The following is a 144,179-nucleotide window of genomic DNA, read 5'->3' as shown; positions in this document are numbered from 1 at the left end:
ACTGGAGAGGAACATGAGCAAGTTAGGGAAGAGGGGCAGGCTGAAGACACCTTTTTTTTTTAAAAAAAATGTATATTTTTAGACTTGTAAAGAAACCATTGTGATAACAGCAAGTTGTGGTAAATGGTTGTCCTTCAGACTGGAGGATGGTAGACAGTAGTGTTCCTCAAGTGTCAGGGCTAGGATCATTTTTTTTCAAACTTGGATATTGGAATTTTCCACCAAACCTTAACATACGGTAAACAGCTAAAACCATTGCAGTCAACTGCAACATAACAGGTTAGCAGACCTGTGGCAGATGGAATTTAATAGAGAAATGTAGGAATGCATTTTGGTAGAAGGTAGAGGCAATATAGGCTTAATGGCACAGAACTAAAGAGTGTACAGGGACTTTGTTTAGAATCATAAAAGGTTAGTATGCTGATACAGCAAGTAATTAGGAAAGCTGATAGAATGTTAGCATTTATTGCAAGGGGAATTGAATACAAAAGTAGGTTATGTTTCATTTATGCAGGGTATTGGTGAGACCACATCTGGAGTACTGTGTGCAGTATGGTCTCCTTATGTAAGGAAGGATGTAATTGCATTAGAAGCAATTCGCAGAAGATTTACTTGACTAATACATGGAACGGGAGGGTTGTCTTCTGAAGAAAGATTTGATAGGCTAGGCTTGTATCCACTGGAGTTTAGAAGAGTAAGAGACTATTTGATTGAAACATAAGATCCTGAGGGGCCTTGACAAGGTGAATTTGGAAAGAATGTTTCCTCGTGGGAGAATTCACAACTAGGGGTCACTGCTTAAAATTTAAGGGGTTGCCCATTTAAGATGGGTTGAGAATTTTTTGAGGGTAGCGAGCCTTCGGAGCTTTGGAACTTTTGTCTCAAGGTGGTGGAAGCAGTGTGTTTGAATATTTTTAAGACTCAGGTGCATAGATACTTGATAAGCAAGGAAATGAAGATTATCCAGGGTAGGTGGGAATGTGGATTTGAGGTTACAATTGGATTTGCCATGATCTTATTGAATGGCGGAACAGCTTGAGGGGCTTGTATGTATGCACAGATCTTTCCCAGCATATCCTGTTACCTTCAGAGTAGTTAACAAAGTATATGGGATCTTGGGTTTCGTGAATGGAGACATTTAGTACAAAAACAGGAAAGTTCTGCTAAATATTTATAAAGCGCTGGTTAGCCCCCATCCTTTAGAATCCAGTTCTGGTCACTGTACTTTAGGAAGGATATGACAGTCCTTTAGTGCAAAGGAGGTTTACCAGAATGGTTTTGAAAATGAGTGATTTTAGTTACAAGGTTAAATTGGAGAAGCTGGGGCTGTTCTTGGAAGAAAAGGGGGTTGAGGGGAGATTTGATAGAGGTGCGTAAGATAGGTTTTAACAAGGTAGATAAAAGCTGTTCCCATTTGCTGATAGTATAAGGACTTGGGGAGGGGGGACTCTTAGGCAGCAAATGATAGTGATCTGGAACTAGTTGCCTACAAGGATGGTGGAAGACGAGACAATTTCAAAAGGAAATTGCATAGACACTTGAGGGAAATAAACTTGCAGGGCTACAAGGATTGAATGGGACTGATTTAGATGGCTCTTAGAGCCAGCATGGACTTGCAGAGCTGAAAGGCCCCTTCCTGGGCCATAATGACTGATTCTTGTGTGTATGGAGTGCATGAACTTGAGTGAAAGGATTATTTATTTAAGTTTATTTCAGTCATGTTGTGGAAATCTCTGGCATCTCTTAGTAAGTTTGAATTCATTCCTTTAAGAATCTTGAATAAAATCTTCAATAAAGCTTTTCTTCAGAATAAGAAATCCCAGGTTTTTTAACCTCCTTTCATAACTCGCTTGCTTGAAGCCAAGTAGTTGGATATCTTTGTTGTAGTCCAATGACTTGAAATATACTCCCAGGTATCATACCATAGTGTGCTATTCCTCATAGTATACATCCGAGAATCTAGCTTGCTTTTCTTGTCACATGCTATTGGTTTTAAAATCAAAAACCTGTTGTGTTTTGTAGTCTATAACCAATAACTATCTACTCCACTCTTGATTTAACTTCTCTAGTTTAAATTGTTCTTGCCAATGTTAAATGACATATGTTCACCTCTCCAGCCTACTTTCACCCATTTTTTTTTTGCTTATTTGTACCCTCCCATCTACAGTGGTGTTATCAGCAAACCTAGACATTTGTGCCTCCATCCTCAGATCCAAACCATCTTTACACACTAAATGTTACACGTTACTAGTATTTCCTTAGCATGTCAATCTGGTTTAGTCAAATTTTTATTCCCCTTTGAAGGCTACTATTGAATCTATAATATCACCCTATCAGCCAGTGCATTCCAAATCTTATGAAGAAAGATTTACACTTACATAGCACTTTTCATGATTGTACCTGATTTTTACTGTTCGTTGGCTAAAAGACTAACTGGAATCTGATGTATTGTTCAAGCAATTTTCTACTAACATGAATCAGAAGTAATGAATGAGCTGATCAGAAATAAAAGGTATAAATTATGCAGGGCTACAGTGATTTTACAGAAGAGCCACTAACAACATAAAGAGAACCATGAGAAAAACTATCTTGGCTATCCTAGGTTTAGGATCCAATCTCTGTTGGTTCCTGAATTGTGATTCCCCAGAACCAGCTTGTATGGCTGTTCCATCCAGTAAAATTTCAGTCTTTAAATGTAAATTAAATTTGGAAAATTATATAGTCTGATTGATTCTTGGCCTTTTGGGCACAATGAAAACCATAATCCTGTACTACTTTTAGTATTTCTGCTTGAAATGTCCCATCTTACTTGAGCGTAAAAATCAAGGCTGACACTCCAGTGCAGTGCAGAGTGAGAATTGCACTGTTGGAGCTGTCATCTTTCAAATGATATATTAAACCAAGACCTCTTCTGCTTGTCTGGTTGGATGTAAAAGATCCCATGGCATTATTTTGAAGAGCAAGGGAGTTATCCCTGGTGTCCTGGCTAATGTTTATCCCTCAACATCACAAACAAAATAAGTCATCTGGTCATCACATTGCTATTTGTGGGAGTTTGCTGAGCACAAATTAAAGCTGCTGCGTTTTCTACATAACAACACTTAGCACTCGTCAAAAAGTTCTATTGGCTTTGAGGTATCCAGTGATCGTGAAAAGTGCTATATAAGTGCAAGTCTTTCTTCAATTTAAGATTTGGAATGCACTGCCTGATAGGATGGTATTTATAGATTCAATAGTAGCTTTCAAGAGGAAATTTGATAAGTGTTGGAAGGAGGGAAATTGTGGGATATGGGGAAAGCAGGGAGCTAGAGGAGGAACTAGATTGCTCTAAAAGTTCTGCTGACACATTCAATAGGCTGAATGGCCTCTATGCTTTACTATTCCATGATTCTATTGATTTTTAAAACTACTCTGATCATTTATTTCTACTGAATCTGAAATATCTTATTTTTAATATATCATCCAGTGCAGAAATTCAGTTTCTGTGCTGAGAGTACATAGACTTAATGAACACAAAATAATTTAAAATTTATACTGTTCAATGGTTACATTATATCACGTGACCTTTGGTACCTTTAATGGCTTGACAGTTTTTTTATCTCATGTCTTCTATCTTGGTTTGTACGTTCATTCTCATCCAGTATTTTACCTGTAGCTTTATGCTTTAGGAGCAGTTTGGCCATTATTCTCCACGTTACTTCTAATAATGCCCACAGCGATGTTTTTCTCTCTGCTCCCTGTTTTGTAGTGTGCATCTATTCTGTACCATATATATATCTTGCATGCTTTTCCTCTCTCTGTTACCTTACTACCCAGTCTATTTCTTAAACATTCATTTTCCATCACAAAGTTCAACTCTACCTCGTGGTCGGTGGTGTAAAAAATGTCTAAGGGAATCTTAAGAAATTAATTGTTTTAGAAATATCCCTCTCCATTTCCCTTATTTAGAAAAAAAATTGTCTGCCGGGACTGACAGACACACCATAAGCAGTCAGGATCGATTTACGATTTCATCACGCAGTCTGTCACCTGACCACGGACGCAGTAAACAACTTGCTAAACAACTGGGTGAAATTAACCAGATGTCCTTCCATTAGATAAGCAGAGGGGTGAGCTTATGGACCAGGGACTAGAGTGGGCGAGGCATACTTTGGGTAACTGTCATTTTGTAAATGGATAATTAGATAGGAAGATGCTATTGAATAAGTCATTGCAATGAAATATCCACCAACCCCTAAAATTAAAGTATATGAATGGGTAGTAAAGAAACAGCGTGGAGAAATAGGGGAGAAGGCTCTGCAGGATCGCCAGCTTTGATTTAACACCCTGATCACCTAAAGGCATGCAAAATATTGTAACGGCAGGCAGCAAAGACCAGGCCATTCTGCCCCTCCGTTCTGAGATGGGTAACCCCCCCCCCCCCCCCCCGGTCACAGGTCGTATGTCTCCCATATTTATTCTGATTATGTGCTGTATTTGAATTGTCACTTCTCAATAAACCACTTTAAACTGAACCGTTCTTGACCTCTGAACTCGAGTAATTATTTCCCCTGGTCAAATCTTACACTGTTGTCAAAGTATTCTCTACCTGACCTACCTTACAAACTCTTGGTGATTACTTAATATTCAACCCAATAGTGCCCTTACCCATGTGTGTACCTTGACCAGTTGTTCTACGTAACAATCCAATATTGTGTCTGGTTTAATGTTTTCAGTTCTATACACTATAATTTTCCTGGCCTATTTCGGGAAATTAATTTATCCATAACAGCCATGTCTTTTCTTGTTTTGATTACAAATGAATTGGTCTAATCCTTCCTCCTGACCTATTGGTCAATAGCAGAAGTCCAGAGTTAGTTTTCATTCCCTCATATCTTTGAACTCTATGCATACGCACCTGCTCTACGTGTTTGCCCTTGAATTGTCATCTATCAACCCCCACTTTGTAATACAGCATCTATCTCTGCATCCTTTCTTCATGTCATTCCTTATTTTCAAAGTCTGCTCTACTTCATACCTGCCTTATTTAATTTTAATATCATTACATTCTTTGCAAGTGTATCAGGGATAATTCTGAGCTTACCACCCTTTTCTTAATTTTAGTGTTGATACTCAGCCAGAGCTCTAAGCCTGCTGACTGCATACAACAGAATACAGGAACTAATCTGAGACTACAGTCTAAAATAATCAAAACATTGCAGACCCTCTAATATGTGAGCAGATATATTTGTAAGAGGCGCACATACACATATATTACAACCGCATAAACCATTTTCAACAAGAAAGTGTTACATTTTAAAGTCTCTGGCTAGGGTTCCCACGTTTTACCTACGCAATTGAATAAAGATGAAAATGAATTAGGAAAGTGATAACCACTTGATGCCACTGTTCAATGAACAGAATAAAAGTACCAAGCTGCCTCGACTAGTAATGTTGATGCTTAACAGTTACCCACTGTTAATTTCTCTTTGGGCGGAGGAGGTTTTTTCACCTGTTCCCAGCTGTTTCTGTTTTAAGTGATAGAAGCTGTAAACTGCTCCCACCTCCTCTCCAATCAGACCGCTCCCCGGACAGAGTTCTCCCATCAGCCAATGGAGATCCTAGGCTTGCCCGGGCTGCATTTGAATGGTAATGTCCAGTCGTGATAACATTGAAATGAACCAAGCCTGTTATAAAAGTTAAAATAAAATTGGCCACATTTGGTTCGACACTTTTCTGTTTCAGGAGGACCAGCAACCATGTCAGGCAGGAGGAGAAAGAGGCGACTTCGCTGCTGTGCTCTAGGTAAAGGAGGGTGTTGTGATCTGACTGACTCTGCCTGGGTTTTTGTCATAAGAGACAGATTGTTGCGGTTTTTCTCTCTTTTTCTATTGTGCCAAATAGATTTGGCTAATGTAATACCTAACTGGACTGCTACAAACTGGTATCACACAGATGGGATGCAAAGTATTATTAATTGGTGGGTTAAAACCAGTTGCTGTCTGGTTTGCTTTATGCTTAGTGAATTTACGGTCTTTAATTTGATTCTTCCCGCTATGGAATATGGGAAAGCCTGATATCGACTATTGCAGAAAAACCAATATCAACACGTTTATTTATGGCCACCATTTTAGTTTCGCAAACTTGTACATCATTTTGTGTCAAAAGTTGATTAGTTATTCTATTAAGATGGAGATATATTGGGGTCTTACTGGATGTGCTAGTCAACCAAATGTGTAAATCTTGCACAAACGTCCGCTGTGTTGCCGGGGAATCCTCTGTGGTTCAAGAATCACTCCAGATACCTGAGCGTCTTACCTCGGGTGACACTTCGATACAGTATTTATCAGACGAGCTTGTTCCCAGTGGGGTAGGGCCGGGTAAAATCCTTTAAGTCAATTAGGAGTAGGTAATGGAGGAAGCAGTTGGGGCAGTCGAGTGCTCCGAATACAGCATGTGGGAAGTCATGGACAGCACAATTGTCCCTAATTACTACACCTGCAAAAGGTGCATCCAGCTGCAGCTCCTGAGAAGCTGAGTTAGGGGACAGGAGCTGGATGAACTTCGGATCATACGGGAGGCAGAGGCAGTAATAGACAGGAGTTTCAGGGAGACAGTCACCCCTAAAAGTCAGGAGGCAGGCAGCTGGGTGAATGTCAGGAGAGGGAAGGGGAATAGACAGAAAGAGCAGAGCACCCCTGTGGCCATTCCCATCAACAATAGGTATACCGTTTTGGATACTGTTGGTGGGGACAACATACTAGGGACAAGTTGTAGTGGTCGTATCGCTCGCACCACTGCTAGACCCTCAGCTCAGAAAGGAGGGAGGGAAAAGAGGAGAGCAGTAGTGATAGGGGATTCGATAGTTAGGGGGACAGACAGGAGGTTCTGTGGGAGAGATCGAGAATCCCAGATGGTCTGTTGCCTCCCTGGTGCCATGGTCCACGATATCTCGGATCGAGTTCTCAGGAGGGAGGGTGAGCAGCCAGATGTCGTGGTCTATATAGGGACCAATGACGTGGATAGGAAGGAGGAGGCGGTCCTGCAAAGAGAGTTCAGGGAGTTAGGTGCTAAGTTGAAGGACAGGACCTCCAGGGTTACGATCTCAGGAGTGCTACCCGTGCCACGTGCTAGTGAGGCTAGAAATAAGAGGATAATGCAGCTAAATACATGGCTAAGGAGATGGTGCAGGAGGGAGGGCTTCATGTTTCTGACAATTGGGCTCTGTTCCAGGGAAGGTAGGACCTGTTCCGATGGGACGGTTTGCACCTGAACTGGAGGGGGACTAACATCCTTGCGGGTAGGTTTGCTAATGCTGCTCCGGGGCATTTAAACTAGATTTGCAGGGGGAGGGGAACCAGAGTGTTGGAGCAGATAGTGAGGTGGAGGAGGATAAAGGTCAAGCAAGGAATGCATGTATAGACAGAAATCAAGGGTCTGTACATGATAGAAATGTTCTCAGGTGCATCTACTTCAATGCAAGGAGTATTGTCAGAAAGGCAGATGAGTTTAGGGCATGGATTGGCATGTGGGATTACGACATTATTGCTATTAGTGAGACTTGGTTGCAGGTGGGGCAGGACTGGCAGCTCAATGTTCCGGGGTTCCATTGTTTCAGACATGATGGAGGGGGAGGGATGAAAGGGGGAGGAGTGGCATTACTAGTCAGGGAAAATATCTCAGCTGTGCGTAAGCAGGACAGCCCGGAGGACTCGTCTACAGAGGCCATATGGGTGGAGCTGTGGAATGGGAAAGGTGTGACCACACTAATAGGGTTGTATTATAGACCTAAAAACAAAAAAACTGCGGATGCTGGAAATCCAAAACAAAAACAGAATTACCTGTAAAAACTCAGCAGGTCTGGCAGCATCGGCGGAGAAGAAAAGAGTTGACGTTTCGAGTCCTCATGACCCTTCGACAGAACTTGAGTTCGAGTCCAAGAAAGAGTTGAAATATCTTTCTTGGACTCGAACTCAAGTTCTGTCGAAGGGTCATGAGGACTCGAAACGTCAATTCTTTTCTTCTCCGCCGATGCTGCCAGACCTGCTGAGTTTTTACAGGTAATTCTGTTTTGTTTTGTATTATAGACCGCCCAATAGTCAGAGAGAATTGGAGGAGCAAATCTGTAGAGAGATAGCAGACCAATGTAAGAAACAGAAAGTTGTGACAGTAGGAGATTTTAACTTTCCACATTGACTGGGATTCCCATACTGTAAAAGGGCAGGATGGCTTGGAGTTTGTCAAATGTGTTCAGGAAAGTTTTCTAAATCAATATAGAGGTACCAACGAGAGAGGATGCAATACTTGATCTCCTATTAGGGAACCAGACAGGTCAGGTGACAGAAGTATGTGTAGGCGAACATTTTGGCTCCAGTGACCACAATGTCACTAGTTTTAAGCTAATTATGGATAAGGATAGGTCTGGTCCTCAAGTTGAGATTCTAAATTGGAGAAAGCCCAATTTTGTGGAAATGAGAAAGGATCTAGGAAGAGTGGATTGGCATAAGTTGTTTTCTCGCAAGCATGTGTTCAGTAAGTGGAAGGCATTCAAAGGTGAAATTTTGAGAGTGCAGAGTTTGCATGTTCCTGTCAGGATTAAAGGCAAAGTTAACAGGCCTAAGGAACCTTAGTTTTCAAGGGATATTGGCGATCTGGTTAAGAAGAAGAGAGAGGTGTATAGCAGGTATAGGCAACAAGAAGCAAATGAGGTACTTGTAGAGTATAGAAAATGTAAGAAAATACTAAAAAAGAAAATCAGGAAGGCAAAAAGAAGACATGAGATTGCTTTGGCAGATAATGTGAAGGTAAACCTGAAGGGTTTCTACAAGTATATTAAGAGTAAAAGGATAGTAAGGGACTCAATTGGTCCCCTTGAAGATCAGAGTGGTCGTCTATGTGTGGAGCTTCACGGGTTGGGGGAGATCTTAAACAGTTTTTTTGCATCAGTATTTACTCAGGAAACTGGCATAGTGTATAAGGAAGGAAGGGAAACAAGCAATAGTTTCATGGAACATATAGAGATTAAAGAGGAGGAGGTGCTTGCTGCCTTACAGCGAATAAAGGTAGATAAATCCCCTGGGCCTGACATGATATTCCCTTGGACCTTGAGGGAGACCAGTGTAGAAATTGCAGGGGCCCTGGCAGAAATATCTAAAATGTCCTTAGCCATGGGTGAGGTGCCAGAGGATTGGAGGGTAGCTCATGTTGTTCCGTTGTTTAAAAAAGGCTCCAAAAGTAAACTAGGTAATTACAGGCCAGTGAGCCTGACGTCAGTAATAGGTAAATTATTGGAAGGTGTTCTGAGGGATCGGATATATAATTATTTGGACAGCCAAGGGCTGATTAAGGATAGTCAGCATGGCTTTGTGCATGGTAAGTCGTGCTTAACAAACCTTGTAGTGTTTTTCGAGGAGGTTACCAAGAAAGTAGATGAAGAAAAGACTGTGGATGTTGTCTACATGAACTTTAGTAAGGCCTTTGACAAGGTCCCACATGGGAGGTTAGTTCAGAAGGTTCAGATACTTGGTATCCATGGACAGGTTGTAAACTGGATTCGAAATTGACTGTGTGGGAGAAGACAGAGTGGTACTGGATGATTGCTTCTCAGACTGAATGTCTGTGACTAGTGCTGTGCCTCAGGGATCTGTGCTGGGACCATTGTTGTTTGTTGTCTATATCAATGACTTGGATGATGATGTGGTGAATTGGATCAGCAAGTTTGCTGATGACACTAAGATTGGAGGCGTTGTGGACAGCGAGGAAGGCTTTCAAAGCTTGCAGAGAGATCTGGACCAACTGGGAAAAATGGGCCAGGAAATGGCAGATGGAATTTAATGCGGAAAAGTGTGAGGTATTACATTTTGGAAGGTCAAACCAAGGTAGGACATACACAGTAAATGGTAGGGCACTGAGGAGTGCAGAGGAACAAAGGGATCTGGGAGTTCAGATACATAGTTCCCTGAAAGTGGTGTCACAGGTAGACAAGGTTGTAAAGAAAGCTTTTGGCATACTGGCCTTCATAAATCAAAGTATTGAGTATAGGAGTTGGGATGTTATGGTGAGGTTGTATAAGACATTGGTGAGGCCAACTTTGGAGTATTGTATGCAGTTCTGGTCGCCTAACTACAGGAAGGATATCAGTAAGATTGAGAGAGTGCAGAGAAGATTTACTAGGATGTTGCTGGGTCTTAAGGAGTTGAGTTACAGAGAAAGATTAAACAGGTTAGGACTTTATTCCTTGGAGCATAGAAGAATGAGGGGAGATATGATAGAAGTTTACAAAATTATGAGGGGTATAGACAGAGTAAATGCGAGTAGGCTCTTTCCACTTAGATTAGGAGAAATAAACTTTAGGGTGAAAGAGGAAAGGTTTAGGGGGAACATTAGGGGGAACTTCTTCACTCAGAGAGTGGTGAGAGTGTGGAACGAGCTACCATCTGACGTGGTAAATGCGGGCTCACTCTTAAGTTTTAAGAATAAATTAAATAGATATATGGATGGAAGAGGTCTGGAGGGTTATGGACTAGGTGCGGGTCAATGGGACTAGCGGAATAATATTTCGACACAGACTAGAAGGGCCGAATGGCCTGTTTTCTGTGCTGTAGTGTTCTATGGTATTTGTGAGAGTTCTACGTTGCTGGAGGTGTTGTCTTCAAGATTGGATGTTAAATCCTCGAGATCCCCTTGCCCTCTTGGGAATATCCATGGCATTATTTTCCATTTTCCATGGTGGAATGATGAATTTGTTGCTTTGTTCTACCATGGAAATATGGGAATGAAATGGGTGTAGCCCTGAATAAATGTGGGATGACCTAGGTGCATATGTTGAGTTCTAAATAAAGGTCATTGACCTAAAATGTTGAATTTGATTCTCACAGATGCTGCCTAAGTATTTCCAGCAGCTTTGGTTTTTATTTCAGGTTTCCAGCTTCTGCAGTGTTTCGGTTATGTATAGGATGATGTGTCTGTTTTTGCTTTCCTTTTTATGGTTGTGGTTTTAAAGATGGTTACAGTTGAATGTTTGAGGCTGTATAAGTTAGATGTGTGAAACTGATGCTGGTTTGGAATCTGAAAAGGTGTATAACTTAATGTGACAAAGGAATTTTTTTAAGCTTGGGAAACAATCAATGCTAAAAACAATCATCATATAGTGATGAGTACCCAGATTATTCCACAAAGCCCTGATACCACAAGTAATTTTCCTGAGTAATTTTTATGAATAATTAAAGGTAAAGTGTGTTTATTTTTATTGGGGGCTGTGGTGGGGGGGGGGAAGTTCACTCAAAACATGAGTACCAATGTCAATTTAATGTAACTTGTGTCTCTGTGCAAACTTTGTGCAGCATTTCAAACCTATTCAAGGTGGCAACCTGGCGGGGAACATATGAACATAGGACTCAGGAGTAGGAGCTCAGCCTTGAATAAATTCAATGACCCAACCTCCACTGTTTTCTGGGGAAGAGAATTCCACATGCCAACAACCTCCTGAGAGAAAAAAAAATCTCCCCATCTCTGTCTTTAAATGGGTAACCTCTTATTTTAATACTCTGTCTCCTAGTTTCAGTCTTCCCTACAGGAGGAAACATCCTCCTGGTATCTACCCTATCAAACCCCCTCAGGATCTTATATGTTTTAATAAGATCATCTCTCATTTTTCTAAACTCCAATGGGTATAGACCCAGCCCATTCAACCTTTCTTTGTAAGATCTCAGGAATGAGTTGGGTGAACCTTTGGGACAGAAAAACTTTATTTATATAGCACCTTTCATGACCTCAGGATGTCCCAAAGTGCTTTATTGCCTTTGATGTGTAGCCACTGTTGTAATGTGGGAAATGTAGCAGTCAAGTTGCATATAGCAAGCTCCTACGAGCAACAATATGATAATGACCAGATGATCTGTTTTTATGATGTTGCTTGATGGATGAATATTAATCAGGGCTCTGGGAATAAGTTTCCTGTGCTTCTCTGAAATGCTGTAATGGGGTCTTTTATGCCCAGCTGAAAGAGCAAACAGAACCTTGATTTAATGTCTCATCCAGAAGATGACACCTCCAACAGTACAGCATTCCCTCAGTGGACTGGAATGCCAGCCTAGATTTTTGTGTTCATGTGTCTGGAGTGAGTCTTAACCCATAACCTTATGACTCCAGAGTGTTTCCCACTGAGCCACAGCTGACACTTGAGGGCTCTAATGACATATCAAGAAAAATACAACTTTTCACTCCGTTTTGGAGGTTTAATATAGGCTTAGACTTTGGATGTATGTAGCCATTAGGCAATCTGATTTTGAGGAGACCCATTTGCCAATAATTCAGTGGAGGGGCATGGTTTGAGACTTTCCATTTATGAAGAAGTGGAGTTTACTCTCGAGTATGGAAAAAATCCTCACTTTGCTAAGTCAGAATTTTGGTGCCATTTCCAAGCTATGGTGGTAATTATCAAAAAGGTTTCTCCTGCATTGGAGTGTATTATTTCCTCCTAGGAAGGATGATTAGACCTGTACCTTCTAGGTTCCTGGTCTGTTAGTGGCAGCAATTTTTGTGGTCAATATTAAAACATCTTGCCAAAAAATTTTTCAAAATATTTGCCATTATTCCAAGGATAAACAGTTTTCCATCTTCATTGGGAAACTCACGACTGCACTTGAATTTCAATTTTTTTTTGTTTTCTTTTAGTGGAAAAAACTGAATCTGTCTTTTTAAATTCTACTTTTGCATTTACTTTGGAAATAACATTATTAAGCTTCCTTAGTGAATTTTAATGCTATAAACCGAGGGTTTCAAGTTAATTTGGGAATGATGCTTGTCAATCGTTCCAACATTACACCAATGGTAGGCGGTGAGAGTGGGATAGATTCCTGGTCAACCATATGATGGAAAAGAATTGAAGCCTCTACCATCACTTTCCATAGCTCCAGGCTACAGTGTACTTTGCCACAACAACTGAGACTCCTTCAGAAGGGGTGGGGTGTGGGCAGTTGGCTGGATGACCATTGTAGATCAGATTGGTACCAAAGCACAGGATTCCATCCCCCCTTCCAGCTGGGATGGATTCAGGACCTGCTTCTTTGCCCTACCCGTGGTGGTGGTCATGATTATTTGGATCAAACCTGCTTTCAGGCAGAGAACTCAAGAAGAAGAATATAAAGCAGGAGTTAAAGTTCTAAATTGGGCCAAGGCCAATTTTACTAAGCAGAGGAGCAATTTAGCAAAAGTGGACTGGAAACAGTTACTTGAAGGTAAATCAGTGTCAGAGCAGTAGGAGACATTCAAAGGGTTCAGAGTAAACATGTCCCCACAAAGACAACCAAATCTAGAGCCCCCTGGATGTCAAGGAGCTTACAGGGTAAGATGAGGCAGAAAAATAAAGCTTATGTCAGACTCTGAGCCCGACTGACAATCTTAAGTTGGTTGTCAGCGTAATTCTTAGAACACTAAGAATTATTGAACAAATGTTGTCTGATCGCAGAATCACATCTAATGTTCGACACTTTTGAGTTTTGCAAGCATGGGCTGGTTAGGTACGGTCTGTACCTTGCCTGCTGCAAACAATGAGTCTGCAATTGGATAACATTTGCTCAGTAGTCCTCAGTGTGCTAAGAACTACGCTGGCAACCAATTTAAGATTGTCAGTTGGGGTTCGCAGTGTGGTGCATTTGCATGTATGGGAAGCTACATATATTAATACACAGGGCCCTGTTCTTTGCAGACAGAAAGAACATGTACATGGTGCCTGTTTCAGCTAAACAAATTAAGTGCTACAGAGAGCCAGGTGGACTATAGAAAGAGGAGGTGTGAAATCAAAATAGAAATTAGGAAAGCAAGGCAAGGGTATGATAAAATATTGGCAAGCAAAATCAAGCAGAGCCCAATGATGTTTTATCAATACATTTAAGTATAAGAGGATAGCTAAGGAAAGAGCTAAGGGCCCATAAAAGACCTGAAAGGTAACCTCTGTGCAGAGGCAAAGGATGCAGGTATGGTTCTTAATGAATACTTTGCATCTGTCTTCATGAAAGAAAGGTGCAATGCAGACAGTGTAGTCAAGGAGGAAAAGTGTGAAGTATTGAATGTGATAAACATAGGGAGAGAGGAAGTATTAAGGAAATTAGCATTGCTTTAAGAAAGAGACTTATCAAAGTTTTTCATCTTGCACTCATAAGGATACTTCGCAAGAATGCCAACACAAGGGGAAAAATAACAATTTATACTGTATATGAAGAGAGTGCTGATTGATTGGTAGAGGCATTACTATGGAGAATGCACCAGTGATAGTGGCTGACATTTAACTGCCAAACATTATTTGAAATTTAAACCAGGCATCTTGTCCCTGATTGGTCAAGGCGTTGCCCTGAGGAATGAGTCAGTGAATGACTGTCACTTATGTTGCTTAGCTAAAACAGGCACAATTTACATATTCTTTCTGTCTGCAAAAAACAGGGCCCTGTGTATTAATATATGTAGCTTCCAATACAAACAAATGCACCACCCAACTGACAATCTTAAATTGGTTGCCAGCATAGTTCTTAACACACACAGGGCTTTTGAGCAAATGTTATTCAATTGCAGAATCATTGTTTGCAGCGGGCAATTTACAGACCGTACCCAACCAGCCCATGCTTGCAAAACTCAAGTGTCCAACATTAGATGTGATTCTGCAATTGGGTAACATTTGCTCAACAATCCTCAGTGTGCTAAGAGTTTTGCTGATAACCAATTTAAGATTGTCAGTCAGGCTCTGTGTGGTGTATTTGCATGTTCTTGAAGCTACATATACTAATACACACGGCCCTGTTCTTTGCAGACAAAAAGAACATGCACCCACATTGTACCTGTTTCAGCTAAACAAAATGAGTGACAGCCATTCATTCCTCAGGGCAATGCCTCAACAAATCAGGGACAAGATGCCTGGTTTAAATTTCAAACAATGTTTGGCAGTTAACTGTCAGTCACCATCACAGGTGCATTCTCCATGGCAACACCTCTACCAATCAGTGTCAACTTGCCAACCAATCAGCACTCTGAGTATAAATTGTTGTTTTCCCATTCTGTTGGCATTCTTGTGAAGTGTCCCGATGACTGTGAGATGAAAAGCTTTGACATGTTGAAAAAGAAAGAGACAATACTCAAGTTCTGTACTACCAAATGTCTACTTGGAATTAGCATCTTTGAAAGTGGATAAATTACCAGGGCTGGATGAAATGTATCCCAGGCTTTTGAAAAGAAGACAGGGAGGAAATTGCAAAGGGTCTGGTCATCATTTTCCAATCCTCACTGGATATAGGTGAGGTGCCAGAGGATTGGAGGTCTGCTAATGTTGCATGTTTGTTTTAAAAGGGAGTGAATAATAGACCAAATAATTAAAGGGCAGTTAGTTTGAGCTCAGTAGTGGGCAAATTATTGGAATCAATTCTGAGGGACAGGATAAACTGTCACTTAGAAAAGCATGGATTAATCAAGGACAGTCAACATGGATTTGTTAAGGGAAAGTTGTATCTGGCTAATTTGGTTGAATTTTTTGAGGAAGTAACAGGAAGGATTGACGAGGGTAGTGGAGTTGGTGTGGCCCACGTGGATTTTAGCAAGGCTTTTGACAAGGTCCCACATGACAGACTGGTTTTGAAAAAAAAAAGCCCATGGGATCCGGGGGAACGTTAGGAAGCTGGATACAAAATTGGCTCAGTGGCAGGAAACAAAGGGTCATTGTTGATGGATGTTTTTTGTGACTGTAAGGCTGTTTCCAGTGGAGTTTCATAGGGCTCAGTACTAGGTCTTCTGGCATTTTTGTAGTGTGTATTTTAATGATCTGGATTCAAATGAAGGGGGAATGATTGAGAAGTTTGCAGACAATACAAAAATTGACTGTGCAGTAGATAGTGAGGAGGATTGTTGTAGACTGCAGGAAGATATCAATGGATTGGTTAGGGGGGCAGGATAAATGGAATTCAACCCAGAGCAAAATGGTGGTGCATTTGGGGAGGTCAAACAAGGCAAAGGAATGCACAATAAATGGGGGGATACTGAAAGGTGTAGATGATGTGAGACAGCCTCGGAATGAATGTCCACAGAAGATAGCAGAACAGGTCGATAAGGTGGTTAAGAAGGCATTTGGAATCCTTTCGTTTATTAGCTGAGGCTTAGAATATAACAGCAGGGAAGTTATGCTGGAACTATATAAAATATTAGGCCACAACTTGAGCACTGTGTGCAGTTCTGGTCATCTCATTATAGAAAGGTTGTAATTGCATTAGAGAGGGTACAGAGGAGATTTACGAGGATGCTGCCAGGACTGGAAAATTGCAGCTATGAGGAAAGATTGGATAGGCAAGGGTTGTTCTCTTGGAACAGAGGAGGCCGAAGGGAGATTTGATAGAGAGGCACAACATTGAGGGGCCTGGATAGAGTGAATGGGAAAGGCCTATTTACCTTGGCAGAGAGGCTAGTGACTAAGGGCCATAGATTTAAAGTGATTGGTAGAAAAACTAGAGGGAATGTGAGGAAAGTTTTCCCCCCAGAGGTTGTCGGGATCTGATTCTCACTGTCTGAAAGGGTAGTAGAGGCAGAAACCCTCAACTCATTTAAAAGGTGTCTGGATATGCATCTCAAGTGCTGTAACCTGCAGGGCTATGAACCAAAAGTGGGATTAGGCTGGGTGGCTCATTTTTCGGCCGGCGCAGACACAATGGGTAAACGTTCCATGATTCTATAAAGGCAGCAAAATGCCCCAAGACACTTAACAGGATGGTTGTCAGTCTAGATTTAACACTGTGACACAGAAGATACTGGGACATTTTAAAGTGCCTCTTAAAAGAGGAGAGAATTGTTGTGGTTTAGGGAGGGAAATCTATAGCATAAGGCATAGACAGCTGAAGGCATGACTGCCAGTGGTGGATGAAAGAAAATGGGATGTGAGACAATTAAAGCTTGTATATTTAAAGTCTTAATTTTGTTGACCAACTGCTTTTTTTGGTTGTCCCTTGCACAGGGGACATTCTGAAATTCTGTTTACCCATATTACAATTTATTTTAACTAATGGTTATTTTCTTTCAGAATTTCCAAGCACAAATGTACATAAAACTCCAGACTGCATGGAAGTATTGGCAACTCAATACAATGTAATGTGAGAAGCATTAAACACTTTTTTTTTAAGTAATTTTTAATTTTGTAAAAAATTGGTGAATAGATAAGTAACATGTTTCTTTCCCCCCCCTCCCCAAGGAAAAATGTAAAGTAGAATCAAGTACAGAATCTGAATCTGATGCCTGCACTGCTAATGAGGTAATTTTCCCTTTCATTTATGAGGCTAAAAGGTTAAACATATTTTTAAAATATTGCTTTCTTTATTCCTTATAGGCATTGATGAACCCAAGTTTAGCTGATTCTATAAAGAATCACAAAACAGTGAAACAAGTAAGTATCAGAAGCTTCAAGTAAATGTTGGCATCTCATTTTCAGTGTCTAGTATTGATCCTCTACACCCCTGAATGAACCAAGGTTGGTCCCTTGGCTTGATTGTAATTGTGGAGTGGAGCATATGCTCAACCATGAAGTAACAGATTGTGGTTGAATACAATTCTTCTACTAATGCCCTACAGTGTTTTACGGGTGCCCAGCTTGGAGCTGCTGGATCTCTTCTGAATCTATCTCATTTTCCATGGTTTGGATCTGTGCAATACTATAGAGAATGTCCTTAGTGTTAAAACAGGATTTCACCACCTCCAGTGATGCATGGTGGTCACTCCTGCCAATACTTTCTTGGACACAACATCAGGTAGATTGGTGAGGATGGTCCAAGTAAGTTTCTTTCTTGTGTTGGTTCTCTCACCACAGCCTGCAAGACCAGTCTGGCAGATGTGATCTTCAGGCTCAGTTAGTGACTCAGTAGCACTATCACTTAGTAATAGACATTTGTCACTCACCAGCATACATTTCTATGCCCTTGGTACCCTCGGTGCTTCTTCCAAGTGATTTTTCAGCATTTAGGAGCACTGCTTCATCAGCTGATGGAGTGTGGTAATCAGGAGGAGGTTTCTTTTATGTTTGACTTGATGTCATGAGACTTCAGGTGCTCTGCAATCAATATTGAGGACTCCCAGGATCATTCCCTCCAGACTGTATACCATTGTGCTGCCACCCCTGGTGGGTCTGTCCTATGAGAGGGACAGGATATAACCAGGGATGGTGATGGAGGAGCCTGGGGTATCGGCTGTAAGATGTGATTCGGCAAGTATGCCCATACCAACCTGTCGCTCGACTAGTCTCTGGGGCAGCTCTCCCAATTTTGGCACAAGACCCCAGATGTTAGTACGGAGAACTTTGCAGGGTTGACTGGACTGAGTGTGCTTTTGTCATGTCTGAAGCTGGTACCTAGGTCAATACGGTAGTCTATCCAGTTTTTTTTCTTTGTAGCTTTTGTAGTGCTTAGATAAACTGAGTGGCCTGCTAGGCTATTTCAGAAGATCAGTAAGAGTCAACCACATTGCTGTGGCTCTGGAGCCACATATAGGCCAGACTGCATAAGGGCAGGAGATTTCCCTTCTTATAGACCATTAGTGAATTAGTGGGTTTTTATGACAATCAGTTTGTTTTATGGTTACCATTGCTGATACTAACTTTTTATCTCTAGGTTTATTTAATTAACTGAATTTAAATTCCTCAACTGCTATGGTGTGATTTGAATTCATGTCTCTGAATCATTAGTCCAAGCCTTTGATTTGGTAGCCCAGTAAAACTGCTACTACACCCTTATTTTTCATAATTTTAAATTGTTATTGAGCCTCTAAGCAGATGAAATAGTCCATTCTTCTATAAAAACCATTCATAATTTTCAAAAGCCCTTAAATCTCCTCTTGGTCATCCTCTCCGGTCCAATGGAAATAGTTCCAGTATCTAAAGTTTCTCTTAACCAAGGTTTTCCACCCTTGGCATATATCTAGTGAGTATATGATCTCTGGTTTTAATGCCCTTTCTCCAATAGGATGCTTGAAATTGTGCACACTAGTTTAACTGTAGCTTAACCAATATTTTGTAAAAGAAAATCATTACTACTTTATTCTTGTAATTGATAGCCCTATTTAGAAAAGCCAAATTTCTATTGGCCCCTTTTATAGCTTTTATTTTGTTGTTTGAGGGAATTATGTATTTGAACCCTGGCATCTCTGCTTATCTACACCCTTAAGTATCTTTCTATAGAGTGTGTTATCTTATAGTTTTTTTCTCTCTTAACATGTGTTATCTCACACTTCTCCACATTAAATTGAATCTCCCATTTGTCTGCCAATTCCACTAACCTATCTAACTTTCGTGTCTTTTCCATCCTCCTTATTGTTTGCTATAGTCTTGAAATTTGCTGATGACACAAAGTTAAAGATTTTGTTCCTTTATGCTCGTATACTCAAATTGCTTATATACCGAAGCGGACCCAAAGCTGACTCCAGAAGTACACCCCTTTCACCCTTCTTGAATCCAGAAAACATCCATGTGCTTTGAAACCATGAAACCCTTTGTTTCTTCTCCATTGTCCAAAAGTCCATCTCGAGTATCACATTTCATATTGAACCATGTTTCTATTTTTTTCTGGTGCGCCACTTGAGAAACCTTTTATTGAATGATTTTTAAAAATCCAGATAGGAAGAGGAGTAGGCTATTTTAGCTCCACGAGCATGTTCTGCTACCATTCAGTGAGATCATGGCCGATATGCGACCTAACTCCATGTAACTGCCTTTGCCCCATTATCCCTTAGATTTTTGTTAGCCAAAAGCTATTATCAATCTCAGTTTTTAAAACTATCAATTAATGTTAAAAATCAAATGTTGTTTTTGGAAGATAGTTCCAAACTTCTACTAGGTTTTGTGTGTAGAAGTGTTTCCTAGTTCCCACCTAAAAGATTTGACTAATTTTTAGAGTCTAGGCCTAGACTCCCTAACCAGTGGAAATAGTTCATCTCTATCTACCCTATCTGTTTCCCTTAATATCTTGAAAACCCGAGCAAATATCAAATTAACCCTTAGCCATCTAAATTCCAGAGAATACTATCCTAGTTTGTGTAATCGCTCCTGGTTATTTAACCCATGGAATCTAGGCATCATTTTGTTAAATCTACGCTACATTCTTACCAAGGCCAGCCTAATCTTTCCTCAGTTGGGATGCTCAGAACTGCTTGCAGTATTCCAGGTGTGATTTAAACAGGGCTTTGTATAGCTGAAGCATAACTTCTATTCCCTAGTGTTCTAGACCTCTAAATATAAAGGATGTATTAGACCTTTTGAGCTATTTTCTGTACCTGTTCCTGACATTTTAATGACCAATGTACCTGGACCCTTCCAAGTCTGTTTAAACCTGTTTCTAGCTTTCACCATTTCACAATATTTATTGCATTTCTTTTACCTATCCAATGTTACTTTTAATTTTCTAATAAATTTGTCAAACACAACATGCCTTTGGTGAAAAAAGCAAAACACTGCAGATGCTGGAAATCTAAAATAAACTGGTGAGCGGTCACAACCTGAAGTGTTAACTCTTTCTTTCTCCACAGATGTTGCCACACCTGAGTATTCCCAGCACTTCCTGTTTTTCTTACTGTCTTTAATGAATCTGTGCTGGAAGACCTTGATTGCTTCAAGCATTTCCAACTTCTTACTGTTTTTAATCTTTAATTATGGGTTCTAAGAATATGTCCACAAATGGTCTATAAATCACCCATTTTACCCTTCTGATCAAGGCAAGTACACATATTCTTTCATGGATGTGGATATCACTGGCAAGACCAGCATTTGTTGTCCAATCCTAATCACCCTTTGGAGGGCAGTCAAGAGACATTACTATGGGTCTGGAGTCATGTGTAAGCCCCCTTCCCTAAGGGGGCATTAGTGAACCAGATGGGGAGTGCTATCACAATTAGTACAATCACAAAAATCTAGAAACTAGATTTCAATTCAATATTTTGTCACTTGAACTCCAATTCCACCAGCTTCCATGTGGATTTGAACCCACTTCCCCTGAGCATTGGCGCTCCAATTACTAGTCCAATGATATTACCACTACACCATCTCTCTTAACAGCACAATGTGTATATTTGCGGAGGATTAAAAGCATGGTCAGAGCCTCTACTATCTCTTATTTGATTTTTTTCAACGAGAATAGATGCCATCAAGATTCTGTAATTTATCCATCTTCTGTTGTGCCTTTTTGTTTTGCAGAATAAATTCCTTTTCTACAGTCATGTTCCCATGGTGCTAAAAATGGTCACCCTTTAACACTGAAGTTGCCTTTAAACATTTTGTAAGGGCATTTCACTATGCAGACAATTGCCTTTCGTGGTTTAATGAACCAGTCAAATGGTAGATCACTTTTTCAGGGAGAAATCATCTATTTCCCCATTACTGAAATTTCTAATGATCTGAGAAATTTCGAATGAAATAAAAATCAAGGTGTCTTTTTACACTTATCTATTAAATGGCCGTTGGTTCTCTTATTGCTTTCAATCAAGTTTTCATTTTAAACCTCTGCATCTGCCAAAAGCTTGGACATGTCCTGCAATCTGACCATGTGCTGTGTGCACAATTTCCCAGGTTGTGTCAGCAATATTTAAGATGGCCAAATTATAATCTTTTGTTGGTCTACAACGTTTGCTTGGTAAAGTCATTTGAAGAAAAGTGAGGGGACAAATTGCAGTAGCTTTATTCAGATAAAATTGATATCTGGTGTTATTAAACATGACTACTGATTTAACACCCATTGTAGCTTTAGCTGGTGTTTGACGAATTCATAATCTCTAAACTTCTGAGATTGTCTTTTCTTGTCCTTACTTGAATTTTAAAAAACACAGTGGAATTTTGAAAGCACATAGAAACTTAATCAATTGTGCAATGTTGATTTAATCAGAAAATGTTTAGATTCTGATTATTAGAGAGAAACTTCCAGGAACCAATCCTAAAAATGCCAAATTTTAATGCTTGAACTCCAATTCCACCAGCTACCATGTGGATTTGAACCCACTTCCCCTGAGAAATAATTTCAAAAGTACTTCCAGGAATACAGAAGTGAGCCAATTCACACATCCTACCACAAATTTTATCATTCCAAGTCCCACCTTCAACAGTGATAACCAAACCAAAAGATCCTCTGAGTGAAAGGGGAAAGGTTTAGGGGGGAACATTAGGGGGAACTTCTTCACTTAGAGTGAGAGTGTGGAACGAGCTACCATCTGATGTGGTAAATGTGGGCTCACTCTTAAGTTTTAAGAATAAATTAGATACATGGATGGGAGAGGTCTGGGAGGGTTATGGACTAGGTGCAGGTCAATGGGATTGCAGAATATTTCGGCACAGACTAGAAGGGCCGAATGGCCTGTTTTCTGTGCTGTAGTGTTCTATGGTTCACTGGCAAAGTTGAGGACTCCCATTCCAGTGCAGCTAAACTTCACAACCTTAGCCAGTTGAGCTAAATGACAGATATCTATTTCCAATTGCTATTGTGTATCAACTTGCTGTGTATTCACAGCTCTAAAATGATTGAGATTTAAAATATACTTATACAGGTAAAGGTGCATGTCTTGTGTTTTCACAGTATAATGGGTAGATCTGAGAAATTCGATCCCAAAGCACCAGCAACCAAAAATACCATCTGAGAAAAAGTGAATTTTACTTTCACTGTGTCTGATGCTCCCTGCATGGTATAAACATCCTTACTGTAATACAATGGTATATCCCCAGGATATATTACAGGGGATTTGGTAGTAATTACTGAACTACTGAGCCTCAAGTGAGGCTGGAGATTAGAAGAAATCTGTATACCCATCCCCACATTTTTTAATATGGACTAAATTCCTAGCTAAACAAAATAAATATTCAAACTCTTATGATTAATGGGATAGAATCCTGTAAGGGCGGATTGTAGATAATTAAACTTTGCAGTGGGATGGTGAATGAGTATTTCATAGAATGCTAAATTTTGGTTGTAAGGATTAATATACTGAAGTTTTGCTTGCTTTAATGGATTGGGGAATTAATAGCTTTGGTTTAGAAGTTTTCTCTGTAAGTAGTTGCATCCTTCAGGAGATTTGAGTTGTGGTATCGGTGATGGCGCAAAACTTGAATCTGGCGAAGGAAGATGATTGCTGGGTCTCGTATTGTAAGTAATTATTTTTAATAATTACTTTCCCAAAATTTAGTATTTGGATCCATATGATGGAGACTTGGAAAGTACGTCAAGTGAATCGGATAGTAGTAGAGGTTTTCTGCTAGATGCTTACACCGAGAAGATAAATTATCAGCCCCATACTATTGGAGCAGTTGATGGAAAGAAGTTGTCAATAAAACCATACAAACAGTCCTTTCAGACAACTTTTGAGCCGGTTTGTAGCTATAAAGAGTTAAACTCCACACAAATGGAACCTGTGCCCGCTGCTGATGTGCTTCTACAATCTTCCAGTGAATCGGAAGTACTTTCTAACAGAGTACATGATCTGACATTTCCAAAAAATAGACTTGTCTCAAATACCAAACAGAAGCAGTTTGGATCATTAGATTTGGGGGTGCTGACTGACTGTCCTGCTGTAAACTCGGATATTGCAGGAGAACATGGATTTATGAGCATGCTAACTCAGAAAAGCCCTGGGAAACATTATCCCAGACACCCAAATGCCCACCTGTGCTCAGGACGAACCTTAAAGGTTTCTCATGAAAGATTAATTGAAGGAAAGTTCACGCCAAAGAGAAAACTTGGAAACTCTTTGATTGATGTAGGCAATGACCGGATAAGTAAAAAGAAAAGCCGTGTAATTAAAAACTGAGGTAAGCTATTGTCTAGTGAAATGCTTAAAAACAATGTACTTATTTGAACTGTAGCATTACTTATTGTATATATTAATTAACATTACTTTTTATTTGAAATTTGTGTGCTCATCAAAATGTTGCTGGGCAATGGAATGTCTTTCCCATTTCATGCATCCAATGTTAGCATTAATAACTCTTAGCTCAGGTTTAGCCTGGGAGATTGACTAAGGTTCTACCAAAATAACACTGCCTCAGTCCAAGCAAAAATATGTTTGATATGGTATGTTATTTTCTAACCTTTTTTTTGTCTCCTGAAGCAATTGACATTTTATTTTGCTGCTGTAAAGTTTGGTGGATGCTGACAACCTCAGTGCCTCTCCCAAGTTGCCAGTCTTGTGAATGCCACTGAATTTTGGCAGGTTGTGGAGGCAGGACGGGTACAAGCCCCATCATTTTCTATCGTGTGGGGGCAATGCTGTATTGGATACCTCAATACAGACCAAGTCTCAAACTTTAGAACCTTCTGTTCTATGATTTAATACCAAACCCAACTAGTGCATTTAGCTAGTAAAGCATTGTGGAAGCTCTATAACAGAGTTTGTGAAACAACAAATTTGTGGTATGAAGTTAATCTTTTAATTGAAGCCATTTTGTTTCCACTAAGATGAAAGCTGCTTTTCGATAGGACATGTAACTGAGATTTTACTGAGAAAGTCTGTTGATTTTGGACTTACTATTTTGGCATAGTTTAGAAAATATTAAGAAGGTATGGATAAGATTATTCCTTTGCTCAATATGGGCAATTCTGGCAAAACTACACTTAATGCTCATCCTTCTTTATACTGATAATCATCTCCTTCTAGAGTGATTGATTGTATGTTTTTACAAACTGCATCACTTCTAGGCCACTTCAGACAGCGTTAAGAGTCAACAATAAAGTATGGGATAGTACTTGTGTATAGGCTGGACCAGGCAAAGGTGGAAGGTTTCCTTCCCTGAAGGACAAAAATTGTAATTTTTCTCTGCTATTTCTAAGACTTCTATTTAAAGAGCCTCATTTAAACCTTGCACCTAGAAATTCATACAGTCACGGGGCTCTTGCAGTGTGTGTGTGTGTGTGTGTGTGTAGTTTTAAATCTTTTAGTAGAAGTTTAAAAGAATCCAGTGTGATTCCCACCATTTTGAATTAGCAAGCATTAATGATCGCTCATTGAAATATATCATTGCCATGTAGGATCTGCATATCTAATAGGTCTCGGTGTTATGTTTTTCTCTCCACTCTGTTTCAGGGCTTGTGAGACATCTTTATTATTGGGGAGGATAAGACAAACTTTATTTTCTAATACTGAACCCCCATATTCTGGTGTCATTAAAGCATAACCCTTTTCACTTCGAGAACATTTTTACTGAAACATCATTCAAGGGGAGGTGAGGCCTGTAGATATCTGAAAAATGTAGTTGACAGGAAAAATGATCTTAGTTTGATGCATTAATTGTCCAGACTTAAGGGCTTGATACACTGCCTTGATTTACATCAAGTAGAAAGAAACTGCAAACAAAATTTATAACTTGTTCCATTTTCAGTTAGAGAGCCTATCAGTAAATAGGAGTCCTGGTCTTGGTGGAACAGGTCAGTTTATGCTATTGTTGTTAGTATGCATTGTATTCAATCCCAAATAGTTTCATCCCACAAAGGGAAGTGAAGTTGGGAAGAATGAGAAATTCTTATCTGTAGTCTGACCTGAAACTGGGTAAATTCAGTTCTAATAAAGGAGGAAAGATGGGAGGAAGCTCATGTGGAACATAAATTCCAGTACAGAGTGGATAGGCTGAATGGTCTATTTGTTTGATTGTAATGTGATTCATTGTGTTTTATTTTTAGGGGCGAAGAGAATCCAGTGAACCATTGGATATATCCATCAAGAGGAACCTTGAATGTGATTGCAGTTGTATACAAAGTTGTAAACAATTGAAGCTTTGCTTTCAAACTTAAATGCAAATTAAATATTATTAGCAAAGGCATGATTTGCTCTAGCCTTTAATTTAAGTGACAGGCCTGGAAATGGCCTTATGTTCCAACTCAAATATTGGACAAGTGCCTGAAATATACATAAGTACTCAAGATTTTTGCAGTAATTATGATTCATTTAGTCCCTTCTAAAAGCAAAATTGTAATTTTATGGCTCATTCAAAGCTAAGTTTAAATAACAATTAAAAACACAGGAAGCCATTGAGCCTGTGATGTCCATGCTCTTTGCAAGGGAAACTCAGCTATTCCCACTCCACTAGTCCAGTCATTATTTCTCTTCAGATAATTTTCCAATTTGCTTTTGAAAGCCATGATTAAACCTGCTTCCACCACACACAGGCAGTGCATTCTAAAGTTTTCTCAGGTCTTTTGCCTTTAAGTTGGTGTCACCTGGTTCTTGATCTTTATGCCAATGGGAAGTTTCTCCCTATCCACTGACCCCCTTGTGATTTTTAAACACCTCTATCAAATCTTCTTTCAACCTCCAAGGACAGCAGCCTCAGCTTCTCCAATCAAATGCAGCAAGACATGGATAATATCCAGGCTTCGGCTGACAAGTGGTAAGTAACATTTGCGCCACTTAAGTGTCAGGCAATGACCATCTACAACAAGAGAGAATCCAACCATCGCCCCTTGATGTTCAATGGCATTACCACATTATCAACATCCTGGACTAACCATATAAATACTGTGACAAGAGCAGGTTAGGGGCTAGGAAACATGTGATTAGTAACTCACTTCCTGACTCCCCAAAGCCTGTCCACCACTTACAAGGCACAAGTCAGGAATGTGATGGAATATTCCCCACTTGCCTGGATGAATGCAGCTCCCACAACACAAGAAGCTGACATTATCCAGGACAAAGCTGCCCACTTGATTGGCACCAAATCCACAAACATTCACTCCCTCCACCACTGCTGCACAGTAGCAGCAATGTGTACCTTCTACAAGATGCACTTCAAGAATTCATGAAGACTCCTTAGGGAGCACCTTTCAAACTCACAACCACTACTACCTAGAAAGACAAGGATAGCAGATAGATGGGTACACCACCATCTGGAAGTTACCCTCCAAGCCACTCACCATCCTGACTTGGAAATATACCACTACACCACATGGACTGCAGCGGGTCAAGGCGGCAGCTCATCACCACCTTCTCAAGGGCAGCTAGGGATGGGCAATAAATGTTGGCCCAGCCATTGAAGCCCACATCTCTAGAAACATGCTGAAATCGTCTCTGCACCCTCTTTGTCTCCACATCCTTCTAAATTGTGATGCCTAGAACTAGACAAACTGCAGTTAAGGCTGAAAGAGGTTCAAAATGACTCTGCTTCTGTATGCTATGCCTCTATTTATAAAGTCCCAGATCCCAAATGCATTGTTAGCCACTTTTTCAAACTGCCCTGCCACATTGATTTGTACACATATATACCCCGAGTCCCTTTAGAATTGTGCCCTTTATATTGCTCATTCTCCTCCTAAAATGCATTTCACACTTCTCTGCAATAGATTTCATCAACTTCATATCCACCCTTTCCACAAGTCTCTCACTACTCTCCACTTTTTGCAATATGAGCAAGTTGTGCAAATTTTGATTGTGCCCCAAGATATAAATCAAGAAAAGCATTGGTCCTAATACAGATGACTGGCTAGTGAACCAATTTGAAGAATTGTCAGGTGATTGGTAAGCACTACAAGCTTTGATTAAGAAAATAGTTAATCTGCTGAGTTTTAGCCATTTGAAATTTGACTTTATGCACATTTCTGGTTTCACCACAAGATAGTTTGTTTTATACCCTTTAGACAACCTCAGGCCACCCCAGTGCTTTACAATAAAGTACTGTTTTTGAAGTGTAGTCACTATACAGAAAATGCAGCAGCCAGTTTGATAGATGGGAGAATAACCCAATATGTTTGATCTTTAAGGTGTTTATTGGCTTTTTGGATGTCCTGTAACAATGTCCAAGGTCTGAAAAAGTAGCCTGAACTGTGTTCTGTAAGGAGAGTATGACCAATCTGTGCCAGAAAGGGCAATATTTGTCTGATTGTTAAAAATAATTTCCATTATGATGTGGTAAGACATTTGTTTACAGCAAGCCTCATGTTTTTTCCCACAACCTCAGTCTAAGTGGCGCAATAAGCTGCGGTCAGGTCCAAAAAAACGACAATCGCTGAAAATCAAAGACAGAAAATGCCAAGCACACTCAGTTCAGCCAGAAACTGTGGAGAGAACAGATTAGTTAAGGCAAATTAGTGCTCACAAATCACATTGGGAGGTGATACAGCCACTAGGGTGAATTGGGAGAAAATGTATTGCTCACTGAAGAAAACTTAACTTGAGCCTACTTCACTTTCCAAACTGACCTTTTCCATACCAACTGCCATTTTGTTATGCATGAAACACCACCTCTAAAGGTTAAAGTAAGTTTCTCCAGTCTATTGTGATTTATCTGCAACACAAAACATCAGCCTTGAGCCTCTGAACAGATTTGAATGTAGTTTTGGTGCACCATACAATTTTAAGCATGACTTTTTTAGTCTGATTCACCATAAGACATAGGAGCAGAAATTAGGCCACTCGGCCCATCGAGTCTGCTCCGCCTTTCAATCATGGCTGATAAGTTTCTCAACCCCATTCTCCCCATAACCTTTGATCCTCTTACCAATCAAGAACCTATCTATCTCAGTCTTAAATACACTCAATGACCTGGCCTCCACAGCCTTCTGTGGCAATGAATTCCATAGATTCACCACTCTCTGGCTAAAGAAGTTTCTCCTCATCTCTGTTCTAAAAGGTCTTCCCTTTACTCTGAGGCTGTGCCCTCGGGTCCTAGTCTCTCCTATTAATGGAAACATCTTCCCCACGTCCACTCTATCCAGGCCTTTCAGTATTCTGTAAGTTTCAATCAGATCCCCCCTCATCCTTCTAAACTCGATAGAGTATAGACCCAGAGTCCTCAGATGTTCCTCATATTTTAAGCCTTTCATTCCTGGGATCATTCTTGTGAACCTCCTCTGGACCCTCTCCAGGGTCAGCACATCCTTCCTGAGATACGGGGCCCAAAATTGCTCACAATATTCTAAATGTGGTCTGACCAGAGCCTTTTAAAGCCTCAGCAGCACATCCCTGCTTTTATATTCTAGTCCTCTCGAAATAAATGCCAACATTGCATTTGCTTTCCTAACTACTGACTCAACCTGCAAGTTACCCTTAAGAGAATCCTGGACTGGGACTCCCAAGTCCCTTTGCACTCCATTCTACTGCCTTTAGTTACTGCACTGTATTGGTTGGAATTGATGAGCATCAAGTGGAAGATTCCTTTTTAGCTATTTTAATACTACCTCATACATGTTATTTCATTTGCAAATAACTGCCCAGTCACTTTGAATTTGAGCTGTCATCTCTATCGCAATGGATTCTGCACATTTGAATCCAGGCTACTAGTGTATAAAAAGGAGTGGTCATAGGGCACCCACTCTACACTCCCACCTCCCTCAAGACATTTATTTTTTGTACATTAACAAATTTAACTTTACCTCTTACTTGAAATCTCAAGTATTTTGAGCTTTATAGCTTTTTGTACTAGTGTCTATTGGAAATCAGGTACATCAAATTATACACCTCCCATAATCCCTCTGGGTTTTCATTTCGTCAAAACTAGCCAAAGCGGTTAGTCAGGATGCTGTTTCAAGTTATTGCAGAGCTAATGTTTATGTTAGCTCAGCGGTAGTACTCTCATTTGAGTCAGGTGTGGGTATACATAGGATATACTCCACAGAAATAGGCTATGCCAGTATAATGCTCCACTTGAGCATCCTCTCAGCTGTCATCTAAATCTCAGCATAACCCTCCTTCCTTGTATGCTTGCTGGGCTAGCTTTCCCTTAAATGCATCAACACAATTGCTTCAAAAACTTCATGTGGTAACCACTCTCTGGGTTTTGAAGTTTCTTCTGGATTCCTTAGTGGGTTTCCTGGTGACCACCTTATACTGATGGCCTCTAGTTATGCTCTTCCCCCGAAGAGGAAATGTTCTCTCTGTATCCACTTTATCAAAACCTATCAACATTTTGGCTTGTTACCTCCCAGCCTTTTTTCAAGAGGAGACCCGGTCAATCTCTTCATTTCTGGCATCATCCTTGTAAATTTTCTCTACACCCTTTCCAGTGCCCTGTTCCATTTTAAAATTATAAAATACTTTGTGGTGCTACTGCACAGTAACAGCATGAAATGGCTAGCTTCACCTATTGCTCAAACTTTGAGATACTTTTCTGTTTCATGCCGCCACAAAGCGGGAATAACGAGTGGTATTTTTCCCCTAACAGGATGTTGCCGTCAAGCCAAAAAGACCTTCTACCTACCACACAAATGCGGTATATGAATTTCAGTACTGCTGTGATGCCAGGTATGTAGGTGGAATAGACTTGCCAGTACCCTTTTCTCATGAAATTTAAATTGTTGCTCCCTTTGAAATTTGGCATTATATCTGTCCTGATGAGTACAAGATGAAACTTTAACAGTCTCTCTTTTTTGTCAGCAATACCAAAATATAAATGTAAGAACACTAGGTACAAAAGCAGCTCATTAGCATGTGAATTGGAAGGTAACTCATCATTAGACATTCCAATATTTAACTCAATACGATTTTGATTACCTTTAAAAGTTCAATGTTTTTTGGAATTTCACTGGAAAAGAGACTTTAATCATGATGTATAATTTTATTAACAATAAAACCACTTGGAGAACATCTTAAATCAATTACAAAGAACATTTTCTAACTGTTTAATCTCAGTAGCCATCATACTGTATTGTTTACAGAGTCCGAATGAAATTGCTTGTTACTTTGAAAAGGTTACTACTATTCAGTTCTAATAGCACATGCAATAATGTAATATGTCAAGTTTCAAAGCAATAATTTCCATTTATTCTGTGCATAGCAGTGCAACTCCACGCTCATAAAAGCTGCGAGAGTCTTCCTTGGTTGCAATTTCAAAGTCAACAGTGAAGATCAGGTCAGCACGAGTGAAGTTTAGGTACACTGGAAGCGTTACCTGTGAAGTGAAAGATGTGAAATGGTACATGCAAGTTAGAAGGGTAAAATAAAATCTTAAACAGGTGGTTAAATGAACAAAAATAACACAACAGCATAGATACTGGAAATCAAAATTAATGCCGAAACACTCAGCAGGCCAGGCAGCCAGTGTGGAAAGAACAGACAAATTGGCACTGAATTTTGACAAAAGGTCCAAACCCAATATCAACGCACTCTCTCCACAGATACTGCTTAATCTACAGAGTGCTTTCAGAGCCCTGTAAATTTGTTTCATTAGAGTGGCATCATACATCTACATTATATCTACATTAAGCATTCAAGGAACAGAAGTATAACTGACTTTTTTTTACGCATTCAATGTGAAAACTGAACACTATTCCGGAATTTAAAAAGGAACTATTTCTTCAATCTCAAGACGGAATTCCTTTACAGGGCACCTAGGACCTGAGTGAACAGGACAAGCAACTGTATCTCCCTCCTTAACCAATCAAGTATTGTGCAAATTATAATTTTGTTTTTATTTGTTCATTTATGGCCCATGCCTAATTGCCTTTGAGACAGTGGTGGTGAACCACCTTGAACTGATGCAGTCTATATGGTGTGGATAAACCCACAATGATGTTAGGGAAGGAGTCCCAGATTGTTGAATTTCATGTCAAATCAGGTACAAAGATAGAAATAGAGAGCAAGATATGAGAGAGAGAAAGAGAGAGAGACAGAGAGAGAGGGTGGGGGGGGGAAAGAGAGAGAGGGGGGAGGGAGAGATAGAGAGAGACAAAGGAAAAGTAAAAATTTATTGAAATTTTTACTTATTCCAATAATTAAAACCTGAAAGAAAAAATCTAAGCGCCAGAGAAGTTTATCGGCAATAATTAACACTTAACACATCTTTAAAAGGATACTTAGACTCGACTCAATGCATTTCATCAGGAAGCCAGCCAGCAAGATGCCATTTTTGCATAACTAATAGAGCGGTGCCACGTATTCAAACAACAACATTTTAATTGTGTGTTCAATCACACATCTGCTCTCGCCTGCTGTGGTATTTATACATAAAAAATTGCAAGCACCAATAGCCAAAATTTTAGGCCAATATCTTTACTTCACTCAGCATAACATGCAGTATAGGATTACTAAGGAAATTAAGTCATTACTCACCACATTAGCTTTCCTTTCAGCATTTGTTTCCTTAACCCACCGAAGCTGTGTAAGAGGCAGTTCAGTGGATATCGAATTGGACAAAGACAGCTTGTTGTTATTACAAGTGGCACCCTGAAGTGTCAGGCCTGTACAAAGGAAAGGGTATGTTAGCTTATACTTAAATCAATCTTTTTAAAAAGGCTGCCATTACACTACCATTTGTGTGTCAATGTAACAGGACTTTACACATGCATCCAAAAGGGAGCAGAAATGTAAGTTGAGAAATCAGATTATACAGCTCCTGATTGCATGGATAAAGCAAGATTTTATATATTATACAACCACATACAACTTAATGTTCAGTGTAGTAAACCAGCCAGACATCATATGTCATATCATCCAAGATCAATATATTAACACACTTTGAAAAAATCCCCACGACTTTCAATGCAACAATTTTGTCCTTTTTCTTTCTACAATGGACAGTAATTAGAAGTGAGATACTCTGGTGCAAATATCAGTTGGAGAAAGCTTGTTATTGAATCAAAGCTACTGGAATTAATAAAACCATAATTTTAAACTGCTGTCAGTCGTCAACACTAGATTCAAGACTGCACTACTAAACATTAGTCCAAATAGTGAAAATCTGGTCATGGAGTCAAGGTAGTCTTAAGGTGGTATGATCGAGCCTACGATTATCGGTGCTTGTAAAATCTGCTTTGACAATTCCTTCAGTGCCATTTCTGAGTAACTTATAATCTTTGAAGTTATTTCTGACGATGCTGTGAACGGGTCAGAGATTGTGGAACCAGAGGAGCTGCTGGACATTAAAACTGATATCAAGGAGTCAATTGGAAATATGGAAGGGGGGGTGAAGTGGAAATAAATCTTATAAAACATTCCAAGTTGAACTTTGTCATTCAAGTTCTAATAAACAGAACTCATACTTTCAACTCAATTATGCACCCATCATGTTACTTGTTATCCCAACTAGATACAACTTGTAGTATTAAACATTAATGAAAATGACTTGCACTAACCTGTGATCCCAAAACTGCAAGCATCCAGTACAGCGTTCTGATTATTTGTAACAGTGACTTCCAGTCGAAGCTCTTCCAATGACCAACTATTTGCCTGAGCCACATATTGCCGTGTTGCTGTGATGTAAGCCTCTGGCACATACAAGCCACCCAGGCAAACATGGATATTCTACAACAAAAAACATGTGTAAGACATGGGAAACTATTTTATACTAGCAATACAAAAGACAACCAGTCTATATTCTTGTCACTGGCTCTGTGGTTTGTAGGGAGAGATGATTGCTCCCCTACTGGAATGAATTAAGGACTTAATTCACCAAACTTGTCCTTCTGATCCCAAGATCGAATTGCTAAAAAAATTTTTTTTACATCCTTCTGAACAACTGTTGGTGAATGGCATGATCTATGTAAAAAGAAAAGCAATTTGCAATACAGATACCATTTAAGCTGTCAAAAGTTTATGGGGCTTGCAAACATCAAGTCAGTGATTCATATGAAGGAATAGGGAACATAATCTGTTGTGACTTTTTAATAAACTTAAGGCAAGTACAGCCTAAAATTCTTCTTTTTACATTTTTGTATGGTTTCATTGCTGGAATGTAATGATTACACATTAAGTTGTCTAAAACTACTACTGTAGCTGACTTTTTAACAAATAGGTATTAGCTATACATAGTTAGCAGCTTGCTCAATGGCTCGCTGTAGTCCTCCAACTTCAAGCTGAGGTACAGCAAGCCATTCATCCACAGACCCAGATGACATACTGGCAGAATTGTTGAAGATGGGAGAATTGGTAGCGGACAGGATGTATAGAACGTGGGAGACTGGTGATTGGCTGGAGTACAGAACTGATTCTACCTTTATCCCTTTGGAAGGGGAAACCAGGGATCAAGTCACTAACCTTATACATGGACTTCATTGATTTTGAGAAGGCATTTGATTTGGTCTCACATGAGAAACTCTGGTTGAGAAATTTAGATATGGGATACCTACCACATTGTCAACTTGCTAGCCAAGCTTTAATGTAAGCAATGAGCTAGGCTGAGAGTTGTCAGCACCCTCTAGAATGGTTCAGTCAAAAAGGGTGTTAGACCAAAAGTGTGCCCTCTCACCATAATTATTCAACATCCTAGCAGAAATGGTAGTGAGGGAGACACTTCAATGATACAAAGGTGGGATACCGATTGGCAGGTGGCAAGTTTCAAATCTTTGATGTGCTGATGACATTTTCCGCTCGATAGCTTGGAGGTGCAGCTACATGAGTTAATGGATCGTCTTGATCAAGTTAACAGGAAATACAGTCTCCTGATCAACGTCAACAAGACAAAGGTGGTGGGGATGGGTGGAAAGATTCTAATTAACGGAGTTCAGCTTGAACAGTTGATACCTTTCGCTATCTTGGGCCATTTATCACAAAAGATGCAGAGTCTATCAAATCAATGTGGGCTGGACAAGGGTCATGGTGTTGAGCGAGAGTATGGAGTAGCCACAGCACTTGATTATAATGAAAATTCGTCTTCTGAAAGCCCTGGTGCGGCAGGTGACAATGTATAGATGCAAAAAGCTTGGCCATCAAGAACAGTGACAAGGCTCAAATAAGAGCATTTGAAAAGAAAGTATTCGCAGATATTAGGTGCGTCAAGGATGGTCAAGTGGACAAACGAGTGGGTACTCGAGAAAGCTGGTGTTAAGAGGACCTTGCTTGAGGTAGTGATATTACGGAAGCTCACATATTTTAGACATATGATACAATAGGAGGGGAGTATTTGGAATGAAGGCAATGCAAGGCAAAACACCTGGAAAATGTACACAAGACCCAAGATAGCATGGATAGATAATATCAGAACGTGGACTGGCCCTCTCTATGGGACAGGCAGTGAGAGCAATAGAAATCAGTGGAGAAAGATTGTTCATATTGTGGCTAACCCTCGGAACGAGGAAGGATGAAAAACAAGGCAGTTAGCAGCTTCTTGCTTCAAAAAACATTAAGTATAAAAGAATTGCAACATATTATCCATTCGGAAATTTTGGCTAATGTGCAGCAAATTGTTTTTGTTTACATTTTGGAAACAATGCGCCACGCACAGTCACAACCAACAGAAGCCACAGTGAAATTTAATTCAGGTTTTACATCAAAGAGACCTATTCATATGTAGCTGATCACACCAATTCACACAGAGGCTGGCAAATCCCACACTTGCACACTTTCAACTTAGTAAAAAGACTTAAACAGCTGGGTTAGCAGTTCTATGAATTTAAGTGTAATATATAGACAAACCTTTAGTTCTTTAGCTCCTCCAATGGATGCTGCCTGGGATATCTGTTGCAGTTGCTTTATACGCTCACTGAAGTCAGACACCCACTGAATAACTGTCACATCTGCAGGAATTGTATAACGGACCCAACTGCGAGGCAGGATACCTTTTTTTGGAAGAGGAGTGGAAGATTGAGAAAAAAATATGAATTGTAATTTTTAAGACAGTCAGATGTTCATTTATATAGCACCTTTCACAACCGTGCGTCATTCCAAAGCACTTGAAGTGCTTTTCAAGAGTAGTCAATGCAGCAGCCATGTTGCACACTGCAGGCTCCTATTGTGACTAGGTAATCTATTTTGGTGATGTTGATTGAGGGATAAATCTTGGCCAGGGTATCAAGGGCAATTCCCATGTTCTCCCTCAAGTTGCGGCATGGATCTTTTAAATCAACTTGAGCGCGCAGATGGAGCTTTGGTTTAATGTTTTATCCGGAAGATGGAATCCAACAGTCCATCACTCCTCGCTGGCATGTCAGCCCTTGCAAATAATTGGGTTAGTCCAGATATAGGCACAGATACTAACGTATGATTATGTAAAATGAACTATTTAAATTACTCTGCAGGAAAACCATCATCATCAGTTTGGATACATTTATAAACCTATGTTTAAAGAACTTTATGCCACTGCTTCGAAGATTATACAATTTTAAATGCAGTTCAAATCATAAATGTCACAGGTTAATATCCTTACCTTTCACCATTTCACTGATCAGTGTCCGCAGATAGTTGGTCTGCTTCTTTTTCCCTTCGCATACTTGCACTATATCAGCTAGATCTTGGCGAATATCTTGCAATAACTTTGCACCACTCTTAACTTCTCTTTCAAAAAATCTAAACAATGGATCCTATAATGACAAACAGTTGTATAACAATCATTGATTTGCAATGATTTATTTGCAATGGATATTTTAATTTTATTAATAGACAGTGAGATCCACTGTTAGGGAAAATGGAAATAAATGTGGGGAAAATGGTAATAAATGTAAAGTTACAAAGAATTATTCCACATTTTCTACATAAACACGTTTCACTCTCCATTACTTTTAATTTTTTTTTCATTCCTGGGTTAAGTGCATAATTCTAGCATCTGGTGCCAAATTGATTCAATCATCTACAGCTTCAAAAAAAAACCTTAAAACTTGGCCATAATTTTTAATAAATGGCCAAGATTACTGAAAGTGCACAGTTTGAATAGATGAAAAGTACAACAGTGACATACTAACACATGAAACAAACTTATCTTAATGCATTCAAGGCCTGCAAAAAAAAAATCACCTAAGTGCAAACACAGATGAAAATCTCTTATAGGTGCATTTTATGATAAGTAATCTGGAGAGCGAGTGAGAAACAGCTAACCTTTCAGGTCGATGCCCGTTCGTGTTGAGGGGCTATCAGTCTAAAACGTTAACTTTGTTTCTCTTTCCACCGATGCTGATAAAGTGTTTTCAGATGTCAAGAATTCACAGTATTTTGCTTTTATTTAAAATATTAAACAGCATTTTGAAGAAAAAGGGAAAAAAGCAGGCTATTCATTTGTGCTAGCAGGTGAGAGACTGACAGGCAAAATGCGATATCCTTTCACCAACGTTCCTAATTTTTTTTCGCGTAGTACACTGACAATTTGCTCAAGGTCACAGCTGTGCAGGCACAGTAATTTAAAAGAACCAACTTGTGCATAGTCGCAAAGGGATTTTCGGGGTGCTGCATGGTTCAGGAGGAACACTGCTTATGATTGAAAATTCCAGTCAAACTGCCTCCTACTAAGCTCATCTGCCCCATACATAGAATTTAATACAGAAAGTGTTACACAGGCAAATATTAAATTCAAACAAATTCGAACGGATATGGGGCTCTGAATAAATAGAAACAAAAATTAAGGCAAGAAGGAAAACTTGTACTTCTATAGCACTTTTCACAATGTTCTGAAGCATTTCATAGCAAGTCTAGTTCCAAAACATAACAGTTGTAATGCAGAAAATGTGGCTGCCAATTTCCAATGTCCCAAACAGCAATGAGATAAATTACCAGAGAATCTCTGATTTGGTTGAGGTATATATTGCCAAGGCTGACAATGACGATAGTATACATTAATACAGTACCTAAAATAGTAAATGGTGCTCTATAGAACTGTACTCAAAAGTTGGTGCAGGGCCAAAGGGAGAGATATTAGAAGTGACAAAAGGGATGCGGTTTAAGATATGCCTCAAAGGAGCTGAGGTTATTGGGAGGTAGTGGACAGGTGTAGAGCAAAAGCTCCAGAGCTTCATGCCTAAACAACTGCCAATAGTTGGGTGAAGGGAACAGGAGATGGACAAGAGGTCAGAGCTGGAGGAATGTTCTTAAGAGGATGGTAAATCAGGGGATGGTTACAGTGATAGGGAAGGGCATGAGATGAGGATTTTAAATTGAAATGTTTGGGGACCTGGTGCCAATGCACAAGGGAGATGGCGTTTAGAACACAAATTGCAGAATTTTGGATAAGTGCTGAGAAAGACCAGGAGAGTATTGGAATAGTCAAGTCTAGGAGGTGATAAAGGCATGGATGAAAGTTTCAGCAGCAAATGGGTTGAGGTTGGGCAGAGACAGATAATGTTATGAAGGTGCTAGAAGGTGGCCTTCGCAATGGAAAAAAATATGGGGCGAGTGGCTCAATTATGGGTAAAACAGGATATCAAGATTGTAAATAGACTGAACAAGCTAGAGATACTGGGGACTTGAGGTGAAACCATTGTGCTTATACTGATAATGGCTCCACTCTCACCTAATCAATCAAGGTTAGTGTCACTGATATATACAATGGAGCAGTCATGCTGGAGGATGAGGATGTGGTCAACCAAGTGTAAAGTGCGAAAGCATGAGGTTGTCCACTTTGGTGGAAAGAATAGAAAAGCATATTATTTAAATAGTGAAAGGCTGCAGAATGCTGCAGTACAGAGGGATCTGAGTGTCCTCATACATGAATCACAAAAGTTAGCATACAGGTACAGCAAGTAATTAGAAAAGCAAATGGAAATCTGGCCTTTATTGCAAGGGGAATGTAGTATAAAACTAGGGAAGTCTTGCTCAACTGCACAAGGCATTGGTGAGAACACACCTAGAGTACTGCGTACAGTTTTGGTCTCCTTGAGGAGGAATATACTTGCATTCAAGACAGTTCAGTGAAGGTCCACTAAATTGGTCCCTGGGATGAAGGGGTTGTCTAACGAGAAAAAGGTTGAACAGGTTGAGCCTATACTCAGAGGTTCAGAAAAATGAGAGGTGATCATAATGAAAGATGTGAGACTCTGAGGGGGCTTGACAGGATAGATGCTGAGAGGACATTTCATCTCATGAGTACCTAGAACGGGGGAGACAGTTTTAAACAAGGCACATTAAATTTAAGATGGAGATAAGGAGGAATTTCTTTTCAGAAGGTTGTTAGTCTTTGGAATTCTCAGCCCCAATGAGCAGTGAAGGCTGGGTCATTGAATATATTCAAGGCTGATATTTTTGATCGATAAGGGTGTCAAGGGTAATAGTGGGGGGCAGACAGGAAAGTGGAGTTAAGGCCACAATCAAATCAGCACGATTGCACTGATTGGCAGAGTCGGCTCAAGGGGCCAAATGGCCTACTCCTGTTACTTTGATCAGGGCCATTTCAGTGCCGTGGCAGGGATGGGAACCTGACTGGTGGGATTCAAAATGGCATTGTGAAAGGCAAAAGCAAAAAACTGCAAATGCTGGAAATCCAAAATAAAAACAAAAATAAAAATACCTGGAAAAACTCAGCAGGTCTGACAGTATCTGCAGAGAGGAATACAGTTAACGTTTCGAGTCCGTATGACTCTTCAACAGAACTAAGGAAAAATAGAAGAGAGGTGAAATATAAGCTGGTTTAAGCGGGGGGTGGGACAAGTAGAGCTGGATAGAGGGCCAGTGATAGGTGGAGATTGTCAAAAGATGTCATAGACAAAAGGACAAAGAGGTGTTGACGGTGGTGATATTAGCTAAGAAATGTGAAAGGCAGGCATGGATTGGGAAAATGACAACACCAAGGACATGATGAGAAACAGAATTTGGAGGTGCAGCAGTAATTTGAAGGATCAGAATAGGTTTTCTGACGGGGTGGTGGATTTTAAAAAGGGAGACAGTTCCTGAGGAGATAAGAATCATTTACAGCTAGCATGGGGGCAAGGAAGAAATTGGGTGAGCCGTAGTTTAGTGGGACTGGGATCAGGAAAGCAGCAATTGAGTGTCATAGACAAGAGGAGTGTGGAATATACATGGGGGAGGATGGGAGAGAGGACTGGGACAGGTTAGGCGAAAGGGTAGATATGGCTGAAACCATCTGATCAGCTGTCTCTATCTTAGTAACAGTTTTCCATGAGCTCTTTACACTTGAGGTGAGAGCGTGGAGGTGACAGTGCAGTGATTTAAAAAGATGGCAAGTAGTGGAAAGAAGCCAGAAGTTATCTTTGCTTGCCAGGATTTTCCTGGAATGGTTTTGGCAGTGGAGAGTGAAGCTCAATAATGCTTGTGGTGGTACAGCCAGGTCTGACGACGGATGGCTAAACCAGTTTTGTGACAGACACTGAAGCTTGCACTTCTTGGACATGAGAACAAACATGGAGGCCACACCTGAGGAAGTGATCAGGTTGGGACTGTTAGGTTTTGAAAAGCAAACAAGGGCTTCAAAAAGTCATCAAAGTAAAAACAAAAATTGGGTTCTGAAGAGTCATATTGGACTCTAAATGTTAAACTCTCTCTCCACAGATGCTGCCAGGCCTGCTGAGTTTTTCCAGCATTGTTTTTATTTCAGATCTTCAGTATCTGCAGTACTTTTGTTTTTACGTCAATAGAAGTGCCCAGGCTTGACTTTGAATAGTGCTATGGTGATCTTTTATATCCACCTGAGAAAGCAAAGGGGCTTTTTGTTTAATCTCTCATCTGAAAGGCAACATCTCCAACAGTGCAGAACTTCCTCAACACGTGTGTGAGCATACGTTACATGTTCGAGCATACGTTACATGTTCAAGTTTCTGGACTGTGACTAGAACCCACAACTTGACTCAAAATCAAGAATGCTATTGCTGAGCCAAGGCTGACACTCAAAACAGCACCAAGTATATCTGAAAATGATGTTCCAACACAGGACTGCATACATGATAAACATCAGAAGCTGCATACTTCAGCAGGGCTAAATGATCTCTAAATCAAAGTTCTGCAGCCCTACCATTTCCATATGGAGGATGACAATTGAGGAACTAACAGAAGGCTCCATGAACATCCCCATCCATGCTGATGGAGGAGCTCAGCAGACAAATCCAAGAAACATTTACAACTATTTCCAACCCGAAGTGCTTAGCAGATATTCAGGGCCTCCTCTCAACTTCCCCCGAAATCACAGATGCTAATCCGCAGCTAATTCAATTCACAATGTAATAAATGTGGTTATGGTCTCCTACAACATTCCAGCTAGCCCTGAACTCCACAACTAACCACATCTCTAAATATATTGTTCCAGTCCAGCTATAGCAATGGCTGCTACCTGACTTCACTGGAAATAGTCTACTCCTCTTAATTCAATACTTTCACGCAATAAATCCCACTTCTTATGCATTATTTGTTCCTTGATGTCAGACAAATACCAAAGTCCCATCAGAATTTTTAAAATATATTTTGCAGATGTATTTCAGAATATTGAGAATTTGAATCTAATCCATAGCCTAACCAAAAAATATAGCCTGAAAGATTACTTTCTTCATTACACGGAAATGATTTCTGCATCAGGGATCTAAAATCAAGTTTAAAACATCAAGTTTCTATCAACATAAAAGCAAATTCAGCCTTTTCCAGTTAACATGCAGCAGAAACAAACGTTTAAGTTTGGCAATTGTTTTGCTTTTATTTCTGATGTGAATGTTAGAAAGTCTAGGCCAAGTTTACATATGTTGTCAGTGTACTCCATACAAAGCATTGTACCTGCCTTAGGAACCCTGGGTTACTAAATCATTACAAATGACCAATTGCGACAGCATGCCAGATTTTTAAAAACATTTCTCCTTGCAAATCCCATAATCAACAGTTAGACCATACTAAAATAATTACAGATTAGCTTTTATACACACTATTTCTTCATTGTATGCAGATATGAAACAATGCTTCACACTTCTTACCTTAATATTGTCAACAGTTCGTTTAAGGTGGTTGAGTGACTTTGGAATAAGTTGGAGCCAGTTGCAGGCTGTAGTGTGAAGTGTTCGCATCCAAATTGGGCGTCCATCTGAAGTAGAACCTGTCCGCTGCTTCTTCTCTGTCTCAGCATAAGCTAGATCATCCTCATCCTCCAACATTTGCATTTTCAGCATTTTGCTGAGCATGTCAGTGCCTGAACCAGATAAGGGCCAAGGGATCAAAGATAGTCTAGCTAAATAAAGGTGCTGCCCAATCAACTAACACCAGAGAATGGTGGTAAAACAAATCAACTGAAAGCAGGTACCACAAGGGTAAAAAGCTGATACTCAGAAAAAAAATACATAAACAACTGAAAATATATTATACTGCCAAAAAGATACTCATGTAACCAGTTCAATAATAGTCTTGGAATGGCTTCATTAAAATAAAAAAAGTGTGTAAACTCAGGCTGCTGATAAACAGTCAAATACTTGAAAGTATGTGTCTGCTGAAGAATGAGATCAGACTTATGTTAGTGACTGTGCTGCAACACAAGACACAGGAAAACATGCCTGACACAGTAGTAGTAGGACAAGCATGATAGTAGTAGTACAAATAGCAAAGTATGAATTTCTGTAAGTATAGACAAATTCTAGCTAAAAAGAAAAAGATTTTGAAACAGCACAATGTCCTTAGCAGGTGATGATTTGATGGCTGATTTTCATGATCAGCAGTAAAGTGACAGCACCTGTTGCTGTGGAGAAAGCTGCCCACAAAGATCTAACAACTATGTGGCATGGCTTTTCCCTCTCTCAACATCAATTTTAATCTGGCACCAAGTCAAAAGAATCTCCAGGGGTCCAGCAACAGTGATGTCATCAAGTAGGGTAAGCACCAATCACACTGAAGTACTCTCATGGACTGCAAACCTGAGAAGAGGATGCCCAATTATCTTTCACTTTAAATTTTAGAGTTAAATACATGATTGGGACATATACATGAGATTTAGGTAGAAGTGGAACTATCAAAACGAATTTAAATTTTAGAAAAAAAGAGGGGAAACTTTATCATCATGAAGGAATTTGACATTCCGCAAAAATAAAATTAGCTTTTCAGGGCCAATGCGAATATTCAGCAGTAATTATGAGCTCAGTGTGCCATTAAGAAACAGTTGTACCCCATTCAACAAGGTGCAGCCTTTAAAGGGTTTTGCAGTGAGACTAATAGTGTAAATGGGCAAGTTCTTGTCAGTCTGGGTACACTTAAACAACACCCTATGGGGGAAGCATAGAATTACTGACAGCAACTTTTGGCACTTAATTGCATATGTGGACTCCAGGAGTAGCTGTCAGATCCAGAGGAGTAATGACATCATCCTTTGACAATTTCACAGACATTATCACCATAAGATATGGACCAATATGTTTAAAATAATAAAATTATGGTATAGTAAAAAAGGAAGTGAAATCTCCTTGGCAGTTGCATAGTTATTGAAAGTTAAACTTGAACTTAATATTTTTCTTAAATATAACTGATGAATTTGCTTAGTTCTGCACACATTAAATTTATACAGTTTTTGTAAAACTAAATACAATTCAACTTCAAGAAAAGGCATGCATGAAATGTAATATCACTGTTTAAAAGTATTAAACTTATACTACATTGGACCTCAAAATTACTACTTGTTTTATAATTAACTATATCTTGTTCACATGCTATACATTAAATCTCTGAAAATGGAGCGACCATTGAGAAATATGTAAAGTAGTGAACCTGAACATCTAATGAGTTACAAACAGAAATAACTAGAAAATTCATTTCCTCCAAATCTATTCATTGCTCCTAATGCATCCTACGCATATAGTTAAACAAACCTAATTAAATATAAAATGAATATCTGGAACGTTCTAATGATCATGAGATACAAATGGATTTCCAAGGCATTGAGGTGTTTGCAGGGTGGGAGGACTAATGGGGAGCAGGTAAAATAGGAACTACTTTCAATCCAGATTTTCCTCCTTTGGTGGGAATTGAGCGTAAGTGAAATGTGCAAAAGCGAAAGGGAGAAGAGTGAAATATTTGAATCAGACAAATGCAATCGAAGAATTAGCAAAGTGAGAGAAACACAATAAATGAAATGACAACACCAAACGAGCTACGTATATTTTTGACAGAGTACATCACGTGCGAAAATGTAAAGTTATAATAGGTTTATGTATGCCCAATGTCTATTATATTATCTTTCTTTTCAAATCACGATACCATCAATCTAATTATTTGGAAGGGTTAGCAAAGTTCTAGCACTTGGAAAGCTTATAGTTACCCTGTGTAGTTAGAAGCACTTTTTCAGCATTGTTTGGTAAACCCAGCCAGGATGGTGTCTGAGTATCAGGAAGCAGCTCAACCCACTGAATGAACTCCTCTCGTCTGCATAAAAGATCACCATTTGTTAATTAAAGCTAAAAGGGAGAAACTTTTCCAAATTAAGTTTAGAGATATAGTTTGTCTAATAAGGGTTGCACAAAGTAAGCATGTTTTAAGCAATCACTCTAAAAGAGGATCTTACAGCAAATAATTTCATTTTCTCTGAAGTCAACATTCTTTAAACATGAAAGGCATCTTTTTTAATTGACAATTGTTACTTTGACTTTAGGTTTTTACCTGATGCCATCTGGCATGAGAATATCCTTATGTCCATCGACCTTACATGCCAATTTAAATTCGCTGTCAAAGCTAGCAGTCGTAAATAGACGCTCCAAAAAGGAGTTCAACAACCGCTGATCAAATTCATTATCGATACGCCCACCATAAATAGATTGTGCCATCAAGGTTTTCAAAGCTGCCCAAGGAATTTTATCAGGCGAAATGTTCTGGCGTCCCTGAAGAAAACAAGTCATTTCATTTTTAATCATGGAAGTTGGGAATGATTGTGATTTGAAAGTTCACTATTTGACACTCATGATGCTTGGGCCGTTAGTAAGTTACTAACACTAAAATATTAGTAATAATGACAATATTTTACAACATGTAGGCATTACAATAGTTTCTAGTCATTTGTATAATGAGTATGAGCAAATATAACAAATATTCAGTGAAAGTTAACTAGATTGGTCCCTGGGATGAGAGGGTTGTCCTATGAGAGGCTGAGTAAACTGGTCCTATACTCTCTGGAGTTTAGAGTAATGAGAGGTGAAATAATTGAAACATTCAAGATTCTGAAGGGGCTTGACAGAGTAGACACCGAGACATTGTTTTCGCTGACTGGGAAATCTACAACAAGGGGACACAGTTTCAGGATTAGAGTGTTGATCATTTAGGACTGAGATGAGGAGAAATTTCTTCAAAGAGTTGTGAATATTTGGAATTCTCTACCGATGGTTGTGGATCAATGCACCATCATTGAATGTATTTAAGGCTGAGATATACTGATTTTTAGTGTCTCAGGGAATCAAGAGAGATAAGGGGAGCGTGTGGGAAAATGGAGTAGAAGAGCAAGATCAGTCATGATCATACTAAATTGTGGAGTAGGCTCAATGGACCATATGGTCTTCCCTTGTTTCTATTTCTTATGCTCATTCAATTCATGCCGAAAGCCAAATTAATACCCAAAATGTCTAGTGACTCAGCATTGATTTGAAGGAAGCAAATTTAAACATGAATACACCGAATCAACCTTTTAAGCCGGGTTTAGAGTTTACAGGATTTACGGCTCAAGAAGAGTCCATAAACAAGCTGGTTTGACCATCACTAATCACCCTCTCACATTTGCAGAATAACTCCAGAATATAGAAGGAACAATTTCATCAAAATATGTTAAAACTGCCTCTGAAAGCATTGATAAAAAACTGTATTAGGTTCATAGTCTTCTGTCATATCAGGTAGTTAAATTACAATCACTAAAAAGTTTTTTTTTAAAAAAGAAAAAAGGGGGGAAATTTTCTGTTAATAGCTACATTGCAGTGTGTTCGGAATTCCAAAACTCATTAAATTTCAGCTAAAAGCAGGTAGTTTCGCACTATTTAACAGCAAAGGTGCAATTATCTCAAAAATAATTTCAATGCAGGCAAAAAGAAATATTTTAAAACATTTTTCATTCATGAAGCAACTAAATGTAGCTGCATTAAATGTTGACATTCCATATACTGTACATTTGGGGCTTGCTTTTGAAAGAAGCTTTACAAAAGCAAATATTAGTAAATCCTGCAAAGACACACCAATCATTTGCAGTGTGCAACAGTTCTTGATAAGATCCAAAACGATAAAAATGAATTACCTCAGTTGCCTGTAATGTAAAATAGCATCAACCAAAGTACTTATAAATACTGCAAAGTTTAAATAGAAAGTTTGCCCTGCAATGTTTTCCTTAATCAAGTTATATTTTGAAGGGCTTTTTAAAAAAAAATATCTTGCCCAATCACCTTGGTAACATGGAACAAAAATTACCCCAACCCTATCCAAAGTTACACTTTTACCCCTACCCCATCCCAAAGCTAAACACATTTGATGCATCCTATTAGTTATGGTAGTTTTTCAGCAGTGAGAATTCTAACCTAATTGCCCTGTTTATTTCCATACCATTTTGTTCTGGCAAGAATTTACCTTGGCTGTATCATCCAACCAGGTGTCCACAGTATCACAAGCAGATCTTAAATCTGATTCACCAAACTCATACTTCTTGGACCAACCCAGAGGAGCATATCGCAGACGTTCTTGTATGATAGCATGGAACCAGCCCAGAAGGAAGTATAGACGTGCACGCTCATTTGGTGACTGGAATAACATTTAAATAAAGTTATTAATCATCAGGATTTCTAAACCTGTACAATAATTTCTAACTTGCACATCAAAGAATTTGGTCAGAGTGTAAATCACAGCAAAACAATTTATGCTAAAATATAATCAAAACATACTAATGTTAAAAGTACTATTATGACAGATAGCAATGTTAAAAGTACATGAAATGAACAGAGCGCACGGAGAAACAGAAAGCAGGATGGAGTGAATATGCTGGTAAGCTTTCAATTTATTCATTAGCAGAAAACCTAACACCAATTTGATAATCATATAATTAAAATCAGTGCTCAAATAATCAACCAGAAGTACGGGATAAAGTTAAAATGAAGTAATATAGGTTAGAACACTAAAGTAGTAACACAAATGTTTCAGTAAATTATAATCTCAGGATTTTAGATGATAAAGTGACATCAGAGGAGAAGCAGCTGACTGGTGAGTAGCTGGTGAGACATTAATTATGTTAGTAGTAAATTTAATAGTCTAATAAATAGAAGCATAGCAGGGCAGCTCAGACCCTTGGAGCACACCATCCTGTTTCTTGTGGGAATTCCAGGATGCAAGGCTAGAATCCTGCGACAAGTAACTCACCTCCTGATTCCCCAAAGACTGTCCAGCATCTACAGATGTAAATCAGGAGTGTGATGGAATATTCCCCACTTGCCTGAATGACTGCAGCTCCCACAACACTCAAGAAGCTTGATACTGTCCAGGCCAAAGCAGCGCACTTCATTGGCACCACATCCATAAACATTCACTCCCTCCATCACCGAAACACAGTAGCAGTGTGTACCATTTACAAGATGCACTGCAGGAATTCACCAAGGCTCCTTAGACAGCACCTTCCAAACCCACGACAACCACAATCTAGAAGGACATGGGCAGCAGATAGGTGGGAATACCACCGCCTGCAAGCTCCCCCCACAAGTCATTCATCAGCTTGACTTGGAAATATTTCACCGTTCCTTCACTGTCACTAGGTCAAAATCCTGGAACTCCCTTTCAATAGCACTGTGGGTGTACCTATACCAAATGGACTGCAGCAGTTCAAGAAGACAACTCACCACCACCTTCTCAAGGGCAACTAGGGATGGGCAATAAATGCTGGCCCAACCAGAGGAGCCCACATCCAGTGAATGAATGGGAAAAAAAAGGAAAAGAAAGTGTTGTCAGCTGCAGCAGCTCAAGCTCCTGGTTTCAGACCTTCAGCAGTAGCTGGCATCACTGCAGCATACCTGCGGGGTTGAGTGTTTCATGGATAGCATATTTATAGGTGTGTTCACTCGGCAGCTAAGGCTATGGAGGAAGAGCGGGAATGGGTGACTGCCAGGCAGTAAAGGAGGACCAGATAGTGCTAGAATTCTGACTGCATCTTATTCTCTGAACTGTATTCAATTCTGAATACTTGTGAGAGTTATGTCTACTCTGGGGAGTGTATGGCACGACAGCTGGCTCAGCTGTACAGCGGTCAGGAGGAAAGTTGGAAACACAATATCGACAGGGGACTTGATAGTTAGGATAATAGACAGGTGCTTCTGCAGTTACAGATGTGAATCCAGGATAGTATGTTGCCACGCTGGTGTGAAAGCTAAGGATGTCACTGAAAGGCTACAGAGCATCCTATTGAGGAACAGGGATAGAGTCCACAGCTAGCAGGTGTAGTCCATATCTGTACCAACAACTAGGCAGAAACAGACATGTGATCCTGCCAGCAGAGTTTAGGGAACTAGGAAGGGAACTAGCAGGTGAAGCAGCCAAGTACTCCCAGTACCACACAAATCAGTATAAAAGAGGATAGAGCAAATGCGTGTGTGGCTGGAGGGAGGGTGCATGAGAGAGAGCGCTTTAGATTCCTGGGACATTGGGACTGGTTCTGGGGAAGATGAGACCTGTGCAGGCTGGATGGGTTGCACCCAAACAGAGCCAGGGCCAATATCCTTGTGGGGGCAAAAACAGAAAATGCTAGGGAAAAAAAAAAATCAGCAGGTCCAGCAGCATCTGTGGAGAGAGAAACAGTATTAACAATGAGTCTGTATGACTCTTCCTCAGGGGACCCTTATGGGAAGATTTGCTCCATTATTGGGAAGAATTTAAAGTAAGTTGGCAAGGGTGTAGGAACCAGGAGGTAATTTCAGAGAGGAAAATCAGGGTGCACAGAGAATTCAGAGATAAATAGCATCAGAGGAAGGAACAGAAGGTATTAAGTGGGGTCATAGTAACAGGGAATGTAATAAGGTCTAAATTAGGGTTACTGTGCAAGTATGTGAATGTGCAGAGTTTAGCAAATAAGGTTGGTGAGCTGCTGCACATAGCCACATGGAAGCCTGATGTGGCGATAATGGAGACCTAGCTCAAATGGCAAGACTGAATACTAAATATTCCTGAGTACAAGGTGCTCAGGAAAGATAGGAAAGTGAAGGAGGAATAGCAGGGTTGTTCAAGGAGAACACTGCCGTGTTGGAAAAAGAGGATGTCCAAGAGGGGTCAAGAACAGAATCTATTTGGTTAGAGCTAAGAAACAATAGAGGAACCATTACATTGCTGAGTGTATTCTATAGGTCACCAGTTAGTGGGAAAGGTATAGAGGAATAAATTTGCAAGGAATTTCACGGGGGGGAGCTAGAATTATAGAGTTTATATTATATCATGGGAGATGTCAGTTATCCTAAAATAGACTGGGATAGTAATAGTATAATGGGCAAGAGTTCCTAGGGTGTCTTCAGGAGAATTTTCTACACCAGTATTTTTCCACTCCAACGAGGAAGGAGGCATCGCTGGATCTGGTTCTGGGGAATGACATGGAACAAGTGCATCAGGCGTCAGCAGAACACCTAGGGGACAGTGATCACAAGATTTAGGTTGGTTATAAAAAAAGGACACTGAGCAATCCAGAATAGAAAGGATTAATCTGGAGGGCCAACTTCAATGGACCTGGTCCAGAGAAATTGGAATCAAAGATTGGCAGGCAAAACTGTAACAGAACAATGGGCTGCTTTTAAAGAGCAGACAGTTTGGGTACAAGCAAGGTATATTCCTATGAGGGAAAGGTATTGCAAAGAAATTCGGAGCTCCCTGATGGCGCAAGAGATAGGGAGCAAGATGAAACAGAAAAAGGGTGCAAATGACATGTTGGGTGAAAAATACAACTGTGATTTCAGTTCAATATAAAGGTTCAGAGGGGAAGTGAAAAAACAAATAAGAACAGCAAAGACAATATGAGAAGGGACTGGCGACTAACAGAGTTCAAAAGTCTTTTACAGGCATATAAATAATAAAAGGGAGGCTTGGGGATAATTAGAGGCCTAAAAGGGGATTTATGTATGGAGGTAGGGGCATGACTAAGGTACCACATGAGTACTTCAATGAGGAAGATACTGTCCAAGTCATACTGAAAGAGGAGGTGGCTGACATTCTGGATGGCTTAATTTTTTTTTAAAAGGGCTATTAGCATGGCTGGCTGCACATAAAAGTTGGTAAGTCACCAGAATCAGATAAGATGCATTCAAGGATACTGAGGGAATTGTTGTGGAGGCACTGGCTAGAACTTTCCCATCCTCCTTCAATACAGGGGTGCTGCAGAGAGCTAATGAATTGCAACTGTTACACCCTTGTTCAAAAAAAGTGCAATAAGCCTAGCAACTACAGGCCAGTAAGATTAACTTCGGTGATGGGGAAGCTTTTAAAATGATAATTCGGGACTAACAGTTACCTGGGCAAATATTGATTAATTAAGGAATCGTTAAGGGCAAATCATGCTTAACTATCTTGATTGAGTTTGCTGATGAAGTAACAAAGGGTTGATGAGGAGTGAGGTGGGATACATGGACTTCCAAAGGCATTTGATAAAGTGCCACATAACAGGCTTGCCAGCAAAGTTAGAGCTCATAATAAAAAGAGGCAGTAGCAGCATGGACATAAAATTGGCTGAGTGACAGAGAACAATAGTGGCGAATGGTTGTTTTTTTGGGACTGGAGCAAGGTACATAGAGGGGCTGTGTTAGGATCAGCTTTTCTTGATATATATTAATGACAAAGACTTGAGGTACAGGGCACAATTTCAAAATTTTCAGGTGACAAGACTACTATGGTGAACTGTGAAGAGGATGATGTTAAACTTTAAAAGAACAGACAAGACTGGTGGAATAGGCAGACAAGTGGCAGATGAAATTTAATGCAGATAAGTGTGAATGATAAATTTTAGTAGGAGGAACAAGGAGAGGCAATGTAAAATAAGGGTACAATTCTAAAGGGGGTGCAGGAGCAGAGGGACCTGGGGAGGGGGGCACAGGTGCATAAATTATTGAAGGTGGCAGGGCAGGTTGTGCGTGGTTAATAAAGCCTATCGTGGATCCTGGGCTTTATAAATAAGGGAACAAGTACAAAGGCTGTCATGATAGGCATCTATAGAACACTGGTTCAATCTCAACTGGAGTATTGTGCCCAGTTCTAGGCACCACACTTTAGGAAGGATGTGAAGGCAATAGAGAGGGTGCATAAAAGATTTGTGTGAATAGTTCAAGGGATAAGGAACTTCAGTTATGTGGTCAAACTGAAGAAGCTGGGGCAGTTCTCCTGAAAAAGAGAAGATTAAGAGGAGATTTGACAGAGGTATTCAAAATCATGAGGGGTCTAGACAGAGTAAATAGGGAATAACTGCTCCCATTGGCATAAGGTCAAGAACCAGGGGACACTAATTTAAGGCGATTGGCAAAAGAGCCAACACAAGGAAAAACTTTGCCCAGAGAGTAGTTAGGATCTGGAGTGCACTGCCTGAAGTGTGGCGGAGATGGAGACAGATTCAATTGTGGCTTTCAAAAGGGAACTGGATAATTATCAAAGAAAAATTTTGCAGGGCAATGGGATAAAGGCAGGAGAGTGGGACTAGGGGAGTTGCTCTTGCAGAGTGCCGGCACAGACACACCGGGTGGAATGGCAGAATGGCCTATTTTCATGCTGTACTTTCTCTATGATTCCATTTTCAGTGTACTTAAATAACTAGTTTCTGGCCCCATGCAAATATTTGGTAGGAGCTTGGTATTTTGTACCACGACTGATGATCTTCCAGAATATAGTTCTTAGACCAAGATTCATTTTTAAAAATTCATTCACAGGATGTGGGCTTCATTGGTTGGGCCAGCATTTATTGCCAATCCTAGTTGCCCTTGCCCTTGAGGAGGTGGTGGTGGTGAGCTGCCTTCTTGAACCGCTGCAGTCCATGTGGTGTAGATACATCCATAGTACTATTAGGGCGGGAGTTCCCGGATTTTGACCCAGCGACAGCGAAGGAACAGCAGTATGTTTCCAAGTCAGGACGGTGACTGACTTGGAGGGTAACTTACAGGTGGTGGTGGTTTGCCCATCCATCTGCTGTCCTTATCCTTTTAGATAGTAATGGTTGTGGGTTTGGAAGGTGCTGTCTAAAGAGCCTTGATGAATTCCTGTAGTGCATCTTGTAGATGGTACACACTGCTAATACTGTGGGTCAGTGGTGGAGGAAGTGAGTGTTTGTGGATGTGGTGCCAATGAAGTGGGCTGCTTTGTCCTGGACAGTGTCAAGCTTCTTCAGTGTTGTGGGAGCTGCACTCATTCAAGCAAGTGGAGAGTATTCCATCACACTCCTGGCTTGTGCCTTGTAGATGGTGGGCAGGCTTTGGGGAATCATGGTGCGAGTTACTCGTCGCAGGATTCCTAGCCTCTGACCCACTCTTGTAGCCATAGTATTTACAAGGCTAGTCCAGTTCAGTTTCTGGTCAATGGCAGCCCCCAAGGATGTTGATAATGGGGGTTCATCCACTCGGCACTTCTGGCTGAAGGTTTTAGCAAATGCTTCACCCTTATTTTTTAGGGTCAGGAAATCCAAAAACACATGAAATGTCAGCAAATGAATATCTGTGCAATTATATGCAGGGCATACTTTTGAATTATGTCAACCAACAATGTCCTGGACATGGAATTCTCCAGCGAGTGGGATCAGAATGCATGCTTGTAAAAACTGTTTGGTACCTCTCCTAATCGGCTTGCAAAGAAGCACCTGCCACAGAAACTCTGAACTGCTCCCATAAGGCTATACCTGTGTACATCCATTTTATAGTTAGGAAGATGGCAACAATGTATTCATTTTACATTGTGCTGTTCAGCATGGCACACACAAAAAAGGTCCTGGCTTTTGGCTCCATGCAAGACTCAAAAATATGTCCATCTGTACTCTAATGGCCAGACTCATAAGTAGCCTCTGCCCACGCAACATGGGAAATTGGACATGTTTGTCAATACAAAATATACTTTCTCCAAGAAATCAATGGGGTCAAATCTTAGGCTATTCTTACTTTGCACATCCTGGAAACTGGGATGCTGCTGAAGGTCCTCAGCATGTTGGCTTTCACACCAGGTGGTGGTTCAAATACAAATATACGCCCAGCTCGCAACAAGTTCACTGGAACCTGCAAACAAGTTAAAAGATTAGTGTAAAACTCAACACTATTTTGTTCTACAAAGTACAGGTAGACCCGCAGATAACAGGAATTTAAAAACTCAATTGTATTCTTAAGCCACTGGGTGCTAAAACCAACTCATTCTCTATTTCTAACCATGCAGAGTTTTATAAATTAAATACATATCAAAATATGTGACCGATATTTCTTTCACAAAAGGCAATATAATCATTTCCATTCATGTTCCTGATAGGAACAGAACATTTAATTAGGTTGTTAGATCATATTTGGGCTGACTTCACATCTCTTGGTAGATGGCTATAACATACTAAGAACAGGTTAGTCAATCCACTTAGTCAATCGTGTGCAGTGATATAAAAAGTAATTTTCTTTTGTAAATAGGAATGAGGAAATACTACCATTAAATAGTACAGAACTAACAAAGGTCGATAGATTTTTTGGATCTTATTGAATGCAAAGCTAGCAGGCTCAAAAGGCCAAATGGCCTACTCTAGCTCCTATTTATGTTCTTATCACCAAGATTAGCTGTCATTTTTTGCTTAATCTGTGTCTGAATTTAAGGTTTGCTAAAGATTGACCAATATGTTCAGGACAAATTTAGTAATTCTTTTGACTTCTGTATATGAATTAATCTAGTTTTAAATAATCTTTTAGCAAAAAGAGAAATAGCCATAAATATTAGAGGAGTTATATCTTCAGTAGATGCTAAAATATGTAAACAGCACCACTAATTTGTTAAAACTCTAATACTCAGGTTTTAAGTGCAACACTTACCTTGGGGTTGATCTCCATGGTAAGGAATAGACGGAAATTAGCATGAGGTTGCAAGGAATGCAGCTTCTTCTCAAGTTGCATGAGCCAACCAGGAGCTAGATGTACATTCTTCAACATCACCCACCTATTAAGACCATTAACAAAGTGACATTAGCAGATGATCAAGAATACACAACCTGTCATTAATTCCTGGTCAGATAATAAGCCCAATGTACTTAACTGTCATATATATTTACACTTAAGGACTTCAGGGTAAGAGTGACAATGCATGAATTTCATTTTTATCAGGGTACTGATTTCTAAATTGGCAAAACTAGTTTTTGTTTATACATGCATGGGCTTTAATGCACTCCAACAACGCATAACTTAGAAAACAAATTCTAAAATGTGAATCACATTGATGCTATGAGGAAATCAAGATCAATTTGTGTCCAAGTTACGCAATACAAGACCAATGACATTGTGCAGCACACCGAAATATTGAACATTTCTAATAGTAACGTACGTTTAACTATAAACAAGAAACAAATTCAACTAGTGAAACATGCAGCATAACCTCACTTACCTGCCAGATTTCACAGCTGTATTAATAGCTTTTTCTGCCTGGTTGAAGCCCTCTGCAGAACCTATATTGTATATTTGTTAAAATAATTAAATAGTCAATGGAAAGCTCAATTGAAGGTCTCAATAATTTTTTAAAAATGCAACTGTATTTCAGTTATCAAAGAATATTTATTGAAACAGCAGAATTCTTACCAATGGCAATGGATGTAATCTGCGTGTTTTGCTCAGCTGCAAGATCCTCTCCACGTCCACTAGCATCATAGCCAGGCACAGAGCACATAAGCACTGGAGTGTTTGGTTTCACCTAAAAAAAAACAAGCAGGTTAACCTTAATAGATATTGCAGAAATAACCTCCAACAAATTACATACACATATCCACACAGTATTTGGCTACAGGCTAGAAAAGTGTGAAGAAACAGTAATTACAAGAAGTTGAGATTATTTTAAAGAAGTACAAAACAAATGATCAATATATGGCCAATAATAGCTATCCATTCAAAAATATTTAAATGATTGGAAAGGAAATGTATAGAAACACTAAGCTCCTATGAGGAAGAGGAGAGTTAAAGTATAGGTCAGTAGAAAAAAAGCAATTGGAATTTCATACTTTTCTGATAATTATCAGCTACTGTCACTGATTTTGCTGGGAAAAAGAGAATTTGATTCCCTAAGCATCTTGAAACTCATTAAAAAGTTCAAACAATGGCTTTTCAAATGTTGTACAAGTTGCTTCATCTACATACCTCGGTATCTACGATTGTTGATAGGTCTAATGGCTGTTCGATTGTTGACATGAAACTGTCTCCCAGAACCGTGGCCACAAAGGTGTGAGCCATTGCCAAGAGGCGGTCTGGTCGGAAAGCCTGGATCAGCAGCAGTCGGTGCATAGCCTGCCCAATAGGAGCTGGATGAAAGAACACAACTTGTAATCAATCTGGCTTGGAAAACTAACATGAATAAATTCTACTATGAATATTCTATAAAATTTCAAAATTAAAAACTTGGTGCTTACTGAAAGGTTTCTCACACATCCACAGATAAGGCACAGTTTGTTCAGGTGAACTACTCTCCAGCCAGATGTTAAATTGCTGCAGTAAAAGAATACTAGTAAAACTACAGACCAAAAATGTATCCAATACTTGAAAGGTATTTTACCTTTAAATAAAGATGGTTGCGATTTGTTCTAAATGTCAACTGTTTTGTAGGACTAGAGCTCAAAACATTTAATCTAGAAACAGCTACATTTTCCAATTACATCATCTATTTTGAGTTCATATCAATGTTACATGTACATTTTGTACAGAGTACTTTTCACTTTGCCACATATAATGATGCATCATGACAGATTCCATGATGGATTTTGAGCATGCTGTATTGCCCTGGTAAAGTATTCAAATTAGAGGTGACATGAAATCTTTTAACGTAACTAGATCAGTTATTTCAAGCTCACTTTATTTTTCAAAGGAATTATTTGTCTTGCTTTTTCCTGGAGTAAGAGGGGAGGAAAATTTCATGACATATGTCGAAGGCACAAGTTAATGTTGAAGAACATGTGTTGTACACTTCATTTTCAGAGCTTATCCAAATTTAGAATGAAATTATTCCAATTTGTTGCCAACTGTTTTTGTTAAAACAAGCAAATTTATAATTTCTTTGGGACAATCTGAATTGCATTAAGTTGAATAAATATATGCTGGACATCTGTGCATCATGCTGACCAATCCAGACCAGAAATATACTTGCATTTGTGAGGACAAGTTTGAGTATTAACAAGGTTATTCCTGACCATTAATTTGTGTCCACAACTTAACTTCTTTCTCAACCCCAAGAAAAAGTTGGACAACTCAAATTTGTCTGCAAAGTGGTCAGTTTGAAACAATATATTCAAATGTAATTGCCAGATATCAATTAGTTTAAAATTTAACTTACATCATCAACCTGAACTTTGGAAATTAGATCAAAAAAGACAGGTAAACGGCTCAGTCTCTCCATGCCTTCTATTTGCTCTGTAGTGAGATAATCTATTTTAGACACAGAAGAACCATTCAGTACAATCTCTCTACCACGAAGGAAGTGGTGGAACTCCACGTCATATGATGGTTCACTGGAAAGAACAAATTGGAGGATTTGTATTTAGGGAAAAAAATGAACGTTTATAGCCTATTGGTTAAATAAAACGGACGTTTTTTTTTAAAAACAAATGAACTATGAGAACCCCAATTAGCAAAAGAACTGCACATTAACTTTTCTTGGAACGCAGAAAATCAGATGGATAAAATGCTTAAAAAAGCTAATTGTTTAAAAAAAAATCAACAATCGCAAAACAAACATTAAAACTGATTCATGGATGACAAACAAAAAAACTTACCTGGTTAGGCCCTTGAGGCGAATCTTAGCCAGCAACATTGCAATAGTGATATGATCATTGTGCACCATACCCCGTGCTACTCTGTTAAATGTTCCCTGTGACAATAGAAAATAGAGCATTATCTGTATGCTTGCAAAAATACTGCCTTTGTATAAAATTTACAGTTAAGCTTAATATACGTACCTGGAAAAGGTCCTTAGTAATAAAAGAGAGTCGTTGTGTATGATCAGTAACCCCTTTCAGGTTTGGATTCTCATACAGAACAGTGTGATAAATATCCAGGAAGAACTGAAGTGAATACTGATATAGGAAGTGAATCTATTGATGAATGAACAACATCATAAGCAACCTGATCAGATTATCCATAATGTACCACCATATATTTTTCATAATTTTCTGAATCTTAATAGATCTTGGGAGTCAAAAGTGTTAAAATACATTTGATCATTAGCAATGTGTCAAAAATGGACCCAAAAAGTTATTAGACATGCTTTGGTTTATATGATTAATAGTCATACTATGCATTAGCACAATGTCTAAACAAACTATTTTAAAGCCTCAGGTGCATTTGACATCGTCTACTTGGACTTCAGCAAGGCTTTTGAAAAGGTCCTGCATGGGAGACTGATAATGAAAGTAAGAGCCCATGGGATCCAAGGCAATTTGGCAAATTGGATCCAGAATTGGCTGAATGGCAGGAAGCAGAGGGTGATGGTCTAGGGCTGTTTTTGTGACTGGTTGCCTGTGTCCAGTGGGGTTCCACTAGGATCGGTGTTGGGTCCCCTGCTGTGCAGGGTATATATAAACGATTTAGGCTTGAATGTAGGAGGGTTGATCAGTAAGTTCACGAATGACACGAAAATTGGTGGGGTGGTAAATAGTGAGGAAGATAGCCTTAGATTACAGGAGGATATAGACGGGCTGGTCAGATGGGTTGATCAGTGGCAAATGGAATTTAATCCAGCTAAGTGTGAGGTGATGCACTTGGGCAGGACAAACAAGGCACGGGAATACACGATGAATGGTAGGATCCTGAAAAGTACTGAGGATCAGAGGGACCTTGGTGTGCATGTCCACTGGTCCATTAAGGTAGCGGGACAGGTAGATAATGTGGTTAAAGTGGCTTATGGGATACATGCCTTTATTAGACGAGGCATAGAATATAAGAGCAGGGAGGTTATGCTGGAACTGTATAAAACGCTGATTAGGCCACAGCTAGAGTATTGCATGCAGTTCTGGAATCCGCATTATAGGAAGGATGTGATTGCACTTGAGAGAGAGTGCAGAGGAGATTTACCAGGATGTTGCCTGGGCTGGAGAGTTTTAGTTATGAGGAAAGATTGGATAGACTGAAGTTATTTTCCCTGGTGCAGAGGAGATTGAGGGGGTACATGACTGAGGTGTATAAAATTATGAGGGGCATAGATAGGGTAGACAGGAAAGAACTTTTCCCCTTGGTGGAGGGATTAATAACCAGGGGGCATAGATTTAAGGTAAGGGGCAGGAAGTTTAGAGGGGACGTGAGGAAGAGGTTTTTCATCCAGAGGGTGGTGGGAATCCAGAACTCACTGACTGAAAGGGTGGTAGAGGCAGAAACCCTCAACATTTAAGAAGTATTTGGATGTGCACTTGCGATGCCATGGCATACAAGGCTATGGGCCTGGTGCTGAAAAATGGGATTAGGCTGGTTGGGTACTTGTTTGACTGGCGCAGACTTGATGGGCCGAAGGGCCTTTTTCTGTGCTGTAGACCTCTGACTCTATAAAAGCAAAATACTGCGGATGCTGGAAATCAAACAAAAATAGAAAATGCTGGAAAAACTCAGCAGGTCTAACATCATCTGTGGAGGAAAAAAAGTTAACGTTTCGAGTCCTTATGACTCCTCTTCAGAGCAAAAGAGAAGTAAAACGTAATGTAACGTAACGAAAGTCCTCTGCCATTTCCGCCAACTCCTGCATGATGCCACCACCTAACATATCTTCCCTTCAACCCCCTGTCGGCATTCCGTAGTGACCATTCCCTCCAGGACACCCTAGTCCACTCTTTCATCACCCCAACACCTCATCTCCCTCACACGGCACTTTCCCATACGATCGCAGAAGTTGCAACACCTGTCCCTTCACCTCCTCACTGTCCAAGGGTCCAGAAATTCCTTTCAAGAGTTGCACTTCCTTCAATTTGATCTAATGCAACTGTTGCTCCCAATGAGGTCTCCTCTACATTGGAGAGGCCAAATGCAGACTGGGTGACCACTTTGTGGAACATCTTTGGTCTGTCTGCAAGCAGGTCCCAGACCTTCCTGTCGCTTGCCATTTCGACACCACACCCTGCTCTCATGCCCACATGTCCGTCCTTGGCCTGCTGCAATTTTCCAATGAAGCCCAATACAAACTGGAGGAACAGTACCTCATCTTCCGATTAGGTACTCTACAGCCTTCCGGACTTCACATTGAATTCAACAGCTTCAGACCATGAACTGTCTCCTCCATCCTCACCTCTTTTATAAATATTCATTCTCATTTCTTAATTTTTATCCACTTATTTTTATTTAAATTCATTTTTATTCATTGTTTTATCCTATTTTCAATTTTTTTTCCCCACCATCATCCCCTCCCCCACCCCACCCTGTCACTTGTTCATGTTGTTCTTTCCAGAGTGCTTACCCTTGTCCTGCCATTATCACATTCTGCTCTCTGACCTTAATGCCATCACCAGCACCTCCTTTAGCCAGTGGCACTATTAACACCCCTTTGTCCGTGACATCTCTGGCAATCTCTCCTTTGTCTCCACCTATCACTGGCCCTCTATCTAGCTTCACTTGCTCAGCCCCCCTTATACAGTATAAATTTCATTACTCTGAAGAGTTATAAGGACTTGAAATGTTAACTCTATTTTTTCTCCACAGATGCTGTTAGATCTGAGTTTTACCAGCATTTTCTGTTTCTATTTTAAAGCATCTACTGGCTTTATTCTGATTATAACTGATTATTCCAAAACAAAGTCAAGTCTTCAAAATCTTTTGTTCAGTTTTTAGCAAAAAGCTAATGCATTCACACAAAATATAAATGGTGAAGGAGGATTTTATTTCTACTTTTAAGTAATATGCATTTCCAAAAGATCATCTCCCAGGTTGTTTTTAAAATTAAAACACATCATACTTAAATTTTTCCATTAATTTATGTCATTGTTCCACGTAAATCAGCTTGATCCATATTTGCTTTGGTTCATGCTATGCATACATAAGATTTTACTCTACCTGATTTAGTGCTTCCATAGTGAAATAGATGCTGCTACATGCTGTAGAAAGTGGCAAGTACTGTTGGGAGACAGCATCCACCTCTGCCATAACAATATCTGTTTCTTCAACCTTCCTGGTGACCTCTGCTGCCTCCTTTTTTAGGTTCTCCAGCGTAGTGATGATGGTGTCATCATCCAAGATACGACCTTTAACTTCGTTCAAAGCTTGTAGTAAAGACTTCTCCAGCTGGCGCAAACGAAGCTGGAATTCACCTATCAAAAACGAGATCAGTAAAATTCCAGCTCTTGTTTAACCATATCAAAATTATTTTAAAATAGCAGAATACAACAGTTCCCATTTTTAGTAAACAAACTAAAAGGAGTATAAAAACATCAAATACTTAAGTTATAAAAACCTATATCAAGGGGAGATTGGAGAATCTGTGCACTACTAAACTCTCTTTTATTCCTAGCAGGGCATTAAAAGTTTCATGCAATTGTTCAAAAAAGAGAAAGTGGAAAGCAAATTTAGTTTTACACGTTATCTACAATTTTGGAAAACGCTAGTCTATTCACCAAGGCACCAGTAGATCAGAGCTCACTGAAAACCAACCTTGCAATTTCAACAGGTCTGAACGTTTCTCATCTACATCTGGTCTCTCAGCCTTCAGCACCTCATTCAGACATTGGCTTTGTAAGCTGCTACGAGTCACTGTGAAGTTAACAAATGTAACACGAGAGCAAAGGTCTGGTGGGAATTCAACCTATAAGAGAATATATGAAAGATAACTATTTCTATTTAAACTCACTTCATACCAATAACCTATTAAGATAAATTTTGTGAAAACTCTTAAAAAGCATCCTTTTTTCTCCTCCCTCACTAAATTACTCTGCTCCATCTCAAAGGCTTCAGTTGCTGAAACATGGTCCCAAGGGTGGCCTGTTGATTGCCATGTTATTTTTTTGTCAAGAGGCACCTTGGACTAATTCGATCCAGTATCTGCTCAGTCAACACCCTGATATTTCAGCACAAATCAGACATCCTGCTCTTTAACCAGAGCTGTTTTTATAATTATAATGCTTTCAAATGTAGTCCTGGATGAGATCAACTATTTCAACACAGAAAATATTTCTAAAATCAATTTCAAGCTTGAATATGGGAGGATTTCTAAAATTGTGAATTCTGAAATGTCCAACTTAATTCAAGATTATTGTGAGCAAACCAACTACCATGTTGCCAAACGCAGTGAATGTGCTTTGAATCAAGGCATGGATTTCTAAAAAAAAGTTATTCACTGTTTTAGAAGTTATCTAGTAACTGGAAAAAAAAAATTAAGAGCATTGAAAATATATAATTAGTCCTTAAAATGAATCCATTCTAACCATGTTAATTTCAGTGACTTACAGTTGGGTCTCGAGTAGAGAGGAAAATGACAAACGATGGCGACAGGTCAATATCTTGATCACCAAGAGTGATGAGTACTCTACCTCCAGTTCTGCGAACCTCACGATTCAGCACAGGGTTCAAGATTGGATCATAACTTTCAACATCCTAGAATTAAAGGGATAGGAGGAGTAGATATACAGAAGATAGCAAGAACAAAAAAAATGTTTCACGATCAACCTTTAGTACATACCTGAACAAGTAATGGGTTACCAAATCTCAATGCACTCTCTAGGTTCTTTCTGAAGGCATCATCCAAGAAGCTGGTTCTAGTAATCTTGCGTTCCTTGTACTCATTCATGATAAACTCAGTGGCCTGACCAGATGGATCAATAATTAATGGGTACCTTTTCAAAAATAGTATGTTTGAGGAAGTTACAATATAATAAACACAAACTAGATCCCAATCCTTAAACAAAACTGTCATAAAATATTTGAAACTACACAATATTCATATATTAAAGCACCAATATGAACAACACTATGCAAACCTGAGCACCAAAATGTAGAATGAAGGATTGAATATTTGGACTCTCATAATGGACGAATGGACAATGGTTAAAACCATGCAGATTATGCTCAAAGGTGTGGCTCTGGTGCATGTTAAATTAGATAATTATAGTGATAGGAAGTATTCTGGCCATGACTTGTACAACAAATGCTGACCTTGACAGCAAGGCCCTCATTCCATGTATGAATAAAAATATTGTAGAACACAGTATTATGCATGAGAGATGGATTTTTAAAAAAAGGGAAACTTGGCATTTGATTTCACCAGCAAACTTGGGCCAAGATTCTGTCTGTTGATTTTGTAGTGTGTTTAAAAGCAAACATGTGGATTTGGAACTGTTGCATTAAATGCAGGTGACAACAACTGGAGCATGGAGGGCATATGGGTCACTAACTGGAATAAAAAGTAGCTGGACCAAGGCCGTTAAGAAACACAGTACACACCCAGATTAACTGATTTTCTCAGCACTGATCCTGATGCTTGTAACAGTAGTTAAGCATTTGTATTCATACTTAGTATGTGGTCACACTGTGTCTGGGCCACAGGTGAAAGTCTTGGTATCTTGCACACACTAAATTTAAAAGCTGTTCCCTAACACCTGTTACTCCCAGATCTAGTCTCCCTGCTCATGGTTCTGTACTGCTGCCCAAGCCCCACTCTATTGCCCTAAAAGATAGTGCAAATGGAACACATTGCTCTACTTGTTCACCCACCCAAATAGATCTTTCTTTCACCTTCCTCCACATCCCCTCAAAACTGCTTCTTCCCACCCCATTCCATTAGTACAGTCTCTCCTTCCTTGCCCTAACAGGGTTAGTCAGTTTCCTCCATTCCTTAAGCTCTCAAACAAGGTCTTTCTCAAGCACAGCAAGTCAACTCCAAATTATAGAGAGGAAAGGGATTCATGATCTTTTAATTCAATTAGAATAAGCATAATAATATTTCAGTTCTGAAGCTCTCAACCTTACTCTGAGACTGGGTTTGGAGCAGTGTGACCGAAACAATGCTCAGGCAAATATTAAAAGATGTGCACTTGAAAAGACACTCCACTGTTTTGAAATATTATTGCAAATGAGTTTCAAAATGTCCTTGTGCATTACTACATATCAGAAACTGATTCAGTAGCTGTTATTCATAAAATTATGATGCGTTGGACTCAGACCTTTAATTTATCCAATCTCACACGTTGCTGCAGAGGTGGCTAAGAAACATCTATTTTAACATGCAAGAAATTCCCCATATTTTATTTCTACACTGGTATCTATTTACTATTTTTCAATTTAATTGCATCAATCTTTCTACAGTTGTTCCTTTTTCATTTTTCGTTGTCACCATCTTTCTCACATTCTCTCATTTCTCCACCTCTATTTCTATCTAATGCTTTAGTTTTTTTGTTTTTATCCATCTCAGTTATTAGTTCATTAAAAAAAGTTCCATATAGAAGGTGCAAAAGAAAGGATTTCAAATAGAAATTAAACTCAAACATTGGGATGACTTAACTGTTGTAAAGTGAAAAAAAACAATTCTATCTGCAACGTTTTGAAAGAAGATCTAAAGATTCATCAGTAAAGCCCTGCAGCTCATAGCACAAACAACCATAAAGTGGTTTTGAGCAAGTACCAACCTCAAAAATGACAAACTAACTGAGGAAACTACTGTGCACTAAAACTGAAGTGATACAAAGCCCCCCACCAAAGTCTCTATTAGTTGCCTCTTTTGAAAGCTAAAGTGAGGAAATTTCATTACCTGAGCCACAGGGAGCACAGTGGTGGTTGGGTGGGGGGGGGGGGAGAAGACCCGGTGCGCGAGAGGCACCAGGGGCCTCTGATGAGTTCAGAGGCCTTGGGGAGGATGTTTGGTAGTGTGGGGGTTTTTTTTGAACACAAAAGCTTCTCAGGCAGGCATCCGGATCCAGGAGGTGGAGTCTAGACATCACCTGAATCCACCAAGCCCTTGCCTCGATGAGAATGCCAGTTTTCTTACACTCATGAAACCTAGCCAACAGCAGTTAAATTCCAAAAGTAAAATGACAATGAAGCTCACAGCCTCATTATCATATTTAAAGTTCCAACCTGCCTAATTAGCATATGTTGGTCACTCAGTTTCCAGCCTCAACTAAAGTTGGAAATGGGTGGGTTAGAGATAGGCTTGGGTTGAGAAACAGCTGACCCATTATTTTTAGGTTAAAATTCCCTCCAGAGTCCAACTTAGTCAAATGTTCCTCAACTTGAATTCTTCATTTGCCTTCACAATTAAGAATTGATCAGAGACAAGGTTTTTACATGTGGGAAAAACTAACTTCAGGTGTATTTTTGTCAACAATAGCGTTATTTCACAATTTTTCACCAGATGAATTATGGTTTGGAGCTTCAAAAATATTCAGTTCTATCAAGAGTGCTGGTACTTTAAACATGCTCTGGTTTTAAGTGCAAATGAATGAGAAAATGGAGTGAGCAGGGAAACATGGTAGCCCTTCACACGAGTACACTAAGTTGCGTTCAGCCAGAAACCATGAGTTAAATGTACAAAATATTTTCTGTACGCTTAAATCCAGGGTCCTTTGTCAGATCAAAAAACTTGAAAGGCAAGTTCCCATTTTTACATTATGAACATACATGTAGAACTAATTTGTGGTTAAAACAGTTTCAACCATTAGTCCAAACATTAATTTGCATGCTTAAGCTATCTGAAATGCAAAAGTGCCAATGCTGCCTTAAACTGCAGAAGTATCCAGCAAAATTGTATTTTGGAAGTACAAAACTTGAGTATTGCTGAAAAAAGACATGTTATTGAAGCTTTTCATCTTGCAGTCATCAGGACAATTCGCAAGAATACCAAATGTAAAGGGAACAACAATTTGTACTGCATGGAAAGAGTACTGATTGGTAGAGACATTGCCACGGAGAATGTCCCAGTTAACTGATGACAACCGATTACACTGACAACCAACTTAAGATTCAGTCAGGCTCGCAGTGTGGGTCCCTTACACGTGTTAGAAGCTGCATATATTACTATACAGGGTCCCTTCCTTTGCAGATAGTAAGGGCATGTACACACATTGCGCCTTTCTCAACTAAACAAAACAGGTGACAGCCATTCTCTGGTTTGTTCCCCAGGGCAATGCCTTGGCCAGAGTCAACATGCCTGGTTTGAATTTAAACAAAAGCTTGGCAGTTAACTGTTATTCATCAGCTAATTGGTGCATTCTCCAAGGCAACATCTCTACCAGAGTCCACCTGCCAACCAATCAGCACACACTTCTCATGCAGCACAGCTTAGTACTCTTACACATTGTCCTGTTGAGTGCAAGACAAAAAGCTTTGACACCATGTCTTTTTTCAGCAATATCCAGCCAAAGTTGCTTCGGCATACTATTCCTCCAAATCAAACTTTGCACAGAAGTTATTTTTAATAATACATACCTATTGAAACGTTTCAGCATGATAGCATTTTCCGTGCATAAGTCATCTGCAGGTAGAGAGTTTGCTTGCCAGCGCAGGCGCTCATCAGCATTAGACAGATACTCTGTTCTTGCAATGTCTGTACGGAACTGAAGTTAAATGACAATGACTAACTTGTAGAAAACTAATTTGGCCTCATGCATTCAAATTAAGAACTGTTGATGTGTAGAACAAATTGTTCCTATATAAGTCACAGGAGTAAGCCATTCAGCCCCTCTGACCTTATCCTGCATTTGATCAGATCATGACAGATTTGTACCTCTGCTGATTTACTGGCCTTCAATCCATATTCCTTCCTCCTCTTATTTAACTAATATCAATCTAGTTCTTTAAAATTTAAATTGACCTAACATCTCCAGCCTTTTGGATGACAGAGTTCCAGATTTCTACTGCCGTGTGCGAAGAAGTGACCCTGAATTCACTCTTGAATAGTTTAGTTCTAATTTTGAGATTACACCTCCTTGCACCACCAGAAAAATAGTTTCTCTTGCTTGGGTTTTAGACAGTTAATTTATATTGAGACTCCCAAAGGCAGGCTCAACACAGTCCACTGTTTCCTGCTGTACAGTTAGCCTTCACTGAGTTAACTAACCTGCAATGTCAGAAAGAGCGGAGGGTGGGGGGAGGATTGGGACAGTCAGGAAGAGAGAAAACTTTAAATGGGAAACACAACAGAAACAATGCTTGAATAGTAAGTGTCTGAATGGGGTGGAGTAGCAAAGGGATCTAGTGGTACAGATACACAAATCACTAAGAGTAGAGATGTAGGTTAATAAACACATTTTAAAAAGCAGACCAAACACTTGGGTTCATTTCTGGAGGAACAGAATTGAAAAGCAAATAAGTAACTTGCAAAGATAAAAAGGAAATACTACGGATGCTGGAAATCTGAAAAAAACCCCCCAGAAAATGCTGGAAAAACTCAGTGGGTCTAACAGCATCTGTGGAGAGAAAAACAGAGGTAGTGCTTTGAGTCCATATGACTCTTCAGAGCTGAAGATAAGTAAAAATGTGATGAAATTTATACTGTTTAAGGGGGATGGAGCAGGTGCAGCTGGCAAGGCCAGCGATAGGTGGGGGCAAAGGAGGAATTGACAAAGATGTCAAGAACAAAAGGACAAAGGGGATCTTAATGGTAGTGGCAAGGGCTAAATTCAGTCAACAACAAATCTCGAACTGAAAGCTAGTCTTAATGATGGTGACCAAGAAACTATCATTGATTGTTGTAAAAAGCCATCTAGTTCACTAATATCCTTTAGGGAAGAAAATCTGCCATCCTTACCTGGTCTGACCTACATGTGACTCCAGATCCACAGCGATGTGGTCGACTCTGAGCTGGTCCCTGAAATGGCCTAGCAAGCCAAGTTCAGGGCAATTACAAACAGACAACAAATGCTGGCCTTGCCAGTGACGCTCGCATCCCATGAGTGAAAAATAAAGAACAATATCCTTCCCTGTTCCTTCTTATGCTGTTGGTTCAGACCTGTAGCTAAAACCTATTTTGCACATCACCGGTCAACAGGCTCCAAAAAGAATTAGGCTCAACATAGACTTTACTTTTTTACCGTTATCTCTGATTAACAATCTTAAGGTTCTGAAATTATTTAAAATTACCAGAATGCTTGCTTGCTGTAGGTGATGTGCCCAAGTTGTAAACAGATTTTGGCGCATTTGCTGATCGAAGTATCCTGCATAAGCGATGAACGCAGCTGATAATAAGCAGTCTCCAGCAATCGTAGCCATCTGATTCTTAAATGTTTCACTGGTCTTTTCCCAGCGGTCTCGTTCAGCAGACAAACTCTTTAACAGTGCAGTACTTCGGTTAACCTGAAAGAGGGTTTTATGGCCAATAATGCATTTTATTGACAAAAAGAAATAAAATTTTTGAACCCAACAGATAAATTATCCAAGCCTTAGTTGCTGCCCCACCCTTGCACTCTTTTAGAAGGATTTCCATAATGCAATTGGAAGATGCAATTGGAAGCTGCATCAGAAAGCCTTTACTTATAACACTCACCTTTGCTTCTACTGCTGCAAGATCTGCCTTAATGGCTTGGGCTTCAGATATCAAAATAGCATACTCTTCTTTATAACGAGCAATACTGGTTTCCAGGTCACGGATCATTTGCTCTACCTCATCAGCCTTCTGTTGGTTCTCTTTTGCATCATCTTCCAGCTTCTGAAGTTCATTGCGTAAAGGTTCTACTCGTTTTAACATATCAGCATAATTAAGCTATGAAACAAAAATGGTATAAAATTAAAGTACATATGCAAGGCTGCAAATAACTAAGAGGTGGGAGAAACTGGCAACCCCCAAGTTAGCCTGCCTTTTAAAAGGTTATATAGTTCAGGAAGTGCAAATTCAGAGTAACAGCAAGACACTAGTTCACAATTTTAATCTAAGAAATCACAAAACAATTTTCTTTTAAAAATTCAAATTTGTTACATACCATTGAGGATAATCAAGGGGTTTGTAAGAGTGAGAAACTTAAGGTAATTAATATCAGCAGAGAAAAAGTATTGGAAAAACTTAAGGACTAAAAGCAGACAAATCCCCAGGGCTCGACAGGGTTCAAAAGGAGTCAGCAGTGGATGCACCGCTTATTATCCTAAATTCTCCAGATTCTAGAATGGTCCCAGCAGATTGGAAGCTATCAAATGTAACACCACTATTCAAAAAAAGGAGGGAGCAATAAAGTAGTGAACTATAGACCAGTTAATCTGACATTCCCAGGATCTCACATCCTTCCATCCATAAGAGATGGATACATAGCAAACAAATCGATTTCGGATGAGATGTCTTCATATGATGCACCTTTGCTGATGGCTGAAGAGGCCAATCCTTGAGAAGCAGGATCTGCCATTAGTGCCACACATGAAGCTATCAATGTTTTAGTGGGTTGTTGTTTTTGGCATTGGCATCTGTTGCCAAACCACTGTAGTCACTGGTCATTGTGGTGGTACACGCCAAACCACAGGTGTCATCGTTTTCCTCTTTTGTCAGCTAGTTACTTCCAGGTGCGATAATGCCTAGGGCCTTCAGGTTACATTTGTAAGCATCCTTCAAGCAGAGCTTTGGGAGTCTGACTGGTCGCTTGGCTCTGGCTACTTCACCATAAAGAGAATCCTTGGGTATGTGACCTGTGGACCTGCCCAAGTCAATGGAGCCATCTCTGTTTGATGAGTGCTAATAAACTTGGGAGCTCTGCTGCATCTATGATTTTGTCCCGCCAGGATATACTCTAATGCCTTTAACTTGTTCTCCCTGACTGTAAGCATCAAGAAAACCAAGGTGTTGCATCTCCACCCCAATCACACTTAATAACACCCCTCTGGAAGTGTCTAGCAAATTCTGCTACTGCAGGTTCATGGCAAAAGACAATCTGTTCCTTGATGCAGGACTCATTACAAGTATAGGGAAAGCAGCTACCAGCTTTGGCTAACTTGCATGGAATATCAAGCTAACCCTTAGGACCAAGCTGATGGTTTATAAGGCCTATGTTCTCAGCATCTTGTTGTTAGGCTGTGAAACATGGACAACTTACAGCTATCATGAAAAACAGCTCAACAATTTCCATCTCCTAACCTGATATTTGTCAGGAAAATGGAGAATCTATTATTAAGGAAATCTTAATAATACACGTAAAATCTTGGCATAATCAGGCAAAAGCAACATAGTTTTTACAAAAGGAGATTCTTGTTTGACAAATTTAAAGGATTTATTAGAGGATTATTGAGGAGTTATCTAGTAGAGTAGATAAAGTGGAACTAGTAGTAGATGTAGTATACTTGGATTCCAAAAAAGAATTTGATAAGGTGCCAGACAAAACCTTAATATGCAAGTTAAGGGCTCATGGAGTTGGAGGTAATATATGGGGGTAATATATTTAGCAGGATTGGGGATTAGTTAATGGACAGGAAACAGAGTAGAGATAAATGGGGTATTTTCAAGTTGGCAGGGTGTAATTTGTTGAGTGCCGCAAGAATCAGTGTTAAGGTTCAGCTATTTACAATCTATATTAATGACATAGGTGAAGAGACTGAGAGTAATGCATCTAAGTTTGCTGATGATACAAACCCAGATGGGAATGTAAGCGATGAAGAGGACGCAAAGAGGCTGCAAAGAGATACAGACAGGCTAACTGAGAGTTAACAATATGGAAGATGGGGTATAATGTGGGTAAGTGTGAGGTTAATCACTTTGATAATAGAAAGGCGTAATATTGAGATACTTGGGTGTGCTCATACAAGGAACACAGTTAGCATGCAGGTACAAGTAATTAGGAAGGCAAATGGCATGTTGGCCTTTATTGCAAAGGGATTGGAGTACATGAATAAAGAAGTTTTGCTACAATTGTACAGGGCTTTGGTGAGATCATGTCTGGAGTGTTGTCCACAGTTTTGGTCTCTATATGTAAGAAAGGATATATTTGCTTGGGAGGAAGTACAGTGAAGGTTCACCAGTTTGCTCTCATCCAAGGAACCACTGCCTATAATGAGAGGCTCAGTGAATTGGGCTATACTCTCAAGCTTAGAAGAATGAGAGATGATCTCATTGAAACATACAAGATTCTGAAGGGGCTTGACAGAGTAGACAGAGGTTATTTTCCCTGGCCGGAGAATCTAGAACATGGGGGTAGAGTCTCAGGATAGAGGTCAATCATTTCGGGCTGAGATGAGGAGGAATTTCTTCACTCAAAGGGTTACAAGTCTTTGGAATTGTCTACCCCACAGGGTTGTGGATGTTCCATCATTGAGCATATTTAAAGCTGAGATGCAGATTTTTGGTCTCAGGGAATCAAGAGATATGAGGAGTGGGTGGGAAAGTGGAGCTGAGGCAGAAGACCAGCCATAATTGTAATGAATGGGCGGAACAGGCTCAAGGGGTCATATGGTCTACTGCAGCCATTTACGTTCTCAAGTTACTTACCTGTGCAATAGCCCACTTCACCATTGGACCACAAGCCAAAGAGGCTCTGTTGACTATTTCATAGTTGTAGCTTGGATTGGACATGTAGTTTTTCTTCATCTTCTCTCGAATAACGTCACTGGTAAATAAAGATGAGCAATGTTAACATAGCTGCTCTCTTGAAATTTTAGGGATGGAAATTTATCATAATTTGATATAGCGCTACAAAAAAAGGTGCTAGTTACAAACTAGGTGGTGCATAGCAATGAAGAGCTGCAACACAGTCAAATGCAAGATAAATGTGATTTTTAAAATAAAAATTATGAATACCTTAATTCTTCAGTATTAAAGTTGACTATGCTGGTGATGAAATTATCTCTGATAATAACTTGTCTGATCTTTTTCCAGTCATTTGTCTCCTCACCCAGCAGGAGACAGATTGATTCTAACGCGAGTTTTACTGCAGCAGGTGGATTGGCCATAGCTCTCACTTCAACAAGATGCTGCTTCTTTATAGAGCTCACAGCTAATAGAGGGGTGAAAAGAAAGGGGCTTTAAATGGACATGCAAAAGGATAAGGGTGTATACAGATGCTGGGATTTGAAAGGAAATTTTTAATTTGAAGACCAGCAGCATATATTGTCACCCAAACAGCAAACTTGTTTGGTTAATAAACTACGCCCAAATGTTCAAATTCTATTCAATTATCAACTGTTTTTGTAGTTTCTCTTTAGTTTTAAGCTTTTGGGCTGGTCTTCTGGGCAATTTCCTTATACGCCAGCAGCTGCATGCACCCCATTATTCACCTGATTTCGTCAGCTGAAAAATTTACTATGGTCGGAATGAAGTTTTCCCTCATAATGATCGATCGGATTTGTTTCCAGTCAGTTGTGCTTTCGCCCAGGAGAAGACAGATTGACTCGAGTGCTAGCTTCACTGCACCTGGCGGATTAGCCATTGAACGAACCTCTACCAAGTGCTGCTTCTTGATCGATTTTACAGCTAATCAGACCAGCACCGTAGGCCACAGTGCAAATAAACAGTAAGAGAAAGTGAAGATTAGGGGAGAAGAAAATTGAGAGATAAACACCACATAGAAAAGATCAGTTATTCAGTTTTTTAAAAAGGTAGAAAATTAATAGGATTATAGTTCCAAAAAAATATAAACTAAAATGTTACTACAGATAGCAATTCAGCATACTAGATAAATTTCATTAAAAGATATTTTTAAAAAGTTCAATTCAAAGCACATCTAACCATTCTGAGCCTCAATAACAGCAGGCTCTACCATGTCCAGATCTTCCTTTACTTTCATCTGCTTGTCAGCAATAATTTCTTGTTGTTTGTGAAGCTGCTCCTGAATTTCTTGACTCATAACCTATCAAAAATAGAACGAAAGGTGTCTTGATCAGACTCTACTCACCAAGCTTGAGATTTTCATTCCAATTAAGAGTTCTTGTTCTTAAAAGTTTTAAATTATTACCTTTTTCTTTTCAGCTTCTTGTTGATCCTTTACCATTTTCTTCAATTTATCATTGGCTGCTGCATTCTTAATCTCCAATTCTTGGCTCTTAATTCGTAGATCACGCCGCAATTCTTCAACCTGGAATGAGTGAAAGGGTTTTTTTTAAAAAAAAGTAACATTTATTATGGTATTTTCACCATCAGTCACAACCACCTTGCATTGGTATCCCAGGTATACGTTTATCCAGAGGGAAAAATTGTTAGCATTCTTTGGTTTCTTGTTAAAAGAAAATGATTTTGTGTGTTAATGGAAAAACACTAGGCAAATATTTAAATGGTATCCTTAAAAAGCGGGAGGGATGGTCAGGGGGTAAGAAAAAGAATCCATATTAGATTTACAAAAATCAGAGTATGGAAGATGTTTAGTAAGGTTTGCTTCCATTTCTTCATTTAATCTCATATGGGTAGTGGTGCAGATGGAGAAAGAACTACTTGGGGCATTGGCCCTTTAAGACTCCAATATCATTAAGGAGACCTCAGATGCAACAAGACAAATACATTCTATGAGCTGGAGCAGATTGTGTGTAAAGGTTAAGCAGAGAGCTTACCATACCAAAGGAGAATTTAACCCCATTCAATCTTGTACATACAGTAATGTCTGAAGCCAATATACAATACAAGTCCAATATGAAAATCTCAATGGACTAATTCAGACAAAAGCACTGATTACCGGCCATCTGGTGTGTTGGATCAATAATGCTTTACTAAGCAATGCTAATATATAAAATTATTTGCAAAGTTAATACTTGGGGGACAGTTATACAAAATCTGAAAGGAGACCAGAGGGTGGGTGGAGGAATGGGGGAAGAAAGTAAATAAGTCATGTTGGATTTACAAGATGGAAGAGTACCTTTATGAAAAAGAGAAATCCATAAAACTATGCATTCTCATGAGCACAATACAAGAAGCAGCTAGGATCTTTGCTGGTAGTTTATGACCAATATAGTAATAGTGTTTGATGTATTCTATTATCTGACTCTTGCTTAGAAAGAAATTTACCCAAGTTTTGTTTTAGCCAAAATTCAAAACCAAGGCCATTGCTCTGCTTATATAGAATCGCAATACTTAGTAAGAAATTACTTCAGACAGAAAGTATACAGTAAAAGTTTGGCACCATGATTTTCAGAAAAAAATTACTCAAATTACCATACAATGTGATTTTATGACGTGGTGACTGTACCTGATCTACTGTTTCCTTAATCTTTCTCAGACCAACGTTTAAATGCATCTGTTGCTCCTCCAATTCACTACGCTTTTCATTGAACATGTTGGCATAGTGATTAATGAAGTCCAGATAATGGCGAGGAGTGATTGCCATTATTCTTCCTCCACGTTTGGCCAGCCGAGTATTTGCCTAATAAGAAAAAAATTATCTCCACTTTAGTTGATTTCAGATATTCTCTGAGCATCTTGAAATTTATGCCCAGATCATCATTATCAAAACATTCCTATAACTGCTGCTAAATATTTGATCAACAACAACGGAAACAGACACTATGCAAAACTAGGAAGGAAAAATAAATGACTTCTTACTATCTTGGAAGGTTAGATAAATTTATTCATCTACAAAATTGCTTGAAGTGGATTTAAGTAGCAGTGTGAAATGACTAGCTTCAGCTGTTGCTCAAATTTTTGAGATACCTTGTCTTTCCTTCCATGCTGCTACTGTGCCATCAAGCCAAAAAGACTTTCTAACCATCACCCAATTTCAGTACTAGCATAATGCTAGATCTGTAGGCCATATGTCCCAAAGACTGACAGATCATCTCAAACTGCATATCCTAGCCGTTGTGCGCAACGGGCAAGGTACAGACCATACCCAATTGGCCCATACTTAGAAAACACAAAGTCTAACATTAGTTGTGATTCCGTGATTGAACAGCATTTGCTAAATAATCCTTGGTGTGCTACGAATTACGTTGACGACTAATTTAAGATCACCAGCTGGGCTCGCAGTGTGGCGCATTTGCGTGTACTGGAAGCTATACAAATACACAGGGCCCTGTGCTTTACAGACAGAAAGAACATGTACACACATTACACCTGTTTCAGCTAAACAAAATAAGTGACAGCCATTCGCTGACTCATTCCTCAGGGCAAAGCCTTGACCAATGGAAGGGTCAAGCTGCCTGGTTTAAATTTCAAAATGCTTGGCAATTAACTGTCAGTCACCATCACTGGTGCATTCTCCATGGCAATGTCTCTACCAGAGTCTACTTGCCAACCAATCAGCACTCTTCTCATATAGTATAAATTGTTTTCCCGCTATATTGATATTTTTGCGAAGTGTCCTGATGAGTGCAAGGCAAAAAGCTTTGACATCTCTTTTTTCAGCAATACTCAAGTTTTGACTGCCAAACTACAGATTGAACTAGATATTATTTGACGTGCAGTATTCTCACCTGATGCAATGTCAGATGTACAAAAACACAACTGTTGACAATAGCTTCTCTGTGGGATGGTGGTTGAGGAAGCTTATCATATGCAATTGGCATGTAATCAGGGACAATATAATTAGGTTTCTCAAGGTCCATTTTGCTGGTGAACTCTTTGCCGACTTGATACAAGGCTTCAGTAGACCAGTCTCCAAACCAGTTCAAGACACACCTAAGTGGGTTTAAAACAAAAGAGGAAAAGTTGAATGCCAAAAAACTTACATTAATAATGGGTTAACATTCTAATTTGTTCAACTAATTCTACACAAAGTTGTTTATAACATTTGAATCAAATAAAGACAGCACAATTAATATGAAGCTGTGCTAACAGAAGCACAACTTAATATGAAAACCTACCACCTTTTAGGTAGCTTTTATTCAGAATACATTTTAAAATCAAAGATAAGGGAAAAAGGGTGAAGAGTCTCAACATCTCCATATCTGTGTTTCACCCTCATGCTCTCCCAAAGACCAAAAACTTATAAGCTTCAGCTTTTAACATTAATGAGCTAACAATGTTGGTGATGGCTGTATTTGGCCAGTCAGGGAGTAATAATTCTCTGGATCCCAGGAACTTTACAGAATTAAAATCCAAAGCTGAAGTTGTTTCTGTGCACACACCAACAACTCTGTGGGCTAGATTGAAAGGACCCTTTGGGCCACATCTTGGTTGTGTTAAGACAAAAAATTCAATATTTGCTTTGCATTCAGGATGGTTTGGTTGTGCACACTTTAGGTACTGGCTCAAATTCTACTCAGAATTTAACTAAGCTTACCCAACTACAATAAGCAGATGATGTTATAAGTGTAAGATACCACACATGCAAATAAACTTGTTAACCAGGGGTTCACCAGTAAAGGGCAGAAGATGATGGAAAGAGAAACATTAATTCAAAAGTGCTCAGCTTATACATAGTTTGGCCAGCAGGTGGCTCCTGCTTTACATGTATTGATCCTCCTTCCAAGAGTTCAAAAGCAAATAAAAATGCTCAGGGGCAGCTGATCTAGTTATTTTAGGGCTCCAGGACTCAAACGCAGGACTGAGGACACCACCAACAATAAATATATTTTATCACCAAAAAGACATTTACTGTACTGTAACAATTGAAAAGGCCACAAAAAAATCTATTTACCTGTTAAAAAGAGCTGGAGAAGTTGCAGCTCTATCTTTCAAGCCTTCAGATGATGGATTCATGGTGAATACAACATGCAAGTTGCGGATAACCTGGCCTGTGAACCACTTGTACAGTTCTTCATGAGTGTCAAGCATTAAACCTTCCTTCTGAGCACCTTCTTTGCACTGGGTCATTAAGGTAGCATACTCATCCCCTTCAAATAGCCCAGGCACCTGTTCAATAGGAAATCACAGTTTAACATACTTAATTTTGGCTGAGTAGTATTTCATTACCCTAAGTATAATCTTATCAAGCCTAAAGCTTTTCATGGCATGCCTCATTTTGATTTATCTGATAAAAGATCAGCAACCTGAAGCATTAATTTTCTCTCTCCACAGATCCTGCCAGATTGGCAGAGGCCTTCCAGGATTTGTTGTTTTTCCCCTCTGTTTTGATATCAACATATGCCCCAGGGGAGGCTGTGACATCGTGGCATTGTCACTGGACTAGTATTCTAGAGACCCAGGGTAATTCTCTGGGAACCTGGATTTGAATCCCACCATGGCAGATGGCTGCCAATTGTAGAAAAGCCTATCTAGTTCACTAGTGCCCTCAAAGGAAGGAAATCTCCCGTCCTTATCCCATCTGGCCTACATGCACTGCAGACCCACAGGGATGTGGTTGACTCTTAAATGCCCTCTGAACAAGGGCAATTTGGCAAGGGCAATAAATGCTGGCCTAGCCAGCGACACCAACATCACAAGTGAATAAAAACATAATTAATTTTTGCCAAGCCAAGTATCGGCACAAACTCAAGTTGGTCAAGTCTGAAAGCTACCCAATTCGAATCAACAGACTTAATCATTTTGATAATGGCAAGAAAATCTCCATTTTGCAAAGTTTAATGTTAAACATTTTTACTAAAAAAAAGTGTTATCTATATTTCTAATACTGTCAGTTCATTAGTTTGCAAAATAGCTCATATTTGTAGCTTTTAGCATTTTAAATATTTACCTCCCCATTGGCCAATAATGTGTTCATGCGTTCCAAGAAACTGGAATCCAATACATTGGACTCATCCATAATGAAAGCAATCTTCTCATTTTTGCAGCCAGAGCGCCTCAACACTGTCCTCAGATCCTCATCAAAATCCTCACCAGTATACTTCCTATGAACCTGCAGACACCAATATTTCACTTGTACAAATCGAACTTGTTTTTAAAAAATCTATATCAGCTTTTAAATTTGCTAGAACAGGGAAAAATAGGGCTAACCTTTATCTGATAAACACTAAGGCCATTCATCCAGGCAACAAAACGAGAGAGTGTCGTTTTTCCTGCACCACTGACTCCAATAAGCAGCAAATGGCCTTGCGGTTGCCGGAAAATCCTACAAAAAAGTTACGTGAGCTGATTATAAAATAATTTTCTTATACTGACATTATAATGTTTAGGAACTACTCAAGTGTAAATCAAACCACTCAAGTTACAATTCACTTTTGAGCACTACAAAGGGACAAATATATAGGTCACAAAATTTACCCATAATAGGTTATACACAATAAGGGCCACATTCCTTTCAGAGGTTTTAAGCATCAGCTTCATTGCATCAGGGACTCAAAGACAAGGATGAAAATTTTAAAACGGAGCTGTAGCTGGATTGGGAGCCAATGTTGATCACAGCTAAATGGAACATGATGACAGTTAGGATGTGCAAAGTTGTCTCTTTTATGTTGGTGTCGCTGGCTAGGCCAGCGTTTACTGCGCATCCCTAGTTGCCCTTGAGAAGGTGGTGAGCTGCCTTCTTGGACTGCTGCAGTCCATGTGTAGGTGCATCCACAATGCTGTTAGGGAGTGAGTTCCAGGATTTTGACCCAGCAACAGTGATATATTTTCAAGTCAGGATGGTGAGGGGAGGTTCCAGGTGGCATTTCAATGTATCTGCTGCCTTTGTCCCTCTAGATGGTAGCGGTTGTGGGTTTGGAAGGTGCTGTCCAATGAACCTTGGTGAATTTAAGTAATGCATCTTGTAGATGGTATGCACGGAGCTCAAGTTTACAGAGGATGGAAGATGGAGACAATAGCCAGGAGGATGTTGCAGTCATTGAGCCTGGAGATATAAACCATCATCCAACTACTGTTAGGTAGAAAATGGGCTCAGGCAAGGCAGAGATCCACAATACTGCAGAGCTGGAAGCAGGTGGTCTTAGCGACAAAAGGGATATGGGAGTTGGAAGTTCAAGTTCAAATAGCTTAGTAAATAATTCAGAGGACGAAAGAAAGCTAACTGCACTGGATGACAGGGTGATGGAATGGGGAAAAAGTTGCTTATGAAATTAGAGGTCAGTAAATGCAGGAGAGTGTTATTTTGGTTATGTAATTATTCTTTAAATGGTGAAGGCATATGAAGAGGGTTTTCAAGAAGTTGAGGTTCATGGATTTCTCCTGCCTTCTGTTCCAAATTACTTTCATTTCATCTTCTATACACAAGTCCCTCTACCCTTGCCCCTTAACTACTGGAAAAGAGTCTGCTTTTGAAAGCTGCCTTATCACACCCCCTTCATAATTTTAAAACTTTTATCATTTTGCTCTGTAATCTGCACTGAAAAAGAAAACAATTTTCCAAGTATTTATTCGTATTTCTTCATATCTGGCAGTGTTCCAATAAATCAAAGTTGCAACCTCTCTATTATCTCTAAATCTGTCCCATAGCAGAGTCCAAATGTAGTTTTTCATAAAAATTACATTCAAATACAAACAAATTAGTGTCATATGAACATTAATTAACCCACAGATTTGCTGAAAGTTAAAGATTACATGGACTTTTATGCATAATTGTATACCTGTCAATTCTCAGCACATGATCCAATACTTCATTAAACAGTACCAAGGGGACATCTAGCTCCTCCTCATAGAAAACTTTGAGCCTGGCTTTGACATAGTCTCTTAGTTCTTCTTGATCCACTGGTATATAATCCTAAAGAAAAGTTTACAAAGGACTTTAAGACAGACCGGACTGGTCAATATATAATTCAATGCACTTTGTGGAAAAAAGGGGTTCCAACTGTGGCCCACAAACCACTTCAGGGGAAATGGAAAAGCTATAATGTCAGCATAGTCTTCATTTAAATTGATAGGAAGAGTCATCTTGGCTGATTAATAATTGGAAAAATTTAGACTCAAATGAACAGGGTAGAACACTGTGGATCCACAATAAGTTGAATCAATGATACAGGAGGGAAGACTATGAATAATCAATAATAGGAAATCCAAAACACAAATAAAATACATGTCTTGGAAACAAGGAGTCAATTAGATATCATAGGAGTTTATTGCTACCCAGCTAAAGGAGGGCAAGGAGTAGGAAATGGGGTCAAGTGTACTTCAAGAAAGTTTACAAAGGAAGAGGTATCTTAAGGTCAAGAAAGATTTACATGCTCTGCAAAGGAGTTGATTGGGATTTGACAAGAATTTATGGGCTGATTTGGAAATTAGTAATGTGAAAGAAAGTCGGTGACAGGTCTCTACAAAATAAATACAGCTGGATGCACTGTTTTGCTAAGTTCTAAAAACTAGTGCATACATCTCCTTTATAAATACAGGGGTTCAAAGACTAAAAAGATTTACAGTGAGGGCAGTTTGTATACGTGCAGGAATTTTCTGAAATTCATCAGGAAACCTTTTCAAAACCTTGACCACTTATCCCACAAGGGTCAAGGCAACTTAAATTTGATAGTGCTCAATTTTCAGGGCTAAGAAGAAATTATAATCCAGGAAAGTTCTTCTGGCGAGCACTGGATTCAATAACTGGGGAAACAGTTTAAAATTAAGGGGGTGGGGGTGGGGAAAGAGAGACGAGTCAAATGAAAATGAGGAATTTTTGCAACAGTTTTTCGGTAAGATGATGTAGAAATGTGAAACAGTTTGCCAGTAGGGATGGTGAACAAAAATAACCATAGTGAGCTTTAAAACCAGTAGGTGGTCTTATTGAAGAATTATAAATAGGTTGCAGGGCCTTTAGGTCCAGAATCATAGAAAGGAATCCGATTGGTGTTTTGGAAGCAAAGACCAGAAGGACAGAAACATTCCTATGTTACTAATTTAAAAAATCATCAGCTGTGTCATTCATGCTTACTTGTTACACATTCAAACCAAACATTAGCAGTTTACAGCTATTTAGATTTGAGAGAAATTGATAATTAACCATTCACAAATAATCTTAAGCACATAATATGAAAAATTTAATTGAAAATTGACAAATTGAACACATCAAGGCCATCAAATTTTGACAATTTATATTTTATAAAAAAAAAAATTTTCATCAGCCAATCTCTTACCTTGGATAGCCAATTGCTATACAAAATGGGTCTAGTCAAAGCTTTGTCTTTGTCAATATTAGGGAAATGCTTGAGAGCCACCACATCAATGTTCTCATCTGTCCATTGTCTTTCCTCATCCTCTACAAGTCTTAAAAATGGAAGCAATGGAACATGAATTGCGGTCAAGCAGTTTGACTTAGTTCATGTAAATAGCGAAGATAGCAACAGTACTGATAAAGGATGAACATAAAGAATACAAACCTGTCTTGGAACAAACGCAGAGCCTCATGAGCCCAGATTCTAATCAAACCTTCGACTGCCAGCGTTTCCAATGGTCTCAAAGCTTCAAAGATTCCTCTCACCCAACGTGTCATTTCACGAGGGGAATAAATGTAATGTGGTTGTATGTCTTGGGTGAAACGCTCCTGTGAAATAAAACAGCTTGTTATTGAACAACATTCTGTTTTTACATCATTTCAATAAAATTTCAAACCGCATTTAATTGAGAAGATTATCACAGACTGCCTGAAGACCTTTAACTTGTGCAAATATGGAATATATTTTTATATTCAAAGATTCAGGGGGATTTATTGATTAAACATACATGACTCTGCATCATATTGGAGGTGAGGACTTATACAGATATACAAGAAAATCCAGAGCATAAAGGACTATTAGTCTACCAAGTTGATTTCACAAAAAATCCAGGTAATATTATTGTATCTTGCACTTCCTTCCCACAGCATCTTTGGTTCCCCAATTTAAGAAACACCCAACTTCCTTCCCTAAGCTGCTCTGAAAAATATCAAGCAGGGTTAAATTAATCAATAGATATCGGTCCAGCTTTTGGCTTTGCTAAAAAAGAGCCCATTGACTGAATCAACTGCCATCTCGGAGTTATTTCACAGCACCAAACAAAATCTCCCTCTCCCCTTTTCAAAATGTTTGGTTCTTGTGCACTTTAGCCCTATTATAATCAAGATGATGAAACTTCTCCCTCATCTACACCTTTTATTAATTTGAAGACGAAACGTCTTTCTCAGGCTTCAATGCTCCAGATCATAAAAATAATCTACCTGGGACATAATGTAGAATTCCACCATAGCTGCAGTAAGAGGGTCTGCATACGTCCGCAGGGACGGAATGAGTCTAAGCATGGCACGGTTGAATGTTCCATAGATCTGAGTGAGAGATGCTGGTCCTGGATAGTCCACATACACAACAGGCACATGGCGCAGGAACCTATGAAGGTAGAAGTAAAAGACTTTATAGGTTGCCAGCTATCACTTAAAGGTTTAACAGCACAAATTTAGTAGCTTCTAATACTGTTAATCCAAGGCTGACAAACCAAAGCTATCCTGCTGGATCCACATGAGCAAAAAACTAACTCAGGAAATTTATGGGTATATCATCTTTAATTTACATTAGGAAAAGGTCCAACTTTCTGATACAAGTAGTAAAAAGGTTGACAAAAATCGAATATTGAAAAAGAACCAGATTGAGAATTTTATTTAATGTAAGATTTAAGCCAACTTATTTATCTTGTGAATAATTTTAAATATAAGCTGTTGGCTGAAAACTGGCAATTAAAATTCTTAATTTTTTTGTCTTTTTCAATATTTTTTTAATTTTTGTCTAATTTTACACATGCCATTCTGCATAAACTGAATTAATTCAAAACCTTAACATTCTGTACACATTATAGATCAATATTTAAAATGTGAAACAGCAGAATTTTTACCTGTGTGAAAGTGGCTTTCTTCCTGGATCAGTAGATGGGTTACAAGCACCAACAAATTGAATTCTTTCCAGTTTAACCCATGTTTGGTCTGAAGTACGGAAGAAACCTCCATGTTCTACCATCTGAAACAAAGATGACTCACAATGATTATGCTTCAATAAATGCACCCTTGCTTTAACTCAGCTATCTGCCATGCCCCCTTTTACTAACCTGTCTAATAAAGGATATAACTCTTTGAGTGCCATATTTGTCCATGTCTGGAAGATTGATTTCATCACAGAAGAGCACAAGCCATTTGCCAAGCTGCACAGGTGCTAAGACGACGCCATTCGGTGTCCGACGATACTCACAGTAATGATCAAATGTTTTCAGAACTAACTCAGGAGTGGTTGCACTGGAGAAGTTCAGACCCACGACCTAATAAAATGAAGACAACCATTGCTAGAACAGCTTTAAACTTGCATTATTTACATTAACAAAAACTAGAAAGGAGAATGAATATTCCAGAAGCTGCTGTTACACACGCTATTTTAATACTAAAGCTACAAAGGCAAGTTTAAGGGTGAAAATTCTTACCTCCATATCTGGTAGAGCTCTTAGTGCACTGAATAGGGTCATAGTCTTGCCAGAACCAGGTGGGCCACATAAAACTAATGGTTTATGTTCAGCCAACCACGTGTACAGAAGGGCTTCATGTCGGACTGTATCCAAAGTTGGTACAACAACATCTGGGGCAGCAACTTTGTGCGTCTCAACTTCAATTTGTGGGACCTTTGACTGCCATGGAACCCACTCCCCAGTAATGGATACCTAAATATTGGGGGGGGGGGGGAGAAAAAAGGGTTTCGCAAAACTAAGTTAATTATTTTCAATTTGAATTTGCTCAGTTTAGTTTATTGTGACCAAGCAACTTTGACAAAGAGATCATTTTATGAGCAAATTGCTGGGCTAGCCGAGTAAAATCTGTTTGCTCCATCAAAACCATCAAATCCTGATCATTTTCTTCTAGTATACAAACATTCAACATTAAGTTTATAATGCATATATATCGAAGACACTGCAGGCTGATTGCTAGGACACAGTTGCTACTTGATTTCCCCAAGTTATTAAGCTTAGCTAAGTTATCACTAGTAGGTGTCAACTGGATGACACTTGTCTTTCCATAACAGGGTAAATAAAGGCAGGGAACTCAGAAGGAAGAATCACAATTCTCATTGCAATTTTAGAGCAGCATCTGTAGAGATTTGGAAATAGATTGCTGGCCTTGTTCAATATAGTAAGATGGAGGGGGCGTGATTGTGGAAATGTGGGTGATTACTATCCATTAACCTCACTGTTTGGAATGTTTCTAGGATCAGCATATGAGTTAAAACATCTTTCAGTTCTGCTGAATAGAGACACTTTGTGAAGCAGGCCTAGTTGAAGGAAGGTCGTTCATTCATGAATTGAGCATTTGGGAGATGTTTGGTTAGTCACTGTTTATAGTCATAAAATAACGGAACTGAAGTGGACCACATGACCATGCTAAGAGGTTGAGCGAGGTAATACTGAGTAAATCTGTTAAGAGGGTTGATAAGGATAGCGCTGTTGATTTATATATGACTTCCAAAAGGGGTTTAACAAAGTGCCAGATGTTGCAAAATTAAAGCCTATGGGATCAAAGTGATAGTGCCAGCATGAACACGAAACTGCCTAAGGGATAGAAAGCATAAAGCAGTGGTGAACTGTTGTTTCTCAGACTGGAGGAAAGTATAAGTTGGTTTTTCCAGAGGTCAGTATTAGGATCACTGTTCTTTTAAATATATCATGAACTGGACTTGGACACAGGGGGCATAAATTTCAAAGCTTGCAGTTGTTTCACATCTTTAAGTGTAGTAAACAAAGAGCAGAAAATTAACACACTTCAGGAGAACATACAGAAGAGGTGAAATGGGTAGATGAAATTCAGCACAGGAAGCAATTCATTTTGGTAGGTAAAAGGAGTGGCAATATAAATTAACAGGTACAATTTTAAAGGGGACATAGAAACAGCAAGAGCTGTGAGCACATGTACACAGGCTTTTGAAGGTGGCTAGACAAGTTGAGAAGGCTGTTAAAAAAGCAAATGGGATCCTTAGCCTTATTACTAGAGGCACAAATACACAAGAAGGGAATTTATTCTAAAACTTTATAAAACACTGCCTGGGCTTCAACTGGAATAGTCTGCTAAACTCTGGTCAACACACTTTAGGAAGGATGTCAAGGCCTTAGAGTTGGTGAAAGAGATATTTACTCGAATTGGTACCAGGGATAAGAGATTTTAGTTATGCAGAGAGACTGGAGAAATGGGATGTCCTCCTTAGATCAGAGGGGGTTTGGAGGAGATTTAATAGAGGTGTTCCAAATTATGAAGGGCTCTAACAGAGTAAATGAGAAATCGTTTCCACTGGCTGAAGGGTCAGTAACCAAAGGGCACAGTTTTAAGGTGATTGATTTAAAAAAAAACTAGAGGTGACATAAGGAATTTATTTTAAATGCAGTAAATAGTTGTGATCTGGAATGATGGAAGCAGGTTCAATAATGTTCAAAAGGGAATCGAATAAATACTTGAACTGAACAAAATTACGTATTATTCTGGAGAAGCATGGGCTATGCTAATAAATTGGCACAGGCATGATGGGCTCAATGTATTCAATAATTTGTTTCATGATAAGTTACTCAATTAAATGCTGCTCCTTGCAGATCTGTGCCAATTTAGGTTAATTCAGTTAATATCAATATTAAATATTCTATCAATCCCTAACTAACAGCTCTATGGGTATGCATTCACCACACAACTGCAGTTTCAAGACGGCAGCTCACCATCATCTTCTCAAGGGCAATTAGGGATGGACAATAAATGTTGGCCTCACCAGCAATGATAAATTCTATGAAATGAAAACACTGAATCCAGCATTTATAGGTGAATTTCAAGTACAGGTCACTTGCTTAGAAGTATGACCAAGATCAATAAGCACTAGAAGTTCAGAATAGCATATAAAATATTCCAAATGGGCAAACAATTGAGATTAGACCTTCAAATTATACATTTCCTACCTCAAAGTCAATGATAGGCATATTAGGTGTGCTCGGCAGTGGAATGGTGGTAATTCGTCTGATGTATTCACCAAGTTCTGCTCTCATCTTTAATCGCGCATCACCCGAAAGTGACCACAGAATGGCATAAATTAGGTATTTCTAATAAAAAGAAACATGAACATTTTAAAAGGTCACGTGACATGGCACATCAGCTCATTTTATACATGAAAACAAATCCAAGACTTGCAGAAAGCCATACCTGGATATAGCGTTCCAACTGGTCACTCTGCATTGGGAAGTCAGGATGGTTAGCATTATACAAGGCAATATTTCGGCAACCTTGGTGCATCATGGAGAAGAGGGAACCAAGACATCGTAATCGGGTAAAATCCATAATATGTTCCATTTTAGCTGCATGTTCTACTGCTTTGATAATCAGGCCATTTGAAGTGAAGTATGGCTGCAAAACAGTTGCTGCATCTCTCTGTATCTGTAATAAAATGTTTACAATGTAACGTAACGTTTACAGTGCAACTTTCATACAAGATTACAACACTTTAATACAATTACTGTAGATGTCAGTGCATAAATCGACCTTTGAAGCCCCAAAAAATCCCTCCAAAAACGATGGCTGACTTACAAACTGAGTGTAAAAGCGAAACAATGGTATGGGTGGTCACCATTTTGAAGTGTCATCTGCTTGGGATGCAAAAATTGTGCGTGGCTTAAACTCCCACATGGCTTCACAACACAGCCCATATCATCTGTTCGATCCCTTAAGCACAGTTATAAGGGTACCAGTAAATAAAATATGTCTATGTGGGGAGAAAAATTGAGGCCAACTACTAATGTGAGCTTAGCACAGGGTCAAATACAAGTATATACAAAAATGTGATTTTTGGGGCTGGAAAAATGGGGTGAGTCTCATACACCGAGTCAATTTATACTCTGCGATTTATGGTAATTTGACATCGGAAAAGAGTTATTGGCTATAAGGTTAAATGATATGTTTACAGATATTGCTGACAAAAACGACAAAGCTCACTTAAAATAGGGTTGCCTAGCATCAGATCCGTGGGGCTGGCCAGTCAAAGGTTTCCACCCAGCCTGCCAACCGGATGCAATCCAACATTCAATTGAAAATAATCTCGTCACCAGGAACTTGAAGGACTAATCAGCCTCCAGGAGGTATCCCAGCATCTCTCCTGATAAACACCGAGATGAACTGTGCCAGCAATGGTCATCTGTCAATTTACATCAACCTCCCTCCCTCACTGGTTCTACTGCCTCCTCGTGAACCGGGTTTGTTTGTCCCTTTCCCTTCCGCCTATTCCTCCAGCTTCATCTCCCTGTTTCAGGTCAGCAAGGGCAGCATGGACAGTGATTAAGATATGCATGACCCACTCAGTGCCCCACAGGGTTGCCAGCAGCAGCTGAAATCCATAAACGTGTTCAAAGCTCTGTTATAATGGTAATTCATGAGCTAACTCTTTCTCTGCCTGCCTGCCTTCCCCTCTCCTAATCATTGTTTCCTTTTGCTGTGTCTGCATTATTTCATCTAATTAACCACTTGGGGGAAGCATCTCACCCGATTTTTCAGAACCAAACGAAATCTGTGTGTTTTATTGCACGCTCTCAATATGTGGTCCCTGGCAATGCAAATTCTATTCAGCCTGGCACTTGTTTGAGAAGTAATAGCTGTGTTGGTATCAACTGCACCTTAAGGCCCCGTTTTGATTCTTATCCTCAGATATAAGGGTAGGGGAAGAATTTTTTTTATTGAGACCAGTAAGTGAAGGATCAAGGCCCACAGTGTGAGCAAAGGTGAAAAGAGTAGAATAGCACTTGAGGTAATGAGTATTCTTGCACTGGATGCAGTTCAGGAAAGGTCCTGGGATGAGGAGTTGTCACAGAGTCAGAGGACTACAGCACAGAAAAAGGCCCTTCAGCCCATCGAGGCTGCGCCAGTCAAACAAGTACCTAACTATTCTGATCCCATTTTCCAGCACTAGGCCCATAGCCTTGTATGCCATGGCAGTGCAAGTGCATGTCCAAATACTTCTTAAATGTTATAAGGGTATCTGCCTCTACCATCCTTTCAGCCAGATTCCCTCTGGGTGAAAAAATTCTTCCTCACATCCCCTCTAAACCTCATGCCCCTTACCTTAAATCTATGCCCCCTGGTTACTGATCCCACCACCAAGGGGAAAAGCTCCTTCCTGTCTACTCTATCTATGCCCCTCAATTTTATACACCTCAATCATGTCCTCCCTCAATCTCCTTTGCTCCAGGAGAAATAACCCCAGTCTATCCAATCTCCCCTTATAAATAAAACTTTCCAGCCCAGGCAAGGTCCTGGTAAATCTCTTCTGCACTCTCTCTAGTGCAATCACATCCTTCTGATAATGTGGACTCCAGAACTGTACGCAATGCTCTAGCTGTGGCCCAACCAGCATTTTATACAGTTCCAGCATAACCTCCCTGCTCTTATATTCTATGCCTCGTCTAATAAAGGCAATTATCCCATCCCAAGTGCCTTCTTAACCATCTTATCTACCTGTCCCGCTACCTTAAGGGACTGGTGGACATGCACACCAAGGTCTCTCTGATCCTCGGCACTTCCCAGGGTCCTATCATTCATAGTGTATTCCCGTGCCTTGTTTGTCCTGCCCAAGTGCATCACCTCATACTTATCCAGATTAAATTCCATTTGCCACTGATCAGCCCATCTGACCAGCTCGTCTACACCCTCCTGTAATCTAAGGCTATCCTCTTCACTATTTACCACCCCACCAAGAGAGTTGTCTTATATGAGGAAAGGTTCAACAGATTGATCCTTTCCTCACTGGAGTTTCAAAGAATGAGGTGATCTTACTAAAACAAGATTCTGAGGGGGCTTGACAGGATAGATGCTGGGGGAACGTTTCTACATGGGGGAATCTAGAACCAGGGGCCACAGTTTAAAAATAAGGGGTCTCCCATTTAATACGGAGATGAGGAGGCATTTCTTCCCTCAGCGGGTTGTTAGTCTTTGGAATTCTCTACCCCAGAAAGCAGTGGATGCTGGGTTATTGAACACATTCATAGCTAAATTATATAGATTTTTGATCAACAAGAGAGTTAAGTATTATGGGGCCAGGCAGGAGAGTGGAGTTAAGGCTCCAAACAGATTAGCCATGATCTTATTGAATGATAGAGCAGACTCAATGGGGTAAACGGCCTACTCCTGCTCTTATGAGATGGTGTGTATTACGCGATGGTATCGGTGTTCCCAGTTTATTCATGTGTGCAATGGGTGGGGGCACCTCAGCAACAGCTGATCCTTAGAATGGCTTAGTCACCTACAAGAAATGGAGCTTTAAATGCTATCACTAAATGAGTCATATAACTGTTACTCACATCCAGGCTATTCCTTAATTTCTGCACAGACAAGTGTTTCTCTCTTTCAGTTACCTTACGGAAAACAAACCAACACTTGCAGAAGTGAACAATACACATCTGATCTCTGTTACTTGGAGACTCAGAAGTGTGACCTACTTGAGCCATTAACATCTACAAAAACAAACAAGTCACTACAATGCTATTTCAGGGCCATATTAGCTCTCATATAATTTCTCTCATAGCTCTCCTATAAGAAATATCTGCAGTTAAGATTTCTGACCATTAAGATTGAGAGAGCTTGGAAACTCGTTTAAAACAAACAATTAAAGCAGAGTTGTTCAACATATGGTCCATGGGCCAGAATCTGGCTCTATGGGGAAAACTGAAACGTGGCCCCTCATGTGAGAAGGTTGGACACCCTGACTTAAAAATGTCCTGAGTACAAAAAGGTTTTCCACAAGCGGGAAAATACAGTACGAGTTTCTTATTACTCAAAAGACACAGCATTATTTACCTTTTAGTTCAATATATCACTACTTACAACTTCAATACAGCTTCCCTAGTCATCCAAATTATGTGGCTCATATTTATAAAGATTCAGCCCCTGTCAAACTGATTCAGGATGCAAATAAAAAGGTGACTTTTCTGTTCTGGTCACAAGCTGAAGCAAATTACAAACTTTCTTACAGAAAATTCACCAATAAACTAGGGTGGGTACCTGAAGCATTGGGGAAGCGGCTTCTTGTTCCTCATCCTCTTTGCCCTTGCGTCTACGCTGGGCCTCATCCTCTCCCTCATCCAGAGGGATGCTACGTAGTCTAGCCAAGAAGTTATTGAAAATCATATCGGTACTGAGAACATCCTCACTAAACCACACCATTCCACATCTGGATACAGTGGCCAGTGTAGCATATTTCAAGTCTTGGACCTCAAACATAATTCGCACCTGTTGAAAACAAGATTTTAAGGCGTTTATATTTTAGGACTTGTCACTTTCTTTGCAGGAGCATAAATTCTGTCCAACACAATTCTGTATCAATCCTTTGCAATAATTCTTACATTTGGTGGAAGGCTGAGACGCTCTCCATTGGGCAGGGTAAGCAGTTTATTATCATCTAGAACAGAATTCAAATTTTCTACCCATTCAGGATCCACATCACCATCAAAGATAATCCACTGGCGTTTCTGCAGTTCACCTCGCACATTGTCAATAATCCTAAAAATCATAAATATAATTTATATAGTTAACAATGTTTGATATTCTAAGTCTACATTTGAACTCCAAGCACATATAATGCTGAATTTCTTTAAAGGAATAAAAATATAGGCTTCCAATAGATGGCTGAGCAAGTTTACCTAGGCTATAGACTATTTACTTCCAGCCATCTGGACCAGGGAGGCACCAGGTCTGTTTCCCACCCGAGTTAGTTGATTGCAACTCAATACCCACAAGTTAGGAAGGAAAGTAACAGGGAAAAAAAAACACCTAGGCTGATCCTAGCTGGAAGTATGAACATGTGAATATGTGGTTAAGAAAGGATCAATTTTGGCTACCACGCCACTGCTATTTTGAATAGACTACTGACATTCACTGTTAAGCCTCAGATGTGAAAAATGGCAACTTAGGTAGAAGGCAACCAGTACCTTGGAATCATATTGGGGAGTAAACATCTTCAGGAAGAGAAGGGAGAAAAATTGGTGAGAAAACAAAATTTCTAATACTTGTATGTAATCAACTTACTTTCTAAGAACATGTGTGAACAATCCATCAGTCCATTCTCTGGTGTTTGGATCTAATGTTCCATATAAATGGTCTTTGCTGATAGCTTTTGGATCAATGATGTGAGCGACTCCTTCTACTCCCTCAAGCCGCTCAAGGGCCTTTAGCAGAACACGCCAGGCCATACTTTTTCCACTGCCTGATGGCCCCACCATCATTAAACCATGGTTTATCTGAGAGATCTGATATAACTGAAGCACCTAATGTGGAACATATAATTAAAGTTACTATGCAGTTAAACAGCCAAAGAATATACAAAAACTTAAATGCTGGATAAAGCATAAAATCTACAAATAGATGGAAATTGAGAACTCACCTTTTCAACCCACATTCCACCAACATCTTCACCATCACCATAGGTAAGGTACATTTCTTGGCAAACCTTTTTCAATTCCTCACGCAGTTTAGTCATTGCTCCTCGGTGGTACTGTACTCCAGGGAATACATCAGACAGAAGACTAAAGAGTAATGGGATATCTTCTGCAACCAATTTGGGAACCATTGTCTCACAGACACTCTGGATCAGAATCTATGAAGATTGATCAATTCATGACTCTAATTACTCAACATAAAAATGGTTTCACAAGTGTTAATATAACCTAAAGTGAAAGTTCAGTTGATGTAGAGGTTAGAAATACTTATTTTTAAGAAGTGCTTGACTATACACTCTACATGGAGGACTTACGAGTACATACGAATATAATAGCCACGGTTTCAAGATACTCAAGATACACATCAAGTTAATTTAACCTACTTTAGCCTCACAAACGTTTTACATTTATTTCTCAACATTTTATTAGTGACATGGGCTTAAAAACATTATAAAAACAAATGGCAAGATTGAACATACTGAGAACAGTTACGATTAGGAGAGGACAGGAATGAAACACAATTCAGTCTTATGCTCCAAGTATTTTTTTTTATATATACGCAAGTTGAAAAGTAAGTGACATGAAATTACAACCTTTCCAGATGGAGATTTGTTGAATAACTAACCTCTTGCTCAGGCAAGTTCTCCGCAATTTCTGCCTCATCAACATCTTCGCCACGTTCTCCTTTCTCTTTCTTTATCTTTTGAATCCTCTCCCGCTTCACGTTACCTGCACTTACTAGCACACTCTTCAGGGCTCGCAAACCAAAATCATAGTGGCTCTGAGATGACAGCTGCTCATCACAAAGCCTTAAAAAGCAATTTTTGAACAATTTCAATATATGCCAGTTGTGTAACTAGAACATTTAGCAAATCAAACACTGAATCCTCACAAACATGGAAACTTTACAAACTCGAAAGGTTTACAATTTCTTTCAATTGTGCCAAAAAACAAACCATAGTCAAGTTTAAATTAAGATGCTTACTTGAAGAATGGAACAATCTTGTTTGCAAGAGTTTCAGCTGTACGGAACCCTTGTGAATACAACATAACCTGTGCAATGAGTTGGCGATCAGGTTTCGTCATTGCCAAACTACGGAAGAGTTTTTTCAAGTTATCTGGTAGGTTGGAGCGGCCAGCATAGCCTGGATTCATAGTAATGAAAATAGCCATATCTGCCCTGACTTTCACTTGTTTGTTCAGCAGCTCACATGTGATAGTAGGAGAACCTGAAAGAAAATTAACAAACCTTAAATTGCAAATCCAATTCTTCAATAATAGAGTAGGCTGGTCAGCATCTCGAGCCTGTTCCATCATTCGATTAGATCATGTCTGAATTGTTCCACAACTCTCTTAGCCATCTTTTATATATGTCCCTCAACACCCTTACCCAACTAAAATTCATGGATCTCAGCATCATATACTTTTGAGGAAAGTGTTACAGATTTTCACTACCCTTTGTGATAAAATGCTTCACGATTTCACTTAAAATTTGACTTGGCTGCATACAAGATAATGCCCACTCGTCCTTGACTCTACCAACAATAAAAATATTCTCTACATTTAGCCCATCAAATCAATTTTTCATTTTCTACATCTTAGTTAGATCACCGCTCATCCTTATAAACTCAAGGATATAAAAACTAAATTTATGAAACCTGCCCTCAATTTAACCCTTTAAACCCATGTCTGATCCTGGCGAATATGCACTTGACCCCTTCAAAAGAACAATATATCTTTGAGGTTTGGTGCACTGAGTAAGTACTCCAGGTTGGAGTCTGACCATGGTCTATAAAACTGAAGCATCACTTCTTCACTTTGATATTCCAACCCCCTCGAGATAAAGATCAAGATTCTATTTGCCTTTTTGATTGCTATTTGTACCTATGCACTAGAATTATGGAATCTTACAACACAGGATGCCATTCAGCCATTCATGCCTTTGCCGTGCTTAAAGAGATTCTGTATCTAATTAGTCCCACTTCCAAGCTTTTTCCTCCCCATTACCAGCAAATGAATTCTCTTCAAGTACATGTCCAATTGCCCTTTGAAAGTTACTATGAAATCTGATTTCACACTTGGGTACTGCATTTCAGGTTTTAAAAAACCCTCTACAAATACATTTCTCATTTTCCCTCTAGTTCTTTTGCAAATTATTTCAAAATCATGACCTCTGGTCACCAACCCACTTGCCAAAAGAAACAGGAGCACCCCTACTTGCTCCATCAAACTTGCACATAATTTTGAATAACTGTTTTATTTCCCCTTAATTTTCTCTGCTCCAAGAAAATTCCAGCTTCTCCAACCTCATAACTGAACTCCTCCATCCCTGAAAAACTACCTCTGTACCCTGTTCAAAGTCTTGATCTTCTTTCTAAGATGTGGTGCCCAGAAACACACACAATGCTCCCAAGGTCTAATCAGTAATTTATAATGGTTTAGCATGACTTCTTTGGCTTTACAAATAGGGGCATTGAATACAAAGCCAAGTATTCCATACACTTTAACTGCCTTATCTTCAAAGATGTGAATATGCAGCCAAGTTCCATTGCTCCTGTACAAACCTCATTATAGCACCATTTAGAGCATACTGCCTCTCCAATGTTGTCTGTCCCAAAGTGCATTTCTCCATACTGAATTCACATTAAATTGCACTTACCATGCATCTGTGCATTTAATCAGCCTATGTCCCTCTGATGTCTGCTACTATCCTATTCATCGGTGACCACTTTGCCAAGTTTTCTAGTATCTGTAAACTTCAATACTATACCTCCATTAACCAAGGCCAGGTCATTTGTACTTAACAAGTTAAATCACTAGCTCTTAGTGACTTTTTTTTTTTTACATGCACACCCAAATCTTTTGGCATCTCCAAATCCTAGTCTCTCACCTTTGAAATATTCCAATTTACTTATCTCTAATCCAAAGTGGATGTCTTACTTCCCCATACTGAACTTCATCTGCCATAGTTCTGCCTAACATTTTGTAATTTCCTGCTCCTTTGTAGTGCATCCAACGGTTGATGTGATGTGTAGTGTCTGGGTGAAGATGGTTAGCATGCTTTCCTACTTTGATGTGGTTTGCTTCTCATTTTCAGACCACACTGCTGGCTAGCAGCAATGTGATAAAGAGAGCCAAACATGCAAGTGTCTCCTCACCAGTCCACAGCCTGTCTGATGGCAAGTCCATAAGTTGGCACAACCGAGAAAACAAGGTCTTTCACAGCCCCAAGCTAAAGCATCAGAAGAACTTGGAGGAGCTTTAGCCCCTAGACATGCACATTGTCCACAGGCTCAGTGGCTTGTGGACACACCCTGAACTTAGGAAGCGAACTCCCAGCTATGGGTGAATAGCTCCAATGCTTTGTGCATACCTCTGGAGAGCTGAAGGTTAAGGGTGTAAACCCTGACAAAAAAACTGAAGTGGCACCCACTTTTTCCTGCTGACAATTCCTGCAACCGAGTCTGTGCCAAACGTAGTGCTTTGCATTTCTTTGGACTCAACCAGCTCCGGGGGAGCTGAGGGCTTCCATCAATTTTGCCCAGGCTTGCACCATGGACAGGACACTCCAGTTTTGCTGCAAGCATTAACATAACAGAGGAGGCAGGAGCTACAAGTGATAAGCCAAACTCAGGCAGTCCCCGGCTGACCTGCCATGGTCCATCTGCTTTAATAGGTGCTTGGAGCCTCTACTAAACAAGTGGCTGAAATCCATCGCACTAGGCAAAACAAACAAAAACAAAAAGATGACAACTCTTCGATTGGCAGGCTGGAACATCAGGACCATGTACAAGGGACTAACAGGCAACTTACAGCTGGTCGATAACGCACGCAAGGCAGCTGTGATCGACATGGAACTTGATAGACTGAACACTGACATAGCATCCCAACAAGAAACCAGGATCGCTGAGAGTGGACCACTGAAAGAAAAGCATTTTACATTCATCTGGCAAGAGTTCAGAAGCAACATGTGAGTAAGGTGTAGGTTTTGCTGTGAAGAACTCTCCACTCTATGATAGGTCCCTCCAACAAATGGTTCAGAACGTTTTCTTTCCCTCTGCCTCAACTCAAACAGGGCCAGTCATGAGTATTTATGCCCCAGTGCTGTGTTCCACTAGAGGCAAAAGACCAGTTCTGAAGTGCTTAACACTATCAGCAGAATTCCCAAGTCAGAACACCTTTACCTTCTGAGGGATTTCAACACAAGTGGGTGCAGCCCAGGAAGCCTGGTCCTCCTGCCTCGGATATCATGGCCTGGGAAAGATAAATGATAACGGACAGAGGCTACTTGAGCTTTGCTACCACCACAAGCTCTGTGTAACTTACCTTCTTTCAGAACAAACCATGTCACAAGGTGTCCTGGAAACATCAAGATTAGGGCACAGGGACCAGCTAGATCTGATCACCACCTGACATGATTCTGAACAGCATTCTCAGCACATGCAGCTACCATAGCATTGACTGTGATACAGATCATTCCCTGGTGTGCACTAGGGCGAGGATGTAACTCTTGAAACTTTTTCATTCAAAGTAGAAATGCCATCCCTTATCAATGTTAGTCATACTGCTTACCCAGATAAAAACGAACAGTTCCATGGCTTGACTGAACAGGCATTCTCCAACATTCTCAGAGTGCAGAAGCAAAATGGAACATGCTTTGAGACACCATCTACAACACTGCCCTCTCAACATCTGGGAAGCAAGAGCAGAAAACGCTGACTGGTTCGAGGCTAACATCATTGTGATGCAACCAAAGATTTTTCCTCACATCCCCCTAAACCTCCTGCCCCTCACCTTGAACTTATGCCCCCTTGTGACAGACCCTTCAACTAAGGGGAACAGCTGCTCCCTATCCACCCTGTCCATGCCCCTCAATCTTGTACACCTCAATCAGGTCGCCTCCTCAGTCTTCTCTGCTCCAACGAAAACAACCCAAGTCTATCCAAACTCTCTTCATAACTTAAATGTTTCATCCCAGGCAACATCCTGGTGAATCTCCTCACTAAGGTTCTATACAACTCCAACATGACCTCCCTATTTTTGTAATCTATGCCTCGATTGATAAAGGCAAGTATCCCATATGCCTTTTTCACCACCCCACTAACGAGCCCCTCCGCCTTCAGAGATCCATGGATACACATGCCAAGGTCCCTTTGTTCCTCAGAACTTTAGTGCCATGCCATTCATTGAGTACTTCCTTGTTAAATTACTCCTTCCAAACACTGTGACCCTGTACAAGAATAAGGGCAACTGCAGTGATTGCAACTATCACGGCATCTCCCTGATGAGCGCCGTGGGAAAAGTATTTACCCATGTTGCCCTTGTCAGGCCACAGATCTTGGCTGAACACATTTATCCCACATCCCAATGTGGTTCCACATTGGAAGATCTACAACTGACAATCAGTCCAGCAGCTGCATGAGAAATACCATGAACCAATCATACATCTCACCAAGGTATTCAACCATGTGACCAGAGGCAGTCTATTTAAACTGGAGAAAATTTGCTACCCTTCCAAAGCTGCTCAATGTAACCTCCTCTCTACATGACATGATAGTGCAACATAGGAACACTTAAAAGTCTGCATTGGGGTCAAACAGGATTATATTCTGGCACTGACACCTTTTGGTATATTCTTTTCTTTGTTCTGTCAAAAGACTTCAAGGTCATCAGAGGCTGCCTACTTGCACACAAGAACTGACAGAAAGGTGTTCAGCCTTGCTTGCCTGAAACCCCAAGATAAAGGTGTGCCAAGTCCTCAGGGCTGCTGATGATGCCGCACTAATATCTCATACTGATTAACACCTGCAACAGTAAATGGACAGAGTCTCTCTTGCTTGTAAAGGGAGATAAATATATGGTCCAGATGTTGCCATCTATCAGGATTGACAATATGACACTGGAAGCTGTTGATAGCTTCACATATCTAGGCTTCACAATCACTGGCAATCTGTCACTTGATGCTGAAATCATCACACACATCCCAAAAGTTGCAGCTGTTATGTCCAAGTTGAGTGAGAGTGTGGAAATGATAACAATCTGACTAAGAACACCTTTGTCTGTCAAGCCTCTGTCCTCAGCGCACTTCTCTACAGTGGCAAACGATCTCAGACAAATCCTTGGCAGGACAAGGTCACCAACTCGGAATTAGCATGCCCCAGGACCTCCATCAGCATAAACTAAGCCAAAAGAAATCTGTGCTGGTTCAGCCACGTTCATCGGATGTACACCCAAAGACCTTTCGAATGGTGAACTAGCCACCTGGTCATGATCCCCTGGGTAACCATACCTCAGCTACAAGGACATCTGTAAGTGCAATATGAAGATTGTGGACATCAACGTTGGGTGGTCTTTGGAGGCGGAATGATTTGGAAGGGCATTGGAAGAGTTGGGCAGAAACCAAAAGCTCAGCTGGCCAAAAAAAAGTCAGCAAATTGTGTAGCTTCTCAGCCCACTGTCTTCCTCTGCAGCAAATGCAGCAGAGACTGCCATGCCTGAGAGGGACTCCTGAGCCACAACAGGCAATGCTTGAGAGCTGACCACCAAGCAACAAACCATCGTCTTACAAAAAAAACTGCCACCAACTCCCAAGTACATAATTTACACACAAACTACTAGATTACTTTTATTAGGCACAATATAGCCACCAATTACAAGATTACATCATCTGCCTTTACATCATCCCTCCACTCAACCAATTATCCCCTCATCTTCAACCACTGTTCCTCTCCCAAAGTCCACAAATGCGTCATCTCTAATTTACCTCTTTTTCAAATCCCTGTAATCTAGCTTTGGCCCTCTCGCAGCAGTCTTGGATTAAGAAGTATGAATACCACCCTCTGATTACAATGCATCATTTTTCCTTTACTTGCGTACAATCGTTGATATGATCAACCATGCCATCCTTCATCACTGCCCAGGGGTGGATCAATAGCAAATATTTCTTCTCCTGCCCTGCCTGTAATCATTTTCAATTCTGCAAGGTTCTATTCCTTCCACCCTCCTCTTACACATCCATATGCTCTTTTTTCAGTATCTGGAGATACATGACCAGCTTCCATATAGATGCTAATGGAACCCAGGTCTAACCCTCCACCACCACCTGCAATCCCATAACCACCAATTGACAGCTGGTCCAAAATCAAGCAGTGGGCGTGTCACAATTGCCTTCAAAACAGTGAGAAGGCTGCAGGCCAAATTTTTTCAGCCCCTGACCTAACCTATGCTGCCTTGCGACTAATGCTATTCCTTTCCTAGACATTGACTCAGGCTGAGTCATCCCCTTCCAGGCTGATTCAGATTGTGCAAAACATTGGCAACCTGCTGAAATCCACAACTGAGCTTCAAACACTACATTCTCATCACCTGCTGATTTCCACCTCCACCGTTACTTTTGGCCCACAGCTGCTTGGGCCCTTACCCATACTTCTGGCACATTTTGGCTCAATTTCTCAGAGCTCCTCCCATCCTTCATTCTTCTTAAGCAACTCAAGTCATAACTCAAGCCTGCCAAATGTATCCTTGTCCTGCACGGAGTTTCACTTGTTCTTCATCCTCACTGAACTATAATGGCTCCTTTTCTCACAAAACACAATGTAAAATGATCTTCCAACCGCTCCACTGCCTGCCCTATGTCAGCATTATCCTACCACCTTAGATTCTCTCCTTCGCCCTAAAATACCTTAACCACGGACACTCGTGCATTCCCTACCTTCACAATCATTGATAGAGCCTGCATTTGCCCTATCCCCATTCTTTAGAACCCCTCCCCAAGTCACTTAGGTTCACCTCTTCCGCCACTTTGGAAAACTTCATCTATTCAACTCAACTTTCAGTTAACACTCCCAACTCTCCCACCGGGGCTTGGCTTAAGCCTTGAATTAATTTTTTCTCCCTTCTCTGTGAAACATCCTAGGATTTTTTTTTAACCATATAAACACAAGTAGCTATTGCTGGTCTGCACCATTCTCAGTTTTGCTGTATATTTTTAAATAGAAGTCCATAAAATGCAGAATCAATTGAAGATTATGTACTTCAGTGCTGAATACATAGGCTAATATCAAAATAAAAAAGAAACCATAAGCAGTTGTTCCACTGTAGAAAGGTTATTAAGTTCCTTATCTAGTAAGGAGATCAGAACAGCAAAAATCAAACAGCACACAATGTTACGTACTTCGGTCACGGCTGGGATTAGAGTGCTCACGGAGTGCTTCTTGGATGCACTGTATCTGCTGGGATACAGCTGACAGCATACGTTCTTCAAGACGATTGAATTCATCAAAACAACCCCAAGCTCCCACCTGACAGAGACCCACAAATATGCGACCCATGGCCTAAATTAAGTCAAATAGATAAGAAAAACCTCTTTTAAAAAAAGTACTGAAAGCATTTTATAAATTTCATATAAAGCATCAAAGAATTTAGAGGTAAGTGAGCTCAGTAATAAGGCACAAATTTTTAAATTATTTTTACCACCTCAATCAGTAATATTAATTAAGTAATTGGAGGGGTTGCATTGGTATAAACATTCCCACTTCAGGTCCTCCTTTTATAAATTTTGTTTTAAACTACAATAGTTAACACTAAATGCCATAACAACTAGACTATCCGAGGTATAGCTCGTGCCACAACTGCTCACTGTACAGGCAAAATTCCATTGTACTGGAAAAGTATTCCTGCAAATAGTTTTGATCAAGCAAGCTCAGTAAAACACATTTGTTAGATTAGTACCACATTACTAAAATTATATTCAGCACCTGGAAATCAAAAGTCTCATCACAGTTAAAGACTAGAACAAAGCGTCCAAGCTGGTGTCCAAGTGCCTTGACAGATTCAGTTTTTCCAGTACCAGCAGGACCTAACGTGGAACAAAGATTGGAACAAAAGAATTAAATAGTTGTTTGGTAATACAGAACTTGAGTAATGCTGAAAATGGACATTTTGTCGAAGCTTTTCACCTTGCACTCTTTATACAATAAGAATACCAAAGGTCAGGGGAAGCAACAACTTTATACTGTATAAGAGGAGAACTCTAATTGGTTGGCAAGTGGACTCTGATTGGTAGACACTGCCAAGGAGAATGCACCAGTTAATGATGACTGACTTAACTGCCAAGCATTGTCTGAAATTTAAGGCAGCTTCACTGATTGGTCAAGGCATTGCCCTGAGGAATGAATGAACGAATGGCTATCACTATTTTGTTTAGCTGAAACAAGTGCAATGTGCGCATATGTCCTGTCTATAAAGAACAGGGCCATGTATTAATATATATAGCTTCCAGTACACGTAAATGTGCAAGCCTGCAAGCCTGACTGACAATCCTAAATCGGTTTTCAGCATAATTCTTAAAACATTTAGGATTATTTAGCAAATGGTGTCCAATTGTTGAATCACACCTAATGTTGGACACGGTTTTGAGTTTTGCAAGCATGGGCTGGATGGGTATGGTCTGTACCTTGCCTGTTGCGAACAGCGGAAGGGACATGCTATTTGATACAATCCTTCAGTCTTTGCGATGTATAACCTGCATACCTAGCATCACACTGACACTGAAATTCATATACATTATTGATTTGAGAGATATTCTTGTCTTTTTGGCTTGAAGGCAGCCTCCTACTAGTTGCAAATACCACTCACGTGGTATTTACATCGTAGCAGCGTTTAACAACTAGCTTCTCCTGTTGCTTCAAATTTTTGAGATACCTTGCCCTTCCAGGGTAACCTGAGGTAGGCTGGGCACTTTCCAGGGCCGAAAGTGGTGGCCTTAAACCCATGAGTGTGTGCAATATACAGCTCCAGATGATATCATTAGGGTAGCCATTATCCTGCAGGATGTCTTTGGTGTGCCCTTTTTCAGCATCAAGCTTGCAGTGAACAAATGACTTGAGCCCTATTTACGAGGTTGCCAACAAGGCCAATCTTATAGCACATGGAACTGCAAGAATACCAAAGCATGTACTGACCAGTAAAGGTGGGCTTTCGGTACACCGTGGTAGAGAGCCCCTTCGCAGGTTTCTCAACTAGTATGTCAAGGAAAAGGAGTTCATTTGACTGTTTCATTTCGAAGATGTATTTGAACACAGGATGGAGCCCATTGGGATATGCAAGGAAATTATTACGTGCTACTACGGATTTAAATATAGCAAACATATCATCCACATATCAGAAATATGCAAGTAGTAGGTGGTTAGGTCTCATCCCTTCAAAGACACGTTTCTCATTGAACCAAACAAAGATATTTGCGAGAGCTGGGCCTAGAGGGGATCCCATGCCAAAACCATCAATTTGGGCATACATGCTGTCGTTAAAGCTGAACTCAACAGCGCAAGCTGCCGAGATCATAAGCTCAATGAATACTGATTCACACAATGGTGCCGAGTCTAGATCGCCATGATAGTGCTGCAGCGCAAATATCTTCCATAAGTGGAACATTTGGAGAATAGGCTAGCAATGGCACATGAGCACATGGACGCAGCATTGCCATCAATACGCAAGTCCTGTACGTTCTTCACAACTGTCAAGGAATCCTTCACCATGTATGTGGGAAACTTGGTCAAAACTGGTTGTAACATTCACCCAACCATTTGGCCAATTCATGCTGTGCAGAACCAGTCATAGGTAAGATAGGGCAGGAAGGGACATCACTTTGTACGAATGGGCTGCTCATTCGTACAGAGACGCAGCAAGCCGTGAGGGCGAAGCCTGTCATATATAACATAACATACGACAACTCATCGCTCTTACACAAGTCCAGCAAGTGTTTTTTTAGCTTGCTTTCGAGCAAGGCTGTCCGGTCATGTTGAGAAGCAAGTCCAATGGATATGAATTTGGATCTGCCATTAAGAATGGCATGCATTTTCTTGATATTGTCACACTTGTCAAGGATGACTATTCCCATCCCTTTATCAGATTTATGTGATGTGTATGTCCGGGTAGGTCTCAAAACTGTGCATTGCTGTAAGACATTTGCACTGCATGTGGAAAATCTGACAAGTCATTTGAAATCCCTCAATATACATGCGCTAGATCAGCTAGGCACGCTTTCAAGAATTCAGCATCTTCAGCAGATGCTGGTTTGTGGTGGGATGGTTGGGAGTAGAGGAGTTCAAACTCACCAAATACCTCTTCCCATTTGATTTGGGAAGAAGGCACACCAAAATTGAAACCATGCGAAAGAACAAACTCTCTCTTCTTATAGTGTAAAGTTGTTGCTTCCCCTGACATTGGTATTCTTACAATTGTCCTGATGAGTGCAAGACGAAAAGCTTTGACAGTGTCTTTTATCAGCAAAAAACTAAACATGAAATGCACAAAGCATTAAGGCAACATTTGCTAGAAAATGGAATGTTACTTCACTAACATATGTTGCTTTTAAAGTGACTAGTTAACAACTAAATGTTTTGGAGTATGCTTTTTCTTATGGTCATTTGAAGTATCAATTCAACAGGAATTCAGTCACAGCAGACAAAAATGTTGGTGTAGCCAATATTTTAAGTCGTTTTTATTGGCCAATTTTATTCCTTCCTTCTCCTGATATTGACCCTTGCTGAGATATAGTCCTATAGAAAAACTGTAGTAGTGAGCAGAAGTAACCTTTCATGTGTCAGTCTATTTTAACAGTGAAGAGCAAGTCAAGCTTGATTCTGTCTCCATCAGATGTACATGAGTGCATAGTTTTGCAGGAGGGGACATCAGAATTATCATGAGAAACCCTCAATTTCTTCTCCCCACCCTGTCACTGCCCCCACCTCAGTTAAGCTAACTCGTCACAGTCCAGGAGTCAAACTACAAATCTTCAGTCTGTTTCATGATATGAACATAGAACTTAGGAGGAGTAGGCCATTTAGCCTGCTCTGCCATTCAATAAGATCAAGGCTGGTCTGGCTGTGGTCTCAGCTCCACTTTCCTGTCTACCACCATAACCCTTGATTCCCTTGTCTTTCAAAAATCTGTCTAATGCTGCCTTGAATAAATTCAATGAACCTCTTGCTTTTTGGAAAAAAGAATTCCACATACTAAAGACAGAGGGAAAAAATTCTCATCTCAGTCTTAAAAGGCAGACCTCTAATTCTTAAACTGTGTCCCCTGGTTGTAGTCTCCCCCACAAGTGGGAACATTCTCTGCGTATCTACCCTGTCAAGTCTCCTTAAGATCTTATATGTTCATCATCTATTATATGATGATCTCTAGGCATCATTTATGTATGGGAAAGGTCATTTAATTTTTTCGTGTAGCTAAACCAGAAGTACAACATTTCTTAAGCTCTTGACCGTATGTTCTACTACCTACCAAATGGAGACCCGCCAAGACGAGCTTCCAACGCCTGCGTCATAGTTAAGTAACAACGGTCTGTGAGAGGTGTCTGTACAAGTTTGTCTTGGACACCAAGGTACTCAAAACCATAGTTGAACTTGGCATTAGCCATTTGTATTGATAGCTGCTGTAACACATCAGTTTGCTTCGGATCAAAGTAGAATCGCATTTGACTGAGCCAGTCAAAAGATTTAGGTTGATCGACTTTGTTCTTGATCAGCATTCTGGTTACATCTCTCTGATGTACTAATTCAGTGATCTGGAACAAAAAATATTAAGTGATTAAAACCCAAAAGTGCTAATTTTATCCAGTTTACATTTGTGTGTAATTTGGTCAAGTTATATATATTTTAAACGCTTTTTTTAGGAGAAATTAGCTCTAAGGAGAGTCCTTCATTAATCTCTTGTTCATACCAAAAACAATGCTCTACTTAGAAAATCCATTCAATATATACACATCTTTTAGAGGATATTTGAGTCAACTATCACGCATTTACAAGTTAACCATTAAATATTCAAAACAAAATGTTAATTTGATTTTGAAAAACCACACCAAATTGAGAAAAGTGTTACAGACATATTGAGAATGTGTGTTTCAAGTAGATCTCTAATTTAATAGAAATGTCCCCATCACTACTAATTTTTCCTTCAGGATACAGAATGTTCACTCACCAGGTGCTCAAGCTTCCTCCTGCGAAGGGCTGGTTGCTCCATCAATACAGAATCTGCTAACACTGTCAAAGTAGCTTCCACATTGACCAAGACTGGGGCAAGTGGGGACTGACCACTGCTAGTGCCATTATTCAGGGCACTTTCCACATTTTCTGACCACGATATCTGAGCTGAAAGGACAACAAGCTGGGCCTACATTTAGGGATAAATTTTAAGAAAATCTAGTTAAACATTAGTGCAGTTTTTTTGACTGGATTGCAGCATGGACAAAGCCAAGCCTTCAGTGTTCTACTTTTAGAAGCGTTTACCAAGATTTTCATGTTTGCACAGGGAAGTGCCTCATGAAGAAATTAAATTGAGTATCATACTGCTGAAAAAAATATTAGAAATGTTACACAGCTACTTCACTGCATATTAGTCATTCTTTACTTCTGCATACATACCTGGTATTTATCAATCCAGGAAATGTAGTCTGCAGAGTCGATCGAAGTGCCTTGGCCAAAGATTCCAACTTCAGTGACTGACTCGGCCAGCAACTTAGCCAGGGTGACCCTCATTTCTTTCTCCACCAACGTTAACCACTCATTAATCTTAGGATGCTCAGTGATTGAAACAGCAGTCTTGAAAAGCACCTGTCAAGAAAAAATACTCATCACCTCAGTGTTATTTTGAAAGATAATTAGATGCATTTCAAATTGATCTATGTTGAGTATACTTCCATGTTTAAACCAATATAGTGAACTTCAGTTGATAAAGAAATAGATTTTAAATAAACATTCAAATATACCTCTTCTCCCTCACGTGATGCAATCCCCAAGACAACTGTAGAATCTTCATTGAGAATGATACTAGAAACACCTGCAAACATCTTCTTAAAATGCTTCTGCAACTTAGCCACATTCTTACTGTTGCCAATAATTTCCAGCAAGTCCTCATCGCCAACAAAATAGAACCTGAAAATCAGTACAAGGACATACCATGTTCATTAGTAAAGAACATAAGGAACAGGAGAAGGGGTATACCATTCAGCACTTGAGCCTGCTCTGCCATTCAGTAAGATCATGGCCGAATTTCTACATCAACCCCACTTTCCTGCCCTGTTCCCATATCCCTTCATTTCTTTACTGTCCAATCATCTATTGAACTAGGTCTTATACTTAACGACTGACAATTCTGAAGTTCGCAACCCTCCAAGTGAAGAAATCTCTCTTCATCTCAGTCCTAAATGGCCAATCCCTCATCCTGAGGCTATGAACTCTAGTTCTAGACCCCCCAACCAAAGGGGACAGCCTCTCAGCATGTCAAGCCCTCTCAATTTTATATGTTTTACTGAGGTTCTCTCATTCTTCTATACTCCAGAGAATATAGGCCCATTCTACTCAATCTTTTATCATAGGACAGCCCTCCAATCCCAGAAACAATCTAATGAATCTTTGCTGCGCCTTTTCTAAGGCAAGTATATCCTTCCTTAGATAAGGTGCAACTCTACAGAGTACTCAGGGCATGGTCAAACCAAAGCCTTATATTGTAGCATGTTTTCCTAACTCTTATGCTCGAACATCTTGCAATAAAGATTAACTTAACATTTTCCCTTCCAATTGCTTGCTGTACCTGCACCTTCACCACCTAGAAGGACAAGAGCAGAGGGTCCATTGGAACACTACCTGCAAGTTCTCTTCCATGCTACACACCATCCTGACTTACAACTATATTGCCATTCCTTCACTGTCACTGGGTCAAAATCCTGGATCTCCCTAACAGCGGTGTGTTCCGCAGCTTTTCAAGGCAGTAGTTTGCCACCACCTTCTCAAGGGCAATTAGGGATGGGCAATAAATGCTGGTCTTGCCAACTATGCCCACATCCCAAGGACAAATATAAAAAAGTTAACTTTATGATCTGTGTAAAAAAACACCCAAATTCCTCTGAATACTGACATTTACTAGTCTCTCGCCTTTTAAAAATATTATGCTATTTTTCTGACAAGTGGGGTATTTCACATATCCCCACCTTATACTCCATCTGCCACCTGCTTACCCAGTTAACTTGACTATATCTATTTTCAGCCTCTGCACCTCCCTCACAGCTTACTTCCCGACCCGGTTTTGTATTATCAGCAAACTTGTATATATTACATTGGATCTCATCTAAATCATTAATATGGAATGTAAATTGTAATGTAAACTCTCTGCTTTCTTTCCTTTAACCAACTCTTAATCCATATTAATATATTACCCCCAATCTTGTGTAACACCTATCATATGTCATCTTTAAATCCAAATCACCTACCATCCTCCGGCTCTCCCTTATCTGCCTTGCTAGTTACATCATCAAATGGTTTTGTCAAACACAAAAGGACACAAGTGGTGTGCAATCATTTTGTAATATAACATGTCACAATAAATTGGAAATGATTTGTACAGGTCTAATTTACATAACGCAAGTGTGATTCCTAGTCTTAAAGTACAGCCTCAAACTTTCTACATGTTCAATAAGTCAGTGTCATAAGGCACAGGAGGTAGCCATTGAGTCCATGTCCGCCCTGTAGAGCAATCCAGTCAGTCCCATTCCACTCCTCTATCCCTGTAGCTCCACAAGTTTACTTCCAAGCGTCCATCCAATTTCCTTTTGATCGTTCACTTCTCCGGTTCCACCAGTCTCACAGTAGCGAGTTCCAAGTCTTACCACTTGCTGCCTAAAAACAAACAAACATTCTCCCTGACAACCCTCTCAGTATCACTGGCCCAAAATCTTAAATCTGCACCCCCAAGTCATTGGGACAATCAGCTAATGGGAACTGCTTTTCTTTGTCCACCTTATCTAAATCTGCCAAATCTTGGAGATATCTCTATCAAATCTCCCTTCAACCTCTTTTGCTCCAAGAACAATCTTGCTTTCACCAACCTAACATTCCCCATGCCTGGAACCATTTTGGTAAATCTCCTATGCACCCTCACATCCTTCCTAAAGTGCACTGACCAGAATTGGACCCAATACTCTCGAAGTCTAACAAGAGCTTTATAAAGGTTCAGCATAACTTCCCTGCTTTTGTACTCAATATCACTATTTATGAAGCCTAATATCCTGTATGCTTTGGTAATTACTCTCAATACATTCCACCACCTTCAAAGGTCTGTGCACATGAACCTCCAGGTCCCTTTGGCCCTGTACACTCTTTAGAACAGCGACATTGAGTCTGCACTGCCTCACCCTATCCCTTCTGCCAAAATGCAGAACCCCACATTTCTCTGTATTAAATTCCAACTGCCACTTGTCGGCTCATTCTGTTAGTTCATCCATGTTCTATTTCAATCAATTGGTATCATCCTCACTGTTACCTACGCCTCCAAGTTTGGAATCATTGGCAAATTTTGAAATTCTACTCTATTCCAATATCCAAGTCGTTCATATATCAAAAAAAACACCGCCTGTCTGAAAAGCAACCATTTACCATGATTGACTGCTTTCTTTCCTCAAGTTTTTTTTTATCCAAGCTGACACTCACCCTCCAACTACATGAACCTGTTTTGTTAATCAGACTTTTAGGTGGCACTTTGTCAATGTTTTTTTAAAATTCCTATAGGCATTCATCAACATTGGCTCTTACCTCAAAAAATTTAAAAATTCAAGCACAATCTGCCTTTTACAAATCTGTGCTGGCTCCTCTTAATTTATTCAAACCTCTCCATGTGCCTTATGTTTGCCCTGAATACAGTTTCTAAAACTTTACCCACCACTGATGTTAAACATACTGGCCTGCAGTTACTAGGAATGTCCTTCCACCCTTTCTTAAATAAGGGCATCACATTTGACGCACTTCAATCCTCTAGTGCTTCCCCTATATCTAAGGAAGTTTGGAAAATGATGACAACCCTTCTGTTGTCTCCACTCCCACTAGGATACAAGCCAACAGAACCAAGCCATTTATCAACTAAGCGGAGCCAGCTTTTCCAATACACCCTTCCCATCAATTTTTCATCCCAACCACTACCTCTGCTGATATTTTGTCAGTGTCCTCTTCCTTACTAAACACCAATACAAGCCTTGCCTTGTGCCTCCCTCTCCTCCACCTCACCCTCCGTCCCCAATAGGGCCCACCTGGCCGCTTACTATTTACATGTTGATAGAACATGCCTAAGTTTCCTTTTTATTAACTGATATTCTATTCTTATATTCTCTCGTTGCCAGTCGTATTTTCCTCTTCATATCCCCTCTCAGCTTACTGTGTTTGGCCTGGTTCTCGCTCGAAGAATTCACCCGGTATGCCTCTTATACAGTTTTTTGTTTCATCATATTCTCTATCTCCATCATCCAATGAGCCCTGGTTTTGGTTCCCTCATCTTTCACCCTTGTTGAAATTGTATCTGAAACATTTCTTTAAAGATCACCCATAGCTCTGTTGGTTTTTCCTGTCAACCTTTGGTTCCATTTTACCCAGGCTAGATCTCTTCTCATCCCATTGAAATAGGTCCTCTTCCAACTTAAAAGTTTTACTTTAGATTGTCCCTTGCTCTTCTCCATTACTAATCTAAATCTTATATATGATGATCGCTCTTACCAACTGCTCCCCACAGACATTTGGTCCACTTGGCCCATCTCATTCCTCAGCACCAGATCTAACAATGCCTCCTTCCTAGTTGGACTAAGAACATGGTCAAGGAAGTGCTCCTGAACACTTTTCAGAAATATCACCCACTCCTTACCCTTACTATCTTAAGCAATATTTGGGTCATCAAAGTTCCCCAATATGACTCCTTTCTAGTTTTTTGCATAGCTGATTTCTCTGTAGATTTGTTTTCCTACCTTTCCTTCACTATTTGAAGACCTATAGAATACTCCCAATAGTGTGATCATCCCCCTTATGCCTCTCAACTCTAACCAAATGGAACCTGTCTTTTCACACTCAAGGACATCCTCTTTCCAACACTACAATTCTCCCTTAAAAAGTACTGATACCCCACCTATCTTTTCTCTTTCCCCAACTTCTCTGAACACTTTTATATCCTTGGATATTAAATGCTCAGTCCTCATCATTGTTAAGCCAAGTTTTCATTATTGCCACTACATCATATTCCCACGCAGCTATTTTTGCTTGTAGCTCACCAACCTTATTTACCACACTTTGTGCATTTACATGTATGCATTGAAACTTGTTTTTGGTATTTCATATAGTCCTTCTTAATCTGCTCTTTTCTAATATTGTGTTACTTCCTTCTCTAGGAAGCTAGCTTTTCCCTTGTACAATTTCTTTTTCTTCTTTCCAGCATTCAGTGCAGCCATGTGTGTTTTGAAAAAAAAGTATTCAATTCTATACCGAGGGAAGGATGATCGCTCTCTCTCCAGATATTCTCCTAAAGCCTTCTGTATCTTGCCCAACAGATCTGCCAACCGTTCCAAAGATCGCTGCACTCCAGGGATATTCAAAACATCCATGACAAGGGGAGACTTGGTCACTTTCTTCATTAGTGCTAGGAACTCTGTGCTGATGCTGTTTAATAATAATACAATTAGAACATACACTTCAATTTAAGAATTTCTAAATAACTATTTAAATGTTAATCTACTCAATTACCTCTGGAATCTCTGAGTTTCCACAGGTAGCAAATGCTTAATGTCAGCACTTCCTGTAAAGATGCCTTCAAGATAGACCCAGCGACGCTGGACATCGATCCATACATCAAAGAGTGCCATTATACGATTGAGTTTATCTTCCCAGCTCAAGGCATCCTCTTCAAAGACCTACAGAAATGTTACAATTAGCACAGAAAAGAATATTGATTAGGCTTTTATCAAAATATATAATCTACTTACTGCTTAATTAGTTGAACAATTCTCTTGGGAAAACCATCATTGCTGAACTCTACAAATATTTTGAACAGGGTAGAATTCTTAAATGTCTTAAAATAATAAAAACTAAAATCTCACTGCATCAAAAATGACTACGAATACACGCAGCAAATACCTTGTAATTTGGTAATGCCTAATGCAAGGTGAGCGAAAGCATGAAGGAATAGAAATTAAAATGCAAAATTATAAAAATACGAACACAAAGCTGGAAATGTATCAATTGTAAAACATATGGTGGAATGATGATTAACTACAATTTAGAGAGGATTTCACCTTAATAGGAAAAAGGGCAAAGCATAAAGCAACAAAATGTTTAAATAAACACTCCCATAAATACTTACTTTGTAGTAGGGGGACAGCTTCATAGCAGAAACACTGTTGATGTGCTCTTTCACCCTGTTGAACAGATCATCCCAGCCACGAATCAGCCTACACTTGTTTTGATAGTTCACCAAGTCCAGTTCATAGGAGTTCCACATTTCTCTAATCTGTTAACAAGTTTTAGATTAAGAGAAGTTGCACAGAATTAAGACCAATAACTGGCATTTCAGGTGGCAGAACAGAACACTGTTGGGAGATAATTTGAGCAAAAAAGTGTTTCTGAATTTATCTTGGTGATTACTGGGACAATATTTGGACTAACCGCATCAAATTGTCAACAGGCTACAGGAAATTTGCCTTGTCTAGCACACGTTCTAAATCAACCATGGATAAGTATGTAATATTTAAATCTTATTTTTGCATACAGACTTAAATTTAGTGGGACAACTAGAAAAATGAGAGACTTGAAGTTGTACACCAAGACAACTTAACAGGTATAGAAAGGGAGGTGCTAACACATCAGTGCTAGTCCTTTAAAAAGGGAAATGCCATTGAAAAAGTGTAGACAACCTGTACTTCATCAAATCTGGAAACAAGTTTCTAAAATGTTCACAAAGCTATTCCTTGCCTACTTGTACTCTATCCTAAAACTCAAGAAGGAGATGAGGCAAAATTGAAAGTTACTAACCTGTCATACCCAGCGAAGGCTAATTTTTCTCTTTATTCTTTCAAGGATGTGGCAAGGCCAGCATTTGTTGCTCATCTCTAACTGCCTTGAACTGAGTGGCTTGCTAGTGCATTGCACAGGGCAGTTAAGAATCAACCATGTTGCTGTGGGTCTGGTCATATGTAGGCCAGACCAGGAATAGATGGCAGATTTCCTTCCCTAAAGGACATTTGTGAACCAGATGGGATTTTACAAAAAATCAACAAGGGATGATATGGCCACTATAATTGAGACTAGCTTTATATTACAAATTTATTAATTGAATTTAAATCCCACCAGCTACTGTGGTGGAATTTGAACTATGTCTCCAGTGCATTAGCCTGGGCCTCTGGATTACAAGTCCAGTAACATTACCACTACACCACCATCTACCCCAATTCTCCAACCCCATCCCTATTCATAAATTCAAGCACGGAGTGTGTTCGTATGGAAGCTTCTTGGACTTTTATTTTTTTTAAACGGACACTCAAGAATGGCTAAAGTGGCTGCCAAGGGTCAGGTGACCTTTGCAACTTCAACTCAGGCTATCTGAAGCTTCTGGAAAGTTCCTAATTGAATCACCTTGGGTGATTCCCCGCCCCTGGACTGGACATACCAATACAAATACAATCTTCAGGGTTTGTACTTGCTACTGTTTGGGGATTTACTCAAAACATAAGTTCAGACTCCCATGTCTTGTTGGAATCCAAACAATGAGAGCTGGACAGAAGCCAATTCATCCTGACTAAGGTGTCAAGAACTCATCCATTCACCCCATTGTGTAGCACTGGCTGCCAGCTTCGAGCCATTCCAGGTTATCAGCTGGTCATGTGACCAAAACTAGCTTAAGACAAGTTTTATAATCCAAAGACCCAGAACAACGTGGGCAGTCTGCAGAGAACACCACAAGCCATGGCAGCTGCAGAAAAGGCAGTGTCATCTTTGCCTTTAAGAACAGGAGGCTGTAAAATCTAAAAGGCCTCCCAGCCTGATTCCTAAATCCAAGTCCGCCTGTAAAGAAACTGAACCTCCTCATGCAAAAACCACAAGTGCCTAACTACGTGACCTGCTGAACATTCATCTTGTCAAGAGAATCCTGCAATAACCCTGATATTGATGACAGCTATTTGAACTAATCTAAACTAGAATTCAAGAGTGGAAAACACTAATTTCTTTACTGGGCCCTCAATGACTGTTCTCTTATAGTGAGTCAGATACGTGAACCGTAAACTACTTTTTGTACACTTTGTAAAAATATAATATTCTCTAAATGTGTGTGTGTGCGCGGGCATAAGTGAAGTAGTGTCTAGACTTTCGGGGTGAATTCATGAATAAATAACCTCCAATTTAAACCCATAAAAGCTTGCTGCTGTTTTTAAACTGACCACACACTACGGGGACTAAGCAACACACACATTTATGGGGAGGTGGTGGCAACGTAGTGGTATTGTCACTGGACTAATAATGCAGAGACCGGGGATAATACTCTGAGGACCTGGGTTTCAATCCCACCGTGGCAGATGGGAACATTTAAATCCTAAGTCCAATGATGACCACAAAACCATTGCCGATTGTTGTAAAAATACATCTGGTTCACTGATGTCCTTTAGGGAAGGAGATCTGTTGTCCTCATCTGGTCTGGCCTACATGCGATTCCAGACAGCAACGTGGTTGACTCTTAAATGCCCTCTGAAATGGCCAAGCAAGCCACTCAGTTCTCAAGGGTAATTAGGGATGGGTAATAAATGCTGGCCTGGCCAATGATGCCCCTCCCCATGACTTAATAAAAATCTACCTTCCCTGATTATGGGAAGTAAGGGAAAGGGCACAATCTTGTCCATAACAAACCTGTTTCAAGAATTCTTCCAAAGCCATTTCTCCCTGGGCCACAAGTAGCACGTCCTTAACAACAGCTTCATTTTTTTGTAAATCAACATCCCAAATCTGGCCCAGTGTTAATTCAGACACCACCCAGTTAACATGGAGTCGTTTCATCAGTTGCTTCCAGTGACGGTCCTTCAAGGCCTCAGACTTTAACTCAATCACCAACATGTTAATCTGGAAGACAAAGTTTAAAATGAACATTTTATCATTTGGTCATACAAATGAACAAAATGTTTCCTCTTGTATTTAAAATTATAGGAAATACCTTCATGTAGCCCTTCAGAAGTCTCTGTACAAACTCATATGAAGCATACTGGCGCAGGCGGGCTGGGAAATTTTTTAGTTGGTTAAGCAATCCATCCAAGTTCTGACGAAGCTGTTTTGTGTAAAGCAGAAACAAGTCCACGGTGAGTTGTCACTTATCTATAAAATATTAATACTGTACTAAATGTCTACTCTAGGGGTTTCAGCCACCTACATAAGGATATCATAGAAACAGAAGATAACATCCGGAGCTCAATCTGTATTTGAACTTTATGTTTGGAGGTACTTTGCATCAAGAGAAATTGTCTTTTATGCCTCAGATAGAACATCTAGTACAAAGTCAGGGTGAAAGGGGAACAATTTTCAAATCAGCACCTGGAAATAACATGGATTTTGGACTCCCAATGCTACTGATAAATTACTTTCTAATTAGAGTAATGCATTTTTTGTGATAATCAGAAATATGCATTTAAAAAATACATTGATCAGACTAGGATATAAGGGTCACTGATTTCTAGTGTCTGATCGATCTAATCTCTAATGCCATTTTGGAGTTTTTACTAGTAGTTTGCAAGGAGAGTTCTGCAACTATACATTATTCTGTGGAAGTCGAGTGGCTTATTTTTAATGTATATGTGTGGCTTTTATCCATTTTTAAAGTCAAGGTTTAACTGCTAGATATCTATGGAGTGTGCTAAGTGCTAATTCCCAGCACTGGGAATTAATCTGAGCTTTACTGACACTGTTGAAGATGGTAAAAGTGGGGGTGGGTCCTGTGGCTTGACATCACTAAACCTTGGCTCACCAGTTGGTTCCTGTGGTCAGCCAGTGAACTGAGAGAGAAAAAGACAGGAAGAGACAGAGAGAGAGGCAGAGAAAGAGAGAAAAAGAGAGAGAGGTGGGGAGGGAGGGGGAGGGAGAGGGGGAGAGAAAAAGAACACGCACGGGAGCATCAGCCAGACAGCATTTAGGGATTGGGCATGGGTTTTCCAAGTCCAAGACTTACCTGCATGTTTAGGATATCTCTAAATTTTCTGAATGGACTGACAGTACTTGGCTGCTGGGCCTATGTGCAGGTATCTGTTTCTCTTTCTTCTGTCATATGTGCACACACATCTTACTCTCCTCCTCTTTCTCTACCCCACTGTCCCTGTCTCTTATTGAATGCCAAGCAGAATATTCATGTTTTCCAATCAATCATCAACAAGTAACAATCTGCCCAAGTAACTTCTCAAATTTTGCTGTTTTAATTTTGGAAAAAAAAACTAACCTCAAACAAGCATTAGTAAATGTCTTTTCATACCTTGCGTGGCTGCACTGAAACCCATGGTTGTTCTTTCAATTGGTCAATTTGTTCCCAGACTTTGGACAGCTCAGACCAGACTCCTTTGAGATCCTGCAGTTCTTCCAAAGCAACCTGGCAAAATGGCAGATAAATGGTAAGTTTAAGCACTGTAGTTAAGAGGCATCATTTACTGAGAATGATATTCAGGACACATACCATAGACGTAAATAATCAAAGTGAGCAATAATATTTTCCGTGCAAAGGTTAGCTTACTTTTTGCCTTTTCAGAATGGACATGTACTTCTATTTGATCTTATAGAAAATTTAGCAGGTATTCTGCTAAGGTAATAGCTTAAATCTAAATAGCTCCTGGCAGATTCCTTCAAGGTCAGTCCTTTAAATTAGCCAATGTGACAACGGCTGACTCCCTGCCCATCTCTTACAAGGCAAATTTTAAAAATGGCCTCTAACGCATCCAAACCTAGGAAACTGAAGCGCCCATCAGAGCCAAGCTCTTTCTATATCATTGGTTCACTTCCCTCCCTCCACCTCATCCAGAATCTAGACCGTGCTGAGTTCCAGAATCTCTATCTTTTTCAGCTACTAGTTGCCAGAAATAGTTACACAATGGCATCAAATACATACCTGTACTCGTTCTTCACTTCCACTAAGCAATCCTGTATCTGTCAACTCCAAAGCCTCTTTGGCTTTTGCACATTTTTCACGATCATCCTTTAGGCGACCAAATTTTCCTTCATAGATAGTGAGTGCTTGCAGAGCATCCTCTGGACGAAGGTTCCCCTATGTAGCCAGTTTATTGTTTTATAATTCAGATACATATTTCATAACAGCACAAAATGCTTCACATAGTAAGTTTATTTTAAGTGCACTGACTTATGTAAGCAATATGACATTTTATTCTCTCTAGTTCAAAACATGAGATAAAGAATTAATGTTAAACTTTGTTTACTGACCAACTGAACTTACATCAATTCACAACTTTATAAGACTACAATAATAGGAGTAAAGATTTTGTCTAAAGTTTAAGGGCAGCATATATCCAAAAGGACATTGTTAGAGCCATAGAAATAAACTATAATGGACGTTATGCAAATGTTAATCATGAAACATATGGTAGAAGAACACAGCACTAATTTCTATAAGGTCTGAAATATGAACAATTACTTACAGCCACAGGTTTTGTTTTCTCCCATTCACCCAAGAGATCAGTAGTGCGACTTTCCACAGCACGATCCTCCTGAACAATCTTCATTTGTAGGTTAGCCACTTGTTGCTGGATAGCACTGTCCTTCCTACGCATGATGTCATTGAAAGCACCCCATTCTCCCTCAATGTTATCAATGTAAAGCCAAGACGGAGGAAATTGGAATCGCTGTTTTTCCAGCAATCGCTGGCCATTGCGATAAAGCTACAGATGGAAGAATGGTCAATTTACTTTGTATAAACTTATTGAAAAGTTACATTGACTATGCTTGCATGTCAGATTCAGGCAAGATTAGTCATTTAGTGCTACATCCATCAACCACTCAAAACTGAAAGCAGCCAGAAGTGCAAAGATGAAATATGGAGCAAACCTCCCTGCAACAGCAAAATGAAAATGAAATCTAATATTAAACTCCAAAGTTCACACATCCCAGCTTTGCAACAGCTAATGCAATAAAGTTGCCAGCATTTTTGCATTACTGTGCAATTGTTTCAATTATTTTCTAGAAACTTCCTGATAATTATCTACCGAGTTAGTTGAGACACAGGAGTACCAGCTCTTGAAGTGAAATCTGGAAAGATTAACAGTGAGGAGGAAAACCAAATCCAGGTTCTTACTTCTAATTAGCAGCCTGTGATCCCATACCAAGAAGTACTTATGCAGATATCAAACGAAAACAGGGGTAGGTTCAAAAGTAAAATAACCCTAACCCTAATGTTGAATAGCACATAAATGGCCTAGCTCTAATTTTAAGATTCTTCTCAATTCAACAGAAGAAATAGTTGCTCTGCACCTACCCCATAGGCTTCATTATTTTATACACGTTGATTAGATTGCCCCTCAATTTTATAAATACATGGGAACACAAACTAAATTTGCACACCCTACCCTCATAACTTAATCTTTTAAGCCCTGTCAAATCAGCACTGTACCCACTCCAAGGCCAATCTATCTTTCCCGAGGTTTAAGGCCCAAAATTGAACACCACTTCAAACTGGCTACAATCAAGACTCTGAGTAGAAGGGAAACACTTGCTCACTTATTCCAATTCCCTCAAGAAAAAGGGCAATACAAAAAAAATCACCTTACTTTTGTATGTTAACAAAAAGCCAGCAAACAGTGGCACTGAGTTATATTCATCTCTGTTGACCTAGTTCTCATGTCCAATATGGCTGTACCTTTAATTGTGACAAGTGCCACTCTGCATCCACCCATGACCACAAACCTCACCATTCTCCCTGACATACAACTCAATGGGCAGCCTTGCTACTCTGTCTCCAATGTTCCACTTCTCTTAGTGACTACTTTGTTTGTGGGCTTGCCACAAGGCATTAATTTCTTTTGCCCCTCCACTTAAGCAATTCCCAGCACTAAACTGGGAACAATGTGCTTTTAGCACAATGGTGTTTGTACCTAACAATTCCAGGAACCAGCTTCTCTTCCCCACTGTGCTGTTGGACATTCACTGATTTAGTTCCTCTATCCAGCACTAAGCTAGGAATTAACAATTTTTAATCCTTTAAAAATAATTTACTGGCTCCACACCGGGTGCAAGGTTGAACTGGGTTAGCACAGAATGCATTGAGATATCAAATAATTTTCCCTGCCGTCTCAGCCTCAACCTCACATGATCCCACTCCCAGTTACTGGTCAGGATCCTTACTTAGAATTTGTGTCCACAACCCTTTGCACAATCATTATTGCTGTCCCTCATCTTCAATCCACAGACTCTTGCCATCTATTCCGGTTTGACAACTTCTCCACAGAACGTGTTTTTATGGCATAAAGTGTTCACTATCTCTGCTCCTTCATTTAGTTTCATTTGCTTTCTCTAACTAACAACATTTTCTCTCTCACTGCCCCCACCCCTTAACGCAATCTGCCTATTTGCACTTGCCATTCCATATTCAACCTATTCCACTTACAATAGTTTGCATTTAGGGAATGCTTTTGATGTAGTAAAATGCCCCAAGACATTTCACAGGAACATTAAAAGAATTGGATCCTGAGCCACTTAAGGAGACATTAAGGCAAATGAGCAAAAGCTTGAACAGAGGTAGATTTTGAGGAGCTTCATAAAGTATGAGAGAGAGAGTCAGAGAGCATTAGGAAATGATTGTCAGAGTTCAGCGCCTTAGGAACTGAAGGCAAAAACAACGTCAGAACAATTAAAATCCAGGGGTGCACAAGAGGCCAGAGCTGGAGCAGCACAGAGATCCAAGGTTTGTAGGACTGGAGAAGGTTAGAGAGATCAGGAGGGACGAGGACATGGAGGAATGCAAGGATGCGACTTTTAAAAGTGAGACTTGGCTGGTCTGGGAGCCAATGTTGGTCAGCGAGCATATGAATGATGAGTCAGAGAAGCAGTGGCATAGTGATATTATCACTGGATGAGTATTCCAGAGACCCTAGGTAATGCTTTGGGGGCCAGGGTTCAAATCACACCACAACAGATGGCAAAATTTGAATTCAATAAACATCTGGAATTTAAAATCTGATTATGGCCACGAAACCATTGCTGATTGTTGTAGAAACCCATCTGGTTCACTAATGTCCTTTAGGGAAGGAAATCTGCCACCTTTACCTGGTCTGGCCTACATGTGGCTCCAGGCTCACAGCAATGTGGTTGACTCTTAAATGCCCTCTGAGTAAGGGCAATTGGGGATGGGCTAGCCAGAGACGCCCAAAGACCATGAACAAAAAACAAAAGAGTGGGACTTGGTGTGTGAGTGGCAGAGTTTTTGTTGAGCTGATGTTAATACAGGATGGAGGCTGGTTGGAGAGCACTGGAGGCAGGATAAGGGTTTCAACAGCAGATGAGCTGACATAGAAGCAGAATCAGGCAATATTACGGAGGTAGAAGTGATCTTGATGGAGTGCACGTACCGTCAGAAGCCTGATATTAAGGTTGTGACTAGCCTAGTTCAGCTTCAAGATGCTTGCCAGGGAGGGGGATGGAGTTGGTGGCTATGAAACATGGTGGGAAATTAAGTATATGGTCTAGTTTGCCTCAGTCCAAGTCCAACTCCATAATGCTCTCTGTCACCACCATTTTCTAGCGCTATATTGTGAATCAGCTATATTGTTTAACCAAATGAAAGCGAACAGAAAGTTTGAAGGAAACAAATCAAGCAAAATGAAAGGGAACAAAGATATGACTAGCAAAGAGAGACCTGCACTTTAATTCTACAGGGCAGTTATCTGTAATGAAATTAAACGTGTCTAGGTAAAGAATTCAACTCAATACATACATCTACTTGTTTCTCAAACTGCTTGATCTTGCGCTTCAATGACTGCACATAAGTTATGAAGGTCACAGCATCTGAAGTACTTGCTGTATCCACCGAGTGTTGCTCCAACTCTTGACGAGACTGGATTTAAAAATAAGTCAACATTTAAAGACAAGGGCTCAACACAGAATGCAATTATACAACTGCTGTACACATTATTCCGAAGTCATCAACATACCTTGGAAATCTGCGAATGGAACTCCTGCATATTCTGACCAAGCATCTGTCCAAATTTGCTGAGAACCTCCTTATGCCAAGAATCATACTTTAGATTCACCTTTGATTGCACCTTGAAGAAAACAAACAAGTTTACAATACAGTTCAAGATATACGGACAAGTCAAAAGTCTCAAGTACTGACAACAGCATGAAGATTTGCAGTAGTTTCACAAAAACACTTCAGATCTGATTATTTTCACCCTTATGAAAAGTCATTCCAACAAACAGGTTAAAGCTTTGTTTAACCCAAAAAAGGAAAAATGTCCAAACTACTCATTACTCTTTTACCTTTCCATAATCAATGACAACAGGCCCGAATTCCTTTCTAGTTTCTGCGTTGTCAAAAGTTCCTCTAGCCTTTCTGATTTGGACAAGCAGGGCTTGCCATTTGTTCAGATCATCTTCCAAACGGTTATAGATATTTTCAGGTTGCATATCCCACAAACACTGGTATTGAAGCCAAACCTACCAAAAAAAAGTAGCACACATAGAAAGATTTGTTGAACAGAGTAAGGCCCCAAGACTCAATATAATCAGTCTTCAAAATACTTACCTTGACATATTTTTCAACTTCTCTGACAATTCCCATAACAGCTTCATGAGCTTCTTCCAAAGCAGTTGGCCCATCTGGCATTCTTGTTAGTGCATTACGGTAGAATTTCTCCTCTTCAGACAGTTCATACTGAAAACCAACCTAATCAGCAGGGGAAGACAATCAAAATACTCTGGATCAAAGTATCCTTTAGAATTTCAAGTCATAGTTGTTAACAGCTACAATTTTCCAATAAGTTAAATGGGCCAAAATTGAAGTTTTACATATTCCAAATGCAGTAACAATGAAGTGAACAGGAAAACTTTATAATCAACATGCCAGCTAAAAACTTCATAATTACACAAATTCAAAATTAACCCTCGATGTTTTTGCATGTTTTACAAAAGAGGTTATTAACTAATACTCATCTAATTTTGTCTAAATGCTAGGTAGCATTTTAATTAATATGCAGTACATAATTTTGTTCAGCTCAATTTCCTCAACCATTTACTTCAATATTCTCCATGCAAAAACAAATACATGGCCTTAGTCATGGCCTTGCAAAAATAAAACTCAAACTACATAGTTTGCCAATGAAATAAAATTATATAGAAAATCATACCATTAAGAATTAATAAAACAGGACATCATTGACTTTTTAAAGTTTAGTATTAGAATAAATTATGCCAGCCATGGTCTCATGATATCTAATTAATACTAAATGATCACTTCCTTACATAAGCTACAAAAGCAATAAGAAAACCAGTGCCTTTGCTATTTTACTCACCTGATATCGTTGACTCTGTATTCTAGGAAGTGTTAGGATTATCATCTTCCAGCTAAAGAGCTCTTGGTATAACTTGTATCTACAGTCTTCAATTGGTGGGTGTAAATAAATGACCTGATTTGTGATGTGAAGCTCATGTACTATATTCTATAAGGAAGGAGAGAAGAGTTTTCAAAATAGTCTTGGAGAAAATTTATATTTTGATGCAGTCTATTTTACCCTATTCCATAGGAACAGGTTGGGCAGATTTCAGAGTAGAAATGTTAGGAAGCATATGTAGTACATCCAAAGAAGGTTTCCATCATACGAACATAGAAACAGACAACTGATGTAGATGTTTTAGTTAGGTAGCGTTTGAATGGCAGGAGCAATCTTGAGTGAATATTAATGCAATATGAATGTTATTCGGATGCCTTTCAATTGTCCATTTTCAATATGGACTACCCCTAATTAGTGTAACCTCCTAGAGCAGAAATCTGCAACCTGCAGCTCTAGAACTGCATGCATTATGGACTTGTGCAACTCCAATCTTGATCAAGTGAACCCATTTTGATGGTAATTAAATGGCTTGTCTTTGTTTTTTTAAACTTTTATTAATATTTTACTTGAGAAAGTATCATTTGAGTAACAGCACTGCAGCTCTTAAAACGTTGTGTTTTTTTGGCAATTTAGAAAATAGCTCGTTATTAAGGTCCATTGAATGATACAGTAGAGGAAGCCATTTTGCTTGTGTCTATGCTAGCTTTTTAAAGAGCTGGCCAGTTAGTCCCATTCCTTTGCTCTATTCCCATTCATTCATCTCTTTGTCCAAAGGCAGGTCCTTAGCTCTTTGCCTGCTGATGCTTCATCATGAGCCATTTCTGTGGGTGCATTTTTCAGTGTTGGTTTGTCAATGCCTTCCATGCTCAGCAGGGCAAGGAGGCAGCTTCCAAGTCTACCTCAGCTAAACATGAATCAAACCTGCGTTGTTGGCATTACTCTGAATCACATGCTAGCCATCCAGCAAACTGGCCCTCATCTCTTTTCCCATAGCCTACCAAAGTTTTCCCTTTTCAAGTATTTTCCCCAATTATCTCTGAAAATTATTGAATCTGCTTCCACCAACCTTTCAGCATCCCAGATCATAACTCTCTGCATACTTTTTCCTCTCGTGTTCCCTCTGGTTCTTTCAATTATCTGAAATTGGTGTTCTTGATTGCCAAACTTTCTGCCACTGGAAACAGTTTCTACTTCTTTACACTATCAATTCCCATAAAGTTTTTGAACTTCAAATCTACCTTAACTTGCTCTGTTCAAAGGAAAAAAACCACAGTTTCTCTAGTCTCTCCTTGTAACTGCAGTCTTTTGCTCTTGCTATTAATCTAGTAACTTACTTTTGCACCCTCTCTAAAGCCTTCTCAGCTTTCCTAAGGTGTGGTGCCCAGAATTGACCACAACACAATAGCTGGGGCCCAGAGTTTTAAAAAGTTTCACATAACTTTCTTGCTTTTGTACTCTATACTGCTACTTATAAAGCGAAGGATCCCATATGCTTTTTTAAACTGCCTTCTCAACTTGTCCCGCTGCCTTCAAAGACTTGTGTATGTACATGCCCAGGTCTGTGTTCCAGCAACCTCTTCAAAATTGTACCATTTAGTTTATGCTGCCGCCCTTCATTCTTCCTACCAAAATGAATCTATCACCTGTATGCCATTTCAGCAGTATATCGACATTGTCCTGAAGTCTATCATCCTCCTCGCTGTTTACATATCAGAGTTTGCCATCATCTGCAAATGTCAAAATAATGCCTGGTGTACCCAAGTCGAGGTCATTAGTATACATCAAAAAGGGCAATTGTGCCAGCACCAACTCCTGGGGGAAACCACTGCACGCGTTCCTCCAGAGATAACAGTTCACTACTACTGTTTACTTTCTGTCCCTTAGCCTATTTTGTATGCATGCTTTCCCTTTAATCCCTTAGAATTCTTAGCAAAATTGAAGCCCATTATGTGGTACTTGATCAAACACTTTTTGAAAGTTCATAGACTCAAACTGCACAACCCTCTATTGCCCTCTCAGTTATTTCAAACATTTGAAGTTAATCAAACACAGCAGGCCTTTAACAAATCCATGCTAGAACAGCAATTAATTTTCTCCCGGATTAATGTCTCAAAGTTGCCCCATTATGGATGTTAAGACTTATTGGCCTACAATTTCTGGGTTTATCCTCCTTTTTGAACAGTAGTGCACTAATTGAAACCTTTTGACACCAATCCCATATTTAAGGATAGAAAGATTGTGGCCAGAGCTTGCACAATTATCTTACTTCCCTCAGCAACCTAGGTTGCATCCCATTCAGACTACAATACATGACTACTTTTAGGTCTGTCAATAGCTGTAGTGCCTCCAGTATTTTATATCCTATCCAATTTCTCCAAAACCTCCCCCTGTACTGGGATAGTGCCAGAATCATCTTCAGTGAAGAAAGATGCAAAGTACTCATTTTATACCTCAGTCATGGCCACTGCCCCCATAACATCTTCCGTAATCAGCCTGCCCTTCCTGTGAATATCCTATTACTAGTTAAATGTGTAAATATAACTTTTGGGTTCCATTTATGTTACTTGCTAATCTATTTACACTATTTTCCCCTCTTATTGACATTCTGAGAGGAGTATTGCCAGAATATCTACATTTCTTATAATCTTCGATCCTGGTTTTTATTCATTCAGTTCCTTTGTTCTGTAATTATAAAAACAAACTTCAAAACTATTGCTACGTGGAATTTAGCCCACATGTCCACTAGTGAGGCGACAGAAGTGAAGTATTTTCATTCGCACATAAACCAGCTCAAACGCATGCCTAGACGAAAAGTAGAAAAATCTTACTCTGATCTTTGGGTCACCTCCTGGTTTATGGCTGGTTTGTGGAGCATCTGTATCCATATCAACATCAGCCTTATCATCAGCATGTCCAAACAAAACCTGGGTCCAAGCTTTCAGCCCAGCCTGTAAACGAACTCCCAAGATCCTTTCAATCTACAAGAACAGTTCAGTTAGTGAACTCTCAATCTAGTCTTTTTCTCCTTTTACAAAGAAGTTCTACACACATCTTCTAGGATTGTTTCCGGTTATGGCACTTCTTACCTCAATATCCAGCTTATTGACCCAGATTGGCAAATTGGAATACGAATGGAGGTTCAAGTCGTCAACTGCCTTCTGAACACGGTTCAGGATTTCAGAAAACACTTTCTGGTCATATACGCAGGTTTCCAATGAACGAACTTCAAGGTCTATTTTCTCTTCAATAATTAGAAGATCATCCACCTGAAAGATTTATGCAGATTAACTTATATTGCTACATTCATTTAATTGAATTGCTTTTCTGCAGTAGCTTTCTCACTTTTTAAGAATCAGATGTAAATGTTATCTAAGTTCTGAACAGACCTAATCAGGACTTTCCCATTCCTGTTACAAATTCCACAGTAGTTTGCAGAAGTATTAAACAATGCATAGAACTATCACTTCCCACCCCCATGTTCAAAAACAACTCAATTACAGTCATGGACAAAGGGCAATTGAAATTAAAACTAAAATGGACAAACCTTTTCCTGGAAGCTGAAAACACTCTCTGCCAAACGCTGTACATAAGGATCTAATTTGTAGGATTCCCAGACCAAGGCAATTCCTTCAGCTATCAATCCCTGCACCTCTCTTTTCAGACCAGCGACCAACAGGGATATTGAAATTCGCTCCTCTACCTTCTCACATGTTCTTTCATAGGTACGAACACTTTCAATCAGTGAAATAGCAAACGGATAAAGCTGATTAGCTTGGTGAGCTTTGTTGACAATTGCAAGTGGAACACGGAACCCAAGCCATTTAAGATTGCGAACTTCTTTGGAAAGTGTAATAATCTCAGGCAAAAAGTTCACTTTCAACTTCAGAACATTCCCACTACGACCGCGAGCACGTGTGCTTTCTATAGTGAAAATACGACCAGACACTCCAAGGTTACGCTGTTGGACCTTTCTTGCCCAGTCGTCAAAAATCTCTTGCGTGTTAAGCTTCATGCGAAAACTGTCACCATCTTGTTTGAGTTTCTGTCCTTCTACATGATTTTCCCAACCCTTACCGAGAACATCTTCTACACGTTTCATGTAGGCAGTGAGCTGTCGGTCAATCTGTTTTGCCCAAATAATAGACCCAGAAACAGGAGGCAAGTCACGGACGTGACTCATCTTACAAGCTTGGCTTTGTGGGTACTGCACTTTGAACTTATCATGCAAGGCTTCAATATCATCCTTCACACGTTGGATTAGCTGTGTTTGGTATTCACGAATAGCACCTCGAATGTGAGGACGAACAAAGAGAGCATTGAATCTGGAAAATATTCTAAACATTTCATTGGCATTTTTTGCAGTGCCAAGCTGGTCTCTAAGTCGGGCTGTAATACGTGTTTCAACTCTGTCAATTCGCTCATCATAGCGCTTCAGAGCTGCTTCCCAAGCTTCAGTTCCTTCTTTGGAAACATCCAACCCATCAACCTCCTTGACGTTTTCATAAGCAAGGTTCACCTCTTCAATGGCATTTGCATCAGCTGCATCAAATAGAACTTCTGCTACTTTCATGTCCTGGGGTTCAGGACCTTCCCCCTGGGACTGCTGGGCAACTGCAGTCACCTATAAAAATTTGAAAAAGAGAAAAAAAAACCCTGAAGTGTGGCAAAGAAATGTTAAAAGCAAATATTTTGTTGTCACAAATAGCGAGAAGTTGAAGGATTGACTTTACATAAATGGGATAAAATGTGGTTCAAAAATTGGCTAAAACAAAAAAATTCCTTTGGCACTTTTAAATTACGGATGACCAGTACTAATGTCACTGACTCCCAAAACACAGGTACAAACCCCAAGAAAAGCCTCGACAGATTCGGATGTTAAACAGGAGTGCCATTTTTCTTGCCCTTGACCCTTCTCAAATGAATTGTGCTTAGAGCTGCAACTGGTAAATGATTAGATCTCTCCTACACAACCAGCCTCTCTCTCTCCATCCGCTGCAAGTGGCCAATCTCAATTTTGGATACAGCCTTATGCAAAGAAAATGGCATGCGAGTAAAATAATGGATAATACCCCAGAAAGAAAGTTCAACTTCCATGAAGTATGCTTAAAAAAACCAAGATTAAAAAATTGTAACCATTGAATTTTGCTTATATTTGGCTACTTCTAATTAAACGGATGCACATATTGAGTCTCAACATTTGTTTTCAAAACAATTCTAGTGTCTTAAGTCACTTATAATTATTAAAATGTGAATTAAACATTGTGCTCACTGCATTGAGAAGTTATTCCAGTTAATACACTGTATATTGCAACTAGTGGTTAAACCTCCTGTACATCAAAAATTACCTGGGGTCTAAGAACTCGGACAATAACAGCCCGCAGTTGTTCATGTTGCCGCCTGAATTTTCTCATCTGGTCAAGACGAGCCTGCAGCCTACGATGAGCAGGATTGATACGCCATACCATCTTAAGATTTTCTTCCCGCTTTCGTTTAACTATATCTCTAAGCAAAACCTGAAGCTTCTCATATTCATCATCCCATGTTTGGAACACTTCAAAACATGCCACCATCACCTGAAAAACATGGTTCCCCATAAAGTTCAATGTCAACATAAAATATTTTCACTAAGGTTATGTATACATGCTTAGAGAAACGTCCGTAAAAAGGATGAAGTATGAAAAAAAACTGAAAACTATATAAATCTCAACTTACCTTTTCAAATTCTTCATAAGCAACATGCATCAATTTTCGTGTTCCCAAGACTTTAAGCAACTGGGAGCTCAGGTCCCTTGAAATTGCTTCCACCAATCTCAATGCTCTCTGAATAGGATATTTTGTGTTTCTGATTTTTCGCAAGTGAGTGAAGATTGCAACTAGCGCCTGTCTGATTTTATCCAGTTCAGTTGCAGACAGCAAATCATTAAGTGGGAAATCCTTCATCAGGGGATTATAGTCATTTACAGTTTCCAATGCCTGTTTAAGTCCTATTATTTTAGAAAAAAATCTTGTGATTAAAAACGTCAAATAACTTAAATTTATATGCTGACACCCTAATGACTTGTGACCCAACCTTCTTAATAATTTGATATTGAGAAGTATCAAGTTTTTAGGCCTTAGTGATCATCAAATATGAAAATTCTCGGGAGGTTACCAGTGCAAAAAATTGAACTTAGATGACTTAACAGCTAACATGACAAAGCTCATCAGCCAGTATTCTGTAACACCAACTTTCATCGATAGGCACAAAGAAATAGCCTAGACGAATATAGGAAGTGCAGGGACGAAGTAAAAAAGGAAATAAGGAAATCAAAGAGAGGGCATGAAAAAAGATTAGCAAGTAAAGTTAAAGATAACCCAATGATGTTTTACCAATACATTAATGCTAAAAGGTTAGTTAAGGAAAAAGTGAGACCTATTGGAGATGAAGATGGAAACTTGTGTGTAGGTGCAGAGGCTGTGGGAAGGGTTTTGAATGAATAGTTTGTCTCCATGTTTACAAAGGAAAGGGAGGATATAGATATAGTAGTCCAGGAGGAATACTGCGAGAGATTGGACGGGATAGTCATGAAGAGAGAGGAAGTACTCGAAAGGTTGAAATCCTTGAAAGTTGATAAGTCGCCAGGGCCAGATGGATTGTTTACGAGGCTGAAGGAAGTCAGGGAGGAGATAGCAGATGCTCTGAGGATGATTTTCCAATGTTCACTAGATACAGTGGAGATACCGGAGGACTGGAGAAATGCAAACATAGTTCCGTTGTTTAAAAAGGGATCAAAGGAAATGCCAAACAATTTTAGGCCAGTTAGTCTTACATCAGTGGTGAGCAAATTAGTAGAATCAACCCTGAGAGATAGGATTAACTGTCATGTGGAAAGGCATGGACTAGTCAGGGATGGACAGCATGGATTTGTTATAGGAAGATCATGCCTCACAAATTTGCTTGAATTCTTTGAGGAAGTGACAAGAAGGGTTGATGAAGGTAGTGCAGTGGATGTTGTGTACATGGATTTTAGCAAGGCATTTGACAAAGTCCCACATGCCAGATTGGTCAGGAAAGTAAAAGCCCATGGGATTCAGGGCAATGTGGCAAACTGGATAAAAGTTCGGCTTTGTAACAGGAAACAAAGGGTAATGTTCGATGGATACCCTTGCGAATGGCAAGTTGTCTCAAGTGGTGTTCCACAGGGCTCGGTGTTGGGACCCTTGCTGTTTGTGTTATATAGTAACGATTTGGATGTGAACATGGGGGTGACGATTGGGAAATTTGAAGATGACACAAAGATTGGCCAAGTAGTGGATAGTGTTGAGGATAGCCATAATCTCCAAAACGAAATGGATGGGTTGGTGGAGTGAGCGGTAAAGTGGCAGATGGATTTTAACATAGAGAAGTGTGAGGTCATACATTTAGGTAGGTCAAATAGTTACAGGTGTTACAAAATAAATGGCTAGATGAAGTGAGAGATCTTGGCGTACGAGTACAAAGGTCCCTGAAGGCAGTTCAAGTAGATAAGGTTGTAAAGAAGGCATATGGAATGCTCTCCTTCGTTGGCAGAGGTATAGAATATAAAAGTTGGAATTGTATAAAACACTGGTGAGGCCACAATTGGAGTACTGTGTGCAGTTCTAGGTCACCACATTACAGGAAGGATTTAATAGCTCTGGAGAGAGTGCAGAGGAGGTTTACAAGAATGTTGCCAGGGTTAGAAAAGTGTAGCTACGAGGAGATTGGATAGGTTGGGGTTATTTTCTTTAGAACAAAGAAGGCTGAGAGGTGACTTGACTGAGGTGTACAAAATTATAAGAGGAATAGATAGAGTAGACAAGATAAAATTGTTCCTCTTGCTGGAGAATTCTAGAACCAGGGGACATAGATTCAAGATAAGTAGCAGAAGGTGTAGGGGGGACATGAGGAAGAACTTTTTTTAAGCAGCAGGTAGTGGGTGTTTGGAATTCGCTGCCCAAGTTGGTGGTAGAGGCAGAAACTTTAAACTCTTGTAAAAAGTACCTGGGTCTGCACCTAAAATGCTGTAAGCTGCAGGGCTATGGGCCGGGTGCAGGAAGGTGGGATTAGAAAGGGCACCTGGATGTCCTCGGGCTGGGAAGGACAAAATGGGCCAAATGGCCTCCTTCTGTGCTGTAACTTTTCTATGGTTCTATGTGTATTTTCTACTTGCAAAAGCAATTTGTAACAATAATCAATCTGAATTGAAGCAATTAGGCTCCTATTTAATTGGATTCATAAATTCACACAGGTTATTACTGACTGAAAGCCTGATCTAGCGTCAATTGCTGTTTGTGGAAGAGTTTTCCAAACTTCTACCATCCTGGAGTGAAAAAGCATTCCCTAATTTCACTCTTGGAAGGTTTGGTTCTAAAACTTTGTGCGCTGGCCCTAGACTCCTCAACTAATTGAAATGCTTCCTTCCAATCTACCCTATTGTTCCCCTTAATATTTTAAAAACTTTGATCAAGTCATATGAACATACAAATGAGTAGTAGGAGTAGGCCATTCAAACCCTCGAGCCTGCTCTGCCATTTAATAAGATCATGGCTGATCTGACAGTAATCTCAAATCTGCATCCCGTCTACACCCAATAACCTATTACCCTTGCTTACCAAGGATCTATCCACCTCCGCCTTAAAAATTCAAAGACTCTGCTTCCACAGAAAAAGAGTTCCAGAGACTCTCAATCCTCAGAAAAAAAATTCAACTCATCTCCATTTTGAATGGGCAGCCCCTTATTTTAAGCTGTGATCCCTAGTTCTAGATTCTCCAACAAGGGGGAACACCCTCTTCACATCCACCCTATCAAGACCCTTCAGGATCTTATATGTTTCAATCAGATCACCATTTACTCTTCTAAACTCCAGGGGATACAAGCCTAGCCTTCCAACCATTCCTCAAAACAAATCACCCCTTAACTTTCCAAATTACAGGGAATACAACCCTAGTTTGCCTAATGTCTCCTTGTAGCCTAATCCTAGAAGTCCAGGTATCATTCTAGTAAATCTATGCTGCACTCCCTCAGAGGCCAATATACCCTCCCTGATTTGTGGTACCCAGAAACGCTCTCAGTTCTCTAAATGAGGTCTAACCAGGGCGCAGTATAGCTGAAGCATGACTTCTACCCCAATGTACTCTATTCATCTAGATATAAAGGCCTGCATTCTAATAGCCTTTTTGATTATTTTCTATGTCAGTTCAAGACATTTTAATGATCTATGCGCAACCCAAGTCTCTTTGGACCTCCACTGTTTCTAGCTCTTTATCAATTAGCAAGTACTCAGTTTTATTCTTTTTAGGTTCAAAATGAAATCCATTTGGCACAGTTTTGCCTATTTAAACAATTAAACAATGGCTCATTTTTCCACTTCCACTGCTTACAATACCATGCAACTGTCTCATCAGTAAATTTGGCTCTCTCCAATCATCTAAGTTGTTAATGAATATAGGAAGTAGTTGAGGCCCCAATACCTTGGGATACTACTAGTCAAAATGCTACCAATTAGAGCACCATCCCCATCACCCCTTCCCTCCATTCCAAACATTCTGGTTCTCTCTGAACAGCTGAAAATTTTCAAGGTGTTCAGTCACCCTATCCTTAATTATGAATAGTAGCAATTTCCCATATTAGACTAACTAGTCTATAATTCCGGGTTTTCCTCTCACATTTCTTACATAATAGAGTGACGTGTAATTTTCCAATCTAAAGGTTCCTAAATTGTGAGAACTGCAGAAGATTAGTTAGAGCATCTGCAATGTCATCAACTATTTCTTTTAAAACCCTTGGATGGAACCATATAGTCCTGGGTATTTGTCACTCTTTAATGCCATTAATTTCTCCAATATTGCTATCCTTCTTACATTAATTTTGTTGAGTCCCTGTCCCTGATTCAACAATGGCTTCCATGGGACGTCTAGCATGCTGATCTCTTCCTCTACTGTAGATTTGCTAATGCAAATTATCCAGCCTGTCCACATTAGTTTCAATGACATCACCGTTAGCAGTTTTCAAGGGATCCACAGATTCTGACCACCCTGTTTTTCATGTAACTTTAAAAAAAATTGTGATTTTGATATCCCGTGTAAGTTCTTTTCGTACTCCCTTTTGTAGCTCTATCTGCTTTGATACTATTTACATTGTTCCCATTCGCCAACGACCTGTACTATTCTTTTAGCATTTTTATTTTAATTTGTTCTCTTAGTTTTGTGTTATATCTTACCTCTTTTGTTGCCCATGGCTATTTTTTTTCAGCAAATAGAACCCTTTCCCCTTTAGGAGTATAAAATGGTTCACAAATTCTTTTTTGAACACCTCCCAATGATCTTCTGTAGTTCAATCCATTAACAGATTTGCCCAATTTACTGTGGACAGACTGCATCATCCCACTGAAGTCAGCCTTGCCTAACTCTAAAATCAAAAGAAGCCGTTTCATGTTTCTCTCTTTAAACATGTCAAAATCAATGTTATGATCGTTATTTAATAAATACTCACCCACCATTAGACCATGTATATGTATTAATTGGATACAAGTATATACAATTAGGTACCTGTATCTGTATCAAAGCTCACAGTGGCATGAAAACGTTTGCCATGTTTCAGGATTTCTAAAGTCAAAAGCACTTCTCCACTTTCTCGTTTCTCTTGAATGCGATATAGGGCTCTCTCCAGATTCAACCAGAAACTGATTTCTTGTAAAGCAGTCCCTGAGGCAGGATCACGGTCAAGCTTGGTTACCTACATATAAAATTTTGACAGAACAGTTTATCAAAATGGGTTAGCTTTATCTTTAGATATTAACACAATTCATTTAGTGCTGTTTGTGAAATTCAGACATTAAAAGTCAGTAAGGTCTCATCGTGTTGAGTCCCAGATTAATAAAGTGCTGCAACTTAAAACCCCCAAGCAAAGCAGAAAGGAAATAAAAGATTGCCACTCCAGTTTACAATTAATACCACAGGGCCAATTTATACACGGGTAATGTTTTTGAGTGGGCTTATTTTCAATTCAAACACACCTGCTTGGCACACCTAACATGGCTCTCGAAAGAATCCACAAAGTAAAGGGGGAAGAAGCACACGCACCAGCCGTTTCCTCTGTTAGCTCTTTTTAATCATGGAGCCTTTCCCCACCCCAACATCTCAGAAGAAGAACAAGCGGTATCAGCCGGCCACTTAGTGGCCAGGGGGAGGGAAGGGCCACACCTATAGAAAATGTCATGCTGATGGCGCCAGCCCTTGTAGCAGGGTTGGGGGCTGCACTCGCAAGAGCCCAAGTGGCGAGGCCTAAGCCTCCTCTCGCCAGAGAGGCTGGAGGCGACAGTTGAGGACAAGGCCCGGGTATTCATTTATTTAATGCTTGTTCTGGAAGTTGGTCCCTGCATCCCGTTTCCATGTATGCTGTTTATTTCTCTTCTCTGACCTGAGAGACTCCCCCTCCAAAAATTAAAATTGATCTATATTTTTCCTGTTAATTGACAAGTAGAATTGGAGGAAATACAGTAAGTATAACTTTTTTAATGAATTGACGTTTTTTAGTGTGACTGTGCAGATTATACTTCGGTCATTAATTACTGAAAAACTATGTTTTTCATCTCTCATGTAAAAGACCATTGCTATTTTCAGGCCAAAAATCATGGGCTCAACTTTTAAGTGTACATTTTCACGTTACACTTTTACATACTTACCTCATTGATAAGTAGAGATTGGGAACTTCAACTTCAGACGGACCTCGGAGCTTCTGCAAACAGAGGCCGGAAGTGGGCTGCACATGCGCAGTTTTACAATTTTTAAACTTTCTTTGGACCAAGCTTGGCTGTGCAAAAGAAAAACAGCACGAAAAGCTGGGTCATGTGACTGGCAGTGGAGCGCCATTGCTGGAATGTTCCAGACAGGGGACAGGGAGAGGTCCCAGTTCAGTTAAAAGGAGCAGAGAAACAGGCTCCAAACGTGAAAAGGCTCTGGGTAGCAGACTTTAAGAGGGCTCTGGAGATGTCGTGAAGATCCAAAAAGGCAGTCGAAGGTTGGTGGCTTCGTGCTGCAGGTTGTTGGGGCAAAGCTACACATTTGAAGCAGTAGGGTTCTGCTTGGCATGGTTGAAGAGCTGAAGTTTTGGTTGTGGGTTGGTGCTGGAGTGGATACTTGGGAATCCAGGAGAATGGAATCTAGGGAGATGAGATTGAAACCCTGCATGGTGAGCCATTGTTGATGTCAGAGTTGGAGCAACTTTTGGAGAGAATTCCCAGGTTAGATCTTTGAAGGTGAAGGTGGAACCCTTCGTAAGAGAGAGTTTTAGTGAGACTGGTGGACTCAAGTGTTTACTGACATCTGGGTGGATTATTGAGACATCAGCGGACTCCGCCTTGATCTCATTTGCCATTTTATGTCCAGTGTAGTGTGTTCGACCACAGTTGGTCTACCAATTCACATGTCCCTCATATTAATCCTGAATGTTAGGGTACAAGATAGATCGTAAATTGTTTTATCTTCCTGACCTTATATATTAAAGTTTATTTTTGTTTGTTCAAAACACGTGGAATTTTGTGGCTTTATTCTCTTAGCAGCTGTCTTGAATCTTAAACTTTGTCTACTTTAAACAAAACATTATTGGTCCTTAACCAAATCTTGCCAAAAACCTGGGAGTCTGACCTAGGATCATAACACGAGTATATACTCTATTTAAGCAAGGGACTAGAGTGGATGCTTATGCATACAATTTGCTCCATGTGCCAACAATCTTCTACATTTTCCAGTTTCTACACCAGCAATGGTACTTGAAAGTTCTTCTTGGCTCAACCTGGTTCAAAACTCAGACATACATAAGCTAAAAACTGACATCAATGATAAATATGTTCATGGTCATCAGATTAATTGCTTGCAGACAGGAATGTGAATGAGTCCCAAAATTATAAAAGTAAAAAAAGTGACCACATAATTGCCCAACTTTAAAAAAAAAAATTTCCTCCCTCCAACTTTCATTCTTCTCGAAGCGTTTATCATCTTGTTATGGTGTAATTCCGCAAGCATCAAGTTATCCAAAAAGTTACACACTAGAATACAATGTGTATGTGCTCTCTACAAGACATGGTAACTACAGCTACATAGATTGAGTTCTTCAAGCTTTTGTGGAGTTATTATTAAGGTCAGGATACTCTCTACCTGCCTCCATCCCTCAGGTAACATAATAGAGATAATGACTGATCTTATTTGGTTTCTTTGTCATGACTGGAAACAAGGAGCTCAAGTGGACATACAAATAGGAAAAACAATCATCCTTTTGGTGGCCTCAGGACATCCAGTCAGACAAGCTGGAGGAGTGGGGTGGACCAGTAAATGTTTGGTGAGACATGCCATTATAGCCACAGCTTTATGAGCACTGTTGTGGAAGGTGACACAGCTCACAGAGTGAAGAGGCTGGAAGATGCCAAAGTGGAGGTGGGTGGTTCATAAAGCAAAATGTCATCTGCACATTTCTCTCTTAGGCTGTATCACAAACAAGGGTTCATTTACACACCTTTAACATCTTCTCCCAATGGATGCATAGTGATCAATTGACTGTGTGGGTTCTCAAGTTAACACATCACTAAATTGGGCAAACTACTTAATGTGGAAAAACAGAAGTCCACTGTCTTTTTTCTGGAGTGGCAAGAAAGACAGACAAAAGGAAGAATGGATTGGGACAGGAAAAGGGGCAACACCGGAAGCTGAAGTTTCATGAATTGCCCCAAAAGAGAAAACATTGATTACTGTCTGACTACAGGGGAGGACAAAAATTGAGGGACTTAGCCAACAAGGTAATTGTTTGTATCTCAATGGCCTAGTAAGGAGATTAGAGAAAAAAGTAGATAGGAAAATAAAAATCTCAGCACTAGATGGCAGTGAGTTCAAGCACTGCCTTTTCACTATTATGGCCTAGAATCAAATCCGACCCAAGAGGGCCCTTTTCAGAGACAAGTAGAGAAAGCTTTGTTCTGCATTTAATTACACTGTATCTCAACATGGGAATAGTCAATTCTGACACCAAGTGGGGAAAATAAAACGTGTTCCAAACCCCAGCAATAATAATTCAAGCTGACGAGTAAAAATCACTCAAACATAAAAGCGGACCAGGAAAAATTTTTTTGAAAAGCCATGCTGACTGTTGATTTAATATTTTGAAATGAGCATTTTTCATTGCATGATTATTGCTAAATAAACTAAAATGTTCATTTCTTCAGCAACATAAATTCAAACAAGGTTGTTAATAGACTTCCATTACCCTTTAGGGCTTCACCAGATATTCCATGTGGTCAAGAACTACTTCCAAAAATTAACCAATGCTCTCACCAACCTGAAATGTGACCTTATACCATAAAATATGGTAATATCTCGGTGTCTGGGGTTGAAATTAAACCTTTATTACTGAAGTTACCTTACTGAAATCAACAGGCACAATCTGGTGTTCTCCTGGCCTTTGGACTCAAGAATAATACCTATAAGCTATAAGCTAAGAATTCAGGATCATTAAAAATATAAGTTAAACAGTAGCAGACAAATCAGTACAATAGTTTTTATTTGATTACAGAATTTACAACTACACATCCTCACATACAAATATAAAAAACAAGTTGCTAAATTAATTCTAAATCTGGATCACCATCTGTTCCTTGAAACTAGGTGATGTTTTGCTTAAGCAGCATAGTTATATATTTAACTCCAGAATGGCTGCAGTAACGAGTTACCTCAGACTGAAGGTAAACACCTGGAGTTTAGCTTCCATACCATAAGCAAATGCTGCCAAACATTCACACGTTTAATGTATGGTTTTTAATTGTTTCATATCAGTAAATCATTGTACATAATAAGTGTTAATTAACACTTACCTTCTGGATTTCTCTAATCCAACGGTTTACACCAGACTGCAGTTGGTTGAGGAAGGTTGGATCCTCCACTTTATCACCAAAGTCAGTGACTTTGGGTTTCTCTCCACGTTCATAGCACTGCTTGGCTAAATTAGTAATGACTGCATGGATTGGGAGGCTGATCTCTGGGATCTCAATATTCTGCTGCAGATGTAGAAGTCCCATTTCTAACTCTGCAATCTTCTTCTCAACAGATGGTGCCATTTTGTCACCGTCCCTGATAAAGCAGAGAATGAACAGAGTGTAAATAATTCTCTGATGGAAACAAAAGCATCGAAAACAAAAACACTTTATGTAAGCATAAGTTATGCTCCTTTTGGGATCCAGCTCAATGAAACAGAGGATACTGAGTACCTGCTGAAGATGTCTCATGGTTTTTCCCTTGACAGCTTAGACTCAGGGACTTTAAGAAACTAAAGTTGAACAGATTTTGCCAAACTTGTATTACCCATATTAGTAACAAGGATCAGCTGTATTGAATTAAGTAAGTTTGATCATATTTGCAGTTCTATATGCTCAGCTTACCGTGAAATAAAATAATTTATTGATTCATATTAGGCTTCATCTCACCAAGTGCTGGGACTGAGGTTTTGTGCAAGAGTCACCAAAAACAGTTACATCCCCAGGTTTCGTTACCATATAATTAGATATAGGACATTGGCAGTCAACTCTTAGCAAACAAGATACTTAATCCACTTACAGGAGCAAATCCACTGACCACTGATCTCAAGAATTCATCTATGGAATCAGTTATAACATAGGAGTTTACCATTCTAAAATCTGCGAAGGACTCTCTTTTGAACTTTCCATTTAGAGCAGTCCTGCAGAAGCCTCAGGGTAGGGATGGTGAGAAAAATGACAGGATATGAGAAGAGAATAATGAATATCACAGTAATCAAATCCCAATTTCAACTAGGGGCGGGGGGAGGTGGGGTGGTGGTGGTGGTGATGCAGTCAGGCAGAGAAAGAGAAGCAGAGGGCATCAAATCAAGAGCCAGGTTCAAGCGGTTTAAGGGTCATCTATACCCCACATTTTGATTACTCTTGGTTAATCAATGCATTTTGTTATTGTGAAGGTGATGTCAGTTTTGCTAACAGCATTTGATAGCATACATTTTGATGCTCCCTATAGTCAACATGCAATAACTTTCAAGCTAAAAGATTCAAGTTTGTGATAATCTGCAGTTGATTTACCCATAACTATATATTTGCTAGACTTAAGATTTACATATGAATGTAGAAGTAATATATGGCACATAAAAAAGTACCTGTCAGCCTTGCCAGACTCTCTGATGTACGACTTGAAGAACGGAGCCACTGCATTGCTAATAATTGAATGCAATGTTTCATATGGAGAGTCTTCACTTAGTGTTATAACACGCAGCTGAGATGAAATTGGTTTATCTGCATCAATAACTGGAGTACGCTTTATGAAGGCCAAGCTAGAAACAGATAAATATTTTGAAACTGAAACATAAATGACTAGATTATGTACAAAAACACATTCAAGCTCAAAGGAATATACACAAGGGGTTGGTTTTCCTAAAAGCTGATTAATCTCATTGTAAAATTAGTAAGTAGGGTACTAACGCTATTTCATAATTAATTCTAACACACCAGAACCACTTATCCACAGTACACTTTAGATCAGAATAGCAAATATTATCGAATACACACTCAATATATTACATTTGTTCAAACCCAATAAGTTTGTGACAGTGAAAGCAATGAAAACTTATTTAAATTCCAATATCACATCTGTAAATTAAAAATAGGTCCAGCATTGAACTGTAATCCTGGCCAAACAAGACTAATCCATGCAAACATTTATAAATCCAAAACTCAGTACCTGTTAGACTTAAGTCCATAATGAACATCAGTGTTAATGTTATAAGCAATGTGCTCTTTCTCCTCTTCCCCTTCATCTCCAACATCCTCTATTAAGTAAACAATTGGTAAAATAAATAAATATCTGATGGCAACTGAAGAGTAAATAATAAAGCAATTTGCTTAAAAACAGTGCAGCTGCTAAAACAATTCTGTGGTAAAAATTTCAGTTATTTGTTTCAGATGTTTTTTCCCCCAAATGGTACAAAAGCAGCATGCAAATATTTCATACTGAGCTATGTCATATACAGGTGTCAAGGACAGACCGGATGCTTCTGTAGAGACAAAAGGCCACCCACAGCTGCTTCACATTTCACCTGATGACCAGCTAAAGGTCTGCATTGACAACGCCCCAATAGAAGGTCTCTTCAATCAAAAACAAAACATATAACAAAAGGAAAATGAGGGACAGAATAAAATTCCAGAATATTTAAGGATTCTGAAAGATACTTCAACAAGAAACATCTATATTATGTCTGTATGACAATAAGTTTGTTCAACATTTGAGTAAGTGCCTCTTTCTACAGGAATCAAAAAACTGCAAATGGCTGAAGGTGTTTCTCCACTGTGCCCCCAAAGAACTAAAATTTACATTAGCCCTCCAGTTCCTTACTACAGAAGTCTAAATAAAATATATTTAAATGTGAAAGAAATAAAAAGGTATTCCATAATTTGCGGTGAAATCACTGAAAATGTTACTGCTTATCTATGACTGGATATTCAGATTTTAAATGACAGTTGAAGACTAAGAGTGATGCAGTTCAAGAATATTGCAATGCAGATGAATCCTAACCTAAACATTACTGTTAATGTGACACTGAAATATTAAGCAGCATTTAAAACAAAAATAACTCAAATTGTCCTGAGTGCAAGATGAAAAGCTTTGACAAAAATATCTCTTCAGCAATAACTCAAGTTCTTTAACACAAATTCTGATGCACTCCATAACATTTATACAAAAATAAATTCAGCAGTTCCTTCTGAACTATGCTAATCTGTTAATGCAGCAGACACTATCACAAAAACAATTTACATTATTTCTACCAAATATACCATCCCAACTTCATATCCATCTTCCACTTCAATTTTTCCAAACAAGTCTAAATAGTATTCTTGTTCTGATATTTTAAATTTGCGCATAGAGTAGACAATTATTCGGTATAGTAATGCATTTACCGAACGAGGCTATACACAATTCGGAGGAGAGATCATAATTTCCTATTTTGAAAGTTAACTCTGATCAATATAAAGCTGCCATCAATACATCTGATGGAAATGTAGAAAATGGTGCGAAAATTATATTCAGGCATTGAACCATCTCATGAGCTGTGGTGGAAAAACAAATATCCATCTATATACTGAGGCAGCTCTAAGTAATTCATGAAGTCACTCCCGTCAAATCACTATTAACAATCCCCTTTCTAAACCTCCGCTTTATCCACAAAGGGAAATAATAACATTTGAACAGCATTAAATACCACATTTAAACACAAATTCAATCCAATGTCCATACATTAAAAAAAATATGGGGAGGTTGGGGCGCGGAGGATCATACATTGCTCGAATTAAAAAATACTTGTCTCCAAACAGAACCGTTTTCCCTAACTCAAAATGAGAGAGAAGAACGAGGGACCTGAAACGCTAACTTTTCTTTTCTGGTTCCACAGTTACTGTCAGACCTGCTGAGTACTTCCGTTTTAAATTTCAAAATACTGCGGATGCTGGAAATATATCAGTTGTTGTTGTAGGAATGAGGGGTCCGCCCCAAAGGGGAATCTTTCAGCTCTGTCTGTCCGTCACAAGGAGCGGCCCCTGCATCGACAGGCTTTTGTCTGCTGCAGACGTTTTCTCCCCATGCAAACTCCCCGGTCCCACTTGGTTTTAGATTCTCCCTGTAATTCCTCACCGGGCCTTACACAGACCCAGTCCCCGGCCCTTTCCTTGGGGCCCGGTTTTTCTCCAGCTACCGGCTGGGTGTGGCCGGCTTTTGGGAAAGATTATATAGGGAGCGCTTGGGGCGGGGGAGGCGGCGACGACACTCACCTTTCAGGGTGGTCCGCTCGACCAGCACCGTGTGCATCTGAGGATCGGACAGGAATTTTTTCATCTGCTCCACGGCGCTCTTCTCCTCAAAGGCCGTCTCCAGTGCGGCCGGCGCCTCGCCGCCATCTTCCAGCAGCAGCGGCACCAGCTTGCGGATGTGTTTCTGCAAAAGCGACACGTCGGCCACATTTTGCACTGTCACTTCCAGGCCTGTCGTGCCGTCTTCGCCGCCACCTCCGCCTCCTCCTTCGGACATGGTGAGTGCCCGTCGTCAACGCACAACCTGCCCGAGCAACCGCTTCTTTAGACACCAACTAAGCGCAAGCACCACAGCCGACTGAATGTGTTCAGCCTGCCACGTCACCTGACACTGCAGTGGATGAGGTAATGCTGAACCGCAGTGCCCGCTGGGAGTTGTAGTCCACCGCACGCCGACAACAATGTCCAGTCACCGCTGCCTCTGCAGAATAAACTACGCTTTCCAGAGTGCACCGCCCCATCCGCAATCTATCACCAAACTGGGTGGGGTTTTCTCGGTCTTATTCTTCTCCTTTTCATTTTTCCTCACATTTCTGAACTATTTCATAATTAGAAATCGAATATTGAATGGAATATTTTTTGCGATATTACGTTTGCCGGTATTTGCGATCACGCTAGCTTTGTTTATCAATATCAATTGCGCAGGAGAATTCTTTCGCCTGTATCTTTCCAGTTTGCCCCATTCAAATAGATTCTTTTTACGATTCATTGGCACCCGCAAAAGCTACAAGAAATAAATAAAATTTCAAAAGACTGCAACTGATTACAAATTTGTATTCGAAAGTAGGAATCTTCTTGCTGAGCAGATATGCAATGAATACTTCATGTGCACAATTGCAATGTTACGCGATTACTAAGAGGTTTTAAAACACCAATTTTTGGAAGCTCCTGCAGTTGTGATGTAAAAAGACCGATTGTGGGTTCAGGACTACCAATCTGCCTGTGTTATTGAAACCAGAAATTAACTGCAATGTTGTTCAGTGAGAAAACCACACATAGCTGTGTGACAAATATTAAGCACGTTTTTGTAGTGTCCTTTTTTAAAATTCGACTTTACGTAGATGGGATAAATGTGGTTCAAAATGGACCCAATCGGTGACAGTGCGGGGATGAGTTAGGCATCCATTACAGATAATGTGGAAAAACATGTAGTCAATGTTTACATATATTTACTGCGCAGTCAAACAAATTATTTATGATAAATCGCATTGTTGCGATGATTTAACACATCTAAGTGCGGACCTAAACCCATGTTCGTAGCACAGGCACCCTGGTGATATTGACAAAAATGCCATTGTCGGTACCATGTTAATTCCGTTATCGTTGTTGCAAGTATTGAAATGATTATCTGTTCTTCCAAAATTAACGACCTGTAATCTCTGAACTGTCGAAGACTCGGGAACAGGATATTATATCTGATTTGTAGGCAGTTACATTTTCAAAGTTTGAATACGGAATTTGTTCGAGAATGCCAGCTCCTTGCATTACAATTCAATTTCCTTGTACTCTGCTGAAACGCAAGCTTTTCATCAACCATCAATCATGCGACCGCAGAAGATGCAACACCTGTCCCTTCACTTTCTCTCTCCTCACCGTCAAAGGGCCCAAACACTCCTTTCAAGTGAAGCAGCTTTTCACTTGCACTTCCCTCAACTTAGTCTACTGCATTCGTTGCTCCCAATGTGGTTTCCTCTACATTGGAGAAACCAAACGCAAACTGGGTGACAGCTTTGCAGAACACCTTTGGTCTGTCTGCAAGCATTACCCAGACCTCCCTGCCGCTTGCCATTTCAACACTCCACCCTGCTCTCTTGCCCACATATCTGTCCTTGGCTTGCTGCATTGTTCCAGTGAAGCTCAATGCAAACTGGAGGAACAACACCTCATCTTCCGACTAGGCACTTTACAGCCTTCTGGACTGAATATTGAGTTCAACAATTTTAGATCTTGAACTCTCTCCTCCATCCCCACCCCCTCCCATTCCTTCCCCCTCCTTTTTGTTTTTTCCAATAATTTATATAGATTTTTATTTTCCCACCTATTTCCATTATTTTTAAATGTATTTCCACCCATTGTTTACTTCTACTTTTTAGTATTCCCCCACCCCCACTAGAGCTATCTGTACCTTATCTGCCCTATCTTCTACTCTTAATTAGCACATTCCTTTAGATAATATCACCACCTTCAACACCTCTTTGTTCTTTTGTCTGTGACAGCTTTTGGTTATCTCCACCTATTACTGACTGCTTGTCCCAACAACCCCCCCCCCCCCCCTTAAACCAGCTTATATTTCACCCCTTTCCTATTTTTACTTAGTTCTGTTGAAGGGTCATAAGGACTCGAAATGTCAAGTGTGCTCTCCTCCACCGAAGCCGCCAGACCTGCTGAGTTTTTCCAGGTATTTCTGTTTCTGTTTTTGAATCACATGCACTGTACTGGACCAACCCATGACTAGTTTTAATAGACCCTTTAAATTTTGGTTTTTAAGTTTTTCATGTTTACCATATTAAATATTTAATATTTACGTACTTTTCATTTTTGAATGTTTTTATTTTTTGCGAATGATGTACATAGAAACCTGCTTACATGTGCGTCAAATATGACAGTGCATCACCTTCTATTTGATACTCCTTTTTACCTATTATAATGTAACACATCTCGATCAGATTCCTGATACTATGCAGTGGCTTCAATTTGCAACTAATCCTTTTAATATAGATTATAAACAGAACTAACGATATAGATTGCAAATTATCCCTTAGTTTCCTTGTTGTGAAGAATTGGCAGAGTGCTTCCCAAACTATTTTCCAATGTGACCATCTTTTACTATCTGAAAATTAACGTGACCCGTTACGCAAACAAAAGCAAAACAGCACTTTTTAAATTCTTTCATACGATGTGGGCTTTGCTGGGTTGGGCAGCATTTGTTGCCCAACCCTAATTGCCATTGAGAAGATGGTGGTGAGTCACCTTGAACCACTGCAGTGCCATGTGGTGTAGGTACATCCACAGTACTGTTAGGGTGGAAGTTCCAGGATTTTGACCAACCAAAGGTGAAGGAGTCAGCTGTGTGTCTTGGAGGGGAAATTGCAGGTGGTCCTGTTCCCATGCACCTGATGCACTTTTTTATTATTCTTTCACAGATGTGGGTGTCGCTGGTTAGGCCAGCATTTATTGCCCATCTTAATTGCCCTTGAGAAGGTGGTGGTGAGCTACCTTCTTGAACTGCTGCAGTCCAGGTGGTGTATGTACACCCATTGTGCTGTTGCGGAGGGACTTCCAGGATTTTGATCCAGCAACAGTGAAGGAATGGCGATATAGTTCCAAGTCAGGATGGTGTGTGGCTTGGAGGGAACTTTCAGGTGGTGGTGTTCCCTTGCATCTGCTGCCCTTGTCCTTCTAGGTGGTCCATTGATTGCGTGTTGCTTTCGCTGTTTGGCATGCAAGTAATCCTGTGTTGTAGCTTTACCGGGTTGGCTTCTCATTTTTAGACATGACTGGTGCTGCTCCTGGGATGCCCTCCTGCACTCTTCATTGAACCAGGATTGGTGGCTTCTTATTCAGGGTTTGCAGCCTGCACAAGATGTTTATGAAGTCTCCTCGCCCACTCGCCAGGTCCATCACTCTCCTCTGCCATGCCTTGGAGAGAGACCAAGACACGTTCAGGGCAAGGGCAGGGCTGGATGCAGTCTGGGCCTCGGTATCAGTTTGGAATGCAGTCTCAGGGGAAGGGAGCTCACAACCGCACCCACTGTTTCAGGGACCTCAACAGGGGGTCATGACCCACAGTTTGGGATGCATGGTCGAGCATCTATGGTAAATATTGTATTACTATTAGCTACTTTCTTGTTCATAAAATTATTTTTCAGTTAAGGCCTAAATGTATTTATGATATTCTGCCACTCTTGAAGAAGCAAGGAAAATTCTAGGGAGGTGCATGAAAAGATTCAGCAGCTCAAGAAATCTAACAAGTTTAGTTATCTTCGAGATACCCTTGGAATTGATCTTTAATTAAACCGTGGAATGCTGGCATCACTGACAAAGCTGATATGTATTATCTATCTCTAGTTGTCTAAGAAGGTAGTGGTAGGCTTTCTTGTCGAACCACTGCTGTTTGTTGTAGATGCTCACACAGTGCTAATCCAGCAACAATGAAGAAAGCACAATATGTTTCCAAGTCATTTTAAAGACAGGCAGAATGGAAGAGGAGGGATAGCCCTGATAGTTAAGGATGATAGTTAAGGATTTTGTGAAGTGAAATCCATACGGATGGTGATTAGGAATAACAAGGGTCAGAAAATGCTGGTGGGAATAGTGTATAGGCCCCCAAACAGTAGTTATACTGTTGGATAGAGCATGAAACACTAAATTATTGGAGCTTGTAATAATGGGAATATAATTAGTGAGGGTCTTCAATCTTCTTATAAACAGGACCACGCAAATTGACAAAGATAGTGTGGAAAATGAGTTTGTAGAATGCTTTCATGACATTTTCCTGGAGCAATACATTGTGGAACCAACTTGGGATAAAGCTATTTTAGATCTAGTATTATGCAATGAGGTAGGGTTAATTAGTAATCTCATAGTAAAAGTTCTGCTTGGAAATAGTGATCATATTACAATTGAATTCCATATTAAGTTTGAAAGCAACATACTAAAATCACAAACAAGAATGTTGGACTTAAACAAAACCAATTACATTGATATGAAGGGGAGAAGTGACTAAGATTGATTAAGTAAATAGACAAAAAAGATAAATAGTGGGAAACATATTTTAAATGCACAACAAAAATTAATTCCATTGAAAAACAACTGAGCAGGAAAGATCCATCTGTGGCTTACTAAGGAGATAAGGGGTAGTATTAGATTAAAAGAAGAGGCGTATAATGTTGCAAAGAATAGTAGCAAGTCTGAGGATTGGGGGTGTTTTAGAAACCACTTTGGTTTAACATCTCATCCAAAAGAGCCACCTAAAAGTTGATAAAAGGAAAAAAATAGAATGAGAGTAAACTAGCCAGGAATATAGAACCAGATTGCAAGAACTTTTATAAGCATATAAAAAGATGACTAGCTAAAGCAAACATTAGCCCCTTAGAAGCAGAGACAGGAAAAACTATAATGGAAAATAGGGAAATGGCAGAGATATTGAACAAATATTTTGTCTCTGTTTTCACAGCAGAAGACGCAAGTTACATACTAGAAATAGAGGGTAATATAGTGTCTAAAAAGAATGAGGAAATTGAAGTAATTACTGTCAGCAGAGATAAAGTACTGGAGACACTTAAGGAACTAAAATCTGACAAATCCCCAGGAACCGCTGGCCTACATCCTAGGGTTCTAAAGAGATAGCTGCAGTGATAGTGGGTGCACTGGCTTGGATTTTCCGAAATTCCCTAGATTCTAGAACAGTCCCATTATAAATGAGCAAATGTGACACTGTTATTCAAGAAAGGAGGGAGAGAGAAAACAGGGAACTACAGGCTAGCTAGCCAGACATCAGTTGTCAGGAAAGTCCAGTCTTAACAATGCACTTAAAAATCATTGTATGATCAAAGTCAACATGATATTACAAAAGGGAAATTCTGTTTAATAAATTTGCCATGGTTCTTCAGGAAGTAACAAGGAGAACCAGTAGATGTAGTCTACTTGGATTTCCAAAATTCAATGAGATGCCACACAAAAGGCTAATGCCCCCAAATCCAAGGACCTTTTTTTGTGTAATATATCAGCATGGATAGAGGATTGATTAACAGACATAAAGCAAAGAGTAGGGACAAATGAGACATTTTAAAGTTGGCAGGCTGTGAATAGCGGATTGCAGTATATCTAAGTTTGTTGACAACACAAAGCTAGATGTGAATGTAATCTGTGAGGAGTACAAAGGCTGCAAAGAAATAAAGACAGGTTAAGTGAGTGCTGTGAACTTTTTGGCTTACAAGATTTAGTTCAACAAGACTAAAACCAATAAGGCAACAGGAGATACTTTGGTGTAGTAAATCAGGGCAATTTATTAAGAAACAACAGTTATACTTAACAAACCAAGGCAGAAACCTGACCACTGATTGGTTTTTACTTTCCATCTTGAGCTTTGGGCGCAGTTCAACGCACTTATCTCCTCTCGGGATTCTTTTGCTCCAATGGCTTCTTTGTTTTGCTACCCCAGGTGCTGGAGCTTCTGTTTACCAAGACTACGGTTTCCACCTTTGGCAGT

General features: G+C 39.7%; 2 protein-coding genes across 3 annotated transcripts; one reads left to right on the top strand and one right to left on the bottom strand.

Annotated features, from left to right (window-relative positions):
* The first annotated feature begins 5,529 nt into the window (after positions 1–5,529).
* LOC121292780 lies at positions 5,530–25,777 on the top strand. The gene is made up of 7 exons (XM_041215152.1): positions 5,530–5,628; positions 5,725–5,784; positions 17,030–17,094; positions 17,198–17,257; positions 17,333–17,389; positions 23,152–23,773; positions 25,638–25,777. Exons 1-6 carry the CDS (start codon positions 5,592–5,594, stop codon positions 23,770–23,772), a joined length of 900 nt encoding a protein of 299 aa, XP_041071086.1. The 5' UTR covers positions 5,530–5,591; the 3' UTR covers position 23,773; positions 25,638–25,777.
* Positions 25,778–30,487: 4,710 nt separating this feature from the next.
* On the bottom strand, positions 30,488–138,272 carry dync1h1 (dynein, cytoplasmic 1, heavy chain 1). Of its 2 annotated transcripts, none has more exons than XM_041214741.1 (78): positions 137,930–138,272; positions 135,849–135,936; positions 135,268–135,441; positions 133,961–134,216; positions 129,651–129,837; positions 124,814–125,085; positions 124,447–124,674; positions 122,646–123,722; positions 122,188–122,367; positions 121,930–122,079; positions 119,063–119,209; positions 118,297–118,437; positions 118,032–118,208; positions 117,704–117,814; positions 117,487–117,606; positions 114,200–114,439; positions 113,656–113,811; positions 113,029–113,142; positions 111,727–111,837; positions 111,426–111,635; positions 108,892–109,038; positions 108,276–108,442; positions 108,018–108,191; positions 103,493–103,658; positions 103,149–103,337; positions 102,706–102,897; positions 102,010–102,292; positions 98,478–98,578; positions 97,895–98,054; positions 90,707–90,950; positions 90,347–90,530; positions 89,667–89,879; positions 89,312–89,550; positions 88,630–88,786; positions 88,289–88,516; positions 84,449–84,679; positions 84,208–84,348; positions 81,709–81,942; positions 81,343–81,549; positions 81,133–81,254; positions 80,468–80,633; positions 79,653–79,816; positions 79,410–79,539; positions 77,916–78,049; positions 76,348–76,462; positions 76,088–76,249; positions 75,092–75,306; positions 73,926–74,130; positions 72,704–72,877; positions 71,483–71,602; positions 71,257–71,377; positions 70,806–71,001; positions 70,021–70,138; positions 67,108–67,323; positions 66,705–66,917; positions 65,052–65,179; positions 61,312–61,465; positions 61,080–61,226; positions 60,288–60,438; positions 59,694–59,947; positions 56,621–56,755; positions 56,438–56,532; positions 55,999–56,173; positions 55,082–55,157; positions 54,813–54,973; positions 54,261–54,372; positions 54,070–54,130; positions 53,505–53,628; positions 52,605–52,718; positions 46,087–46,257; positions 44,149–44,366; positions 43,811–43,914; positions 41,490–41,701; positions 36,026–36,179; positions 35,296–35,438; positions 33,018–33,186; positions 31,996–32,123; positions 30,488–30,835 (listed from the first exon to the last, which is right to left on the bottom strand). In XM_041214741.1, exons 1-78 carry the CDS (start codon positions 138,183–138,185, stop codon positions 30,707–30,709), a joined length of 13,938 nt encoding a protein of 4,645 aa, XP_041070675.1. In that variant the 5' UTR covers positions 138,186–138,272; the 3' UTR covers positions 30,488–30,706. The 2 variants fall into 2 exon arrangements, with proteins under 2 accessions (XP_041070675.1, XP_041070674.1); XM_041214740.1 differs by lacking the exon at positions 70,806–71,001 and adding an exon at positions 70,330–70,525.
* Between the last annotated feature and the right edge of the window lie 5,907 nt (positions 138,273–144,179).

This window comes from Carcharodon carcharias, chromosome 20 (assembly GCF_017639515.1).
Source record: "Carcharodon carcharias isolate sCarCar2 chromosome 20, sCarCar2.pri, whole genome shotgun sequence".
Classification (NCBI taxonomy): Eukaryota; Metazoa; Chordata; class Chondrichthyes; order Lamniformes; family Lamnidae; genus Carcharodon; species Carcharodon carcharias.
This window is presented reverse-complemented; position numbering and strand designations above follow the sequence as displayed.

Coding starts and splice junctions, on each gene's coding strand:
- dync1h1 (XM_041214741.1), bottom strand. CDS start 138,185: ATGTCCGAAGGAGGAGGCGGAGGTGGCGGCGAAGACGGCACGACAGGC. Junction 90,951..97,894: donor TAATCCCAGCCGTGACCGAA/GTACGTAACATT, acceptor ATTTTCTTTCAG/GTTCTCCTACTATCACATGT. Junction 35,439..36,025: donor GATCAGTGAAATGGTGAAAG/GTAAGGATATTA, acceptor TTCCAAAAAAAG/GTATCCTGCCTCGCAGTTGG.
- LOC121292780 (XM_041215152.1), top strand. CDS start 5,592: ATGGAGATCCTAGGCTTGCCCGGGCTGCATTTGAATG. Junction 17,095..17,197: donor TATTGGCAACTCAATACAAT/GTAATGTGAGAA, acceptor CCCCTCCCCAAG/GAAAAATGTAAAGTAGAATC. Junction 17,258..17,332: donor ATGCCTGCACTGCTAATGAG/GTAATTTTCCCT, acceptor TATTCCTTATAG/GCATTGATGAACCCAAGTTT.